Source organism: Dipodomys merriami, unplaced genomic scaffold, assembly GCF_024711535.1.
Source record: "Dipodomys merriami isolate MVZ:Mamm:240054 unplaced genomic scaffold, mDipMer1.0.p SCAF_40, whole genome shotgun sequence".
Classification (NCBI taxonomy): domain Eukaryota; kingdom Metazoa; phylum Chordata; class Mammalia; order Rodentia; family Heteromyidae; genus Dipodomys; species Dipodomys merriami.
In genome coordinates, this window is record NW_027205604.1 from 10,012,024 (window position 1) to 10,156,202 (window position 144,179).

At 41.4% G+C, this 144,179-nt stretch overlaps 1 protein-coding gene across 3 annotated transcripts; it reads left to right on the forward strand.

Annotated features, from left to right (window-relative positions):
• Positions 1–42,701: 42,701 nt before the first annotated feature.
• Golim4 (golgi integral membrane protein 4) lies at positions 42,702–116,344 on the forward strand. 3 transcript variants are annotated; one of them, XM_069991937.1, is made up of 16 exons: positions 42,703–43,421; positions 80,969–81,043; positions 82,293–82,342; positions 84,160–84,213; positions 85,393–85,543; positions 89,198–89,280; positions 89,743–89,826; positions 93,303–93,467; positions 97,390–97,722; positions 99,983–100,233; positions 101,038–101,117; positions 102,855–102,964; positions 106,626–106,793; positions 108,971–109,039; positions 114,087–114,167; positions 114,712–116,344. In XM_069991937.1, the coding sequence occupies exons 1-16, from the start codon at positions 43,235–43,237 to the stop codon at positions 114,853–114,855; spliced, it is 2,085 nt and encodes a 694-aa protein (XP_069848038.1). In that variant the 5' UTR covers positions 42,703–43,234; the 3' UTR covers positions 114,856–116,344. The 3 variants fall into 3 exon arrangements, with proteins under 3 accessions (XP_069848040.1, XP_069848038.1, XP_069848039.1); XM_069991939.1 differs by lacking the exon at positions 106,626–106,793 and having other exon boundaries at positions 42,702–43,421; XM_069991938.1 differs by lacking the exon at positions 89,743–89,826.
• The last annotated feature ends 27,835 nt before the right edge of the window (positions 116,345–144,179 follow it).

Genomic DNA, 144,179 nt, shown 5'->3' on the forward strand with positions numbered 1-144,179 from the left:
CAATATACTTCCTTAAATTTTTACCACATATGAAAATTTAATGTATAGTGGATAATTTCATCTTAATCATGTATTTCTGTGTTTGGGTTTCCAGATTTACTATTTCAGTTATAATGGCAAACCAACTCCCTCCTCCATAATTTTATTTATAAAAAGGAAATGCTGAAATGATGACCATCTTGAAATTTTAAATAGTCCTATAAATTTTGAAAAGTGATGTGTAGTTATACAAATTTAAAACAATATGAAAGTGCATAAAGAAGAAGAAATGCTTCTTTGTCTCTACCAATTTTGATCCAGTAGAGTACAAAAATGTAATGTGTGAAGCTAGACCCAGGAGTCTCACGCCTGTAATCCTAACCACTCCAGAGGCTGAGATCTGAAGATTTCAGTTCAAAGCCACCCTGGGCAAGAAAGTCAGTGAGACTCTTATCTACAACCAACTACCAAAAAATGAACAAAAAAAGCTGGAAGTGGATTTGTGGCTCAAGTGGTTGAATTCTCAAGCAAAACAAAACAAACTCAGGGACAGTACTCAGGCCCTGAGCTCCATCCCAGATTCACACACACACACAGACACACAGACACACACACACACACTTGAGAAGCTCAGAAAATCTCAAATTTAAGTGCAACACACAGACTATACAAGACTGGCCTCAATTCTGATGGCAACTTTTTGTGGGGTTGTCTCCACAAAGCTCCCTCATCCAACCATTTAGAAATCTCTAAAAGTTATGATGCTCACTCACAGTTGTGGTATATTGCAGCCAAGGTGAGATGACAAAGGAACGCATCCAGGAAGCAGCAAGCACGCAACTTTTCCCCTTGTGTTCAGCCTGCAGTGCGTTTCCAAAATAGATGTATGACAAGGCACAGATATTACCAAGCAGGGAAATGTACCCAAGTCTCCCCATCCAGAGTTTTTTTCTGGAACTCCATCATAGAACTGTGATTGGTAGATTCCTTGATTGCATGACTGTTCTGGGTCACCAGGTTTTCAGACAGAGTGAAACCCAGAGCCCCCGCCCTAAATAACAGTCAACTCTCATGTAAAAGACTGTCTCTATCTCATGTCCTCTTGTGAGACTACTGCCAGGAAAACAAAGAGAAACCACAAGAGGATGAAAGCACACATACAATTTCGATTGATTTTAGATATCATCATTATATTCCCCATAGACAAAAACAATACTTTCGCCCTAGAGAATATCATGGTATGATGGAAGAAGATGGCTAGCATTCAGTTTTGTCTTTTCTTTCTCATTATAGATCTCTATTGCACTGGATTTCCCCATCTCTCCTGGCATCTTGGTCCACTTCTGCTAGACCTGTTCTCTAAGGTGCCATTGTAAGTGTGGCCTCCATGAAACAAATACCCGCCGAGAGGCAAAGGTGATCTCCTCCCATTTGCTATTGGTTCAGTATCAATATACTTGATTTGCATATTAAATACAAAAAAATCTACTTCCCATGTCTTACCCAATTGTCTTCCTTTTTCCCTGAGACATACATACCCCTCAGCAAGTGTTGCCCTGACTCTCTTTGAATTGAGTGGATAATCCACAGTGCTGGTGATGGTGGTGTCTTAAAACACATGCTCTGATCTGGTGTTGGTAGCTCATGCCTGCAACCCTAGCTACTTGAGAGGCTGAGATCTGAGGATTGTGGTTCAAATCCAGCCTGGGCAAGAAAGTCCATGAGACTCTTATTTCCAATTAATCAGAAAACAAGCGGGAAGGAGACCTGTGGATCAGGTGGTAGAGTGCAAACCTTGAGCAAAAAGCTAAAGGACAACACCAAGGCCCAGTGTTCAAGCCCCAGTATTGGCACAAAATAAGTGAACCAGTAAATAAACAAATATGTACATGCCATTATTTATCCAAAGCAGCCATGGCCTTGAGCTCTAGCTGATGGTTACATTGAGAACAACAGAGCTATTTCCCAAGAAAGGCAGAAAATCTGAAGTCCTACATTAGTTTATCTATGGAGGTAAAATCCACATAGAACAGGATGAATGACCTTATGGGGAGAAATCCAGTAACCGTTAGTGCGCTCCCAATTCTTTGTAGCCACCACATCTACTTTGTCCCAAAACCTTTCCATCCCTGAAAAATGAAACCCTGTACCCACTGAGCCACTACTCCATATCGGGAAACTGCTGCTTTCTGCCTCTCTGGATTTACCTATGCTATTAGCAACAGGTAAGCTAATAGGTATGGCTTTAGAAACTGCACACATTGCCTTTTTGTTTGTGACTTCAGAAATCATTCCATTTAAAAAGCAGTCCAAATGCAAAACAACAACAACAAAACCGTGAACAGCTGGGTGCCAGTGGCTCATGCCTGTAATTCTTGCTATCTAGAAGGCTGAGATCAGAGAACTGTGGTTCAAAGCCATGCCAGACAGATAAATCTGAGACGCTTATCTCCAATTAAGTAGTAGAGCACCACCAGCATTGAGGAGGGAAAAAGCCAAGCAAGAGCATAATGCTCTGAGTTCACGCCCATTTTACCTGCCCCCCCCCCAAACCAGCACTGGACTGGGCTAAACAAAAGCTTTTAGAGTGCATACATACAGCCTATATGCACCAGTGGTGGGTGTTAACAGTCTCTGCCTTTGATTCAGAGTAGTAGAAGAGGCCACAGTTAGAATTCTCCTTTAAGAGCCAGGGCCTGGCAAAGATGTTCATTAGGAGATGAATGGGCAGGATAGGGGTCACCATGGACCATACATCCAGAGAAGGCTGCAGAATTCTGCATAGGTAAACCAGGTCCTGTTTTCTAGAAAGTCCTGGAAAAGTCCACAGCAGAGAAAAATAACCCTAATATGAGTGATCAAGTAGACTCCAGATTAAAAATCATGCTGAGGAAAAAGCAAAAAGGAAGGTGATAGGGCAAAATACAGGAATGACATGAGCTGATGACAAACTTGAGAAATTTTGCTTGAATAGGTCACTCTTTAGTCTATTTCTGCTCTCATTTAAAAAATGATATAAACATGGACACTAATATAAATGTCTGGGGCTGGGAAGATGGCTCAGTGTAGAGCACTAGCTTTGAGCTGAAGAGCTCAGGGACAGATCCCAGGCCCAGAGTTGAAGCCCCATGACTGACAAATATGTATATATATATATATATATATATATATATATATATATATATATATATATATATGTGTGTGTGTGTGTGTGTGTGTGTGTGTGTGTGTGTGTGTGTGTGTGTATACATATACACATATATATACATATAAATGTCCATGTTGCTAGAATTATCCATCTTGTTCACAAAGCACCAGGGAGGGATAAGAAAGAAAAGCCATTGAGCAAGTATTATGCAGGTAAGAGTATAAACAGCATATGGATGATGAGTGTCAGGACAGACATGGGCCCTGGTGACTTCCCTCCTAACTGCTGGTGGGGCAGAATGTCTTATGAGACTGTGTGAAGCATATCCACACTGTCACTTACAAGTACCATTGCTCAGGTTGCTGAGAGTGGTTTATGGACTCTCCAATTAATTTTACAGTAAGTTTTTACTCAGTGAAAAGGAGACAGATGGGAAGTGGGACCCAGCCTTTTAATTCCTGTAGCTTTGGAAAACGCAGTTTGTGAAGGGATGAAGCTGGGTGGAGTCTTTCATACCATTGGATGGCTGTCAAATGGAGAAGGACACTCCTGGATCCCACTAAGGGATCCCACAATCCTGTGCCTTTTCCATGAAGGGTAAAGATGGAGGTCATCTGTTGCCTTGATCAGATTTCTATTTGAGGTTTTTATCCATTGATGTGTCGTAATTATCTCTACTCCAAAGACTAAGAGAAAACAGACCAAATGTTGATTAAACACGCTGATCAAAATAGATCACAGGTTTGATCAAAATAGATCACAATATTTATGTGGATTAAAATTAAACCTGTCTGTTATCATTACCAATGACTTAAAGACCCCAGACCAAGTCTTAAACTACTACCTCATCTTAAATAATACCCTTTTAAAAAAAATGCAGTGGTTATACATGCTGTGAACATGGTTTGGGCACAGGTAGAGCGTGGAGTGAGGTTTGGGCTGGTTTTTGACTGACCGAGTGTTTTATTAGGTAGGTTTTGACAGGTAGGCAGGGAGTGAAGGCCATTTTATTCCAGTATTTCCAATGACATGGTGATTGATGCTGATGGTAAAACAGATAGTCATCAAATATAGAATTCATAGGAATGTTTTATCTGCCACTCCATGATAAATGGTACTGATTTCTCCATCCACACTGGTGATATATGACACAGTTCAGCCTCCAGAGAAGCTAGGTATGACATGACCAGCTAAAAAGCAGAAAAGATCCTAAACACATCAAATCCAAAGGCACCCGTCATTCGATGTAGTATTGAGACTCTCCCAGAAAATGACTTCTTAAAGGAACTGGATTTTGTGAGGGAAAAAATTATCATAGGTTATTTTTAAATTTTAAATTCTCTAAAATCTCACCATTAAAAGAAGTGATTTTTCCATTACTCAGGATAAAAATGAACAAGAAACAGAATTAGAACATGTTGGGAGAGCTGTGAAACTGTGAGTAGTAATAAAGCAGACTTCCAGTAAGAGTTAGCTACCATAAAATACTTGGATATTTTGTCATTTACTTAGACTTTCACACTGTATAAACTGAGAACTATGCCTAAAGGAGCACAAAATCTGTTTCCTAATTAACCAGGTTTACTCGAATAATATTAGCCTTAGTCAAAAGTGAATAAACTTCCTGGTCTGACACAAACTATATGATAGAATTTAAAAAGAAATAGTTGAGGGCCAGGGTATAAAGGAAATACAACAGGACTATGATAAAGCTGGGGATTTGGCTCCGTGGTAGAGTGTCTGCCTCACAAGCAGAAGGCCCTGGGTTCAAACTCCAGTACTGCCAAAGACAAACAAATGAAAAACTTCACACCAATGCAGACAGGTTAAGCCAAAATAAATAAGAGACCCAGGATTAGTTATAACAGGAATCAACACACGAAGGTTTGGGGGCCAAATCACCATGAGTCGCTTGGTTCTGTAAAGTTCACCCTCCCCATCTGTATTCAACGGTTGCTCTGTTATCCATGGCTGGACCTCACAATGGAAGGAGGAGGGGCTGTCACAGAGGCTGTGTGATGTATAAAGCTGAAGCTAGCCACTCATCTTAGCCTTCACCAAGTAGTTTGCAGAGGGCTTGTAGCTCAGTGCTATTGCACTTTGCCTACCATGGCCAAACTCCTGGATTTGATCTGTGCTACTGACAAAAGAAATTTTAAAAAAAGATAATATGATGCCCAAAAGTTGCTACCTTCTAAGCTACATCGAAGTAACTGAGAGGTTTGTTTAAAAAAAATCCCAATTCAGGAAAAAAGAAAACCATATTTTTAAAAAAAGCCATCAGTATTGATTTAAATGTTTATCCATATTGATATATTTTCCATTCAATCTTTATGTTCATATTTCCATATTGATGGGATGACAGAGGTAGGTTAGGTTATAAGTTTAAGCTTTCCAATGCTCATTTCTGCAATAGCATCTTAAAATCTGAGAAGAAAAAGGGATTGCCTCAATAGAACAGGTTTAAAAAGAAAAAAAACTCATGACCCTGCAGCTTTCCCCTTGCAAGATTTTTTTAAACACAGTCCTCTACCCTTAAAGTTGCACGGCATTAATCATTCATTTAAGAGGAAAGCCAAACTCTCCATAAAGCTCACTTCCTCCTGCTTAGTCTTAAGATGCACAGCAGCTGTCACAGCCATGCGCTGTGCTGCAAAGCAGAGCAGAATGTCAATAACGTTCCCTGGAAACCCTGTGTCCTTGAGCTTCTGAGCAGGCCGGGAGGGAGGGCAAGCTGTCCACCCGTGGCCCGCTCTTAGCTGGGCGCAGGGAATACCCCACTGGTCTCCCAGCCGCGCCCCTTGACCTCACAGTCCACATTGATGATTGGCTGCCAGATGGGTTCTTCGCCTAAATCCCTGGGAAGAGGGTGGAGGCCGGTACCCAGAAAAGAGCATCTCTGTGAGATGCTGCGGGAGATGCCCTGAGCCCCCTTTACATCTTCGCACCCCACGACCTTCTCCTTATTTCCCCATTTTCTCCTCTTTGTCTGGCAAAGGAACTTTGGGTATTTGATGCACACCTGGTCTTTGCCAGCGCTGTGTCTTGTATCTTCCTCGACTTTCTCTTCTTCATACAAAAAGGGGCTTCGTTTTTCCAACCTGTCTTCAAAGATGGGTATCCGCAGAGGAACGTCTGACAAACTTTTTGCCAGTACTCGGGGTCCCTTCAGCACCAGTTCTTCAGGTAATGTCTCACACTTGTGCCTTGGTCAGCATCTGATCATGGACCTCTTACCTCTGCCTCTTGAGTACCTGCCACCATGCCCAGCTCGCTTTTTAATAATTAATTGGTGGATTGATTGATTGATTTTGCTGGGTCTTGGGGCTTAAACTCTGTCCCTGAGCTCGTCAGCTCAAGGCGAGCGCTCTACCAACTAGCAGTCATTCCTAAAATAATGCCCTGTGCTTGCTCCTGCATCTGATACTCCGCAGGTTCTCACTAGGTACTTACTGAAAGAGTAAATCAAACTCCTGATGATTATGTTAAACCATCTTTTATTTCTGAAATCCTTTCAGCCATTGAAGACTTGGCTCTGAAATACTCACAATTACCACTAGAGGGAGAGCACCATCTAGTTCTTTTCTTCCTGGCCATAAATTTTTCTCTCCAGTTTCTTGGCGAAGTCTTCTGGGCTTTTTCTCCAGACTCTTCTTAAGTCTCTTTCATATCTAAAACTTCTGGGTTGTTGTGGGGGGAGTTGTTTCTCCTCATCCTTTGCGGGTTCTCTGTGTAACCGGTGATGAGAAAAGCTTGAAGAATCTTGTCACTGCTCATTTCATTATCACAGGAGCAAACAGAAAAATTAATAACAAAGCAGCTACAATAAACATGTCTATCTTCCCTTCCTAAAAAATGCTCTTTGCACATAGATGTGGGATTTCCATCCTTTATACACATGTTCCTCAGATCTGTCTCAACTTAACGTTCTCTTCCCCTGCATGGTCTTTATCAAATATATTAGATTTTTAACTTAATATCTTTTTCAGTTTTCTATTTAGAATTGTCCAAATTTTTGGACAGGAGGCTAAGAGAGTAAGCACATGTAACCCCTAACCCACTAGAAATGTTTCCTTAGAAACCGAGTTTCTTAAAATGTAATATTAAAACTTTGGGAATTGCCAAGCACTGGTGGCAAATGCCTTTCTGTAATCCTAGCTACACAGGAGGCTGAGATCTGAGAATTGTGATTGGAATCCAGTCCCTGCGGGAATGTCCGTAAGACTCTTATCCCCAGTTAACTAGAAAAAGCCAGAAGTGGAGCTGCGGTTCAAGTGGTAGATTGCTACGCTTGAGCCCAAAAGCTGAGGGACAGCACACGGGACCTGAGTTCAAGCCTCAGGACCAGCAAGAAGAAAGAAGAAGGAAGGGAGGGAAGGGAAGGGAGGGAGAAAGAGGAGGAATGGAGGTAAAGAGGGAGGGATGGAGGGGAAGGAAGGAAGGAAGGAAGGAAGGAAGGAAGGAAGGAAGGAAGGAAGGAAGGAAGGAAGGAAGGAAAGAAGGAAGGAAGGAAGGAAGGAAGGGAGGGTGGGCCAGGTGCCTATAGTTCAAGCCTGTAATCCTAGCTACTCCCGAGGCTGCAAGCTGAGGTTCACTGTTCTTCCCTTGATCTCCCAATTCAGTGGGAAGAACTTACCTCCTGTCTTCTTCAAGTCACAGTGTTGAACACCTGCTCTCCTGAGCTCTCTTATCTCTGCAGGAGAATTTTCTTTGGAGAATCACACATTTAAGTCTTTTAAACTTCTTTTCTTTTAAAGTTACGGTGGTACTCACTAGACACTGTGTTGGAAATGAACTATATACAACTTGTGGGTGGGGATGGGGTAGAAACTGGGAGAGAGGGAGGAAGGGGTGCTACTGTTCAAAAAGAACTTAATTACTCATCACCTGACTTATGTATGTGTAACCCCTCTGTACATGACTTTTGTAATAACAATGAAAAAGTTTAAACCATAGAATGAGACATTTGAAATAACTATAACATAACTAATAAAAATGTGCCTCAGAGAAAAATCGATCTAATGTGAATCTTTCTCTGTAAATGGCTTCTCATCTTTCTTTCTCCTCTTAGAATATAAATGAGATTGTTTTCCTTCTGATTCTTTTTCCATTGCCTCTCTCCACCTTCTTTTTTTTTTGGTCTGGTCGTGGGGCCTGAACTCTAGGCCTGAGCGCTGTCCCTCAGCTCTTCAGCTCAAGGCTAGCGCTCTACAGAGCCACAGCACCATTTCCAGCTTTTTTCTTTTTTTCTTTTTGCTTATGTGGTGTTGAGGAATCGAACCCAGGGCCTCATGCATACAAGGCAAGCGCTCTATCCCTGAGCCACCTTCCCAGCCCCTCTCCACCTCCTTTTGGGAAAAAAAAAAATAATCCCACGCTGGATTAAGTCAGTTACTGCTTTCTGCACTGTGTGGATCTACACATCCATCTCTGCCACCTAACATCTATTTATCCACCTCTATCCAGCATCTACCGGCCATCTATGATCTCTCCCTCCCTCCCTCTGTCTTTCTCCATGTACAGTGAGGTGAACAGAGGCAGAGCCAGCCTGCGTTTTCCATCCCTTCCCTTCCTTCTGTAGTGGTGAGGTTGAATGACAGAAGAAAAGGACACAGGGTCAGTTTCCTGTCCCCACCGCCAGGTGCTCAAGGCCAAGTCCCGTGGCAGATCCTGAACCAGCCCCACCCAGTGGTGGCGGTCAGTGCTGACCCATCTTTTCCAGGCCCCCGAACCTCCACAGTAGAGACACCCCCACTTGCCAACAGCAGAGACCCCTCCAAGTCCAAGGGTCTCCACATCTGAGCCCATGCCCAGCTTCCAGAGCCCTCTCCCCTCCTCAGCTCAGCCAGAGCCACGGGCCTTTCCCTCCCTCCCTGCCCCTCCATGCACACGTCTTCCCACGGGGCCCAGATTGCGCTGTGTGCTGGGTTCACTTAGCATCCGCGGTCTCTTGGTCGCTTGGGATTTCTAGGATAGGGATGGTTGGCTCTGATTTATCCTTCCTGGGTTCCCACGAAGTCCCCATCCTCAGCTCCCCTGCCTTCCCCTGAGGGCGCTCCGTCTCCTTGGGTACCCCAAGATTCCCGTCCTGCCTCCGGCCCCACTCTTCCACCTATCTTCAAATGGGCCAGCAGCCACCCCCAATGAGGCCAGCCGCAGAGTGGGTCGCTCTTTACTTCCCATCTTGCTTCCCAGCTACAAAAACCCGTTTCTACCCTCGCTGTCTACTGTGGATGCAAGAAAAGCCTTCCAATGCGCCTTACTCAAAAGTGAATATACGGTACGCCTTTTCTACCCCAGGGCAGGGGCTTCTCCTCCTCCCGTTGGAATCTGCAAGCCAGCCCCGGGTCCTCTGGAACTTCTGCCCTTCCCCAGTCCTCACCCATCTTTTCTGTCGGTTTAACTCTGCAGAAGACTTTCAGATGCTTAACTTCCACCAGACCCGCACCAGGCACATGGCCTTGTGTAGATGATGGGGGTCCCTTTCCTCTGAACCTCTACCCATTTCTCGGCTAGAAACACAATTCCTCACCCCTGACTGTCAGGTAATTAAAGAAAATATATGTAAAATAAATAGTACTTTGCAGCAGCTTCTCCCAGACTTGGAGACAATTGTAAATTGTTTCTGATTCCCTACAGGGCTATGCTGATGATCTGTTCTTATATCCCTTCCTAGTACTTTCTGAATCATCCTGTACACTGTAACTACAAAGTGACTTACAGCTCTCTGTTTGTGCTACCTGCAAAGAAAAAGCAAGTCAAATTAAAAGGAAGGCAGCCGGGACTCCTGAATCAGAAGCAATAGCAGATTATTTCCCCCATATTTTAAATCTGGATTATTCAGTTTGGTGCCTGTCCTGCTATATTTCTCAGTAAATGAATAGAAGAAAGCAAAGACTCTGAAAAGGAGCAATAGGAAAGGAAAAAGACCAAGACACAGAGTAGCTCAGATGTGTATTCCAGCCCTCATACAGGGCTAAAGCAAAAGGGCTGGAGGTGTGGCTCATGCAACTCAGCTGTTTGCCTAATGAGCATAAGGTTCCAAGTTCAAAACCAGTATTACTAAAGAAAAGAAAGAAGAAGGGAGGGAGGGAGGGAGAGAGGGAGGGAGGAAGGAAGGAAGGAAGGAAGGAAGGAAAAGAAGGAAGGAAGGAAAGGAAGGAAAGAAGGAAGGAAGGAAAGAAGGAAGAAAGGATGAGAGGGAGGGAGAGAGGGCTGGAGGATAGATAGAGAAATGGCAGTCATTATGCAGATACTGGTGGCCCACACCTGTAATCCTAGCTACTCAGGAGGCTGAGATCTGAGGATCACAGTTCAAAGCCAGCCAAGGCAGGAAAGTCTGTGAGACTCTTATCTCCAATAAACCACCAGAAAACCGGAAGTGGTGCTGTGGCTCAAGTGGTAGAATGCTCTTCCTGAGCTGAAGAACTAAGGGACAGTGCCAGGCCCAGAGTTCAAGCCCCACAACCAATCAAAAAAAAAAAAAAATAGAATAGCAGTCATTAATGACACTAGTTTACAAAGTCATTCATACCATATTCTGCTCTTGGATTGTCTCTGTCTTGCAAGCATGAAGCCCTGAAAGCTTAGTATATAACTTTTTAATCAAGCAACTTAATAAAAGAATTTTTATTACAGAAAGAATACAGCATTGCCCTAAAGCATCTAAGAATATTGTTGGAGTGCAAACATCTAAGCATCTGCAGGCAGCTTGGGACTGGGTGTTGAAGTAAAAGAGAAATGTTAGGAATTGAACAGAATTATTAAATTGCATTTCATTAATATTTAATGTTAAATATGTATCTTTGGCAAGCGGAGGAGAGCATTATTAAGGTTTTTCTACCTTCAAATTGACAATTCTAAGGAAGCATCCTAGACTTTCAACCTAGACAAAAATCAGGGCCTAGAGTACAAACTCCTGCAAATAAATGGAGAAATTGAGAGCGGGTCCTTCCTTTGCTCTGTGCCTATGGGCCACACATGCATAGGGCTCAACACACAGGATCTTTTTCTCTGGTGTCATGTGTTTTGCCATTTCCTCAGATGACCTGTGGAAAAGAGAGGGTCCTGGACTATGCTCCAAGCAGGTAAGACTAAACTGGGAAAAGGGATCTGAGTTCAAGGCCTCCAGGAAAACCCTGTAGAGATGAAAATGTGTCCTGTAATGTCACCACATCCCACATGAAACTAGAATGATGAACCCAGCCAATATGCACACAGGTGAGGTAAAAAGCATTGGATGAAAAGAAGGCTCTCTCTGTCTCTCTGTCTCTGTCTCTGTCTGTATAGTGTCTCCCTGTTTCCTTTACATAATTTGGGAGCTCCTGGTCTGAAGTCAGTAGAGAAAACACTGTATTTTTGATCATTAAATGTCTTGGCAAGAAATGTACACTTGTGTGTGTGTGTGTGTGTGTGTGTGTGTGTGGTCCTGAGGCTTGAACTCAGGGTCTGGGCACTCTCCCTGAGCTTCTTTTGCTCAGGACTAGCACTCTACTACTTCAGCCACAGCACCACTTCCAGCTTTTTCTAAGTAGTTTATTGACGAGAAGAGGTTCACAGACTTTCCTGCCCACACTGGCTTCAGATCTTGATCCTCAGTTCTCAGCGTCCTGAGCAGCGAGGGTGATAGGTATGAGCCACTAGTGCCCAGCAGAAACCTCCACTTTTATGAGATCTGACATTGTAAAGTCCTCGGATAGCTCAGAAAATTGCACTCCACATGGAGGAAGAACACGGTTTGAACTGATATGTGAGGACTCCCATGATGGGCTGTCAGGAGCCAGGACATTGTCACCAAGAGGCTGTGGATTCAGGATGTAACCGTTGAAGAGGAGGAGAACATGTTCGTGGAAAGACAGGCGTTTAGAAAGGGAATTGTGGCAGCAAGTAGGAGAGGCTGAAGACATGCGACGGGCTGGGGAGCTTTGTAAAAATCCACAGCAGATACACAGAGTTCACATGTACAAAGAGAAACAGAGAGTCCAGCTGAAAACACCGATGGAGGCAGCCAAGAGGAATGAGTTGCAGTAGCAAAAGACTTCACCTCTAGCTCCCGTGGCTCCCACTGTCTGGGTTTGCTCACCAGGTGCTCCCAGGCCTGAGCAGGGAAGGACATCTTCTACACTCTCACCAATCTGAGCGATTGCATCAGAGCTTTCCAGTTGTGCTAGCCACTGGCGGGATCTACAGAGCCTTTTAACATGAATAATTCCTGGGCCGTGTGCCAGACTCACCCCTTACTGTAGTTCTGGTGAGCACTCCTGGTTAACAAAACCACTGCTTGAAAAAAAAATCCTATCAATAAATGTATGCTCTGGAGATTCGACACACACACACATTGCTTAGCTCCCAGTTTTTTTTGTTGTTGTTATTGGTCATGGGGCCTGAACTCTGGGCCTGGGCGCTGTCCCTCAGCTCTTCAGCTCAAGGCTAGAGCTCTACCACTTGAGCCACAGCGCCACTTCCAGCTTTTTTCTTTTTGCTTATGTAGTGCTGAGGAATCGAACCCAGGGCCTCATGCATGGGAGGCAATCACTCTACCACTGAGCCACCTTCCCAGCCTAGCTCCCACATTTTTAAGTGTCCATACCGAAATGCACACAATCTACATGCATGCTCACCTAGTTGAAATGCATTTCTTGTTTTATGTCCGGTCCCCCATTCATAGGCACATGATGACACTTTTTCCTCTGGATATAATTGGAAAAATTGGTGAATAATAATGAAAGACATAAATGTAATAGATTAAGAAAAGAGTGTCTTAAAAGAAATCATAGTACTTATTCAATCTTAGTGACTAGCACCGGATGCTGGTAGCTCATGCTTACAATCCTGGCTTCTAGGGAGGCTGATATTTGAGGAACACGGTTCAAAGCCAGCCTGGGAAGGAAAGTTCTTGACACTCTTATCTCCAGCAATAACAAAAAAGCATGAAGTGGCAGAACGCTAGTCTTGAGCAAAAAAGCTCAGGACAATAACCAGGCCCTGAGTTCAAGCCATAAGATTGTCACAATAAAAATAAATAAATAAAATCAAAATGACATTTGGTGAGGGTTAACTACTCACCTTCTCATCTTCTTGGGTCCATCACTAGAGATTCTGAGTCCATATGATTTGAAAGAGACTCCACACGTGAGCTTTCTCAAGTTTAAGACAAGGTTATACATGTATAATAAGTAACAAGCCAGGACAAATTGACATCGAAATTAATACCATACACAGAAAACACATTCCATCTTTTTTTTTGAATTGAAAGAGTATATTCTGGGGCCCAAACAAGTTTGTCAGGCTTATTAGCAGTGGTGTAGGCCGTGTTTGGGTTTTACTGGATTCCAGCCCAGGGAGCCCTTCTGTGCCTTCCCTTCTTCTGCATCAAGGTGTGTTTGGAAAGCAATGTCTGATGGGCTGTGCATCCAGAGACAAACCCAGACAGAGGCTGCCTTCGCAGCTTCTTGCCTTGACAACTTCAACTGGTTGAGCGTTCAGTGCTCTTTGGACTAGTGTAAGTGCCACTGGGCCTCTGAGTCCTTGTGAGATGATAGAGTAGAACTCAGTGGGGAAATGAATGTCATTTTTGAAAGTTGATTTCTTTAAAACCCAGAGTTTCTTTAGCCTAAAGTTCATTGTATTACCTATAAGCATGAAACATGATCTACTGAACCCATTTATAGGTACCAGGGCTTGAACTCAGTCTAACATGCTCACTTTACTTTCTTGTAATAGATGGTGCTCTACCACTTGAGCCATGCCTCTAGTCCAGAATTTTGCTGGTTAATTGAAGATGGACTCTTGAAGCCTTTTGTGATGAGGATGGCTTTGAACTGAGATCCTTCAGGTCTCAGTTTCCTGAGTAACTAGGATTATAAGCATGAGCCATCAGTGCCCAGCACAGTTAACATCTTATTATGCCACAAGATCCTTTTTATATTCACGGTCACATTACTTGGCTTAGGGTTTTTATTTCTTTTTATGGTTAACCTAACACGTTTCTCTTAATTAGAATTAAAAATTTTAAAATCCTACATAAATAATTTTTTGGAGTCTATTTTTCACACTTAGAAAAGTCCAATTATTCCTCATTCCTTATATGTTCTTGTGTTAGAATGAAGATCTTGAACAATAAAACTATGAAGAGCATCAAATAACATGGCAATATTTCATCAATGTAGCTTTTTCTGTACAGAATATCTAAATATTGATTTTACCTTCAAATTTTTCTAGGCCATATTAAAAAAGGAAACTAAAAGTAGCATCCTATAATAATAAGTCTTAATAATGTGCAGGAATTTTCAACATGCTGTAAAGAAGCTTTAAAACTGAAAAATAATTGTAAGTTATTTCTGTGGTAGCTTGGAATAGCTTAGAATGAACGGCTCTAATAAATAATTCTCATCCACATAGTATATAGCTTACATATTTTCAGAGTTAGCATTTCCTACACACTGGACTGAACTTGAAAGTATAATTTAATATTTCTTTGATAAATTATTTTAAAATGCTTTTCAAGTTTATCACTATTAAAACCATGTAACAGAATTTATCTTGTTACTGACAATACCCAGACCTCATTATTAAGAAAAAAGCCAGGTAAACCAGGAGACAACTGTCTCTGTTTTATTGAAACTAGCATGTAACATTTTGGAAGATAAAATTTTCTTGTTTGTATGATGGATTCGGGAGCCTGTGGCTCATGGAGGTAATCCAAGCTCCTCAGGAGATGGAGAGAGCAGAACTTCAAAGCCAGCCTTAGTATAAAACTCTGTAAGTCTCCATATCCACTTACCCAGCAAAAAGCCATACTGGAGGCATGGCTCAGGTGGTACAGTGACAGCTGTGTGTTGCAAAGAAGCCTAATGAGGCCCTGAATTCAAGTCCCAGTATATTAATGAGAAATAACTGTTTCAGTGCTCATAACCTCCACACTCTATCGCCAATCAAGGTGCAATGGTGTGTGATTTCTTGCTCTCTGCTTATTGTCATTGCAAAAGTGAGTTTTGTCACGAGAGCCATATTCCTCTCTCAAATCTCCATAGGACATTAAGAACCAAACAAATTCAAGTACAGGGTAGCAAAGCTGAAGTAATTAATATTTTCCCTTAGATCAGCTCTCAAGCTGTTGAAGCGAAGGAACCTTTCCATTCAACTTAATAACTATTCTAAATTAATTTTTCAACATAAAGTAGAGGTCAAAGCTAGCCTTGGTTTTAACAACCTTGCAAAATCTGTATGGGTCTGGAGGTGGAAACAGCTTTGTGATAGCACAACATGAACCTTGACCTTTTCTTTTGAGGGCTTGAGTGGTTTTTGTAGTAACTAATGCTGATGGCTCGACTGTAAAGAAAAGTGGTTTTATAAAAGGACCTCACTTATGTATCGGTAGCATTCACCAACTGCCTGAAACAGCAGCGAAGCTTTGGAACAGAGACCAGACACATTCTCAATGTGTTTTAGTCATGCCAGAATTTCTAAGATGTTAATTACCTAAAGATAATTGACTGGGAAACTATGGGTGTGGGGCCTCATGACTTTCAGCCCGTTGAATGCATCCAAGGGAAAAAACTCTTCAAAAACTACCGCTTCCCAGCTGTGCAGCAGGGGTGACAAACATAGCACGGCCCACAGCATCCTGGAAATCCACTGGTCAAGTTACCTGGGAAGTCACTGTGCACCTGCTCCTGCCGTGGCTGCATAACTTAGAAGTGAGCCCGGTGTGGTAACACCATCTCCACTGGTCCCATGAGCTTCATACTCCTGTCTGGGTTCCTTAAAAGCCATGTTAGTGTATGTCCTTATTAAAATGTGGAAATACAGCAGGGGGACAATGGATGACTTCTGCAATCCAAGCTACTCAAGAGATAAGATCTGAGGATCCTGCTTCGAAGACAGTCTAGACAGAAAAGACTCATTAACTGTTATCTCCAATTAACCACCAAAAAGCCAGAAGTGGAGCTGTGGCTCAAATAGTACACTAGCCTTGAGTACAAAAACAAAGCTCAGGGTGGCCCTGAGTTCAAACCTCAGGACTGGCATACACACACAACACACAAAACAAAACACTCAACACACACACACGCACACACACACACACATTTAGAAATTTAAAAACCATGAAAAAAAAAACCCAAAACAAATGAAGGCAATGTAGGATCTGTTTCAAACTTACTCTGCTTAGATCAAGAGATTTTTGGACCAGGAAAATTAAACAGCTGGCTCAATGACACCTCTGAGAAAAGAGTCCAAGTCTCTAGCTACCCTGCTTTGGTCTCATTTTGCTGCCAACATGATTTCTATTCATGCACATCACTGTTTAGTATCCTACCAAGAATGGTACATATTCAAGTTTTGACATGAGGGAACCCCTGGTGGTATAAGTAAACAGATGGCATAATAAAGTAATTAGATAAATTAAAGGAGGTATCTCACAATATTTTTTTAAATAACATTAGGATGTTTATGAGCTACTATCAAAATTTCTTCTGGAAAGGCTGTCTTCTCTCTGTCGTGAGCAAACTGTAACTTGAGGGCCACTTGATTGTCCTCTTTGGCTGACCAGGCCAGCCCTGGCCTTCGAGATTACTTGGTCTCGCCATTCTGCTCGATTTTCTTCTCGGCCTCCCTCCCTCTCTGTTCGTGTGATGGCAAGCTGCTCAGCTCAGCTTTCCTCTCCCTGTTGACCCATCATTCTTCCTGCGTTATCAGTACACACTTCTGAAATTTCCAGAACATTCTGGTGATACTTCCAGCTGCTGGTGGAGAACCTTCATTTGAACATCTTGAGCAAGTTCCTCCAATTCACCCTGTTCAATCATGATTTTTTTTTCACTACTTAAAAACAAATACTCCTCTCTTGGATTACATGTTTTTTGATGTTTTTCCACATTTCATATGGACATGTCACTTGTCAAATGGGATGAATTTTCATTATGATAGGTTTGTGAAGCCCTATGATGTAGCTTTGTTGCATTTTCCCCAGCTCTTGCTCTATCAGACCCCCTATTTAGATGTTTCTGAAACATTTAATGGGCTTTATTATGACCTTTTATATGTGCAGGTAATGTATTCAGTATTTTCTTCCCACTTGCCTTTGGTTTTCCTCTTCCAACTTCCCACTTATATTCTTGCCCATTTGTTTTTCCATAGCTCCATTTCCTTCCTATGCAAGCAAGCACAGGGCCTTTGTGTTTGTGAGTCTGACCATTTCACTTCATATTATGATCTGTAGTTCCAGCCATGTTCCTGCAGCTGGTATAGTTTTTTTCTGCTTTATGGCTGAATTCATATTCTTCTGATAAATTTGAATCTAACTTTCCGGGTTCAAATGGATCCTTTATGTCTGTGTTGTAACATATATCCCCAGGCTTGTAAAATATTTGTGTAACTTACTTCATACCTTCCTTTTTTTTCTCCTTCTCTTTCTTCCACACTATCTAATTTAGGTGATTACATAAAGCCCTGTGAAGTTTTTGACTGTTGGCCTCCGTCCCCACTTTCCACCATGATGAATAGACTCACTCCCATTGCTTCAGACTGAGTAGAGCGTCTACTGGAAGCCCTGCCCCTCACCTTACTCGATATCTAATCTTTTATTTTTTCATAATCTTTGGTTTTGTTTCTAACTACCCTATGATCCTATAATTACAGTTGTGTTAATGGTGTGCCTCCTCTGTTTATCCTTCCAATGAATCAAAGCACTGCTACCAATCTCTCTCTCTCTCTCTCTCTCTCTCTCTCTCTCTCTCTCTCTCTCTCTCTCTCTCTCTCTCTCTCTCTCTCTCTCTCTCTCTCTCTCTCTCTCTCTCTCTCTCTCTCTCTCTCTCTCTCTCTCTCACACACACACACACACACACACACACACACAGTAGCTTTATAGCTTTCTGTATTTGGGAATACATTTTTAAAGATAACCCTGAATTACGAATTACCTTAACTTAAGAAATCAAGAGTGGTGTTTAACTGGCTGCTATTACCTTATCATGTTGACCTTAAAAGACCTATGACTACAAGAGTGCCGACAAAATGCGAGCATGTTTTAATATTTCCAAGTTGGCATTATCCAGCTACTACACTAAAAGGCTTTTCCATGAGTAAAAGAAAGCATTCCAGATACAGATAATTCTGATTACATTAGCATTGTGAAGAGAAAAATATAATGTGGACATTGAAATAGATCTGTAGCCATTGTAGATAATGAACACAGGTGAGCTCTGCTCGGTTCCAAGACTCTGAAGAGATTTTAGAATATATAGTATATGTTTATATATTCATACTTGCTGAATACAATTAAATACAAAACCAACTGGTTTTGAGATGGCGTTCCTTGTCTTTATGAACAGTTTGAACCTCAGTGATCCAGGCCATTGTGTGTGGAGAGCGGGAAGGAGTGATAGTGTTGTTTAAACCAGAAGCAACTAGTATAAAATTTACTAGCAACAACAAAAAGATCCTAGTCATTGACTCCCAAGCCAATCTTCTTCAATCATGATTGTCCAACCAAAATGTTTTCTCAGTCATTCATGATTTAACTTCTGGTATTTCAAAGCAATTAAATTATGGTCCTCATTTAAAAAAAAAAAAGGCACAAGACATTTCTGTTTGTGATAACTGAGTGGCCAACTCCTACTCATTAGTACTTATTAAGTCTGCCCTATCTGCCTTTTGTGTAGTGCCACTGAAAAACTTTCTCTCTCCCTCCCTCCCTCCCTCCCTCCCTCCCTCCCTCCCCCCTTACTCCCTCCCTCCCCCCTTCCTTCCTTCCTTCCTTCCTTCCTTCCTTCCTTCCTTCCTTCCTTCCTTCCTTCCTTCCTTCCTTCCTTCTTTCTCCCAGGCCTGAGCACTGTTCCTGAGCTTTTTGCTCAAAGCTAGCACTCTACCACTTGAGCCATAGTTCCACTTCTTGCTCTTTTTTTTTCTTTTTGAGCAGTTAATTGGAAATAAGAATCTCGTGGACTTTCCTGCCTGGGCTAACTTCAAATTGTGATCTCATTTTTCTAAAAAAGACATAACTGGCCAATGCAAGTATAAAAAAGATATTAAGTTGGGAGCCGGTGATTCATGCCTATAATCCTAGCTACTCAGAAGGCTGAGGATCTTGGTTCAAAGCCAAATCCAGGTAGGAATGTCTATGAGACTCTTATCTCCAATTAAACACCTTAGAACTGGAAGTGGAGCTGTGGTTCAAGTGGTAGAGCATTAGGCTGTAGCAAATGAGCTCAGGGATAGCATCTAGGTACTGAGTTCAAACCATAGAACCTGCACAAAAAATTAAAGAAAGAAAAGGAAGCAAAAGAGAAAGATGTGAAGCACTTCTATTCATCAGAGAAATATAAATCAAAATGACAATGAGCTATCACTTCATACCCGTTTAAATGAATATTATAAAAATGACAAGGGATAAGGATTGGTGAGGGAATAAAGGAAAGAGAATCTTAGCACACTGCCATTGGGAGTGTAAATTAGCAGCACCATCAGGAAAATCAGCCTGGAATTATCATATGACCCAGAAATCCCTCTGCTGGGCATGTATCCAAGGAAATGAACTCAGTAACTTCTGGAGATCATCTACACTTCCATGTTTACTCCCAGTGGCCAAATTATGGATATAACCCAAGTGTTCATTGACAAATAAGTGGACTGGAAGACCAGAAGGTGGGAAGAGGGGGATTAGGGAGGGTGGAAGGGTGAACATGATCAAAGTACATTCTATACACATTTGAAAATGCCACGATGAAGTTCTTCACTTTGCAAAATTAATATGCACTAATTTAAATGAGAGACTGTTTCTGAGTGTGGTGGGGGGAGGCACTCAGCCTTAAAAATGGGACATAATTCTATTTGCAACCTGTGTATCTGGAGGTTAGTGGGTTAATTACAGTTATCCATACACAGAAACAAAACATAGCACATGATGTCCCTGACAGAGAGAATCCAAAAGTAAGTCAAGTATACAGAATCAAAGAGTAGAATGGAAGTTTCCAGAAATGGGGAGCAGGAGGAAGTGGGAAGATGTGAGTCAAAAGGCCACAAAGCAGCAGTTACACAAAATGAGTAGATCTAGCCAACTAATGTACAGCCAGGGGGCTAGAGGTCTGGATATTTTGCACTGAAAGCTTGCTGGGAGAGTAGATTCCAAGTGTTTGTTACCACACTAACACATAAGCAAGTAAAGGTGACTATGGGAGGTGATATGTTAAGTACCTTATTGTAATATCTACTGCATTTGTGCAGACTGTCAATGCATATATGTCCAATGCATATAAATTCAATGTTACACATCATATGCATGTGTGTATATTATATGTGCAAGTGTGTATATGTCTACACATGAACACATACACATGCGCACGCAGGCACACAAAGCAAGGAAAATATGTTTGTGCCTACCTGGGTACCAGTGCAGCAAAGTCACAAATTTTAGAATTTAAAGCCATAATTCTTTTTTTTTGGGGGGGGGTCCAGTTGTGGGGCCTGAACTCTGGGCCTGGGCGCTGTCCCTCAGCTCTTCAGCTCAAGGCTAGTGCTCTACCACATGAGCCATAGTGCCACTTTCGGCTTTTTTCTTTTTGCTTATGTGGTGCTGAGGAATCGAACCCAGGGCCTCATGCATGCAAGGCAAGCACTCTACCACTGAGCCACCTTTCCAGCCCCAAGGACATAATTTTAACATCATTTTGTCTTAATGCATTTTCCCCAGGTTTATACTCCTTGCAATTCTGAAAATTTAGGAGCTATGACAAAAGAAAAAGCATCTTCATTATTCTCCCCTAATAGCACTTTGTACGCTGTCATCTGAGGAAGAATGAAGTCCATCCCTGATGATTGACAGCTGAAAAGTCAGGGGTGCTGAAGTAGCATGCCCGAACCACGAGCGGCTTCTCAATTAATTATCCTGATATCAAGCATTACCACACAACTAAAGAACAGCTAGTCTTGAGTCTCAGCAATTCACCCACTGAAAACGAACCAGAAGTGTAAGAACAGAAAGGAAGGTAAACAAAGCAGGTATGTCAAAGCCCTAGGCTTTCCAAACTAAAGCTTCTAGTTAATTAAGCATGACAGGAAAAAGAAAATCAAGACATTGTCACCACTATTATTTGTTTTTAATTTATATCTCCTGTTCTCAAAATCAATGGAAAAAAATAAATCTGCCAGCTTTCCTGATGTGATCACAGCTAAAAGCAGTTTCTATTTTTGAGTTCTTGCTTCCTATTATTCCAATACACTTCTCCACAATGTGTGTGGGGGTTGGTAGCTGTCCAACTCCTTTGCCAACATGGCCTGGTTTTAATTGAGCATGCCTGAATGGGAGAAAGGGGACCAAGATTGTAAAGCAAACACCACATCAGCATTGCCTGAGGCTTGATAGCTGTTTTTCTGGCTGATTTAAGATCTCTATATATGTTTTTAAAAAAATAACAAAACTTGATTTATTAAAGAACCAAAGTTGCCATTAAAACACTCTTTATCAAGAAGAATCAATAGAACGCAGTAAGCTAATACAGCTTCCCAATGTAATGAATCAATGGAATCGTTTGAAGACGTTATATATTAATGGCTTGTTTGGTTGTACTCCATTTATTCCGTGATTGCGCAATCAACTCAATTAGCCTATTATTCCAGGTCCAAAACTCCTGGGATATTCTCCAGCACATTCTTCTCCCCATCAAGATAGTTTATTACTAATGCATTGCATAACCTAGGAGTCTAAGTGAATATCCAAAGATTTTTCCCTTCAATGGAATCTGAAATGTAAAAATTTTGAATTTTCAAATAAAATAAATTCCCTATCAAGACAATAAGCCAGTACTAGTCACAGCTAAGAATAATAACACTGATAAAGAAGCATATGTCAAACACTATTGGAGCTATTGCTACTCAAAAGCCTCTTTCTCATTATTTTTTTCCTAACAAGATCCCACATTCCTTTTTATGATGAATCTAAAAATAACACAATCTTCTGAAGACTCATTTGTGACTGAGAATAGATGGGGTTGGAAATAAATAGGTTGAAATTCTTGGGGAGGCTTATCAGGAAAGCTTGTTTTCTCGAAGTTTAGAAAGAAAGAATTGGGAGAAAGAAAAGACTTTCTTAGTCTTCTTGCCTGAAGCTCTGATGGGATGAAGATGATGATGAAGCAGCAGTTCTGCAGCACTGAGATAGAGCTCCTTTCCCAGGACATGGATCTGTGTCCTTGCTAATTCCTTTTGAGCAGCTGTATCTCAGTTTAGGACTGACATGTCAGATTTCTTGTTACCTGAGAGGAAGGAATCTCTTTGAGGGCCAGAAGGAACAGGCAGAATTCATAACAGGGTGATTCAAAAAATCAACTAACAAAACATCTACTGAGGATGTCCAGCATGGTGGGGGTCCACAAATGTATGGAAATTTTGGCGAGGTTCAGCCCCTCAATCAAGTGATCTGGAACTTTCCCAACATTGCATGGGCTCTGGAGATCCCAAGATTTCTGAAATCTACCTCCCCAGTGCTCACAACCCAAGTAAGCAAGGACACTGGTTTCTGTACAGGGGGAATACAACTCTACCTACGAAGTCAGGGCTTCATCCTTGGTACTCAAGTTTGTTTGTTTGTTTGTTTGTTTAATCATTTAAGTTTAGGAAATTTACCTGATCTTTATATCCTTTGGCACACTAAGGGCTAGGAGGTCTTGTTTAGCAAGGAGGCGAGTTTACTTTGATCCACTGTCTTCTCAAACTATTTCGTCATGAAACTTCTCACCACCCTGAAGTGCCTCTTAAAGTTCAAAGAAGCATTTTTGTCATGAGCTCGGTCAAAGGAAATGGGCTCTGAGGTTTGAACTCAGGACCTTGTCCTTGCTAGGCAGAGACTCTATGGCTGAGCTAAGCCTCCAATCCAGAGAAGCATTTCTGAAGAAGCCATATCTTAGTTAATAATGTTATAACCATAAGCCTATGCTGAGTGTAGAACAGCTCAAGTCATAGTTCAATTATTCCCACATGGGGACTGTTTGGTAAAACCATCTGCTGTGAGTTGAATTCTGTCCCTCCAAAAAACATGTTGAAGTCTTTATCTGGATATCTGTCTTGTAGGGTCTAATCTATAAACACTATCTTGTCAGATGTTACTTTGAAATAAGCTATGAAGATCCTGCAATGGATTGTGGTGGCTTTTCATCAAATTATTATTATTATTTTAAAAAACAGTGGGGGCTGAGAGTGTGGCTTAGTGGTAGAGTGCTTGCCTTGATACCTGAAGCCCTGGGTTCGATTCCTCAGTACCACATAAACAGAAAAAGCTGGACATGGTGCTGTGGCCCAAGTAGTAGAGTGCTAGCCTTGAGCTCAGGGACAGTGTCCAGGCCCTGGGTTCAAGCCCTAGAACTTGAAAAAAAAATAAACAATCAGTAGTATCTTTATTAGGCCCAGGGATACATACAGACCCACAAAGCAGAAGGCCATGGCAGACAGAGACTAGGGGCAAAGCTTAATGAGAGAGCATTCACCCAGCATGCAAGCATGCTTTTTCTTTCACAAGTAGATCAGGAAGAAACTCTGGTTGACAGCTCCCCCACAGTGTTGTATTACTGCTCGTCTCTTAAATAAAGACTGCATTGGAGTCTAAAGAGTCAGAGAGAAAGAGCCTGGCACATGTATTGGGTGGCTGGCTCTACTTGCACAACTTCTGGGCCCTGTGTTTTCACCCTCTGATGTTCTCAAAAGCCCAGGGGTTAGAGCTTCTTCCCACACTCACACAATGGGGTGGTGGTGGAAACTTTAGGAGGTCTAGTCACTGGGGTGTGTCCTTGAAAAGAAAGAACAGTGGGAAACTTGTTTCTTCTCCAATCTCTCTTTTTTTTCCTCCACTTTTCTCTGTCTCTGTCTCTCCTTTCTCTCATAAACATAGCTATTCATATATCTATTCATAGAATACATATATAGATATATGTATATATACATATGAATAGAACATCATGCTAACTATAGGACTTTTCAAGGAGTCAGTGGGGAGAAGGGGAGAAGGAAGCAGCAAGAAGGTGCTGAATAATCTCAGAATACACAGAATGCAACTCTGCATGAAAGTAGCATACTGAACCTCCATGAGAACTGTTGATCAATAGGGGTGTGGAGGGGTGCCAGCGAATGAGAAAACAGAGAGGGCTCTTCTGAGAAAAATATACTATCTGCACATCTGAATTGCCATGATGGAACCCCTTGATCCAGTTAATGCACACGGAAAAAAATGGATGAGGGGGTCAGAGGCATGGCTCAGTTAGTAGAGCACTAGCCTGTGAGTGAAAGCATCAGCTATAGAGTTTGAGTCCTGGTCTCAGAAAAAAAAAAAAAGATAAGAATGTAAAACAAATTGTGCTTGGGAAGGGCAGTAGAGATACCAGAGGAAAGGGTGTGGTCTCACAAAGAATGTAATTGAGAACAAATATCGTCAAAGGAATTTGTTTGCTCGTGTGAGATGAGAAAAATGAGACTTGCTGAGCTAGTTTTGAGAAGTGGGAGTGAGCAGAGTGAGTGTCATAAAAGAGGGGAGGGTACACTGATTGGGGTACATGGCAAACATATGTGGAAATATAACAATAAATCTCCCTTACAGGACTGGGAATGTAGGCTACTGATAGAGTGCTTGTCTAGCATGTAGGAAGCCCTGGGTTTGATTCCTCAGTACCACTTAAATAGAGAAAGCCAGAAGTGGCGCTGTGGCGCAAGTGGTAGAGTGCTAGCCTTGAGCAAAAGAAGTTCAGGGACAGAGCCCAGGCCCTGAGTTCAAGCCCAGGACTGGCAAAAAAAAAAAATCACCTTTATATGACTAAGTGTATATTAATAAAATATTATGCTATGATTATAAGACTATATTAGAGCTTTAGATCACAACTAACATTTCTCAGGATATGAAATTGTTTAAAACCTTGAGTATTTTTAATCCATTCAAAATCAAAAGTACAATCATAGCTCCAAGCCCTGTCCGCATTAATTCAAAATAAACTACCTACTGGGTGAGGGAAGATTTGTATCATTCAAGCAGAGGGAACTCACACAAACAAAGCTCCTGTGTTTAATCAGCATCAAGAAATCAGGAGGAAAAAAAATATAGTGCACAATGGCATTTGAGTTTTATCTACTCTGCATTAGCTCACAACTCTATTTATATATCCTCCGCCATTTACATCTCTGATGCATCCTGAGCTTCTGATCTTCCTTTACCATCATGTGGTACTGAGGTGGCTCAAATAAGGGAAGGATAAGATTGGACAGTCAGACAGTGAGAGAGCTGGAATATTCTACCCAAAGATGACAAAGGTATGCAAGGGACTATACACATTTAGAAAACAAAAAACATGGGTAATCACAAAAGGATCTGGAAAGAACTAGAAACAGGTACACGCCTGCCTGTGCACGCATGCACGTGCGCACACACATATCACACACACACACACACACACACACACACACACAGAGCTTAGAAGACAAGTAAATACGACTGTCCCTAACTTTAAGGAATCGTGTAACTTGCTCTTCTCATCTTCCAGAGTTGTAAACAGGGAAAGGAAGAAGAGATTGCTTCTACACAGCTGGATCCAGTGCAGGGCTTGGGGGAGTGAGGCAGACCAGGAGTTGATGTTCCTGTGGGATCCTGGAGGTGAGTGCGCTGCAGGAACGGAAGGTTCTGGAAAGATGGTCCCAAGCCAGGGCAAGCCCTCCTCTCCCCTCCCACCCTTCCTTCCCTGTGGCCCAGTGCTGCTCCTACTGATGCTCTCAGAGTTCCATGTGTGTTTTTTGCTTTTCTTTTTCATTTTCGTGTCTGCAATAGCCTTTTCTTATTCTTTTTTTTTAAACTAGAAACCACCATGTCAATTACTAGTAAATTTCACTGAATCCTGACTTAGCTGTGTAGCTTCAGCAAAGGTACGCTCACTCTTTTTAGTTACAGTATTTGATTGCTTTATGAAAAATCCAGAGTTTTCCTTACACTTCCATTAGCTTTGTTTTCCTTTTCTGCACTCGAAATTCTGCATTGTTCAAGACAAACTGCAATTTAAAAATCCATGTAAAGCAAACTGAAACGTCGTTTAAGTATAGCACCCACTACTGATGTATATGTATGTTTTTTTCCTACTAAGTGCCAATAGCTGTTTTTTTCTAAGTAATGTTTATTTTAAAAAAAACTGAGACATGAGATAGTGACACAGGCAGATGGATGATGTGTTTTGGGTCCCTTCAACTTGAGAAGTGCCATGTCTTACCTTTTCTTCCAAAGCTTGGGCTTTGAAGAGAACAAAGTCGTTGTGGGATTTCTCTCCCTTCCCCCAGAGTCATTATTATCTGAAGAGCAAAGAAAGCCAACCAAGATGTGGTCAGCACAGCTCTGCTCCACCTTTCATCCTGTGTCATATTGAGGTACCAATGGCTATGTTCCAGGTACTGGGGAAAGCTAGCTCTGCAGTGCTAGGCAAAGAGTCATTTAATAATGCCAACACAGACACCACCTAGGAACCCAAAGAAACAAATTTGTAAAAAAACCCTGAAGCTGTCCTCAATCTTAAAGCCTTTAAGGAACACCATTCTCTCTCTACCCCTGTGTCCCTAAATTTGCACACCCTAAATTGCTTACTTTTTTTCCTCATAGTTTCTGTATTCTTTTTAGGTAAACTGAACTTTCTCTAGGCATGCCAATAGAATATTAAGAGTCACAAGTCTATACAATTACTTTACTTGCTAAACCCGTGTGTCAGATAAAATTGCTCTCTGGAGATGGTCAGCTTTTGAAACAAGGTGAGCCTTTTCAGGCTTGTGATAGAAATTCAACGTTCAAATGCCTAACTACTGATTTTCATCTGGTCACTCACCCACGACTGAACATTCAAAGTAGCTTCTTTTCTTTAATCTCAGATACTAGAAGAAGACTGTTTTCCACACACTACCTTTTCTGTTGCTGCTGTTGTAGGTTTATTTCAACACGCTTTAAGTAGAAATCATTCTAAAATATGTGATTTTTTTTCAACTGTCCCCAGAGGGCAAAGAAAGCATAGTGCACTCCTTTGCTCAATTTGGAATGATCAAAGTGAGTTCTAATATTCTAGATTAAGGAATTTGACCCTCACTGATTGGGCAACGTGGCTTCTCCCCAGTGAAATGGGCCTGGCCTGGCAGGGCTGGCAGGGTCTCCTCTGCTTTGTCTGAGAAGCTGGTAGTCAGATTCCTCACAACGTGGCCAAGAAATGGGTCCCTGCCATGACTGTCCTCAGAAGCTCTGGGAACGAGTTCTATTTCAGGCCTTCAGAGTAAAGACCTGGCATGTGGCCACCACTACACCCAGTATTACAGATGGGCTGTCTTGTGATTCTGTGGGATGTTTACTTCTTAAAAAAGAGATTTTAAAAAATCAACATAATTAGCATCTATTAGTTGTACAAGGGGTTTTAAAAGTGATATTCATGTGCGTGTGTGCATGCGCGCATGCGTGTTCATGCACGTATTAACCCCTAAGTATAGATTATAACCTTCATCATAGGAAGAGTGATTGTGGAGTGAAAAAATTAATCACCAAAGTGTGTATGGAGGAAGTGAGAACCATTTTCATCAAGAAAGGAGGGCTTGTTCTTGAGTTGTTACAAGAAGTTAGGAAGGCAGGACAAAACAGTCTAGAATTAGTCACTCTATTTGCAGAGACATAATTATAGTCTTCTATTTAAAGGAGAATTCATGTTGAGAATAAGGAGAGATGGTTATAATACTGGTGGAGTAAAGAAGGTTCTGAATACTGGGTTTATGAGTTTGAACCTGATCTAGGCACTAGAACTGTACACCGTGTGTCAGATTGAAGATGAGCAGGAAAAGCACCCTGGGCTCCAGCTTACCCCAGAAGACGAGAGCCAAAGTGCAATGTTTCCATTTGGAAATGGGGGCCACAGAGCCTTGCAGTGTACCCCTCACGAAGGCCGACTGGGACTGGCAAGACACAGGAGCATAGACATTTGGTAAGGCTAGAAGACAAGGAGACAGGTGTTGAGGAGAAATCAGAGGGATGTTCGAAGAGAATAAGGAGAATAGTTCATGGCATTCCTTGGATGCAAAGCGAGGAAGCAGAATCCATTCTTCATTTCACTCAGGGGAAGAGGTTGGCAAGGCTGTGGAAGGATTTTTTTTTTTTGTCTTTTCTTTTTTGGTACTGGGGATCGAACCCAGGACGTTGCACTTGCTAGGCAAGCGCTTTGCCACTGAGCTACATCCCAGCCCTGTGGAAGGATTTTAAATGGAATAGTGAACATGAAATCGGCATTTTGGGAAAATTAAATTTAGGCAACGGTGTTTAGTAGAGAATTGAGGAACAGATATTGGTGAAAGAAAACTATCATCAGATTATTAATACAGTGAGTATAGTGAAGGGAGAAAGTGGACTAGAGAATACAAAAAAAGAAGAGATTTAGGAAGTATTTTTAAATAAAAGAAGCAAGAATGTAAAGCAATAAAAGAGATTTCGAGACTGCTTCAAAAGAAAACATATATGGAGACCTATTATTATACTTAGAGAATCAAGGATGAAATTGAATATTTTTTGTTTATATGATTATGGATCATCTATAATAAAATGTAACTGGTTTGTTTGTTTATTGGATAGGGATTTAACTCATGGTCTTTTGCTCTTGCTTAGCTTTTTTCTCTTAAGGCTGGGGCTCTACTTACTACTTGAGTTGTACCTCTACTTCTGCATTTGTCTGTCCAGGCTAGTTTAGAAATTGGATCCTTATATCTCAGCTTTCTGAGTGACTAGGATTACCTGTGTGGGCCCCTGGTGTCTGGCTGCAATTTCATATTGCAATGACAAACTTGTATAGGTACATCTGGGTCACAAAATAATGAAAGGGCCATTTTCCTATAGAGAAGACATAACAACCCTTCCTTGTGTTCTAGTTTCTATTTTTACAGATTTATCATCCAGGACCCAGTCTCTGCCTCTCCTCTTCTTATCACTCATCTCCCACCTTCCTTTCCATGATTAAGAGAATATTCTTTTTCCTCATTTCATTCTGACATCTGACTTCTCATCCATCCCAACCACTGACAGGAACATATGATTGTCAACTGATTCATTGCTTCATGTCTATGACTCTGTGACTCGTTTCTTTTCCATTTTATGTATTTATTTATTTAATATTTTGCTGACTCTGGGGTTTAAACTAAGGGCTGGGTGTTTTTCTCAGCTATCTTGCTCAGAGCTGGAGCTGTACCATGCCTCTAGGCTGGCTTATTTGCTGTTTAGTTGAAGATGGAGTTTCAGACTGGCTTCAAGCTTCATTCTCCCAGTTCTCAGCTGCCTGTAGAGTTGTCATCTGCCTTTCATGGCTATCTCTCTCTTCTGACATAAGCCCTTTATTAACCAATCCCATCTCTGTACTTGTCCTCTCTGAAGATATGAATTTCCTGTTACTCTATCTATTAACATTTTTCAGTATTTGGCATATTTAATTTTCCTGTAGTGGCTGTTACAATTTACCTTTCTTTCTTTTTCTTTTTTCTTTCTTTCTTTTTTTTTTTGTGCCAGCCTGGGGGCCTGGGGCACTGTCCCTGAGCCTCTTTTGTTCAAGGCTAGAGCTCTATCACTTGAGCCACAGCACCATTTCTAGCCTTTTGTTTTGTTTTCTGTTTGTATTTGGTTGTTAAGTGGAGATAAGAGTCTCACAGATTTGCCTGACCCCAGATGGCTTCAAACTATGATCCTCAGGTCTCAGCCTTCTGAGTAGCTAGGATTACAGATGTGAGCCACTAGTGCCCGGCTTACCTGCCTTTTTTTCCTTGAAACTCTGCTCTCATTCTGCTTTGGTTATTTTGCCTCTCTTTTCTTAATATTCTCTCATTTTCTCATGTTAGGAATTCTCCTTTACCTTCTCCTCTGTGTACACAAATTACCTGTTCAATTTCATTCAGTTCCTTTTCTGAATGCACCTCCAATTTACTACAGAGAATTATACATCTCTTGGACGTGTCGTAAAATATCTCAAGCAATGAATCCTTATCCTGTCTCAAATCCTTCCTTCTTTGATATTATCTTCTGATTTATGGAATATAATTCTAACTGTAATACAGATGTAAGGTAGCAAAGGGAAGTTGTCCTTGAGTCCTTCCTATTATTTTCCATATGGTAGTTGATTTTCTGTACCATCTTGATGGAGCCACAAAACTCCCAAAGGTTGGATTATTTTCAGAGTATCTCTGAGATTAGCATTTGAATCAGCATGCTGAGTCAGCAGGTTGCTCTCTCCAGTGTGTATCAGCCTCAGCCAATCCCAGGAGGACTGGGACATGAGAAAAGCTTGAGTGGTGGAAGAGTTCTTTCTTGTAGCCCATTGTCTTCAAACTGATGAATCAGTCTTTTGCCTTTACACATGAACCCAGAATGCAATTTACATCATTAGGGGGCTGATTCTCAAGACTTTAGACACATCTGGGGTCATCCCACTGCCTCTTTTAGATCCTCCATCACTTAGACTAAAGATGTTGGACTTTTCAGTCTCCCTAATCATGTGAACCAATTTCTTATATTAAATCTACTTCTCTAAGGAGAAAAAAATACGCATAACCTCCTAGTTCTATTTCTCTGGAGAGTTCAGATGGATATGGATGGATTTGGGTACCAATAGTGTTTCCAATTTTATAGGTGAATTTCTAGATTCAGTTCTTGGGCTGAGCTCTTGTTATGACCTAAATATTTTCCCAAAATTTATATGTTGAAACCTAATCTTTATATTAAGAGAATAGACCTAGCTGGGTGCTGGTGGCTCACGCCTGTAATTCTAGCTACTCAGGAGGCTGAGATCTGAGGTTGGCCGTTCAAAGCCAGCCGGAGCAGGAAAGTTTGTGAGAATCTTATCTCCAATAAATCACAGAAAAAGCCAGAAGTGGTGCTTTGGCTCAAGTGGTAGAGTGCTAGCTTTGAGTTAAAGAGCTCAGGGACAATGCACAGGCCCAGAATTCAAGCCTCAGGACTGGGGAGGGGGAAATGGGCCTTTTGACAAGTCATAAAGATTCTAACCTCATTAATACCATTATCTCTATGATGGAGAGGGGGGCATGTTTACTTTGTCTTCTATGTGAGAATATAGCCAGAAAATGTTATTCTTGAAGAAGAAAGTCCTCATTAGCAGCTAAATCTTTTGCTGCTTTGATTTTGCTTATCTTTGCCTCCCAAATGAAGCATTAAGCTTTTTCTTATTTATAAATTACCCACTCTATGGTATCTTTCTTATAGCAGTCAGAATGGACTAGGCTAGCTCTGTGATCTTAAGAGATAATTATGATACTATTGCTTTTATTTTCAGTAGTAAAGAAGCAAAATAGTTCATTAAATGGTCTGGCAATAGATATAAGGAAAAGTCTTATTGGATACTTCTAGTAGTAAAGATGGAGTCACCCTGCTGGCTGGGAATATTGATCCTGACTACCAAGTAGAAATTACACATCACAATGAAGATAAGGAAAGGTAGGTTTTGAAGATTTCTTAGGGTTTCCATCATCATCATCATCATCATCATCATCATCATCATCATCATCTTCATCATCATCATCATTATTATTATTATTGTCGGTTGTTGATCTTGAACTCTGGGCCTGGGCGCTGCCCCTGAGCTCTTCAGCTCAAGGCTAGCACTCTACCACTTGAGCCACAGAACCGCTTCCGGCTTTTGCTGTTTATATGGTGCTCAGGAATTGAACCCAGGGCCTCATGCATTCAAGGAAAACACTCTTCCACTGAGTCACCTTCCCAGCCCCTCCTTTAGTATTATTATACCCTATTATGAATAAGGTAAGTGGATGGCTACAACAATCCAACCTAGAAAAGACTACTAGTGACCCTGATGCTTCATCAATATAAGTCTGGTGTAAAGGAAATGCAAATCAAGACATCATTGCAATTCCATCTTACCCCAGTAAGGATGAAAATCTCCAAGCAAGCAAATAACAAGTGCTCCTGAGGATGTGGGAAAATGAATTCTTATACCCTGTTAGTAGAGATTACTTCAGTCACTGTGGAAATCAGTATGGAGGTTCTTCAAAAACTGGAAAATAGCTCATGGACATATACCCAGAGGAATGTAAGATGGTATACACTGGAGATATCTGCATATCCATGTTCAGTGAGGCACAACTCACAATATCCAATTATGGAATCAGTCCCAAAGCTCATTCTATGATTATTATTGCCTGATGTCAAAGGTCTGAAATCATTATGTCATATGTTGCATATACTTGTCCAGTTATTTCAGGCTATAGTATAAACCTGGTCCTCTTATATAGTACTTTGAATAACTTTGGTTTGTTTCATTCTTATTTCATGGTACAGGTATCATTGCAAATACTGGTTCAGTAGATGATGCCTAGACTCATCCCAATAGCCAGTATCTGATTCTTCCCAGGGCCACCTCAGGTTGTGGAGGTTACCTTGCTGTTTGTAGAAAGGACAGGGTGACATCTAGGACTTTTGTTCTTTACCCTGGCTCTCATTAATGGCTGCATGAGGTATGAATATACACACTGCAGCCTTATTGCTCTTGATTCCAAGGTATAAGCTATGCTATCTTCAAAGTTCTTCTGGGAGGTTGAGCAAAAATTTACTTACTTTTCATTTTGTTTGCCATCCTTTCCCATGATCACATTGTTTTCTTTCTCCCCATGGGCATTCCTCCTAATGACTCTCTTCTACATGAATTCTTCCTTGGATGGCCAATTCTAATCATCCTAGTCTAGAACAGCCAGGTTCAATGATAGGTTAATGTTCTTGTTCTTTATGCAATAATTCAATTTCCTTCGTAGTTAAGCATTTGGAGTCTTTCCACTTTTTTTTACAATAATCGGCTGTATTATTTCATTCTTATTACTTTCACAAATAAAATACCCTCATGTAACTTGTAGAGGAACAAGATTGACCAAGCCCATGGTTTTGGAGATGAAAAATGAAATCATTTAGTGCCAGCTCTAGGAAGGGCCGCGCTGGATGCTTCTACTCAGGAAAGATGTAATTTTTGGCAGGAACAGGTCTGAGAGAAAGAAATCCAATGTTAAGAGGACAAGAAGAGTAAATGGAGGGACCACCCTTGCTCTTCTTTTTTTTTGGTTGGTCATGAGGCTTGAACTCTGGGCCTGGGTGCTGTTTCTCAGCTCTTCAGCTCAAGGCTACCACTTGAGCCACAGTGCCACTTCTGGTTTTCTGAGTGGCTTATTGGAGATAAGTCTCATGGCCTTTCCTGCTCAGTCTGGCTTTGAACTGGGATCCTCAGATCTTAGCCTCCTGAGTAGCTAGGATTACAGGCATGAGCCACCGGTGCCCAGCAGACTTACTTGTTCTTCTTTTAACAACCTTTTTGATGGAACCAACTCAGGGTTCCAGAAAAACTATCTTCATCACTTTCGATCCATCCAAAGTTCCACAACTTGAAGCCAGAAGCAGAGGCTCACACCTGTCATCCTAGCTTCTTAGGATGATGAGATCTGAGAGTCTTGGTTCCAAGGCAGTCTGGGCAGGAAAGTTAGTGAGACTCTTATCTTCAATTAACCAGCAAAAACCCAGAGATATAACTATGGCTCAAATGGTAAAAAAAAAAAAAAAAAAAAAAAAAAAAGCAGCCTCAAGAAAAAAAAAAAGACAACAACAACAAAAAAAACCCCAGCACCTAGGACCTCAGTTCAAGCCCCAGGACCAGTACAACAACAACAACAACAACAACATAATAATAATAATAATAAAGAGGTCTATTAGCTCAACAACTCATACATGCATTCAAATCCCATGTACCTTCTCAGAACTGGTACAACAACAACAATAGCAGCAAAAGTTCTACTACTTCTTACTTTTACCATATTGAGGACCAATCTCACTGCACATGAACCTTTAAGGGCGAGGGAGGAACACCAAACCACAACACTAACTTTGAAATGATTAAGTTTACATGTAAAAATGTTTTCCTAAGATAACATTTTACATATAGATTACATTTTATGGATAGATTCCTGGAAGAGAAATTATTAAATCAAAGAGTATGAATATTTCATGGTGCTTGAACTATATTGCCAGCTTGCTTTCTAGAATACATCACATCTTTAAAAAAAATTAGTTTTGACCACATTAAAGCCAATCTTTCAGTGCCTCATAAGCACAAGGCAAGTATCCATCACTTGAGCTACAACCCTAGACCTTTTGGTTTTTTTGTTATTATTGTTGTTGTTTATTAGACATATTGCAAGGTATGACTTTGCCTTGAACTTAGTACTCTTTTGCTTTTGCCTACCAAGTAGCTGGCATTACAGATGTGACCCATGCTTTCTGGCTCACATTAAACCAATCCTAGTTTACTTTTTGAAATAATCTTTGATGACTATATTAGTAATAAAAGATCATTAACATTGTGTTGGTTTCTTCCATTCCTAATGAGATTGAATACTTTCTCACATATTTTCCTGTTGTTTCTCTCTTGTAAATTATCTCTTCATGAACATTATAAATGCATTATCTTAAGTGTTTTAACAACATATGTAGGATTACATCATCTAAAATGGCAAAAAACCTATGTAATTTATGCTATTTTACTAATACAAATACTTTAAGTCTGTTTTAAAATTATTTTAATCATCAAACTGGCCAATATTTTTGCTTCCTTTCTCGTTTCTTCTAATGCTTCTTTACTAAGAAAGTTGGGCTAGACGTAAATTCAGTTAAATTTTATATTACATTCTCCTATTGAATTTTTATTTTTTTTCCCTCTTAATACTTCTCTTGTGAATTCCTCTTTCTATTTAATTTTGACATATGGCAGGGTAGAAAATAGATTCACCTAATTCTAGTTTAGCCACTCAATAACTATTTATTTAGTGTTAACTATGTACTATTCTCATTGCAAGGTAAGATTAGTAGAGACAAATGTTGAGTTAGATAGTTAAGTCACATTTTTATTAATAGGGAAGAGGAAAAGAAGAGGGAAATATGTAGAAGGGGACACCCAACAGAAGAGATTTTACCCAACTTCTAAGATGGTTTGATAGCAACACCTTCTTTATAGAAAATAAACCTTATAAACAAGGGCATATTAGGAAATTAAAGATGATTACCTTGAAAAATACAAAAAAAATCATGGATTATTGGCCAGATCTACCATTTTCCTCTTCATCTAATTACCTAAAAATTCTACTGTAGAAAAAAATATTTTCCTGTGACCATGTACAGTTTACATGGTTGATATAATTTTACATTCCACTTTATTCGCTGCAATACTGTAAAACATTTACATGTTTCAAAAATTATTCAGTATCATATTTAATAGTTATATTGTTTTCAAATGGACCAATCATCTTTTCAAAGATGAGTTAGTTTCTGCTCTCTAATATGTATTATAATGCTATCAAAAAATCATGCTCATCTTTTGAGTGTATATATTTAATCAAAATGAATAAGTACAAGCAGACAAGATCTGAAGATGTCAGATAAATTTCTTGTTGAATTTACCAGGCAATCTCTTCAATTTTCTTCTTTTTTAGTACTCTTAAAATAATCTATTCAATAATTTACTGAGCCTCTAACAAGGAAAATGAGCTATAATTGGGTCCTACCATGAGAAATAACAGACCATACATTTTGACGATTTCTTCTTAGGATCTGTATTTCAATGGAACACTTTACATCTTTAATCTTTCTCCTTTCCAAAAAGTATATGCTATTCCTAAAGAACAAGAAACAATAACAAACCAAACTTAACACACACACACACACACACACACACACACACACACACACACACATACACACACACTTCTATCTGAAGCTCCACCCACTTTTATTCCCCCTTCTCAAGAAACTATACAAAAAGCTGACTCCATTCTTATCTATTTCTCTGTAATTATGCTCCACTCACCTTCTTTCTTTTTTTCTTTTTTTTGGGGGGTCCGGTCGTGGGGACTGAACTCTGGGCCTGGGTGCTATCCCTCAGCTCTTCAGCTCAAGGCTAGCGCTCTACCACTTGAGCCACAATGCCACTTCCGACTTTTTTTTTTTTGCTTATGTGGTGCTGAGGAATCGAACCCAGGGCCTCATGCATGCAAGGCAAGCACTCTACCACTGATCCACCTTCCCAGCCCTCACCTTCTTTCTTATCTTCCAGTCTCTCGCCAACTGTCTTCTTTCCTGCCAGACTGGGTTGAATTTTTCAAATCTTCTTTGTAATATGAGCAGTGGCAGTCCCCTCTCCTGGAGCACTCTCTTCTCGGTTCTTTGATTTCCTACTTCATCTCTTCCTTTCTCTTGATCATCAGTTCCTCTTTTTACCACACTGGCTAGCATCTGATTGCAAAGGGGGTAGCTCTTCACTCTGCTCAGTCAAATGACTGGAATAGAGCAGCTGGGTGAGGTCTCTTGTCTCTCTCCTTCACACTTCACAGACTCTGTTCCATATACAAATTTCAACTAGGCCTGTACATAGCTACTGAGATGTATTCTTTGTAGAAGCAAGTGAAGTTCCCAAAACTCTTTATGCACTTCATATTTTACTTGTATAATTTCATTAAGGATGATATGAAGAAATCCAAAGATGAAAAGAGGATTTGTTTCTATGAAAATATAAAAGAGTGCTTTGGAAAAGTTCCATAGAAGCTTGTAGCTTAAAGAAAAATTACAGTCAAATTGAGTGAAAAAATAAAAGCAACGCAGAAATAAAAAAAATCCTCGCAATCTAGCTATATTCTACATAGTGATAGCCTCATCATACGCTACTCCATGAAGCTCCAACTAGAACCTTTCAATGCTGTTCTAAGTCTTAAAATACTTAAAAGCTGAGCTTTCAACCAACAATGGGTTCACACAAACTATTACTTTGGTCCCACATGAAGAGAAATTTCAAGGAAAGTCTGTGTCTTAAGGTAACAATGCATCATTTTTATGACCCTTGGCTTTAACTGAATGTAATTAACCAACCATCAGTCTTAATGGCCTTTGTTTAAGAGTCCACTTTTTAAAGGGCATTTGATGACATCATGCAGCCTCCTGCTGGCTCTGCTTTCTTCTTGAGCAATTACGTTTCCAAGTGCAGCCTCTACATAGCTTTTCAGCAAATAAGTTCCAATCTGCCAGCTTTTCACAGCAAGGATCTAAGGTTCATTGTCTCTGAATCCTCCATCTGTCCTGCATCTTGCCTTGTACATATGCAAAACAACCACTTTAAAAAGTTGATATATAAAGTGCCCTGGAAATACCAATTCTAAGAATTAGAAGTCAGACTTAAATGAATCTGTCAGATTAGAATGCTTTGTTTTGAATTCATAATTTACTCCTACTCAATGAAAGGAAAGAGTTAATAATTATGATAGGGATATTACCATATTAATTGGGTAAGCTGAAGGTGGGTAGATATAGATATGTAGATTACTACCGTTGATTGGATATAGACAATGACAAGCACCACTAAAGCTTTGGGTTGTATCTAGTCTGAAGTTTTTCTTCCCTCCTGAGCCTGGTGGTTTTTGTCTACATTGGATCATTCTTCCCCTGTTACAGATGAGAAAATGGACTGCTTCCATAGTTACTGGCTTCCTCTGCCATGTACAGGTAGTTTATGGCTTCGGTGGGATTTGAACCTCACACTGTGCATCATGAATCATCATTTAAAGGCTTCTAAACCCCTCTGTCACAGTGCAAGGGCATCCATCATCTTGGGAACCAAATGGTGAAAAGTCAAGTCTTTTGATCTACCATCTGTGCTCATCCTGGCCCTCAGATAACATATATCCAGAATCATGTCAGTAGAGTGAAGTCCTGTGATTTAGCACAGCTTCTTACTGAGTTCTTAGAAGTCATAATAGATGAACCATTCACCTTTAAATATCCTCCCAATGTAACTATTTCCAATTTGCTTTCCTTTGAGTACTCATTTGAAGAATAGGAAATGACAGCCAGGAGAGGCTTGCAGAAAGGCTATTTTTATTTATTTTTATTTATTTTATTTATTTATCCATTTAACATGTGAATTTATATGTATAATGTGTTTTGAACAGTCACCCTTTTCATTATATTCTGTCTCCCATTTATCCAACCCCACCTATTCCCTCTAGTTTTCCAGTTCCACTTTCACATATGTATGTAAAGTGTTATGTGTTATGACTAGATTAGTCTACTTTGTCTCCAAGACAAAAACTGTTCATGTGTGTTTGTGGGGGGGGGGTGGATGGGTGGCAGATTGGAGACTGGAGGGAAGAGAGGGGGAAGTAGAGCAGATCAAGGAGACAGGGACAAGGAAATGTGTTAAGTAGGTGATAGCACCAAATGGATGAGGTGACCAAAGGCAAAGTTCTTGTAAAAGATACAAAGAACCAGTGATGTCTGTGATATTATGTCAGTTAATGTCTTTGTGATATGAAAAGGTTTGTTGATACTGGAAAGCCAGTTATTTATTTATTTACTTACTAGTTAGTTTATTTGCAGTGCTTAGAACTCAAAGCCTTGGACATGCATTAATAAGTTAATAAGTTCTATCACTTAGTAAGTTCTATCCAGAGCCTTACTGCTTTTAAATTTTAGTTTTTTTTTTTTTTAGTTGTTGACTTCTTTTGCGAAGAACAATATTGAATTTCCTTTGTATAAAGAGATTCAGGTAAAGAAATCCAGGCAATGGAGATGATTTATTCTAGGATCCTAAACCTTTGATTTAGAATTGGTTTTGACAAATTATACATCAGATCTTGTGTTCTCTCTCTCTCTCTCTCTCTCTCTCTCTCTCTCTCTCTCTCTCTCTCTCTCTCTCTCTCTCTCTCTCTCTCTGCTTTGTTTCTTTACCTCCTCTATCTTGAAAATGAGTATATTTGATTAAAACGACACATTCACTTAAGCGGAAAAGAATGTCAAAGTTGTCAAATGTTATCTTAGCCCAAAGGCAATGTTATGTAAATTCAATTTCAGGCCCTGATTCTTTCCCTGGGCTGCCTGCTGGAAAAAGCTTCACTAATCGCTTCAAGAAACTGACAACATACTTCACCTTGGCAGTGGAATCCTACAAAGACACTGCCACCATTAACGATTGGCTGTGGTTCTACATAGCCTTTTCCAATGTGAAATCATGGATAAATTTCAGGTAATAATTTTCCCTTTTCAAATTTTATGACTAAAACATTGAGTTGTATTTTCTGGCCTACAATTACTAATATTCCATATTGTTTGCCAGCAGCATTAGGTAAAGACTACTTTTGGAGTGCAGAATCAGATGTGAAGGAGTTAGAGATGTAAAAATGAATAACCACATATTTCAGAAGCACAAGACCTTTCCACAGGTTCTGAAAAACATCTAAATGCTGCATACTTGATGGAATACAAGCAATATTTCATATCTCTGTTAGCTTTCTTTTCTTTCTTTGAGGCTAGGATAATTTTCTATTCAAGTATAGCCAGGATTATTACAGTAAATTTCATTTCCCTCAGAGCCATTTGGAGAATGTTTCCACAGGAAGTGCTTGTGTAGTGAATTTCACACAGACAACAGTGAGAAATTTGTAGCTATGAGGATCTGGAAGGATCCCATTAATATTCAGTCTCCATTTTCTTGCTTTCTTTTCTTTTTTTAAAGTTTTCTTTTCTTTTCATGACAGGAGGATTTAAACCGAGGGCCTGGGTGCTGTCTCTTTGCTTTTTCACTCAAGGTTCTCTTTCTACCACTTGAGCCATATCTCCACTTCCAGCTTTTTGCCCATTGATTGGAGACAAGAGTCTCTCAGAGCCTGGCACTGGTGGCTCATGTCTTAATCCAAGCTACTCAGGAGACTGAGATCTGAGGATCATAGTTTGAAGCCAGCCCAGGCATAAAGTCCATAAGAGGCTGGGCATGTGGCTTAGTGGTAGAGTGCTTGCCTTGCATGCATGAAGCCCTGGATTCAATTTCTCAGTACCTTATAAACAGAAAAAGCTGGAAGTAACACTGTGGCTCAAATGGTAGAGTGCTAGCCTTGAGCAAAAAGGAGCCCAGGGACAGTACCTAGGCCCTGAGTTCCTGCCCCAGGACCAATGCCCCCCTCTAAAAACAAACAAACAAAAACACAAAAAAGTCCAAGAGATTCTTATCTCTGATTAACCACCAGAAAACTGGAAGCGGTGCTGTGGCTCAAAGTGGCAGAGTGAAATCCTTGAGCAAAAGTGCTCAAGGGACAGCCAGGCTCTGAGTTCAACCCCCAAGATTGACCAAAAAAAAAAAAAAAAAAAAAAAAGGAGAAGGAGGAAGGGAGGAAGAAGGAGAAGGAGAAGGAGAAGAAGAAAAAAAGAGGAGGAGGAGGAGACCAAGGAGGAGGAAGAGGGGAAAAAGGAGGGGAAGGATGTCATCTCTTGGATTTGTCTGCCTGGGCTGATGAGTTAGAATTTCAGGAGTCAGACACTTGTGCCCATCACAGCCTCTCAGTCTCTCTCTCTTTTTCTTTTCTTTTGTTATTTATTCCTTCCCTTTGTTATGTATTGTTATTTTATTCTGCTTATTATTTCTGATTTTTGTTGTTGTTGTTGGTGGTCATGGGTCCTGGACTCAGGGCCTGGGTGCTGTCCCTGAGTCTCTTTGTGCTCAAGGATAAGCCTTACCACTTGAGACACAGCACCACCTCCAGTTTTCTGGTGGTTGAGATAAGAGTTTCATGGATTTTTCTGCTTTGGCTCTTTGTAGCTAGGATTATAGGCAAGAACCACCAGCACCGTGCTTCAAGTCTCATTTCTATGAGTAAAATTCACAGAGGTAAATGTAAACAATAGCAAACTCAATAACATTGAGGTTGTAGAATATTTACAAAATAGAATAAAACTCTGAAACTTTTAAAATGAAGATCCCATTTGATTGCAACAGATATAATCTTTAATATACTTGGCTCAAATAGAATGAGAAGATAGAAAGAACAATATTGTTCTTGTCTAGATTTTCCTCTTGTCAAGTCACTCACTTTCTGTGAAACCTAAGATTTCCAATGCCATCACAGTCACTTTGATGTCTTAGATGTCACTTTTATTTCTTGACCACAAACATGAAAATCCAATTCCCTGGTGGTAATTAAGATAATGTACTTGTATACCAAAATATCTTGTTCAATATCATGTAAGCTATTTTTTTTAAAGACAAATACATTTACTTTTTACAGTAGTATAAATGTTGCAGGTTACTTGTGGCTTTTTGTAACTTCAGAGTCTACCTAAAAATTATCCAGTATGAGGGAGGTCTCTAGGTTGTCTTTAACCAACCATATGTACTTTTCCTTCAGCCCTCAATACTCCATGTTCAGCAGAACATTATTGTGATGACAACTAAACTCCAGCAGGAAGATCATCACATTGATGCAGAATGTAACACAGGTCTCCACGCTACTGAAGTACTTGAGAACTGGTTTACTTCCTTTCCAATTCAGGTCAACAGCAGTAACACAACGATCATTTATGCAGAACATCAGCTTTCCCTCTCAGGTACATCAGAGGAACAAATGCAGTAGGGATTCTTCTGAAGGGAAGTGTTATGATGCTTGTTTTGCTTATTTTCATTGATGTTTAATTTAAAAAAAATCTTTACATAGGAAACCTTGTTGGCTTTTAAAATGCAATTTAGAAATGTAACTGATGTATTTCCTCGCTACCGATAGAGCAGACACCCAACGCAATAAACGCATACTCATTTAAGCCTGGAAGATTTGTTTTTATGTTATTCTCTTTGCAGCCAGAGGAAATACATGAGATCATTTCTTTCCTTTCTGCCAAGAGCGAAGTGATTTCCCACCCCACGTGGAGAGCAGAGCAGTGGAGTCTAGCGTGCCTCTGTCTCTGGGTTCTCATCCTGCCAGCTGGGTGGTGCACGCATCCAGACTGGCGCCCAGGGTGCGGACAAGACAGTCCTGGGGCTTCTCCCCTGAGGGCCACTGAGGCAGGCGCTGGCTGTCCCGAGCCACAGAACCCGGGGGACAACGCGGGGCTTGTGGCTGCCGGAGGGCATTGGTGACTGTTGTCCATCCCTCTGGGTGTCTACACCGCATTCCTGCCCACGTGAGCTCAACTGCAGGGTCTCTCTCTCCCCCCCCCCCTTCTTGACTAGTCTCTGCTCTATCCTTGTCTGTCCTGTCTCTCAGTGTATCCGTGTGTCTCTCTCCCTGTGCTTCTGTCTCTCTCCTGGTCTCCGCCAGTCTGTCGGTCTATGTCACCTACGTGTACGCGCGCGCACGCACACACACACACACACACAGAGGCACACACGTGCGCACCCCTCCGCGCCCAGCTCAGGCCTGGACACGTCGTCCCCCCCCTCTTTTGCCCCCCCCCTCTTTTGCCCCCCCAAGTTCCCGCCCCTCTCCTCCACCTCCCCCACCCGCCGGGCTCCACGTGGGCGCACGGGGCGCCAGGCGGCCTCGGGGCCCCGCCGATCCCGGGCCGCCGGGGCGCAGGGAGGGCAGGCGCGGCCGCGGGGCGGGACGGACAAAGCGGGCGTCCAATGGAGCCCAGCCCTGGGCCCCGAAAGGAGGGCGCGGCTCCCCGCCCGGGCCCAATGAGCGCGGGGCGCGAGTGGGACTTCCTCCCGGAATCCCGTTGGCCGGGCGGCGGGGCCGCGGGTGACACGTAAGTTGGGTGGGAGGTGGCGGCGGCCGCGGCCGGAGCCGCCGGGTCAGTGACATCCCCGAGGAGCCGGCGGGGCAGCGGGTCCCGCAGCGCTCCAGCCTCCGGTCCGGACCGCGCGCGCGCACGCGGAGCGGGGGCCGCGCCTTTGACGGGCGCGCGACCCCACAAAGTCGTGGAGAGAGGACCCCGCGCCAGCCGGGGGGACGATCGGGGCCAAAAGAGAAAAAAAGTGGGCTGGAGGCGCCCGGGCCGGCGGCGCCCCGAAGCATGCGCACGGCCCCCCGGCGGGCTCGGGCACCGGCGGAGACAGAGCCCCCCTCGCGGAAGTTCCGCCGGAGCCGCCCTGCGGCCGCCGCCTCCCCGCCGGCCCCGCTTTTGTGTCTCCGCGTCCCGCCGCGTCCCGCGGTGGCCGCCGCTGGGGCGCACGGCCGCTCGATCCGCCGCCGCGCGGGGCCGCTGCGCGCGCCCAGGGGCGCGGTCCGAGCCGGAGCAGCCGCGGGGCGGCGGCCCCGGGGCGCGGGCCACGCGGGACCATGGGCAACGGGATGTGTTCGCGGAAACAGAAGCGGATCCTGCAGACTCTGCTGCTGCTCGGCCTGGCCGTCGGCGTCCTGTACGGCGCGGCGCTCTACCACGAGCTGCAGGGCCAGCTGCGCAAAGCCGAGGCGCTGGCGCTCAAGTACCAACAGCACCAGGAGTCCCTCTCCGCCCAGCTGCAAGGTACGGGGCGGGGTGTGTGTGTGCCCCCCGACGGTGTGTGTGTGTGTGTGTGTGTGTGTGTGTGTGTGTGTGTGTGTGTGTGTGCGTGTGCCCCCCGACGTTGTCCGCGGAGGCTCGGGAACACCGACGGGGCGCGCGTCGGCCAACTCTGCCCCGCGCCTCCGCCCCGGTTGGAAAAGTCGCTTTGGGCGCTGGGCGTGCCCGTCTCTGATCTTTGAGGGACCTCTGGGGGAGCTTTGGCGCTGGGCGTGCTCACCTCTTACCTTCGGGGATTTGGGGAGAGCAGTGGTTCTGGGCGTGCTCTGGCCGTCAGCGACCGCAGAGGCAGCGATCCATCCATCCATCCATCCATCCATCCATCCATCCATCCATCCATCCCTGAGGACCCCAAGCCCCTGGTTTCCACACAGTCTTCCTGGCCAATTAATTTTGTGAGTCGTCCAAGAAATGAGAAGAAAGAAGTTAGGCAAAAAATTGATCAGATGGTTTATCTGGGGGAAATTAAGCTATGAGCTGCCAGCTTGGGTGAATGAGTTCTGACCCATGCAGCTTAGACTGGTGCTAGATCTGTATTCGGGGAGTTTGAGGTGACTTGGAAGATGTTGGGTACTTTGGAAAAGTTCAGGCTGCTCGACTGTTTACCTTCCTGCAGGTAGGGCTTCTCGCTCTCTCCCTCTCCCTCTCTCTGTTTCTCTGTCTCTGTTTCTGTGTGTGTGTGTGTGTGTGTGTGTGTGTGTGTGTGTGTGTGTGTGTGTGTGTGTGTGTGTGTGTGTGTGTGTGTGTGTGTGTGTGTGTGTGTGTGTGTTCCCGGGGCTGGAACTCAGGGCCTGGGCACAGTTCCTGAGCTTTTTCCACTAAAGGCTAGTGCTCTTATCAGTTGAGCCACAGCTCCACTTCTGGCTGTTTGGTTATTAATTGGAGATAAGAGTCATGGACTTTTCTTCCCCTGGCTTCCAGCGAATAATCTCAGATCTTGAACTCCTGATCTAGTTAGGATTACTGATTTGAGCCACTGGGTGCAGCTGCTGGTTACAGCCTCATTGAATGTGAATTTCGGAAACACAAAAGAAGTGGTGACTGAGTGTGAAAATCACATGGTCCACGGAATTGTTATTCTATCTATCTGTCTATCTATCTATCTATCTATCTGTCTATTGATCTATCTCTATAGATAATAGCTTTTACCTGTACTTCTAGTTTGCTTTCAACACTTACTAGCTGTCTCTCCAACCCAAAACTAAATAACCAAGAAATACAATTGCTAACTAGGGATTAGCTACCTACTGTGTTACCTAATGGTGCAAATCTAGTGTTTCGATGACTAGGCAGAGACAAGCTGGGGAAGTGTTTGTGTCTGTGGATGTGTGTACAAATATAAAACAGATGCCTGTCCCTTACTTCAGCTCTTTTGGGTGTTTTCTAGTAGAAACAAAATTTAAGATGAGGGAATATGATACACAGCTGATTGCTTGGTCTTATTCATTCCTCCCAATTGGGAAGGATGGAAAGTATTTTTAGCTTGCTGAAGCTACATATAGCCACAGGCAAGGAAAATATGGGCTTGGTTAAAAAGGAAAACCTGTTTGGTTAAAACTTTTTTTAGACATGTTGAAATTTACTCCCCCCATCCCGAGTTGCTGTTGGTAGAAGAAGTAGGAAAGAGGACTTAATTAGTTAGAAGTTATCAGCAGATTTCCTGGAAATAAAAGAGCAACAGAAGTGACTGAATTTTCACAAATGTGGCCACAGGCACAGTGTACTCTGAGGACTTACACTTTGATGTCTTCGTTTGGCAACCCAATAAGATACATACTTAATTTTTGCTAAGCAGCATCTAGTGCTTGTCCCAAGGAGAGGCAGTATATATTTATTACAGACAACAAAGAAAACACGCTCTGAACGACAATGGGGAAATGAATCCTAGGCACTTTGGTCTGTTTTCTTCTCAGCTTTCGATTCTGTGTCTGTTTTTTGAAAATGAAGGGTTATGTGCAGCTAGTGTCTGTACCTCGCTTGCCAGGGTTGGAACTTGCGGACAGAGGCCCTGACTCCTGGATCAGGACCTGTATTTGTTATATTCTGTTTTGAAAATTAATCCCAGTGTCCTTTTTTCTTTTGGTTGGTGGTGCTATGGAATGGTAAGAGCTGTGGTATATTGTTCACACTGGTCATTTTAAATACACACCTTCTGCTTTGTAGCAGGAAATGACAATATTTCTGTCTAGTTTGAATGGGTAACCCAAAGACCATTTCTTATTCTTTGGTCATTTCCTCTTGGATCCTAGTATTAAAATTCCTGCAGCATGAAGTTTCTACTTTTTAATGAATTCACTTTTGACTTCTGTGACATTTATTTTGGATTTCACATCGGCAGGCCACTTAAGGAACATTTTCTAGTGGCAGTCTGCTTTAACTCTCCTTTACCACTGACAAATGACATGTTTGACTTAGCCCTAACTGGGTACAGCCTAAGAGATGGAGTTGAGAACTTTACATTCTGAGGAATTGTTCAGGTAGGCAGGCTTTGTGGACCCAGCTTGGATTAAGATCATTTACCTATGAGTGCCCTTCTTGGGGGGAGAAGGACTTGAACTGAGGGCTTGTACTCTTGCTTAACTTTTTCACTCATGGCTAACACTCCGCCACTTCAGCCATGCCTCTACTTCCCACTTTTTTGCTAGTTAATTGGACAAAAGAGTCTCTTGTGTGAATCTTCCTGGGCTGGCTATGAGCCTGGATTCACAGATCTCAGCCTCTCGAGAAACTACAAATACAGGCATGATCCACCAGCCTTCTTTTAAAACATGATTCTTCAAAAGGTGTAAATAGTTTGGTCCTATAATCTATAGCCTGTGTTTGTCAAGAGAGCATGTTTATGTTATCACCAGTTAAAGAATAGAATATTTATACCTTACATAGTTGATCGAAAGTAGGTTACTTATATCCCAACATGTATTAATGTTATAAGTCGTCTCTTAGACAGCTGTGGAGAGAGTGCTGATAATCACAAGGAGAGTTTAGAAACCAGGCAACACCCTACACTAAAACCCATGTCTATGTCTGTATCTATAAAATCCCTATCTGTGATCTGTCCATCTGTCTGTCTGTCTCTGTCTGATCTATCACTTTCATCTTTTATATCATCTATCCTCTCTCTCTCTCTCTCTCTCTAATCTATGAGTCTAGCTCCCACACTGGCACCTTAATTATACTGAAGAGTAGGGTAGAGGTCAATGCCAGTGGTAGTTACAACCTTTGACCAACACAGTGTTTACCAGACACTGACATTTTTCTCTCTCTGTTTTCCAGTGAATCATACACCATTCTCTGTTCTGTGAGCAGGATTTCTTGGGCTGCCCTGTTCAGTCACCTAGCAAATTGTCCTAACATTCGGTGTTCTGGAACTCAGGCTTCCATAGAGGTGAAGTCTCCAAAGACGATTCCTGTGTGATCCCAAGGTTGAGGCCCTTAGCATCCCATTTTTTTGGGGGGGTCTGGTCGTGGGGCCTGAACTCTGGGCCTGGGCACTGTCCTTCAGCTCTTCAGCTCAAGGCTAGCACCCTACCACTTGAGCCACAGCGCCACTTTTGGCTTTTTTTCTTTTTGCTTATGTGGTGCTGAGGAATTGAACCCAGGGCCTCATGCATGCAAGGCAAGCACTCTACCACTGAACCACTTTCCCAGCCCCCCAGCATCCCATTCTTAACACTGAGCTACTTCACCCATTTGTCTGCCTTGACAGCCCGGAAGATATGTGCAGCCTTTATCCTCAGCAGGTGATTAAAAGCAGATTGGTTTCTGGGCTATGATTCAAACTCTGCTTCTGCAATGCTTTTGTATGAAGTTGGGCCTCGTTTTCCTTATTTATAAAATGGAGATTAGAACTGATTCATTTGGTAGAACCTTGCATGAACTAAGCAAAAACAAAACCCCAAACAAACAAACCAACACAAAGCAATGCCCCAAGAACTCTCCTTAGCCTGTTCCTGGCACTTCGTTAAAGATTAGCTCTTATTAGCATCATTTCCTGTTTGAGGTAAAAGAGTTTCTTTTTTTCTTCCCAGATCTGTCCTGCATAAAATTTTGAAACAGTCAAATTTGTTTTTATAGCCAGTCATCTACTTTTATGGTTGCTAAGTGTACGTCAAGGGAAGGTAGATAAAAGTGGCACAAATCCAGTGTGTTTTACTCTGGAGGAGGAAATGTGTCGCTTGACACTTTAGATAAGGAACTAGAGGGTGGGTATTGGATAATTCTTGCCCAGATCCTATCAGATGAGAAGACAGGCTGGACTTCTAAGGTAGTAACCATGTGTAGTAAGAGCTGGAAGAAAGATGTGACTATTTAACATGTTTAAAAGCATTTTATATTCAGAGAAAGAACCTTTCAAAGCCCCATATGTTTCTTTCTTGTTGGTCAAGCGCTCTACCACTTGAGCCACACTGCTGCTTCTGGTTTTCTGGTGGTTGCTTGGAGATAAGAGTCTCATGGGCTTTCCTGCCCGTGCTGGCTTTGAACCTCTATCCTCAGACCTCAGCCTTGTGAGTAGCTAGGATTGCGCATGAGCCACTGGTGCCCTGCTCAGCCTCTTACATTTCTATGCTGTCACATTATCTACATTAGATTATTATAACATCTTTATTTTCCTTGTGATGACCAGAAACCATCGGGAAGGATTCACATCATATTTTCCATGTTCCTATTTCACATTACATATATGATAAACGTGTCAGCATAGAGTTTCCTGCTCCCAAGAGTAACAATTATTATTTATTTATTATGTATTATTATGTAATGGGTAGCCCAAAACACGTGCTGGTGACTGGATTACACATCACGTGGTAATTGGTTACCTCTTTGCCCACACATCCCCTAAAATATGCTTTCAAAAGAGAGAGTGTCTTCCAGTTCAGGCCCAGGCTTTTCTCACGCCTTCATCTGTAGTATGTAGTAATTCAATAAACAGGAGATCAGTGTTTTATCTCTGTGGTGGAGGTACATACGTATGGTGGGTAAGTTAGTGTGGGTAGATATGGGCAGAAGAGGTTTTTTTTTTTAATCTTTGTTCTTTTTGGGACAGATTAATTAACTTTTCTGTACCTCAGTTTCCCCATAAAGAATAACCAGGATAATCGTGCTTATTATAAACTGGCCATGAGGATCAGTAGTTAACTGGTCCACACAGGGCTAAGAGGACAAAGCTTGCACTTGGACTATTATAGATGCTCCTGTGTAGCAGATTTCAAACATATGTGGTCTTGCTGTATAGTCATTTTTCTATACAAAGTGAGAATTTGGAAATGTCAATTAGACATTGTCTATTAAATAGACAAATGCCTTGAAGTACAGCTTCAGTGTAAAGGGAGACAATGTCAAGCTCTTGTTTAGAAAAATAAACTTTTATAAAAAATAAAAGTTCTGTAGTGTTTTTCATTCCTTGATAAAAAGAAGTTTTTGCTACATGTTGAAATGCTGTTTTAGTTCCTGTGCCATCCTACTAAATGTATATGACTTGCCCAAGAATCTGCAGCCCATTCACACTTTATGCCTGTGTAGTTAGCTAATGCTCTAACTGCCTGTACTGTATCAGTGATCAGTGAATCTAGAAGTTTAATGACTGAGCAGCCTGAGGCTTAGAGGGGCCGAGTCGGTTGCCAGCGCCGTGATGTCATGGAACGGTTCTGAGAAAGTGGGTTAGGTGGGTCACCTGAGGGTTTAAGGTAAAACTTTGAATAGGAAGGAAGAGGTGTGCTCCTTGGTGGTGGTTATCTGCTATCATTAAGAGGTGGCACTGATTGGCACCGGGGCTGATTTGAGGTAATGAAGATTCTACCCAAAATAACATCATGAAACTTCAAATTTCTTTTCAGATGGGTTGGGTTTTTAAAAAAACTTTTGACAAATCAACCAGAAACTCTTGGTTTGATTCACTCTAGGCTCTGTTCCCTCAAAAATACGGTTGCTCTAACCTCTCAGCTAGAACTTGTTTTATGATGTGAAGTTTTCAAATTAAACATTTCCACAATTACCATCCATTCATGCAACAGGCTTTGAGTTTTTATTTATAACACAGGGGTGATATGTTTTCTTTACAATAACGTCTACTGAAAGGACTGAAATAGAACTTTGGTGACTCCTAGTTCCTAATGGGTTTTGTGTGGGTTTGGTGAGGGGTGCTCACTGACCAAATCTGGTAGAAACTCAGAATTTGTAGCTGGTACCCTGAATTCTGAGATGGTTAAGTCTGCTGCTGTGTGTGTCTCAACTAAAGAGTCTGACTTCTGGATCCAGAAAGTATTCTTCTGCCTTGCTGTACTGTCTGGAAAGAAGCAACAGCGTTGGCCCTGTTTGAACGGAAGTGGGTGCAGCTGTTTGAAACAAGTCTGTGTTCTGCTGAATAACCCATTTGTGTGCTTCATTTTGATTTGTCCATGAGTGCTTATACTGAAGACATACCTGTCAGCCATTGTCTTTACAAATAGGTCCAAAGCCTTGAGGGGCATAGCTATGAAATAAATTGCTTCTGTAGTAGACTGACATTTGAAAAATACCACTTTAACTATCTTTCATATACAAAATGTCACAATATGATAGATAGTGCATAGAAAAATAAAACATGGCTGTCATGCTGAGGGATGGGCGTTACAGAGCATTTGAATTTGCTTTCCTTTGACAATAAGTAAATTTAAAAATGATAATCATTGTAAGGGAGTGCAGTATTCCATTTTCAAGTTCACATTTTATTCCCATTGCCTGCTTTTCATTGTAATTTTTGGTGCAGTAACAAACATTTTACTAATCAGGATAATTAAGCCTGGGGCATTGGCTTATGCTCATAATTTTATCTACTTGGGAGGCTGAGACTGAGAGGATTGTAGTTCAAGGCCAGCCAAGGCAGAAAAAGCTCACCCACAAGTCAACCAATAAAAAGGCTGGCATGGGAGCATATATCTGTCATCCTAACTATGCAGGGGAATAAATAGGTGGACCACCTATTTGCCTGGCAAGTACAAGGCCCTATCTTCAAACCCCTGATCTGCCCAGATATTTGACATTATTTATGAGTTGTGTTGACAATGGCTACCATATCAAAAGTAAATGCTACAGATTAAAATTGGACATCTGATGGCTACTTTATTACTTAGTTAATTTGAATACATATTGGTCCAGTTTTATATTAGTGAGATTTAATGTTATCAATCTTCAAATTCTGCCCTATTGTGTCAATATCCTTTTGAATAAACATGGAGGGATTTGCGGAAGGACTCTCCATTCTGTTTGGAGATTTGGATTACTAATACAAGGTAAGGAATGTTAATATCAAGCCTCATTTTCATTGGAACATGAAAAATAAACCCTCTTTCCTATAAGGTAGTATCTGCCCCAAATTCAGAAATCTTCCACATTTGATCCAGTGTCGCTTAAATTCCTTTGGCAGAGTTCATTAAGTATAACTCTTCAAGTTGTGTTCACATTTTCCTGTTGATCTGTGAAATTAAAATAGCAAATTCTCTCTCAGCACCATCCATGTCCACTGCTGGGTAACCAGGACACATAGGAGATAACCTAGATATTCTGGATGAAAAGAAAATATGCATTATGTTTTGAGCCAATGGTTGGTAACACATCTAAAATCCACATTGGCAAAAGATTCAGGCCTGGAAAGAGTTCTTTATGATCTTGACTCTGTGGTCTGGGCTCTTGGTTTTACTCTTTGAGTCATTGGTTTTTTTTTTGCCCCACCTATACATTTTTATTAAAAAATGTAATGCTTATGTACATATGTGTATGTAATACGCTTTCCCGTAATGTTTGATTTAAATATAATACAACTGTCTTGAGATGAGAATGGTCAGTAATAGGGTTTGAACATTGGGCCTTACACTTTGCAGTCAGTAGCTCTAACATTTGAGCCGTGCACTTTGCCTTATTTGCTTTCAGTATTTTTCACATTGGATCTTTGGCCTTACTAACCTGGACGGACTGTGGTCTTCCCGCTAAGACTTCCCATGTAGCTGGGATAACAGGCAGGTGCCACTGCACTCAGCTTTTGATTGGGTACAATGGAGCTTGAGAGCTTTTTTACTCTAGAGCTAGCCTCAAACCTTGATTCTCCTGATTTGTGCATTGAGTAGCCAACAGTGTAGACATAAGCCTCTGGTTCTGTCAGCCATTTTACCCAAGGTGAGATATGTTTGCTGCTAAGTAGTTTCTTTAGCCAGCTTCCTGGTAGAATTTTGGGAATCATGTTGTTGTTCCTGTTCTTTTCAGTGCAAGCTGGCCGTGGTTCCTTTTTTTTGGGGGGGGGGGCGGGTCTGGTCATGGGGCCTGAACTCTGGGCCTGGGCGCTGCCCCTCAGCTCTTCAGCTCAAGGCTAGCGCTCTACCACTTGAGCCACAGTGCCACTTCTGGTTTTTTTCCTTTTGCTTATGTGAGGAATCGAACCCAGGGCCTCATGCATGCAAGGCAAATGCTCTACCACTGAGCCATCTTCCCAGCCCCCTGGCCGTGGTTCTTAAAACCTTTGTGGGTCTCTTGTGAGACTTGGCGATTTCGCCATTAGAAGAAAGTCATAACTGTTTATCTCTTAGAGTTAAGTCCTTCTCTTACTAGTGCTTATACTGAGGTTGGAGATCAACAGATCCACAGATGTGTTCTAAGGATCTGAGATGTTCTTGGGAGCTCCTGAGAAGAACTCTAAGATGACCTTTATAATCTCTCCAAGGTCATGCCCTAAGACATCGCACAAGCACGTGGCCAGGTTTTGCCTTAGACCATGTTTTCTCTGGTGTCCCAATAGTGTTGTCTTCTGCATTGTTGCTCTTACTTTTGGCATTACTTGCTGTCTAGAGCCCTCAAGCACTGGCTTTTTGTTTCATCTTCCTTCCTTCCATTTACCTCTCTCCAACAACTTAGTATTAAACATTGAGAAGAAACCATGGGCATTCTTCAGCATTATTTTTCTGGGCTATTTTCTTAACTGTATCAGATGATTTAGAAATTTCTTTCCATCTCACTGCAAGTGACTGCATGTTACATAGCTGTACATAAAGATGGTTTCATTAAACTTTAATGTGATGTAATATCTGGTTTTCAGTAACATTTGTGTGTGTGCGCGCACGCGCGTGTGTACCAGTCCCAGGCCCAGTGTGTATACTCAGGTCCTCATGCTTCTTTTCCTTGTTCACAGCTGGTGCTCTACCATTTAGGCCATACCTCCAATCCAGCATTTTGCTAATTAATTGGAGGAGTCTCATGGACTGCATAGGCTGGCTTTGGTCCTGGCTTTGATCGGCCTGGCTGATCCTTTAGGTTTCAGCCTCTTGAGTAGCTAAGAGTACAGGCATGAGCTACTAGCACTCAGCAATCAAACTTCTGTGTCCAGTGTCTGCCAGACTCCTTGCCCTGACTACACAAGTCCAAGGCCACTTCCTTCTGATTTTTATAGCAGCATTGCACGTCCCAAATAGGCATTTGTTATTTTAGTGCAAAACAAAATTTTCCCAAAACTGATCTGGCTTAGAGCAATAAACATGATCTCATAGCTTCTGAGGAAAGGAAGCTGGGCCTTGCTGGGTGACTCTGTGTGTCTCAGCCTTGCATGAGAGAGCGGGGCCTGCTAGGTTCAGGTAGGCCGGAGAGCAAGAGAGGGTATTCCCTCCCATTCTCCCCCCCCCCCCGCCCCCCTCCTCCGCAGTGAACAGGAGGTGTCATTGAATAACTGATGTTAGAAGAGATTTCTCATCTCTCTTGTCATGACATATTCATTAAAAATGAACCGTTAGGTTCAGCCTGTACTCAAAGGACAGGATTTTGAGGATGAGGAACAGAAGGTTGGTCCCATTGGGTACTTAATGAGACCACTTGTCATGTATTGTCATGGTTGGCAAAAATCACCATTGCCAAAGTCATTCTAAGGTAACATTGATTGAGCACTTATTACACACCAGATACTTTTCTAAACCGTTTTTCTTGGATCATGTGATTTAATATTTTTGCAAAAAGGAAATCTTAGTACATACTACACTGCAATTTACCATTGCACTGGAAGTATCTTAGCAAGGAATAACAGTTTAAGCTGTGGGAGAATTATCTGGTGGTAAAAACATGATTGGAGAAAATTAAAACTCCATGTGGTTCTCTGATGCTAAATGCACCTCACGTTTGTAGTTAAATAATTAAGTCATTTATTTATTTATTTTTGTACTGCTACTGGGCTTGAACTCAGGGCCAGTGTACCATCCCTGAGCTTTTCATTCAAGGCTAGCACTCTTAACATCTGGCTTTTTGGTGGTTAACTGGAGATAACAGTCTCTCTGACTTTTTGTGCCCAGGCTGGCTTTGAACCACAGTCCTCACATCCCAGCCTCCTGAGTGTCTAGGATTATAGATATGAGCTACTGGTGCTCAATTTCCTGATTATATTTTAATAATTAGAAATACTTGAGAATACTATTTCCATTTGACTTCCACTAAACTTTCCAAAATACATTTCATTGTTTCCTAGCCTGTTGACTGTGACCCAGGTAGTGTTTGTAATCTTATCAGCTTAATATCTGACTCACCCTTCAGAGGAAATGCAGTTATAAAATTCAATGCATATTCTAGAAAATTAAGAAAATTGAGGGAAGGGGTGGGGCTGGCAAGACTGCAGAAGAATGATAAAAGGGGTGATCAAAATGCATTGTACTCACCAACTGATACATTGAATTAAAATTCCTTCCTACAGCTACTGAAAGATAAAATAATAAAAGTATATTATATATGTAAAAAACATATTTCTATGGCATTAAAAAATGAATAGGGAATATGCTGTTAAGATTTGTTGGAAGCCATATTCCATTCGAGATGCCAGTAAAATTGTGTTCTTGTCCATGAGATATGTTGGTGAAACTGTAAATTCAGAATTCTGTATGTGCAGCCATAGCTATGGGTACTGGGACTGCCAGGCTATTTGTTGGCACTCTAGGTTGCTGAAATGCTACTGGTCCTATTTGCTTGCATACTTTGTTTCCTGCATATAACCTCTTTCCTATTCTCTATTCCCAAACGCCCCACAGAAAATTCCGTACACGCTCTGTAATGTATTGATAATACACAGTGACCCCCTCCCTCCCTCAAGGAGACTTGCCACTGTCTTTTCCTCATGTAATTTTCCTTTAGCTGTCTGAGTTAGGCTCCGGTCATCTGGACTCAGCTAGAGAAAGCTGTTTGTTGTTAATACTGTCCAAGGATGCAGTAGCTACTTGTTAGCTAGCATGATGGCTTGCTAGAGGGCCTGTGGAATCTTCCATGGAGCTTGCGGGAAAAGAAACCTGAGGCTTCCAGGTAGTGAACTTTCAGTATGAGCTGAGCCTTTATGAAGAAAGTCTGCTTTGTTCTTCACCTTGGCCCCAAGCTTTGCTCAACATCACCTTCTGTTTAAAAGCAGCTAGTTACCTAAGACCACATCGAGTGTCTGTCTTGTCTGATTCAGTGTCTCCCTTGAAGGTTGTGTGTCCAAGGTGGGATCTGAGCTGTCCTTGAAGCTCCTGCAAACATATTCATCCTGCGTGTGTACCTTCGTGTACCATAGCTGCCTGGGTTTTAAAGAACTATTCAAGGCCTCAGTGAATAGGACAAATGTTAAGAACTGCTGCTTGTAGGCACATTCCTCTTTCTGAGGTCCTTCATGGAATTTGACCTTCCTTGGTCCCAGCCCTGACGATGCGGCATTGTGCCTGAGGTGTGTATTGGGCTGTCAGTGTGGACAGCCACTTCCCCCAAAGCTCTGGCTATTTGACCACCATTCCCTGCCTTCAATTAAAGAAGCATCCTAGCCAGGCACCAGTGGTTCATGCCAGTAATCATAGCTACTACTAAGGAAGCTATGATCTGAGCATCAAGGTTCAAAACCAGCCCAGGCAGGAATATCCATGAGACTTATCTCCAGTTCGTCAGCAAAAAGCTGGAAGAAGTTGTGGCTCAGAGGGTAGAATGCCAGCCCAAAGGGAGAGGATTAGGCCCTGAGTTCAAGCCTTAATACTGGCTTATACATGCAAAACCAAAAAACCTAGAGACATCCCTGGCATTTAATAAACTGAATTTCTAGAACCAATCAGGAAATGATAAACAAATCCTGGAATGACTTCAGAAAAAGTTTGCTTTTTAAGATTTCTTGCTACTGATGTCATTGGATCTATAAACCAACCCTGTGCGAAGCACGATACCACACTATTACTTTTGTACATGTAGGACAACAGAAATCACAGGGCAGGACATTGGCACTGCTGGGATTCATGTTCACATGGTTCAGTTCCTAAATCAGGGCTTTTATTAAAGTCCTCTGTTTCCAAGTGTCCCTCAGCTTGGAACTGAAGATGAAGATTTAGTATCTTGGCGGAATGGAATTTCTAGGAGTCTTTAACTCCCATTTCCTGTGTGGAGAGCAAGAAATGTTTCTCTCCTGTTTTTCTCTCCTTTAACCCTGTTATGCTAAAATAAGTCATTGTTAAAAATTTAAGAAAATAAATAAAGAAATAAATTTCTAGCTCAGAGGCCTTACCACCCTTTTCAAATCTGCCAATGAGTTAAGACTATTTACTGCTGCCCGCGCCCTCCCCCCCCACAATTATCAGGCAACTCAGTGGGACTTAAAGAGTTGGTCTCCTTGGAGTCTACCTGCCAGTCTCCACACCTCCAGCTTTGTTCACTTTGTTCACTCTGTTCATGGCTACTGGACCTGGACAGGGCTGATAGTGCTGGTTCTTGGACCTCATGCGCCCTACAGGAACTAAGTGGGCCCCCTTGGAATTGGGTCTCACTGTGGAAGTCACTCTGGGGAGCCAGGCTTTTCCATCTTTTTTCTCTGGTCTCCAGCATACATACATCTATATCTATATCTATATCTATATCTATATCTATATCTATATCTATATCTATTTGTTCATTTACATATTTCAGTTTAGCTGCTAGCCTGCTGTCCTTTAGATTTTTTTTTTTTTTTGCTCAAGGCTAGCTCTCTACCACTTGAGGTACACAGTTCCACATCTGGTTCTTTGGTGGTTATTTTTTTTTTTGGGTCTGGTCATGGGGCCTGAACTCTGGGGCTGGGCGCTGTCCCTCAGCTCTTCAGCTCAAGGCTAGCGCTCTACCACCTGAGCCACAGCACCACTTCCGGTTTTTTTCTTTTTTGCTTATGTGGTGCTGAGGAATCGAACCCAGGGCCTCGAGCATGCAAGGCAAGGGCTCTACCACTGAGCCACCTCCCCAGCCCTCTTTGGAGGTTATTTGAACATAAGAGTCTCACGGACTTTTCTGCCCAAGCTGACTTTAAACCACAATCCTCAGATCTGAGTAACTAGGATTACAGATGTGAGCCACTGGCTCCCTGCACAGCAGGGATTAGATGCTTGGCCTCTCCCTTACCTTTGCAGAGCCCTTTGCTTCCTTTGCTTCCTGGGGTGTAGATAGGGTGTACGTTCTGTTCCCTGTGGTGTTCTGCTAGCATTCGCCTCCCCACAAGCTGTCTAGTGTCTCTGCCTGGAGGGGGCTTTGAGGCTCCTCCACTCAACTGCCTCTCCAGCTGCGTGCTTTAGTTGCCAGATGTGGAAGTCCTACTTTTCCTAAATAAATCAGATTGGTAGAACCTGAAAGGAAGCTTGCACAGAGCCCAGGTTGCAAATAACCACCATATAGATATTTGCTTTCCTTTGGCCCATGCAGTGTGCTGAAAAATTCCACAGGAGCATCTAAGTGGGAACACTTCACACTAGTCTCTGTGGACAGAAGAAAGATGCTTAACATAAACATCTGGATTTTCAACTTTTGCTGGCAAAGCAGTAAGCTTCCACAGCAGCAGATCTGCATTCCTGTGAGGTGGTAGACCAGCTGCCCTGATGCATGCAACAGGTTTATGAGGGGTTCCTTTAGCCAAAATTCCTGTTGCTACTGCTCTTGCCATTTGTTTCAACTTGCCGTGGCCTCTTTTAATACCTGCATTTGTAATTCTATATGTAGAATAACTTCTTCAGTTCAGAAAGTGAATCTCAGTGGTAGAATAACTTGACAGCCATGTTACTTAGTAAAGTAGCCATTGGTCACGTGACAGTAATGCTAGAAATGCAGCGAGGTCCACCCAAGGACTGAATATTTTATGTAGAAGCCTGATGTGAACTTAAATATTCAGCAGTCTGAAATGTGTTTCTGTTAGACATAACTATGTCTTTGTGGTACTACATTTCAATTTAACTGATGTGTTATGCAGGATATTATTGGCATGTACCATAGTGCTCACACATGGACCATGTGCTTACCTGTGGCTGTTAGCAATTATCCAGTTACAGCTGTTCCAGAGAGTATTTTCCTACGGACGGTGCTTACTTGCTGGAAGCCACAAAGTTTGTGGGTGGCAAACCTGGAATTTGTTAGCAGAATTCTGCAATGCCATATTTTTTCCATGATTAACATGTGCCTAACATCTTCTCTTTCTCAAAATCTTTTCATTGTCATATAATATAACAGAGTCCTGAAGGAATATGTTCTTTCTTCTTCTTTTTTAAACAGAGTATAAAATATAAAAGTGAGCTGGTTATCAGTGGCTCACACCTGTAATCCTAGCTACTCAGGAGGCTGAGATCTGAGATCTGAGGATTGCAATTTGCAGCCAGCCTGGGCAAGAAAGTTGGTCAGACTGTTATCTACAGTAAATTACTCAGAGAAAAACAGAAGTGGCACTGAAGTGGTAGAGCAATAGCCTTGAGCACAAAGAGGCTCAGGGAAAGTGCCTACACCCTGAGTGCAAGCCCCAGGATGGGCAAAAAAAATATAGATATAGATAGATAGATATCTATAGATAGATAGATGTCTATCTATATAGATCAGCTAGATGATGGATAGCTAGCTATCTAGATGGTGATGCAGTCCTATAATCTCAGCATTTGGGAGGCTAAGGCAGGAGGACCAAATGTATAAGTGATTTTAGATAAGAGAAAATTTAGCAGGCCTGGCAATACATAATAATTCCTGCTACTCAGGCACTGAGGGAGGAAGATTATGAATTTCAGTTAAGCAAAGTTAACGTGATTCTATCTCTCAAAAACAAAATACAAAGCAAAAGGGTAGAAGTACGACCAAGAAGCAAAGCACAATGGAGCACCAGACCCTAGGTTCAATACCCTACACTAATAAAGAAATGCAAGAAAGGAATAAAAGAAAATATAGCATTGTATATTATCATCAATAAGATAAGTTAATTTCAATTTTACAATTAATCTCATGGTCTTCGAGACCTTTTATTTTAAGTGAGATGGACCATATATTTTTTACTGAACTATTTATGTAACAAAACAAATTTTTAACATACATAAAATGATAATTTTTGATTTTGGACCAGATAACTTATCTTAAAAGCAGTGTAAAATAATACAGGAGTATTCTTATAGATACTTACTGTAGCTATAAATTTAGCTTCTTATTAGACCATTATATTGTTTTCTAAGTTTGTTTTTTTTTTTCCTAAATAAAATACTACAGATAAAATCTTGGCCACACCAACAGCCCAACTAAATCTAACATGTTTTTAAAGTAAATCGCTTTTGACATTTTATGTGTCAAACTTGAAATTGGAACTTTGATGCCTAAAAGTAATGTTTTTGTGCAATCTGCCTGATAAGTTGTCACGTGCATCTGTTTAACCAGCAGGTAGATTAAAATGCAGAACAAAGCCTTCATCCTAGCAGGTAGCTCCCTATCAGTTCCTAGCTCTCTATTGCTCCTAAAGAGAATGAGCATGGAGTAGTTTGCTTTAAGACTGTAAATAAACAACATCGAACTGTATTACTCTAGTGTCTGGTTTATTTTAATGGCCTCAGTGAGATCCATCCAAAACATTACAAATAGCTTTAGACAGTTGATTCGTTGGTACATTGGTCTGCTGTTGTGTAAGTCTGTCACAATTTCGCCTCCCTTTATTGATGGCCATTTAGATATCAGTTGCTGACTCCAGTACTTTGGTTCTTTTGACTTTTTAAAAAGACTAGCAGCTCAAGGATGTGCTAGTAGCTATTTTGCTTAATATCTTCCCACTTAAAAACTATAATTGAGTTCTTTTTAATGTAAAACCATAACTTTGTTCATCTGCTGATACTTTTTATTCTCCTCCCATGTCCTGTCTGTAAGTACTGTTTTTTCATTAGTATACATTTTATCATTATCATATGATTAAAAAAAACACAAAACTTAAATGCACAAACATTTGTGGTGTTTTTCAGCAAGGGATAAATTGTGCAAGTGCCTGCCAGGTTTTGAACTGGTTTATCTGTTTTCTCCTATTATGGATCTCACTTGAGACACAGTTTTTTTCATCTAGAAATGGTTAAAGGTATTGGGGAAAAACGTTGTAAGCTGAAAAAGAGAATTTTATAATTCTATTTTTTTTATGGCCCAACAGTTGACTTTCACTAAATTAATTTCCTGAGACAAGTTTACAGAACTCAGCTGGGCCAGGCTTCCTTTTCCAGGAAGATTTAGATCATGCTGAGCCTTTGAGAAGAATAGAATAGAAGTAATAGAAATATTCCACTGACTCTACGATTGCTTCTTAGCTAAAATTTTGTGGTTTTAAAATGATGATGGTCTAGCGTAAGTGAAGTGTTTAAAATCAGCATTACCTGTAGCGACTCATGTTCAGCAAATTGTCACACATTAGAAACTGTACAGGTCCTGCTATATCATAGGGCAAAACAGTCATTAGAGTACAGCTTAAATTATGTTAGAAATGAACAAAATACATCTGTAAACAAAAAACTGTCCTACTGAACTTCTCAAAAGAATAATACTCGGTGTTACAAATACACATCAGAAGGGCAGATTTCCTTAGATTCAAAGAAACTAACACATGATTTCTGTCATCCAAATCAGAACTTGTGAACGTATTGATACTCAAAGTAATTATTTCTAGTTTACTGATATCTTCAAAGTCAGGTTTTTACCACTTCATACTGTCTCCCAGTAATAGTTACACTTGTGATTTTCTGGGGGGAAAGAAACTGCTAAAGTAGTTACTTAAGATCATCAGACATTTTGAGAGATGTGATGACTTATGTCACTTTGAAAAGGGCCTGATAAATTGTATAAACAATTGATGTTACCAAATTATCTCATGGGTTTAAGTATAGTTTAGTGAGTATATTGTAGTTCATATTTAGAAATTAGACCAGTTACAGAATAAATGTCTTAGATTCGTTTGCCTGGCTTCAAACTGTGATCCTCATATCTCAGTCTCCTAAAAGTAGCTAGGGTTACAGGTGTGAGCCACCAGTGCCTGGCTATGGATAAAAGGGTTTTTCACAGTTAAAGTCACTCTAGTTTTAAATTACAGGCATAGTTTGCATCTGACTAAGCTATATTATTTGTAAAATTTTATTTGGACAGTTCTAGTCTAGGATACTATAGAACTAGATAGGAAAAAAGGTGTGGTTGGATTAGTAAAGCTGGCATTCACTTGATTTCCTTTCTTCTCTCTTATCTCCATAGCCAGTGGTTTTAGAGATTATTGTCTGTAAAGATAGATTAGTGTTACTTTTCATCTCTCTGTAAAGGAAATTTTAGCTCTTGTTACTTTATCAGACTATATTAAGGTGATTTTAGCTCCTTGGGTCTTTTAGCTGTTAAAAGACCATCCCCAACCCACTCCCTTCTTGGGATCCTCAGGCCTAATGTTCTAGAATGTTCCTCCTTGTAACTTGTTTGTCTTTTGCGTTTTTGTTTCATTTTAATTCAGCCTTCTCCTGAGATTTCAACTTTCCAGAAGAGGTAGTTAAATTATTGCTACATAAGGAATTAAGCCCAAACAAAACACTTTGAGGCAACAACGATATTAATGTTTGCTATTTCTTGCAGTTTCCTTCGATTCCTGGATCTAGAGACAGGTGGGCTGGATGCCTGTGATCTCAACAGTTTGTTTCAGTGAAGAAAGGCAAGATTATAGTGTCAATCTTGAGAGAATGAGTAAAACAAAGAAGGAAAAATGACAGGACTGGAAGATAGTTGTGAATTGCAGGCAACTGTACAATAAAATCCCTGCCTGATGTTTTTGGGTCCATATATGATAACTATTGCTGGATTTAACTTTCTCAGCATATCTAAGAGGAAAATAACGCATTTTGTTTGAACAACGTCCCCTCCCCCAAATGACAGAAAGCCTGGTCCACAAAAGTAGAAATAGTAAATTGTTTAGCTATATATTTTCAAAAATTGCCTTACTGAAGTGACCAAAGATGAATGAGAGTGTGTTTCATTATCTATGCTCAGTGCAGAAAGCGACTTGCCACACATTAAACACCCTTACTTTAGAATTTGTTCTCTGAATGGTGTTTACACATCATTCTTGCTCTTTGACTGCTGTCATTCTGTCTTTGAAAATATTTCATCTAATCTTGTGGTGGATTGAAAGTGAAATCATCAACCTTAATAGAATTATATAGAACAGCTGGCACAGATGGCTACTCAGGAGGCTGAGATCTGAGGATCATTGTTCAAAGTCAGCCCAGACAGGAAAGTCCATGAGACCTTTATCTCCACTAAACTACTCAAAAAAAAAAAAAGCCAGAAGTGGCATTGTGGCTCAAGTGGTAGAGTATTCTTCTTGAGCAAAAGAAGCTCAGAGACAGCACCCAGGCTGAGTTCAAGCCTCAGGACCAGAAAAAAAAAAAAAGGAAGAAAAAAAGAATTATATAGACCAGAGATACAATAAGACTAGGCCAGAGGTTATTTTTTTTCCCCCAAGTAATTGTTAAGGAAAATTCTATTTTTCTTGGCTATGTGTGGCATTTGGTGTGTCTGGTACTCATCAAATGAAAAAAAATCTTGTAATTTAATAAAATTAATATATTGCTAAAAGTTTTAGTTAACTTTTTATTTTTTGGCATCTGATTGTTATATCATGAATGGCTTCGGAGCAAGGCTGTCCCATAGCCCTGCCTAGTAGTGTAGTAAGTGTTGAGTCTTTCTGATCTTCATTTTAGAAAAAGTCACATCCTCCATCTTAGAAAAAGTCACAACCTCCACCCTTCATGGGTGCCAAAGGACCCATGCCTTGGTGAACAGCACCCAGGCTGCTGGCAGGGTTGTTTTGACAGGGATGCTCTGCTGTACTTCCTGCACTGGACAGGAAGTTCTTTGTTGCCAGAGACCATCGGGTAGTGTCGGTCATGGCGGTGATGCCAGTGTAGGACCTATGGAATTGGTCCCTATGGAAAACCCAGCATCCATCCAGCCATGATGTTGAGTGCTTTCTGTGGGGGTGCTGTGGAGATGAACGACTGCACTAGATCTCCCCTCCTCCCTGGGGTTTATAATGGTAGAGAGCAGAGGCATATCTGTCTTTGAGAAGAACAAAGCCATTGGTGTTTTACAGGAGGATATCCCGGAGAGTTAACAAAACATTCAGAGCAAGGAATTTCTTAATTAGAGTTCCAGACCATCTGTTAATTACCTGCATCTTTCCACTCCTTCACATAGTTTCTTGGGTGAACTACACTTGTGACTCGGGAGCAAAATCATTGCAGTCAGCAGTCCCTTTTAGACAGCAAACAAAATGGGGTCATTTGCTTGGATTTTGGGGGTGAGGGAGGTGCTGGGGTTTGAACTTGGGGCCTTGAGCTTGCAGGGGAGGTGCTCCATCATTTGATCCACACCCTCAGCTTTGTTCGCTTTAATTATGTTCCAAATAGAATCTCAGGCTTTATCCTTGAGCTGGCCTGGACTACAGTGTTCCTGTTATGTTCTCTCTGCAGCTGGGATAGCAGACAGGTACTACCATGCCCGGCTTACTTTTTAATTGGTTCAGCTGGGGTCTTGCTAACTTTTTGCCCGGCTGGAGTTCCAGCTTTGATCCCCCTGGATCCCTGCTTTCAGAGTAGCAGGGCTTTACGGGCATGAGTTGTGGCACCTGTTTTGGTTTTCTGGATTATCTGTCTGTTGCTCAAGAGTCTCACATTAGCGTACACCTCTTCCAGCTGCCATGTTGCCTTGTTTTTCTGGGACCCAGCCTTCACCAGCTCTCAGGAACTCGCCACTGTGGTGGGGTCGCTTCAGAGACATTTCTACGATTTAACATTCACGAAACTGCTGAGATTCTGTTCTTTTCCTCTTTTAAATTCAGCTCATATTTACTGAATATCTTTTTTTTAATGTGCCATCTACTAAAGCAGCCCTTCCACTTAACATTATGAATAAAAGGAACGAGGCTTAGAATGGCTGGGCGTCCAAAATGACAAAGGTGCCATGGGGTATAATTCTGCAGAACTTTAATCTTAGAACCCAGGAGGCTGAGGCCGGAAGGTCATTGTCAGCACTAGCTTGGGCTGTCTAATGCGATCCTGTGCAAATAGAGTAAGATGAAGGAGTAGGAGAAGAAGAAAGGAGGAGGAGGAGGAAGAGAAGGAGTGATTTGAATGCTAATAATTTTCTACTGACTGAAGATGCAGTTTTTCCCCGTAGTTTAGCAGAATCCCTTTTCGTCCATTTATGTCTGAAGGCTGAGGATCATGGATGACATGAGCTGGGAGCTTCATTAGGTAAAGCGTAAGTTCACTATGCTGACATCTACCCTCCTCTGGCTTGGGAGGGCTCCCGAGATCAAGCCATGATGCCTTTCTCTGCGTACTTTGTGTAGTGGGAGGGTGGGAAGAAAGCTGTCAGCACCACTGTTGAAAGTTGACTTGCAAGTACAGGGCTCAGGGTAGATAGCACTTTAGGATAGAAAACCACCACTGGGGAGAGGGAACCTCCTAAAAGTGTAAAGTGGTTTCCCCTTTCCTACTCTTGCCTTCCGCTTTTCAAAGTATGATCTTTAACCATTGAATAAACAAGCTTTCCCTTTCCACATGATCAAGACCTGTGACCCTTCTATATGGGTCACAGAAACTCATGTTTTAAAATAACTAATAATCTGTGAGTAAGGAATTTAACACGGTTTCCATAGGTTGAAAAAATTGGCAATGATTTATTTATTAGTTGGGTTAATATAAAATAGTAGTAATAATAGGGGCTGGGTGCCAGTGGCTCACTCCTGTCATCCTGGTTACTGAAGAGGCTGATTTCTGAAGATTCTGGTTCGAAGCCAGATGGAACAGGAAAGCACGTGAGACTTTTTATCACCAGTTAACCACCAGAAAGCCAGAAGTGGAGCCATGGCTCAAGTGGTAGAGCACCAGCCTTGAACACAAAAGCTCAGGAAACAGCACTGAGTCCCCACATTCAAGCCCCAGGATTGTCACAAAAGGAAAACCAAAAAGAGTAAAAAATAATTCCTTTTGGGTTTTCCCCAAGTTATTTTTATATTCTCTTTGAGTCTACTTTGGGGAGGTAGATGATTATTTCAAAGACTTTATTGACTCCACAATATGAACTCCTAGCTCAGGACAGAGAAGCCACACACTTCCCCCAGACTTGAAATGAGCGTGGACCTGAGTTCCAATTTGGACTCTCTAATTAAATTGCGGGATGACCTTCTGTGAGTTGGGCTACCACTTAGCCCATGAATACCGTTGGCTACTAAAATTAAGGTGTGCCTGTTTTCCGGAGTCCTGAGCTTCTCGAAAGCATCTGTACTGTGTCGACAACATGGTAGATTTCATGAAACAATTAGATGTACCCACCATTTGCATTAGACAAATGACAGCTTCAAGAGAAGCACAAGGAATTATCTCACTAAGGCTTCATTTTCATATTCAAAGGCTTTGTCATGGAAAACTCACCATGGTGCATGGGAGGTTTTAAGTGACTCTTGGAAAGTGGAAATCTAGATGACATAAAGCTCTAACAACCTCCTTTTGTAGTCTCCATTAAGCAAAGCGAGCCTAGCTTAATATGTCGTAATAGTTTTGGCAATCATTTTGTTTTTCACTCATGCCACATATTTTAGGGTGATCCTTAAAAAGCCCCTGTTCCATCATTGATTCATTTTATGGAGAGACTATGAACATAAAAACAGCAAAACTCAATGATATTTTGGACTAGTGTGCAAATGCAATGTTCTGTAGTCTTTATTTGTGCTAAATTAAAAAAAATTAGCTTCTCTCTGAATGGGTTCTGTCTCTCTATTTAAATTAATGTATTGCATTAGAGTTTGCATCGAAAGCTCTTATGTCATAAAGTTTTGTGAAATAAAGAAGAGAAATCAAGTAAGGAAAATCCTTTCTGACTCTAGTTATATTATTCAAAAGCACTCCAACTTGGATGAATTAGTTTGCTTTATTGGTGAAAATGGCCGTTATTGCCTCTCATCTTTTATTGGTAAAGTAGATGATACTTACTTGAAGATTTAGTTAACTGTGTATTGTTCCTTGGATCTAACAGTGAACTGGTCTTCTGCAGAGATTTTGATCTTTGCTTTTCTTGCAGAAATCAAATGAAAAAAAAAAAGCCCACTAAGTTGACTTAAAACAAAATGAGAATCATCTTAATGGATACAAAATTAAGACTAGTTTAAGATTGTGTCGAAATTTTAACAGTGTGAGAAGACCGTGCCATGCATAACTTCAACAGCGAGAGGTAACAGCTATAAAATGTTGCCTTTAGTCTTTATTTACAGAATCAAGGCAAGTGGATATGCTTTAGGTATTTTTACTGCCACTTAAAACTTTAGAAAAATTATAGGGAAAAAATAAATGAAAATAACTAATGAGGCTTCCCCATGGTTTAAAGTGTCTACAGATTAAGACCTAGCAGGGGTTTTAATGGGTGTGTGTGTGTATGTGTGTGTGTGTATGTGAAGGAACAGATTTTTATTCAATTTTTAAATTATCTTCAAGTAGTTGTACACAGGGGCTTCAGTTTATGTGTCAGTTTGTGAGAATGATGCATCCTGATCAATGCCATCCCTTTCATCATTCTCCCCCATCTCTCCCAACCCTGCTTGTCCCTTCAAGTTCCCTGCTTCCATTTTCACAGCAGATTATTTTCAACATTCTATTCTGCAAAAAGTTGAGTTGTAAAAGATACCTATTTCCAGAATTCATTAAAAAATGGCACCATTCGGAGGCCAAATATGAGCAGAATTGTGTCAAATGAGCAGTTTTTAAATCAGTTTTGAAGGATTTGGTGGCTCCTTTTTGTATAAATTGTCAAAGGATTTTCAATAGATTAACTACATTCAGATTGTAAGGAAAAATAGGAAGGTTATTCTAATTCTATAGTACAATATTATCAGAGGGGTGTTTTCACCAGATACTGTTATTTTATTATAAATTCAAATTAAGGATGAGAAATTAAACTTTTAGCATTTTTTTTATTTCTTAGTTCTGAACTGAAAAGAAGGGTAAAATTATTTTTGTGTATGCGCAGAAAACTTTCAATGTGTTTTAGTTTGATTTTATATCCATTGTCTTTTCAGTCATGAAACTCTGGAAGGGTCATATATATTTCATAGCAATAATGTAGCAGTGTCCTTTCTGCCTTATAGAAATTTAATGAATCCTGGTCTTATTTTTTTATTTCTCAAATGTCCATGCTCTGATGCATTTTAGAACAGGTCTGATTTACAGTTTTTTTTTTTTTAAATTTCTATGAGTATTTTGGCACCAGCTTTTTAGATCAGAGGTTATCTTCCTCTGTTTTGTGCTGGTCTCACAGGATATCTGAGACTGAATAAATTATAAAGGAAAAAATCATTTCTTACGGTTCTGGAAGTCTAAGGTTGGGGGCCCGCATGTGTCATGGAAATTCTTGCTACAGCAAGAAAGAAGGAAAGAAGGAGAAGGAAGGAAGTGAAGAAGAAGGAAGGAAGAAAGGAAGGGTGGGAGGGAGGGAAGGAGGGAGGGAGGGAAGAAAGAGAGGGGCTAGTTTGCCCCTGTGCAAAGAAAGACAAAGGGAGAAGAAAGGAGGGAGGGAGAGAGATTGAAGAAAGGAGATTCTTTACTTGGAGCTTCAAGCCCTTTTATAGTCATCATTAATTTTTATGTTGTAATCAAATATTCCAACTCAATACTGTTAAGTTGATAACTAGGTGTCCAATACATCTTTTCGGGGGACACATTAAAAGTCAAAGCATTTGGCCCCCAAAACTCATGTCCCTCTACCTCAGTTGCATGAAAAGTCTATTAATCTAGCATCACTTCAGAAGACAGTCCAGAGACTCATCTAAACCACAGATGAATGAGATTCAATGCAGAATTTATCCTGAGGAAATTTCCCCTCCAGCTGGAGTCGGTCAGATTAAATACATAATCTGCTTAAAAACAAAACAAAACCTGGAACTGGTGGCTCTCGCCTGTAATCCTAGCTACTCAGGAAGCTGAGATCTGAGGATCATAGTTCATAGCCAGCCTAGATTACCAAAGAGTGCACTGCTTTTTCAGTAAATGAATTTAAGATGAGCTAGTGGCTGAAGGAAGGTCCTAGCTCTTGTAATGAAAACATGCAAGTAACTAGTAGTTAGTACCTTGCTTGTTCACCCACAAATTATCTATGAACTGGATCTAAAAGTTCCTTGTATATAAACTGCCAAAGTTCAGAAATGCATGATCTATTATAATTACTGCTGTAGTGTGTTTTGAAGAACTTTCTCTGAATCTGAGTATTCATCTACGGATACATTTAACCTCTACACGATGCGTTTATCAACCAGGTAATAAAGCATACTACTGAGATCTTTTGTGAGATGATTGCTCTCCATGAAATACTCTCATTTACATTTTTGTCAGTGAAAAAGATAACATAAAATAAAGGTGAAATGTCTAGTGTGCTAATGGGCCTTGATGTAAGGGCTATGATTATAAGTAGTTTTACTCGCTATTGCTTGAAAATGAGTATGTGAATGTCAGCTACTCTTGTCCAAATTATATGAATCTTTGCCTGGACAGAATCTGGAGCTAGTGAGGTTGTTCTGTCCTTGGACTTCCTGCTTCCACCACCTTCCCAATTACTTACAACTGTCAAGATACTTTTGATCATTCTCAGAGACATTGCATAAGATAAGGTACCATTCAGCCTCAAGCTCTTCAGCCAAAAGGATCTCGTTCCTCCTGGTCTGATTTATTGTCTGTCCCTGCTGGATCATTGCTTTGAGTCAGGTCCTCTGATCCTAAACTATCAGTTCAGTTCATAATGCTCGTATCTGTACCTTTTCCTGTTAAGCCAGGTCAGAAAACTATCAGTTCAGTTCATAATGCTCGTATCTGTACCTTTTCTTGTTAAGCCAGGTCAGAAAACCAGAGAACGTTATAGCAGGTCACAAGACCTTAGAAGTCACTTGATAAGGCTTTTTTATTTTTACCAATGATGAAGTTTGGGGCATTTCATACTTTTAAGATTAAAAAATTAAAGAAAGTCCTGGGCCTGTATCATGTGTCTCATTTTCTACCATGATTTATGGTCTGTACTAACATGCCATTGGACATGTGTAGAACTCTGCTTTTTCCATAGAGTAATACCTAATATTCTCCTACCTTTTTACTGAGCTTGTCTACCGTATATACTTGGTTGTTTCCCAGTATACAGAGGAGGTTTTATGGAAAGGGCAAATGGAAATGCATCTAAGATAGGGAAAACCCAAGCAAAGCCCACTCATTAGACCCAGTGGTAGTGATTAGACCTAGTAGTTGTGATTAGACCATTTATATTTATGTGTATCTACTGTGTTTATTATTCATTCAGGGTCAGGAAAAGATAATGGGTTGCATTTGTCATTGTCCTACATGTTGAAAAGCTAAGTCTTTAATGGTGGGCAACTTAAGAGTATGCTGTGCCTTCATTTATATATGATTACTTTCCAGTTACTGAAAGTTGTGACACATAAAATACTCTTGTCAAAGGCCATATTCTAAACCACAAAACCTTTCCAAGTGTTCTGTTAAGTTGAAACTTTCCTTTCTTGTTTGAATTTATATCACCTAACAGTATTAAAAACCAATTTGCAATCAACTGCAGACTGCTGATGCTTTTATAGATGATCAGATCACAACAGGCTTCCATTTTGATGATGTCTTCAGAGTCTGGGAACACTGCAAGTTAACAATGTAGTTAATGCACTCATCTCACAAAACATCAGAGCTTAGCAATGCAAGGCTGTGTAGAGCATCTATTATTTACCAGTAAGACCCTGTGTCTGATTGGGAGCTTCAACTCTCTGCCTCACCATTGTCTTACAGCAAGCATCCTGCTTGCCTACAAAAAGAGCAAAATGTAGGATCCAAGTACAGTTTCTCCTGAGTGTGTCTCAAACTCTCACATGTAACAAAATGAAGGGAAAATCATAGATCTGTTGTATGTGGAGGGTGATCTATGCACGTTTCCTTTATCATAAATATGCATTTTTGAAATCAGAATTGTAGCATAGGAAAGATGTCAGTGCCTGAGCTCTCCAATGCCTTCATTTTATTGATGAATAAATAGATTTTGAGAGGTGAGGTTTTTTTTTTTTTTGGGGGGGGGGTGGTGTCAGCTTGTTGGGAATGAGGAATCCTGGCTCAAAATGCTTGAAAATCCTCATGAAGTCATCTCTTGGCACCATCTCCTGTCTATTTTTCTGTCTGTTTCTTATTTCCTCCGTTTTTGTCCCTCCCCAGTAAATCTGTCTCAGTCTCCTCTAAGTTATTTTCAATAGATTTTATCTGAATTCTAATTATAGCATGGGGTTGGAACAACAAATCAAAAGTCTTAATTAGAAAGCTGGTATCATCCAAGATTATTCTTTCTTTTCTAGCATCGAGTCATCATCTTCTAGCATCGAGTGATGCACCTTTGCCTAGAACTCAACTAGTTATTGAATTTACTGTACTTCTTTTGATACAAACCTACTGTATCTAGGAGTTGTGGTTGTCTGTGCCTGTTATCCTAGCAGTGATCTTCTGGTAAGTTCTAGAATCCTGAGAATTCCTCTGATTGTTCTTTATGCTTCTCTGTGCCCACTTGGTATCTCAGACACACCTTATGCCTGTCTAAAATGGAATGCATGTGTACCTCTTCATCTTTCTGCTTGGTTCTGGACCCATACTTCACCAAGGAGCTCAACTGGAATATTGACACCATCTTTCATCTTGGTATCTGTTTTTCCTAGTGCACTTTGAGGCAGTCACTCAGGTACTGCAGTTCTTTCTCCGGAATATGTCTTGCTGTTGTACAGTCCTCTCCACCCCTCCCCCCATGACAACCATATTATGAGCATGTATGAGAAGAGAGACCCCTCCCCTAGCAAAGTTACCCCTCAGAAAAGCAGGACTTGGTACAAGATTCTGCACAATGCTTTGATTTTGGGGTGTGCTTTTTCAACTACTTTATTCCACACATCAGCCCCAAATGACCTCATTTAATGCAGTGGGATATTTATGGAGGGCACCTGACAAGTCTCTTTTGGGAAGGCTGAAGTAACATTTAAAATAGTGTCTGTATTTATACACAGCAATGTGTCCTTGTTATTGAGGATGTGAAATACCCTTGTTAACAAGGCTCTTCACGCACAAAAAATGAACAAGCAAAAACTACTACATTCATGGGTCTGGGATATAGAGAAGTGTGAACAAATGAGCTGGGCACCGATGGCTCACATCTGTAATTCATCTGTTCAGGAGGCTAAGATCTGAGGAATCATGGTTCAAAGCCAACCCAGGCAGAAAAGTCTATGAGATTTTTTTTTTTTTTTTGTCGGTTGTGGGGCCTGAACTCTGGGCCTGGTGCTGTCCCTCAGCTCTTCAGCTCAAGGCTAGCACTCTACTACATGAGCCACAGTGCCAAATCTGGCCTTTTCTATTTATGTGGTATCGAGGAATTGAACGCAGGGCCTCATGTATGTACGGCAAGCAATCTACCACTGAGCCACCTTCTCAGCCCTGTCTGAGATTTTTTTAACTCCAAGTAACTGAAAATGGAGCTGTGGCTCAAGGGGTATAGATCTAGCCTTGAGCACAGAAGCTCAGTAACAGATGTAGGCCCTGAGTTCAAGCTCTAGGACTATCACCAAAAATAATTGATGATGATGATAATGATGAAGCTAGATGAAAGTGGCAATCATCTTTAGTTTTACCAGATCATTTTAGATTTCAGAAATATATCCAACAATAATCCCCCAAGTGAGAGACCAAGGGCACATTGTCTCTCAATTACAATACGATTCATATGAGAACACATCATAGGGCTATATACGTAGACGCACAATCAAACTGACAAAAATAGGGCATCAGCTGTGGTAGATTTCCCTGGTGTAACTGCCTTGAACAATTAACAGATAATTGAACAAAGCGAATTACTATGGAGCTGAAATATGTCTTGTCTGCTGGGGTGGACAAATGAAGAATGGTGAGCAAATCCTGCCCTGGTACTTAATGTACACGTGTGAAATGGAACCTGGTAACTTGTGGAGATGGGAGGGGCTGGGAGAGGTGGGGAAAAGAGCAGAAGGGGAGGATGCAGATGCAGTACACTCGTGAGCTGATGTGCTACATTAAAGGCTTTTTGTACCACTATTGAAAGATTATTTAATTTAATTTTTTGTGCTAGTCCAGAGAGTTGAACTCAGGGGTCTGGATGATGTCCCTGAGCTTTTATTCTCAAGGCTACTACTCTGCCACTTAAACCACAACTCCACTTCTGGCTTTTTGGTGGTTAATGGGAGATAAAGAATCTCAAAGGCTTTCCTGTCCCAACTGTTTTTGAACCATGATCCTCAGATCTCAGCTTTCTGAATCGATAGGATTCCAGGTGTGAGCCACCAGTGTGCTCTGCTTAAAGATAACCTAAAAATAAATTTATAGTTAAAAAATTCCCCAAAGGCCTTTATCTCAAGTGAAGAAAACTGTACTCTTGAAAATGGTCAGAGAACAAAAAAAAAATGACTTAAACTGACACAGACACGAGTGTCAGCCAAACATCTGAAGGGAGTGAAATTTGAGAGTTGTAGATGCAGGAAAATACCAACTACTCCAAATGTGTTGTCCTGGAGTTCACTGTTAACTTACTTGCATGGCTATCTATCACAAGGGCAATGGTTTTTTATATAAATGGATTGCTGATTCCTAACATTTATACTTTAATCACATTACACACTCCCAGAAGTACCCGAGGATACACCTCAGTGAATGTTTAAGCAAATAGCAGCAACAGCATTCAGCCTATGAAGAAAAAATTGCCACCACCCAAACGTGTTTCAGTTGGCTGCCTTCCAAGCCTTGTCTGACCTCCTGTCCTGGGCCCACGGCGTAAGCAGACTCCCATCCTCTGTAACCATAGATGAGGTTTGCTTGGGGTTTGAACTTTCTATAAATAGAATCACTCGATAAATATACCACTTTTCTGTCTGGCTTCTTTCTTGCCCATTCCATTTACGAAATGCATGTTATATTGTGTTGGTTCAAGTTGCTATGTGTTATTTTAGTTTTTGAACAGCCTCAGTGAGTCTGTTTTGCCATAATAGATACTGTGGTGGTCCCAATGTGAGACTATAATAAATAATGCTGCTTTTACATCTTTCCCTTGGCGACTTTTGGTGAATAGATGGGTATTGATTATGTACATGCATATGCGTGGCATATTTTTTTCTAGTAACCTGGGGGTTTGAACTCGCAGCCTCGTGCTTGCCTAGCTGATGTTCTGTTACTGAAGCCACACCTCCAGCCTGGCCTTTTTGCTGGTTATTTTAGAGACAGTCCCACAGACTTTTCTTCTAGGGCTGTCCTCCAATTACAGTCCTCTGGATCTCAGCTTCCTGTGCAGCTAGGATTCCTGGCATAGAAGTAATATATTTAAGTCAGATCGGATAGATATTGCCAACAGTTTTCTGAATGGCAATAGAAATGTACACATCCATGAACAAGGAGCAGAAGATGGAGGTGCAGGGGAAATTCCTCGAGATGCTGCAGTGGCAGTGTATGAGGTGGGTTCAGGAGCTCACAAGAAGCTGGAGGGTTGGAGCCAGATGAACAGGAACATAAGGCCTTGCGAATGCTTAGGGTGCTGTTCTGCATGTGACAGGAAGGTATTTGGAGTATCACCCTGAGGCGTGGAGTTGAACATGTAGAAAAGTGTGAATAATTTTATCCAGTTGATGTTGTAGAGCAGACTGAAAGGGCTGTATTGTTTAGACATGAATCAGTCAGCTTCCTGTCACTGTAACAAAATAACCTGTGATGATTGACTTCTAAAGGAAAAAGGGTTATGTTGGTTGATGCTCTGCGAGGTGGTGGTCTGTGTAATTGTTTGGCCCTATGTTTTTGGCATGTGGCAGGGGGCATGTAATAGACTAAAGTCACTTGCATCCTAAGCTAGAGAGGAAAGAGAGCAGTGGATCAGAGCTCTCAGTTCCCTTCCAGACCATGTCCCCAGCGATGCCAGGACCCCTCATTAGCTTCATCCCCTAAAGACTGCACAGTCTCTTAGGCAGTGCCACCCTGGGAACCAAGGCTCTGACATATATGAACAGTGTGGCCCGATGGCCCTCTGACCAAGGTCAGAGTCAGATTCTGTAGATGGATGCAGAGGAGACACCAAAGGCTGCCTGAAGGGTCCCCCTCTTCCTCCACTTCTAGGCCAGACTCAGGACCCAATGTGTGTGTCTCAAAAGGGTAATAATTCTTCCTTCTTTGACTCACACTTGTCTTGCATGGGTTTTTGAAGGAGATCTCTATTCTAGGACTTCTTAAGAAATAAATGATTAAAGCAGGAAGAAACTGGGGAAATGCACCTCTGCTTTTGTCTTCCTGTGGGGTAACAGACTTACTTCTCTACAGAAGAGAATGGCAGATCATTGGCTGGCCTCTACACACTTTCTGGAGAATTCGAACCCACAACCAAAGATCATTCTTGAAGGCTAGAAAAAAATAGCTAAGATTTTAGACCTAAAAATGCCAGAAAAGAAAAATCTCTAAATTGTTATGGTCCAGAGAGTATATTGATTTCAACTTATTTGCCTTTGTCTTGGTTATCTATGCTGCTGTCCACGCTATTCAACTATCATGATTAAAAACATAAATGTGATGATTTTAAATTCGACCACATAAAGCAAATCCTAATCCTTTCACCACTTGTCTGACTTTTGTGCTAACTCTTCAACTTGGATGTGGGTTTGTTTTGTTGAGATAAAGCATGGTGTTGCAGTCACATCCGAAGCATTTCCTGATGCTGTTGGTTCAGGTAAACACTGCCCTTCTTGTCTTACAGCATTAAGACATCTATTAAATGGCAAGGGTGACATTGTCCAAAAAGAAATGTACGCTTTACCTGACTTTTGTAACTGTAACCTCTCTGTATAACTTGTTTATAATAACAATAAAAAACAGAAAAGATATGAATTCATCCCACCAACCTAAAAAATAAAATAACTTTAAAAAAGTAAATGTTTGGGGGGGGGGATGGGAAGGTATGGTAAGGGGAAACAAAGGAGGAGGCAACAATGCTTGATAAGAAATGTACTCATTACCTTGCTCCTGTAATTGTAACCCCTCTGTACCGTATTTTCACAATAAAAATAAATAAAAAATAAATACTAGAATGAAAAAATCCAAAAAAAAGTAAATGTTTAAATTAAACTCTTAAAGAGTTTTCCTCTGAGTTCTAGAACATTACCTTCTAATTCACAATTGGAGCAGGTTGCTCAGAACTGGCACAGATGTATATTTTACCAGAGTGAACATATCCCATTTATTTCTTTTGTGACTTTTAGACAGAAGTCAGAGTTATAATGGAAAGTTGTTATAGGAAACAAATAAAAAAAAATTAAACTCAAGTGTATTTTTTTAAAAAAAGAGGAAATACAACTTCTTTCCATTCTTTACTGTAAGGGAAATATTCTGCTGGACAAGCGGGCAGTGTTATGAGTGTTATGTATTTTCATCATGAGTTTTTATATTTCATATGCTGTTCTTGAAGTCTTTCCAGCCTCTCTGCATTGAAGAATGTGAATAGAGAGTTTGAACCATTATTTTATTTATGTTGTCCTTAGACTTGTTGGGTGCTATAATAATACTTACTGTATACCATTTTGCAGGAGAGATTCTAACATCTTTACTTCATCTTGACTGATGCCCTTGACTGCAAAGTATAAATAGAAAAATCGAAATAAGTGACAAGGATTGATTAGCAATCCTTCTAGCAACAGTAAGCCCATCTAGATAAATCACAAATGCCAAAGCCCACAAAATGCATGGCGAACGAATTAGTTTTAAGGAGGGAGAACTTAATAGTTAAATTTGATGGAACTATAAGGCTACCAGGATTCTGTTTGATCTATTTTACCACTCTTTACCCTTAGTGGAACAAAAAAAGGTTTATCATTTTTCGTGGTCTGCAAGATGGTTCTTTGCGTTCTTTGCGGCTGTGTGTGTGTGTGTAAATGTGTGTGTGGGGGTGTGTGTGGGTGTGGGTGTGGGTGTGTGTGTGTACATGCACTGGTTCTGGAACTTGAACTCAGGGCCTGGGCACTGTCCCTGAACTTCTGTGCTCAAGGCTAGCAGTCTACCACTTGAGCCAATGTTCTTCTTCTAACTTTTTGGTGTTTAATTGATTTAGAGTCTCACAGACTTTCTTGCTCAGGCTGACTTCAGCATCCAAATGCTTTCTTTGTTGAGAGATATTCTTAAGCAGAAAGAATGCATACATATTGTGAGTGTATACATACATATATGCACATACATATTTTTATGTAAGTATACATGTATAACAATATGCATATTATTATCATTGCTAGTACTTTTTGTATTGTTAGATTCTTAATTATAGAGTTGGAAGGATTTATGAGAGATTTCCTGATTCCTTCTCTAGCACTTTTAAGCCATCATTGACAGTAGAAAATGTGTCTTAGCACTTCACCATGCTTACTCTGTGCTGTGTTGCACATGTGCTGCATTCTGTATACAAATCGCCTTCCATGTACAATGGAGTTATGTCTAGATAAACCCATAGTATGTTGAAAATACCTTAAGTTGAGAATGCCTTTCATATACCCAACCCTCTAAATATAGAAAGGTAGTGACATAATTCAGTGTCTAGTTCTGAACCCTTGGGTCCTGGGACTGACCAAGACAGCAGCTGGCCCTGCAGGACCTGTATCACAAGAGACTGTCATAGATCACACACATCACCAGCACTAGGTGAAATTCAAGCATCCTGGCACTGTTTCTAATGCAAGCGTATTGCTTTTGTACCATTGTAGTCGGCAAATGAGAAGTCAGGGATGAACTGTGTGTTGACTCGTACCACATAAGGAAACTGAGGAACAAAGTAGCTTAGCAACTTCCTGTACTGGAAATGGATGTTCCAACCTAGGTACCAAGTCTGTGCTTTCAGCTTTTATATTATTTTATTTACCTTGACCTTGCCTGTTGTTTTGTTTTGTTTTGTTTTGTTTTGCTTTGGTTGGTTGTGGGGCTTGAACTCTGGGCCGGGGTGCTATCCCTGAGTTCTTTTGCTCCAGGCTAGTATTCTCCCACTTGAGCCACACCACCTCCAGTTTTCTGGTGGTTCCTTGGAGATGAAGAGTCTCAAGGTCTTTCCTTTCCAGGCTGGCTTTGAGCCACGATCCTCAGATCTCAGCCTTCTGAGTAATTAGGATTACAGGCGTGAGCCTGGCACTTTCTCTGTTTTAATTTCCAGTGTTGATGTTCACACCCTCTCCCTAATGTGGATTCCTCAGTTTAGAGTTTACTGCGGTTTTATTGGTTTGTTTTCCTGAGCCTGATGAAGAACTTCATCAGAAGTACTTTACCCCCTCCCCCCATGCCCACCCCTCCCACCCTCCTCCCTACATATGGCTCCCTGCTTTCACCTCCCCGCATGCTTAGCACTGCAAGCTGTTTCTGAATTCTTTCATTATATCACCCCAGGAGTAGAATTGTAACAATGGCTCAGGCAGTTCTGAGTAAGAGAGAAATAATAATAGTTACCTCTTGATTTATGAATATGTCCTTTATGCCTGTTTATGACTTCTTTAAAATACTGTATTTGCACAAAAAAAAAGACAAGAAAATACCCTTATCTGGCTGTATAGCTTCTAATAAGTGATGCTGTTCTGTGCATTTCTGTATGTGTCACAGGTTACCCAGGATCTTTGAATACTAACTGTACTGTGCTAATATTCTTGCAGATGTGTGGACGTTGCATAGGCTTTATTTAGGTTATTTGTGAAAGTTTTATCTTAAGATCTTCTGGTGCTCCAGACACACTGCTGTTCATCTGTTGAATGTGCAAACTCCCACTGCGGGTAAAATTTTCAAAGACAGTTGTCTGATTCAAACCAACTATAGGCACTTCTTCGTTTTTTTTTTCTTTTGCCGGTGCTGGGCCTTGAACTCAGGGCCTGGGCACTCTCTCTGAGTTTTTTGTGCTCAAGGCTAGTGCTCTACCACTTGAGCCACAGCTTCACTTCTGGCTTTTTCTGAGTAGGTTATTGGAGATAGGAGTCTCAGGACATTTCCTACCTGGGCTGGCTTTAAACTATGATCCTGACCTTAGCCTTGTCAGTAGCCAGCACCCGGCTGACACATTGTCTTCTTGACCAATCCAGGGGCAGAGAATAGAATGGAAACCTTCACCCCTTCCCATGCCATGCCATATGCCTCATACTTCCTCGAAGAAGATATCTTCCAGTGCTAGATCTGCTTCCTTGGTAAAAGCGATCGCTGGCGCAAGCTCCTCCTTACCTCTAGCCGATGTGTCTGCAACAGTGTGGTTACAGTGGCTGCTGCTGGATTTCATTAGTAAAAGAATCTCATAGGATTCTAGCCTGCAGATTCAGTTGTCCTATTTATCCAATACTTTCCCTTATAATGTTTAATACTTAGAGGTGAGGGGTAGTGAACAACCCTTCATGTATCGCTTGTGGACTGTGCTGCTAGTCTATCATTCTGTCATCATCATCATCATCATCATCATCATCATCATCATCATCATCATCATCTTCACCTTCACCATCCTCTTCACCTGCAGAGTTGATCCCCTGGGCTTGCCTTCCCCCACCCTGGTCCTGACCTCCATTCAGGATCCCCAGAGGGAAAGGGCCTACTATTTCCAGTGCAGTCTTGTGTCAGCCAGGGCATGACCACTGTGTCTGTCTGTTCCTCACTTGTAAAGCCACTGGCCTGCTTGTTGAAGTCCACTCTGCAGTATGTCCCTTTAGTCCACTAGGACTCCTCTTCCACTACTGTGCTTATACTTCTGAAGCTCTCTGCCCAGTTCATAAGGGGTGGGGGGGGGTGTGTTCTTCCCAGTGCAGGACAGGACTCGTAACTGATCTCTGTGTGTGACGTTCTCAGTGCAAATGCATTTCGGGGTGTAGCCGTGTGAATTCTACAGTGCTGATTATTTTCCTGTCATTCGGGATGAGGGCTAGGAATACAAACTCCAAAAGTGCTTGCAGGCTTTCAGAAACTCACCAAAGGGCTTATTTTCCATCCACATCAATGGCTGAAAAAAATCTAATTTACCAACGAGGGACTTATTACTGAGCTTTTTCAGCACACAACTACTTTTTGTCCGGTTTCACACCTCTCTCCAGGTGGAGTAATAATCCATACATGTGCACTTGTAGTAAATTCCCTTAGAATAATAGGATCGTCTTATAAACAGTGCGAGTTCCTTGGTAATGGGGTGGGGTAATGGCACTACCTGGCTGAGGATGATGGGAAAGAGATGGCTGGTGTGGGCATGCCACGAGGGGTGTATCCCAGGGGCTGTGGGCAGAGATGTGAGCAGGAGTGCGCAGACAGAGGTGATGGGGAACCCTGGGTAGATGCAGTGTAGAGCACAGAGGGCCCAGGAGAAGACAGTGTGGGAAGGGAAGCAGCAGGAACTGGCAGCCGGCAGCTGTGGCCACTGGGAGAGGACAGAAGGAGAGGCAGAGAATCCCTTCAGCAGCAAAGGGGGGGGAACTGCAGGGGGTAAGTTGCTGGGAACAACTTTGGAGGGTGTGTGTGGCAGGGGGGCAGGGTGCTGTGTATTATACGCAGCCAGCTAGCGACTGGCGAGGAAGTTGTATGTAGCCATGGGAAGCCTGGGCCTGTGGAAGGAATGGACCGACGTTCTGGGTTTGTCTTAGCTCGCCAGGGAATGAGATCATGGTTGAACTAATGCTGAGCCAACAGATTGAAAGGGAACATCCAACATTTAATTTAGCCCTTTCCCCCTGGCTCTTGCTGCCTGCTCAAACTAAGCTCAAGCTAAGCTTCTGTTTGGGGCAGGGGAAATGGGGAGGAGGGGTAAGAAGGAAGGGGGCATCTGAGACAAGACTCCACTGCTTTGTCTGACTTCTCTGACTTCAAAACTTTCAGTAGCTTAGCCGTATAAATTCAGTGTCAGTTCAGCAGTGACCATGTCCCATCATGTCCAGTGTAATAAAACATGGATTCATTCACAGGCACAACTTCTCCCTCTTACACCTTAAAAAATTTTTTTTTGGTCCAGTTGTGGAGCTTGAACTCAGGGCCTGGGCACTGTCCTTGAGCTTTTGTGCTCAAAGCTAGTGTTCTACCCTTTGAGCCATAGTTCCTCTTCTGGCTTTGTGGTGATTAATTAGAGATAAGAGTCTCATAGACTTTCCTACCAGGGCTGGCTTTGAATCATGATCCTCCAGTCTCAGCCTCCTGAATAGCTAGGAGCTAGGCACGAGCCACCGGCTCCTGGCAACACCTTCTGTTTGCTTCAGATCTGTCCTCAACAAGAGCAGCACGAAGCCTTTTCTCCCTGGTTCACATTTGCTCTTCCTCCTCTGTTCACCATGTACCTTTTTCAGAGATGGCAGCTGGACAGGGAGAGGAGAGCAGGCAAGAATCAAGATTGACATCCATGCTTTGGTTCCTTCTGATCATGGTGGTGGTGGACATTTTTATTGCTTCTTTGCAGAGATGCTCCACCCTCCTTCCAGTTTCTTTGCTTCCCCTTTATCTGGACAGAAAAAACACTGCCTCTGTCTTATTGGCATGAGGCTGCCCTACCAGTTGGTCCAGGCAGCCTTAATGGAGATGCACACCATCTTAAGTAGTGGAAATACTTTTCTAGCTCCATAAGCTAGGTGAGAACCGGAAGTCGAACTGCGGGAGGAAGGATCTGGGTAGCAGATGGTGGTGGGAGACTTTGGAGTCGGCAGCAGCGTTGCTCAAGAAGAAACTCTAGCTGTCAGAGAGACACCTGCATTTAAGAGCCAGTAGGAGGAAGTTGCTGGGAAAGAGACATGTGTTTGTCTAGGACTCACTTGGAATTAAGCTTATTAATATGATTATTCTTCTCCCAGAAATGGAAACCTCGAATATATATACTTTTTCTGTTATGGGGGTTTGAACTCAAGGCCTCATACTTTTTTGCTTGACTTGATGCTTTGTTTTCTTGGATGGTGTTCTACCACTTGAGCCATGCCTGCCAACATGCCTTTTGCTGGTTAATTGGAGATGGAATCTCATGTGCTTACTCCCCCCCCCCCCCCCCAGGCTGACTTTGAACCATGATCTTAGTTCTAAGTAGCTAGGATTACAGGCATGAGCCACCAGCAGGCTATTGTATAAGAGCCCTAAACTCCCTTCTTCCTATTTTGAAAATGGGTATTAATTGTACTTTAGAGTTTTTAATTCTTTGACTCTTTCCCTCCCCAGTTGTATATGAACACAGATCAAGATTAGAAAAGTCCTTGCAAAAGGAAAGACTTGAGCATAAGAAAGCAAAGGAAGGTGAGTAAAATAATGTCACGTGTTCTGTGTTTTTCTCGTACACTTTTTTGAAATATTATGACTGATTTATAACACTTTTTTTGGTAAGATATTTCTCTGATCTACCTGAAGCTGATATTACAGGTAAACAGAGAACAAGATTTCAAGGACTACATTAGGAACTTTGCAGTAATAATTTCTGAACGCAGATTGGCTTTGAAGTCTACTGTTTGTGCTGGCTTGATGGAGTTATCCTATACTGGCTGTACATATTATTTTAGAAATGAAGAATGGCTCTCCATCTGATTATTACACAGGGCCTTCACTGATTCCTGGACTTAGCTGCACAGGTGGAGTGCACAGTTCAATACATTGTTTACAATACGGTGCTTTTTATACCTACACCAATGCACATTTATAACATGTTAAGGAGTTGGCCACACTCTGTCTTTTGAGTTAGAAACTGTTTTTAATCTCCTGAAAGCTTTCCTTTGTTACAGCTATTCAGCATGGGTATTAGAGTCATACTATTGTTGGGTACTAGACTTTTCCTGTAAAGCATAGGGCCTTTCTCCAGATCATGATTTAAAAATTATCTGCATTCTTATTTCTACTTATTCACGTGCTTTGACGTTTCAGCTAGGGCTTCCGTCTGAATCCTTCCATGGAGGAAGGGAAGGGTAAGGTGAGCTGGGAGGAGGGCAGTGCTGTAGAGGATGCTTGCTAGATGGGGCCCAGTTGAAGGTAATCCTTCAAAGGATTTGTGGATTGGATTTCCCTTGTCTCAAATGCAGTGATTTTATAGAGCCATCTAGTGGATAATAAAGTTTTCAGAGCGGTGAAGATGGCTCTGATGGCTTTCTTTCTTTATGAAGGTCCAGAAGGGTTTTAGTGTGCCATCTAGTGGGTTGCTAGCCATAGAGCACATTTGCCTTTGGAAGTACTTCTGTTTTTCTTCTTTAATTCTGCAGAGAGGTAATCCTACAGATATTCTAAGTCCACTTTTAATCAGTTGGTGCTAACATGAATTTTGTTGAGAGAGTATTTAAAGCTATAAGGTAGGAAGATTGTATCATGTGTTTGCCCCCCCAGTGCTTTGTAAACAGGGAGATAAAGGATTGACATAAAGTAGATTAGCCACCAAATGGATGGATTTAAACCTAAAACAGTGTTGCAAGTCTGAATTAAGCTAACCCATGTTCTTCTAGGTATTTAAACACTCCACGACGTGCTAATTTGTATTCTGTTTTCTTAATTTTGTCTCTCCCAGATTTCCTAGTATATAAGTTAGAAGCACAAGAAACACTGAATAAAGGAAGGGTAAGTGTTTATGTTGTTGTTATTATCTTTTCTCCTCTTAATTTGTTTTCATCAAATTTGAAGGGAAACAAAAATACTTGAAACTTCTTTTACTCTGTTGATCTGTAGGGCTGTAGGAGACAGTGTAGGTAGTAGAAATATATGGTGGCATGTATGGTCCATTGCTAATAAACATTCTATGAGGAGGATGCCCCCAAAACAACTTTTGTTCTTTTAAAACCTAACTTTATTGATGACAGCATTACATTGGGAATAGCTGCAGTGATTAACAGTAAAGAGAAAAGTGTTTTTATTCCTATGTCTGTCGTCTCCCCTTTCTCTAGCATCTAATACTATGTTTGTCTCTTCAGTGGTTATAGCTAACACAAGCTTTAGGCATTTACAGACACTTGGAGTGAGTTAAGGAAGAAAGGAATGATGTTGATATTGACAAACATTTTTAAAGAAGGAAAGAAACATTGTGAAGGAGAGAAAGGAAGGAAGGAAAAGAAGGAAAGAAGGAAGGAAGGAAGGAAGAAAATACACAAGCATTAGCTGAATGAAACTTTAATGGTTGAGGACATTAAAGCTGAGCAATGTCAATTATCTGAATTACTAGGGGGTTCTTCCTTGCTTTCAAAACCCCAACTAAAACTGTATGTACTATATTATATACCTATTCTAATGTAGTTTCTTTATAAATTAAAGTATAAATGAATAAAATAAATTGATAAGCCAAAAAACCCCAAAACAACCCCATAGTTTATTGTGGAAGTTATAAAAGAAAAATCAAGGCCAGGCGCCATTGGCTCATGCCTGTAATCCTAGCTACTCAGGAGGCTGATATCGGAGGATCATGGTTCAAAGCCAGCCCAGGCAGGAAAGTCCGTGAGACTCTGATCTCCAGTAAACCACTCCGAACAGAGGTAGTGCTGTGGCTCCAGTGGTAGAGCACTAGCCTTGAGCTGAAGAGCTGAGGAACAGTGCCCAGGCCCAGAGTTCAAGCCCCACAACCAACAAACAAAGGAAAAAAAAAAGAAAAAGAATAGAAAGAAAGAAGGAAAGGAAAACAAAACAAAAAACAAAGCCAGACCCATGAGCTTATACTTACGTTATTGATGAAAAAAGCAGCAGAGTTGTCTGGGTAAAGATAAGAGAGCAAGTAAGCGAGCAGGACCATTGCACGTCTCTTCTATGCGCTCATGGGCCTAGGACTGGGGCCCAGCTGCGGCTCAGGTGCTGCGGAGGTGAACTGCGCAGGCTCTACAAGGAGCTCAGCCAGTGGCACAGACTGATACTTACCGAAGCCCTTTTTCATGGCAAATCCGTTATCCTTTCTAAATGCAATCTGCAAAGCAGTCTCATTGGGCTAACATCATGTCTGTCGGGTGTCTTACCCATTAGGGTTGAAGGAAAGAGGGTGCCTTGTCTCTTCCCTCCCTCAAGTCATGCTGTGCTTGTGAGGTCTGGTCATAACAGACGTCCTTCTACCCCTCATCTTGAGTCCATGGCTATGTCTCAGATGTTGCTCGTTGGGTCTGCACCTCCATTAGGAGAAGCAGAACAAGATTATTTGTAAGAGCCATGTCAGTTTATCATTTGAAGATACCATGTCCTGTGTTTTTATTGCTAAAACTTAGCCAAGATGTGAGAATTGGAAAGCTTCATTTCTTCAGGTGACTTAAAGAGATGGCCACGGTGTCATCCAGTTTTAAATATAGAATTAATTGTAGCTTACACAGTGTGAGAAATGAAAATCTTCTGTTAACTACTTGAATCTGTAAGGAACCAGATGAGTTATCTTTTGTTGACTGCTTTTTTTTTTCTTAAATTTACAGCAAGATTCCAATAGCAGATATAGTGCACTGAATGTCCAACATCAGATGTTGAAAGTAAGTAATTTAAAATTATTCTCTGTGAGTAAAAGAAAGGATTAGGTAATATGAGAACTAAACAATACCCTTTAAAATAATTAAATTATGCTTTTAGAATGTTAATTTATGTCATGATAGACAAATTAAAGTCATTAAAAATAATACATAGTTATGGTTGTAAACATCTTAACTACCTGTTCACTGCAGACATATTTAATACATTATTTTTTGTTTGCTTAATTTCTGGCAGTGGTTTTCTGTGTGTGTTTTATTTTTTGCTTCAACAGACTGAAGACTGTAAGACTCTTAAAAGTGTCTCCTTTATGTTTTTCATATTTGGTAAATGTACATTTAACCACCAGAGGAATGCAATTGATTATTTAAAGAGTTTAGTTCCTTGGTCCTTTGGCAAAACTTAAAGATAGTGTTTCAGGAAGACAGGAAGAGAGAAGAAGAAAGAGAGGAAGGAAGACAGAGAGGAATGAGAGGGAGGAAGAGAGGGAGGGAGGCAGAGATCCCCTCTGTCAAGCTAGGAAGATGAGTAACTTATCACTTTACACAGCATGTATTTGTAAAATACTCTGTATTGGTTTAAATTCCTTTATACTTTAAAAATCCTCAAGGGGGAAAAATGCATCTGTACCAACCGTGTGCAAACTTTGCTTTGTTACCATTGTCCCCTTCATCCTACAATCAAGTTATATGATACCAGGTGTCATAAGTAAACCTGGAAATGATGTAAAGGATAGGGGAAGATGTGCATAGGTCATACATACTGCTTCCACCATTCAAGGGCGTGGCCATCTTCAGACTTGGGCACCTGAGATGTGTCCTGGAAGCCATCCTGTCTGAGAGTCACGAGTGGAGGAGAACTCTTCCATGTCTGTGTTTGGCAATTAGGCCATTCATGTTCCCACCTCTCCCTGGGGCTTTCTTCCGCTTCATCTCATGCTCACTTCTAGTTGTTCCTCCTGAGGTTAAAAAGTAAGGGGAACGTTATTTTGGGTCACGCTCCCAACTGTTCCTATAAATGGACAAGGACGTGGAGAATTCTACACGCATGGCCCCTCAGAAAAACGAAGCCCATCGCTTCATTGCTCCCTCCCTTCCAGCAAGAGAAAGGCCACCCTACACGGCACCAGCGAGGTAGGATTCAGAGAACCCAGAGCAAGCCCTGCTCAAGCTTTCCTCTTGCAGAGTCAGCACGAGGAGCTGAAGAAGCAGCATAGTGACCTGGAGGAGGAGCACCGGAGGCAAGGGGAAGACTTCAGCAGGACTTTCAATGACCACAAACAGAAATACCTGCAGCTACAGCAAGAAAAGGAACAAGAACTTTCTAAGTTCAAAGGTATCTGGAAATCACATTAGCCAGTTTCCATGTAAATACGCGACCCCATGGATGTTTCTGTAAAACAGTACCCTTTTTGTTTTCCTGTGTTCTTCTCAAGATTGGTTTACGTTTGGTCTGTGATCCTTTCAGGACCTGCTTGCTTCTTGGTCCTACTTCATATTTATCTGTTTAGTTTGCTGAGGAGACCAGAGCAGCAGACATACTTTATCTGATTCTATCTCAATGAGACCTAGTCCAGGCTGGGGAGGACAGCTCAATTGTGAGACACTTAGCTTTTTTTTTTTTTTTTTTTTTCTAGTCCTGGAGCTTGAACTCAGGGCCTGGGCACTGTCCTTGAGCCTGTCTGTGCTCAAGGCTAGTGCTCTACCACTTGAGCCACAGCACCACTTCTGGAATTTTCTGTTTATGTGGTACTGAGGAATTGAACCCAGGGCTTCATGCATGCTAGACAAGCACTCTACCGCTAAGCCACCTTCCCAGCTCCCACTTAGCATTTCTTAATTCTTCATTTACCGAATGCTCTCAGGATTCTTCTGTTCCTTCCACAATCCCCAAATGGCTTGACACATTTCTAAAACCCCCCTAAGGGGCAGAGGGACTTCCTGTTGATGACTCATAGATACAATGTAAGTTCCAGGCCTCCTATTTATAGACTGCTGTGAATATCGGCTTCTTCAATTACTAGTTAGGTGACCGTGGGGAAGTTGTACTACTGCCACAAATGTCCTTGTCCTTGTCTGTAAAACTGGGACAATCATAAAACATACCTGCCTCATAGGGCTGGTGGGAGGGCCTTGTAATTCAGGTCCAGCTACCAGAATAGTTCCTGGTTGGTTAATATCAACATCAGAACCACACATTTCATAGTAAAGTAGAACAGAATTCTTCTGCCTTGGGTACATCTGAATTCCGGAAAAAGAAATCAGAGAATCCCACAAGAATCAAAAGCATGTGATGAATTGGCTGAAGGTGTGAGAATTGGTTTTAGAAGACACGTGGTGCATGCAAAAAGCAAAACAAAGCAACACTATGAAGTGCAAATACAGTCTGTGGACCAGTGACTCTGCCTGCTAGTAGTGTGTGAGCAGTGAGTGCCGGGCGATGGGCTGGGAAGGGCTGTCTGTACTATTTGTGTGCAATGTTTTATCTATTCATAGTTCAAAACAAGGTTTAATAAGAAGGCATACAGGAGTTAAGCAGTCTGTGGGGGCAGTTCTGTAAAGGGTAATGTTCTCAGTAGAGTTGGAGCAGGTGCCAGCAAATGAGCCCTTGAGAGATAGGCATGGAGGGTCGTGGACTGGTGCTGATGGGTGGGTGAGAGGTGGCTGGAAGAAACACTAAACACCGGAGGTCCTCCCCAAGGTGATGTAGAGAGAGGACAAGGACCCTGGAGGCCCGGGAAGCTTAGACTAAGGTGGCATGAACTCTTGACCCACGGCTGCACTATTTAGCATTTGAGTGCATTCAGTAAATGAACACACATAAGCCAGGTGCTGCTGGCTCACTCCTGTGGTCCTAGTTACTCAGGAAGCTGAGATCTGAGGATCACATTTCAAAGTCAGCTTGGGCAAGAAAATCTGTGTGACTCTTATCTCCAATTAACTACTAAAATGATAACATAAAGCTGCAGGAGGAACTGTGGCTCAAGTGGGAGAGTGTCAGCCTTGAGTACAAAAGCTCAGGGACAGCATCCAGGCCCCGAGTTGAAGCTTCACAACCAGTAACAACAACAACTACAGAAACCAAAGTTAATTAACTCATTACATAGTAACTAGATTAATTCATGAATGAAAACGAAAACTTCCTAGGTGCATACTTTAAGAACATTCTATATTTGGAAAGTTTGACTTTAGCAATAGCACAAAGGCAGGCTTTCTTATTTCTGTTTACTCATCCTTCAGAGAACGATAGGGATCATGTCTAGTACAGTTTTAAAAAACTCCATATACACAGACAAAATCAGAACCATGGGAAACAGGAGGATATGTATATGTGAGTTCAACTACTGAGATCATTCAGCCTAACAACTTTGTCTGAACACTAGGATACCCAGGACAAAATAGAGAATGCCAGAAAAAAGAGAATGTCAGGGAGTGGGATGGGGGAGGGAGAAGAGAGGAACACACAGAGAGAGAGAGACAGAGAGACAGAGACAGAGAAACAGAGAGACAGAGAGAGAGACAGAGAGAGAGGGCACCAGCCATGTTTTGGGAAACTTTTTCAGAGATAGACTTGAAGCAACCTTGCTTATCATAAGCAGTTTCACATCAACACTTTTGTTTTGGTTATGGCTCAAGCTGAGGAGAGTCAATTAAAGCATTTTGTGAATGTTTCAGGCTGGTAATAGCTAGATAACATGCATGGTCCAAGAAGTCGTTGATAGTTCTATGCTATAAAAAAAAAGGAAATTTAGACCTACTGGAGAGATGAACTGCTAATGTGTCAAAGTAGTGGCTGACACTCAGCAAATACCTTCCTATTACGTGTTATTACCATGTGGATGATTGTATTTAATTCTCCTAACTACCTGTGAGGTAGGCTTGGTGGTTAGTCTCACTCAGAAATTAGAGGCCTGCTGTAGTCAGGCAACTAGCCTGAAGAATTCAGCCAAAGCACAGGAGCCGCTGTTACTGAGATTGCAAGCTGAAATTCCTTTAAAAGCATGGCTATTCAGGGATGAGTATGCTGACAGGAGTCTCCAGTGCTGAGCACGCCTTGGTGCGTAGCTTCTTGGCCATAGTGTACAACTGTCATTTAGGAACCATTTGTCCAACACAGTCTAGGTTTATACCTGCTGCCTCAGTTGAATTATTAATAGCACCCTCTCTATTCTCAAAAACATCTCCCATTGGACAATGGGTTATAGAATCACTCTGCCAATACTCGAATTCCACTGAGTGTTGTCAAACAAGAATTGGGATAATATTGCCAGAGCTTATTATAAGGCTCTGTTTCTTTATTTTTAAATGGTGGTATGTATTCAAATATGGAAAAACACTGTAGATCAACACTGCAGAGACCATATATAATATCTCTATACATTATGTACATATATATTATATATTATATATCATATAAATATATCATAATAGATTACATATGTGCGCACTATACATAATATAGTATGTATGTATGTGTGTGTGTATGTACATATAGTCAAGACTCAATGTATTATGTCCAGACACAGGGAATGACAGAAGATAAGAGAGGTGGGCCTAGAATCGAAGTGGGAAGCTGGATGGCAGAGCATTTTGTTTAGGGTCTGAACGTGGAGATAAATTTATTTTTAATTTGCAAAAGCGAATTCTGTGTGAGTCAACCCTTGCCTACTGTAAGGGTTTTTTTTAGTAAAAGAAATACTTCATTTTCAACTCCTAAGTAAATAAAACCCCTTGATTTCCTTCTGTCATGTACAATTCATTTAAAGTGCTCGCTGTCTGGAATGTATTCGAACTCAGGTCAGGTGGCGTGGCCAGGTCCGTCTGCACCAGGGCCCAGCATGAGGGCTTTGTGGATGAAAAGTATTATTGTGTCAGAATCCAAAATAAGCTCTGAAATAAGTTGTATGGCACTTCAGATATGAAAAATAATAGAGCCAAAAGCCTGCAGCTGTCAAGCATTGATGTGCGATTGTTTTCTTCTCCGCCACAGAAACCGTGTACAATTTGAGAGAAGAGAATAGGCAACTAAGAAAAGCTCACCAAGACATTCATACGCAGCTTCAGGATGTCAAGGTAAAATGCGACCAGGGGTTACTCTGTAGAATGCCTGGCAAAGTCATTTCGTGATGGGCCTGCTTTACAAAGGCTGATTGCAACTGTGGGCCTGGCCTGACCCGGTGTGTCCCATCCTCTCTCCCTTCCTCCAGCTGGTCTGAATACATAAAGGTTTGCGTTAATATTGACAACATCATTCTTCTATTGGATGGTGGTGTCGTAAGATTTCTTTTACGCAACATTTACGAATAATGCTTCCTTCTTACGAGTCGCACTTCATTTTAAATGGTTCTTGGGGGGTAGAGCTTTTCACGTTTTGAGATGCTACAGAAATTACAGCCTTCTGTGTCCAGTGATTTTTCAGCTTTACCCATGCTGCTCCAACCACACATGAACACATAAACGTGTAGCATGGGAGTGCTCAGACACCGAAGAAGAATCTGTCTCCTCAACATGTAAAATTCTTTTTTCTGTGTGTAGCAACAGCATAAGAATTTACTCTCGGAGCATGAACAACTTGTAGTGACTTTGGAAGACCACAAGAGTGCACTGGCTGCTGCACAGGTCAGAAAGGCAGCAGCCTCTGTGGGGTCTTGGAAGTCGGCTTCCTATTTCCGAATTCCTCTGTGCATGCCACGCATCCGTGACTTACTTAGGACCTGGCTTTCCTAATCCTGAGCACAATGCATGCTTTATGATTTCCCTCAGGACGATAGTAAACCAACCTCTGATTCTCTTCTGCACTGGTCGCTAGATGCTTATGGCCCTTTCTGCCTTCACTGGTCCTGGCATGCAATAGCTGTTACTTAGCTAAAATGGCAGGAATTACAATCCCATGTGCTCCATCTTTGAGCAGCTATCTGACCTCTGTCCATTCTTCTGAGGGGTTATATAGGGCTTTATGATGCTAGCTACCTAAATAAACCATTGTCAGGATTTCTATTCTCTCTTTCCCTGGTTCTCAGCATTGCAGTCATGTGTACTCCTAATTGGTTTTGTAGTGTGGGTCAAATGACAGAAAAGCAGAAGGGTCAATGGAGAGGGAAAAACAAAGGTCATGATCTCTATTTTTTTCCTCAAAGCCCTGGTACAAGGTACTACCTCAGGATATGTAGGTACTGAATGAACAAGTGAACAAATGCAGGTGTGGGAGATCTTATTAAAGCAATTCCATGCTGAGTGTTCACTGCTTTCTTGTAGAAGCAAAGAAATCTGAGTGGCTGGCTTAGTCCCTAAGTTAAACCAGGTCCTAGCTTTTCTTCTTGATGAAGGGGTTATAAGAAAAGGCACAGGGAAACTAGTTATCTGTGCTCATTGGGAGGTTGTGTAATATTATTTAAAGGTATAATGTACTGAGTCCTGCCCATCTCAAAAGCAGTAGTACCTTGTATTTGGGGAACGCTTTTTCATTGGGTTTCTTTCCAACGAACTGTATGTATTGTAATTTTTACATGTGTGTGAGTTAAATTCACTGTAGAAGAGAGTACATCACTCTAAGCCTTCTTTATAAGATTTGGTCAAATCTGTATTACTTTCTGTGAGGATGATCTTCATAGTACAAAATACAATGAGCAGATTTGAACAATGTGCTCTAAAAGAGGCTGTCATTTTGATACTGAGCAATGATCTGAAAAGCCCAGAGTAACCTAACCAAAATAGCTCAAATAGTCAGTACTCAACTGTATAATAACTAATAGCAGTATGGTGGAGTTTAGTAGTTAAAAACCTGCTTTTCTATAAACTTTATCTTTGGGTGGGCAGCAAGTGCTCCAAATTTCTTCTGCTCTTTTTCAGAAAAAATATTTGTACCATATCAAAAGATAATCCTTCATTTGAGCCTTACTTTTAGTCAATTTAAGCTACTATAATAAAACATCATTTGGGGATGGCTCAAGAAACACAGAAATGTAAATCTGGAGGTTATGGTAGGGTGCTTCATGGTTGATTCATCGAGGGTCTCTTCCTGATTTCAGACATCTGGCTTCTTTTTACCTTTTCTTATAGTGGAAAGATACAGAGAGAGCTCTGAGGGACCCTTTTATTTTAAAAAAAGGTGGGGAGTACTAATTCTGTTCCTGAGGTCCCCATCTGCATGGCCTAATGATTTCCATGGCCCTCCCTCTAAGACCTTCACACTGGATATTAGGCTCTCAGTATATGTATTGAAGAGATACATTTATTCCATAGCGCCATAGGAAAACTTTCCCTAAATCTCAAGGGGAGGGATGGACAGTATTTTGTGCATCCATCTACCTCATGTAAACAATTTTATGAGATTCTGCCCGGACAAATTGATTTTTAAGTACAGTTGAGAATTTTAGTTAAAGTAACCAAGGGGAGATGTATAACCTTGTCCTCTTTTATAACTAAATAACTCAACAACTAACTAAATAAGTGAACTGAGGCCAAGAGAGAAATGAAGATGGATAACCACAACCAAGCTTGAAGATCTTCCTGGCTTCAAAGTCACACCGTTTGGTGTGTTTCTAAGACTTTTCCCCCCAACATCCTGGGTGTGGGGGCCTGGACCCAGATTTTTTTGTATCATAATTTCTGAAGTGGGGACCCCAAGTGTATGTCCTGATGGGTTTCCATCCTCAGCGCATACCTCACATTGAAAACACAGTATGACTTCCTTGAACGGTGTATGTCTAGAGGAAGAGAGAGAAAAAAGGGGAGAATTGAGTTCTATGCATGTCCTTTTATATAGAATAAATATTAGAAGTGTCATTAAGACTGTAAAGATGTTTGAAAATTGAAGGTGTCATTCTCTGGGTGTCATTTCTCATTTTCCTTTGACTTCAGAGTATTTGGACAGATTTCTGTGACAAGGTCCCATATGATAAGGTTTCTCTGAGATTGTTCAGTTTGCAACCATTACTTGCAGGCATTCCTGTGACACAGAGGTAGCAGGCAGACTTCTTTCCTTCTCTGAATATTAGAAAGGCAAATCAATGCCTCTTCCTTGGCGTGGAGGAGCAGTGGGCAGTGGGGTGAGGGGTGAGGAGGGGCTGTAGTAGCAGGGTAGGCTGGTTCAAGCTCCATGAATCTACTTGTGGAGGGAGGTACCCCTGCATTGGAAGCTTGTGCTATTGTGCTACAATGTTTCTGTGTGCTAGGTGTGGATTTTTGTTAGTGTGTGTTTATGCATGTGAAGTTTCTGCTTTTGGATAACACTGGTGACACACATGAGGAATTAGGTAGACACAGAAGATACTGTACACTCTTATAAACAACACATATATGGGATATGCTCAGAAATACCTGTATGAGTGTATTCTAGCCCCATGCCTGCATTGCTGACTTGTTCACTTTAAAAGAAGAAAATACAGCTGAGCACCAGGAGCTTGAGATTTGAGGACCACAGTTCTGGGCAGGAAAGTCAATGAGGTTCTTATCTCCAGTTGACCACTAAAAAAACTGCAAATGGAGCTGTGGCTCAAATGGTAGGGACCCAGCCATGACAGGAAAAAAACCAAGCAAAAGCTGAGGCTGTGAGTTCAAACCACAGTGTCAGAAGAAGGAAGGAAGGGAGGGAGGGAGAAAGAAAGGGAGGGAGAAAGAAAGGGAGGGAGGGAGAAAGGAAGGAAGGAAAGAAGGAAGGAAAGAAGGGAGGGAGGGAGGGAGGAAGGAAGGGAGGAAGGAAATGTTATTCAGAAGATATTGGGAAAAGATTTGTGCACTGGCATAACTGTGTATTTAAGTAGATTTTAATGTTGTAAATCACCACATACCTATCTTTTAATGATATTTATAATACAAAGTTATTTATCAAGTTCTTCCTTTGTCTCATGTAGCATGGGAAACTAACAGCTGTCGTAGACATATTTTTCTGTTTCCTTTCATTCTTACTCTATTTTGCATGTGCTGGAAAACGGTTAAGCATGGCTAAGGAAGAAGGACTTGCGTGAAAACAATCTGCATATTTTCCTAACTCATATTCAGATCCAATTTTTTTTCTACTCATCCACTGAACTATAAAGCCCATTTGTGACTATCTTTTTTTCCCCACCTCCTCAAATGGGGCAATTTATATGCAGACTCAAGTCGCAGAATATAAACAACTGAAAGATACGCTGAATAGGATTCCAAGCTTCCGAAAATCTGACTCTGCAGAGCTGCACAACGGAACCTTCCCCCAGGTAGCCGGTCCTCCACATGGGGACCACGCAGCGAGGGCGAAGCCAGCTGGAGAGTTGCAGGAGGTAAGGGATGGATTCCCCACACTGCCCACATTGCCTTGTACTCAGCTTCAAGTGTACGTGGAAATCCCCAGTCGGGCTTGCTAAAACACACACTGCACAGGCTCAAGTTCACAGTCAGTTCATTAGGGGTGGAGGTCTGAGGAGGTGCAGTCCTTACAGAGTTAGTTGGTCCAGGGAGGGAAGTTGAGAATTACTGCCGCAGTGTTTGCTGGGAAAGGCTTTTCTGATTGGCTTTGTCTTTACTCCTCGGGTAGTACCTGAGTAGCTGGGGTTTGGTTGATTTTTCTTTCTCATCCTTTGAGTAGGGTGAGGAAGGTTGGTTTGATCTGATTGTGAGGATAATGTGTGACAATCATCCCTGCCAAGCTCCATCAAGCATACCAGTTAATGGATTGAATATATTTGAATATCTTTGAATTAGGTCCATGGAGAACATGTCAAAATTATCAAAGTTGCTGTTTAACAGTACCTGAGTGCCAGGCACCTGTGGCTCACGCCTGTAATCCTAGCTACTCAGGAGGCTGAGGATTGTGGTTCAGAGCCAGCCTGGGCAGGAAAGACCTTGAGCCACTGGAAGTGGCTCAAAGTGGTAGAGCACAAGCCTTGAGCAAAAAAGCTCTGGGACAGTGTGCAGGTCCTGAGTTCAAGCCCCACAACTAACAAAAAAGAAAAAAAAATACAGTGCCTGGGATCTGAGTGCTAGTCCCAAAATATATGAAATTCTTGCTCTTCAAGCCTTGCTTAAGTATATGTCAAAAGTGGGACAAAGCTACAGACTAACATTTGGACTGACCCCAACATTTGGAAGCTTATGCCTGTAATCTCAGGAAGACAGACACTAGGAAGAATCACACTCAGAGGTCAACCTCGGCTAAAAGTTGGTGATAATGGGGCTAGGAAGGTGGCTCAGCGGTAAAATGCTTGCCTTGCATGCATGAGGCCCTGGGTTCAATTCCTCAGCACCACATAAGCAGAAAAAGCCAGAAGTGATGCTGTGGCTCAAGAGCTGAAGAGCTGAGGGACAGTGCCCAGGCCCAGAGTTCAAGCCCCATGACTCACGCCCCCCCCCCAAAAAAAGAAGTTAGTGATACCCTACTACCCCCAATAACAGGGATGGCGGTGTGTGCCTGCAGTCTCTGCCATGCAAGAGGCCATGGACAGGAAGATTACAGTCAGAGGCTGGCTCTAGGCAGAAAAACACAAGGTTCTATCACAAGCATAATTGAAACAAAAAAGGGCTGGGGTCGTGATTCAAGTGATAGAGCACCTACCACATAAGGGTGAGGCCCTGAGTTCAAACTCTAGTACTATCAGAGTTCTTTCTGCAATCACAAATGCAGTTTCAAAAAGAGAGAGGGAAAAAGAGAAGGGGGGAGGGAGAGAAGAGGAGAGGAGAGGAGAGTATGGCTATCTTTCCCCCAACAGTCTTAAAAAAAAAAAGTTGAAGATGACCTCCACCCATGGGACAATCTGATGAACACATGAGACTCTTATGGGAGTGATTGATTTGAAGTGAGTGATCTTCTCCATGGTTCAGAGAATTCCTCACAAGCATAGTCTACATTCTCTCTGTGTGTGAGTATTAACGTTAGCCACCAGACCTTTCTTTAGAGAACATGACAGGACCGCTAGGTTGCTTGTGTTCTGTGCCAGCCTGATGACGGGTTTGCTAGATTAATGGTCTAATGACTCAGGGCTTTCATTTTCCCATCTGTGGCTTGAAGATAGTAGTTATCTACTCTGTCTTTGTGGGGGCATTGTGAAGATAAATGGCAGGTGTTTGGAAAGCACTTAAGGGTTCTTTAGAAAACTATTTCCTGTAAAGCCAGGGCACTCATGTGTCAAGACTTTATTTTGCCAGATAGTTGAAGACTGAGGCAAAATGAAAACTCCACAATCTGGCCTCAAATGGCTGAGAACGACCTTTGTCCCTAGTACACACTCGATAAACTCCCAGATCTCGTTTGGTAATTATATTCCTGCTACTTTTAAAAATGATACTTCACATTTCAATTTGCTTATGGATAGAACTCTAGAGATTTCCAACTATAGAGGAGTTATCTGCCCAAAGAATTGTTTTCCTGATAAAGAAGACCAAAGAGGGAGATGCATGGTAGTATTTGCTGTCAGTACTGCTGCTCCTCCATCTCTTCTTAAGTGATACAGACCAGAGAGAGAGATCTCTGAGACTTTATGAAAAACCATCTTGAATCCACCAATTTCAAAAGAAGAATATTCTAAAATGTGGTGTTCGTTAATTTAATTTTTGTGTGTGTGTTTGCACTGGTAGCTTTTTCCACTCAAGGCTAGTGCTCTAACCACTTGAGCCACATCCCCACATCTGTCTTTTTGCTGGTTAATTAGAGATAACAATCTCTTGGTTTTGGTGCCCACACTGCTTCTGAGATCCTTAGATCTCAACCTCCTGAGTAGATAGAATTATAGGCATAAGACACTGGTATGTGGCTATGTTTATTTTTTGTTATTGTTCAATTTTCTTTATTGTCACTATAAAATATTTATGAATAATTCTTTAGTTCACCAAAAAGGAAATTTTAATATCTTAAAAATATTTTAACCAGGCAACAACGAGTCATTCTTGTAACTCTAGCTACTCAGAAGACCAAGATCTGATGATTGTAGTCAAAGCCAGCCTGGCCAGGAAAGTCTATGAGACTCTTATCTCCAATGACCCACCAAGAAGTTGGAAGTTGAGCTGTGGCTCAAATGGTAGAGTGCCAGCCTTGAGCAAAAATCTAACGGACAGCACTCAGGACATGAGTTCAAGTACCAGCACACAAAAAAAGACAGAAAAAAAGAAGGAAGAATGCTTTAGTGTATATTGTTTACCAGACCTGATTTTTTTTTTGGGGGGGGTGGTCTGGTCATGGGGCCTGAACTCTGGGCCTGGGCGCTGTCCCTCAGCTCTTCATCTCAAGGCTAGCGCTCTACCACTTAAGCCACAGCACCACTTCTGGGTTTTTTCTTTTTGCTTATGTGGTACTGAGGAATTGAACCCAGGGCCTCATGCATGCAAGGCAAGTGCTCTACCACTGAGCCACTTTCCCAGCCCCAGACCTGATTTTAAATTGGCAAGGACTTACATTAGTACTGGCATCCTTTTGAATTGTTAGAGACCCAATCTAATCCCAAATAGGCCCAAGACTCTCCAGTTGCATTGTATCCTTCTCTGTACAGATAATTATTGGAAACACACGTGACAGGGAAGAGGATGCTGTAAATATTTTAGCACTAAAAGTCTGAGGGCTTTCCCTTTTTATTCTGAGGGAAAGCTAGATTGCTTTTGAGGGAACTGCTTACTCCAGAGATGTATTTCCTAATATGTATGAGGTTTTCATATGATTTTTCAGGTTATTGACTGCATGCTTTCTGGGATGAAATTTTGCTTAGACCATCTCTATTTTATAAGTGAGATTACACAGTGAGAAGAATTACTCTGTGTGTGTGTGTGTGTGTGTGTGTGTGTGTGTGTGTGTGTGTGTGTGTGTGTGTGTGTGTGTGTGTGTGTGTGTGTGTGTGTATACACACATGCATACTTGTCCTGGGACTTGAACTCGGGGCCTGAGTACTGTCCCTAAGCTTTTATTGTCAAGGCTACCACTCTACTACTTGAGCCAGAGCTCCATTTCTGTCTTTTTTGGTGGTTGATTGGAGATAAGAGGCTCTGGGACTATCTTGCTAGGGCTGGCTTCAAACTACAGTCCTCAGAGTAGCTAGGATTACAGGCATGAGCCACTTGCACCTGGCTTTACCCTTATAATTTTTTTTTTAGAGTCAAGCTTATTGTCTATTATCTATCTTTCCAGACTCCAGCATCTTGCTTATGGTGTAGCCCCTTAAAATTCTATGACTGCTTTTGAAACAAAAGTGCATCATGCTTTCTCGTTGGGCTTGTCCCTAGGAGTTTCAAAATCATGAGGTGTGGCAGAAAAACGAAGCATTGCCTAGAAGAACAGAAGAAAGGAAAACCCTCCCTCCCACGCCGAAGGAGGCAGAATTTCAGGCTCCGAGAGAAGAGAACCCACGTGGACTGGAGCCCCGGGAGCCAGAGGAACATCAGGTGGAAGAGGAGCACAGAAAGGCCCTGGAGGAGGAGGAGATGGAGCAGGTGGGGCAGGCAGAACGCCTGGAGGAGGAGCATGACCCATCGCCCGAGGAGCAAGACCGGGAATGGAAGGAACAACCAGGGCTTCGGGAGGCTGCCCAGCCTGTACAGGGAGGAGCTGGTGCTGAGGTAGGCGCGCCCCAAGTCCACTGGGCTGGGGAACACGTGGCTTTAGGTATTGAAAAAGAAAGCCACTCCCCCGCCCCATGAACCCCAGTACCTTTGAAAGATTGAATGAGTTCACTGAAGGCTGTTTGACACACTGAAATGTAGTTTTGTAAATACTGATCGTGTGTATAGTGACCTAGAGGAAGATGGAGGACATGAGTACTTGTCAATGGTGAGTGAGCTGTGTGTGTGTACTTTGGGCTGTCCAGAGTGTTCAGAGTCCCACTTGGCTTCCTTCCTGTGCTCAAATCACAACTTGAGGAAGAGGAGGGAGATCTCAGTGGTCAAGACTACCTCCCCCCCCCCACCCCCCCGCTTCTGTCCTTCTATGGGGGCTCAGTTTGCTGGCTTTTGCCTGGTCAGAAATCCATATCCGAAAGGTTTATTGTGTGTGTGTGTGTGTGTGTGTGTGTGTGTGTGTGTGTGTGTGTGTGTGTGTGTGTGTGTGTGTGTGTGTGTGTGTGTGTGTGTGTGTGTGTGTGTGTGTGTGTGTGCGAAAGGTTTATTGTGTGTGTGTGTGTGTGTGTGTGTGTGTGTGTGTGTGTGTGTGTGTGTGTGTGTGTGTGTGTGTGTGTTTTGGCTGGTACTAGGACTTGAATTCTGGGCCTCTAGGCACTGTCCCTGAGCTTTTGCATTCAAAGCTAGCACTATACCCTTTGAGCCACAGCTTCACCTTGGGGTTTTCATGGTTAATTGGAGATAAGAGTCTCCCGGACTTTTCTACCTGGGCTGACTTTGAATTGTGATCCTCAGCTCTCTGCCTCCTGAGTAGCTAGGATTACAGGTGTGAGTCACTAGTACCTCGCTTTTTTGTTGTTGCTGTTTTTGTTTTTTTTTTTTTAATCAAAGATTCTCATAAAAGGATATTCCACTTGGAACGGGTGCTTAGCCCATTTCTATGTAGACTCTGTTTCCGGAACATGCCCCTACTCACTAGGAACACCTTTCCCATGTCTATAAAAAGCAGTCGTCATTGCAGTGAACACTTGAAAGAAAGTTAAAGCCAGAGTCCAGCAGTGGGCTCCTTGGCCTTTGCAGGACTCTAGCCACTTATTTACTTATTTAGTGATTTAGTTATCTGTGCCAGTTTTGGGGCTGGAAGTCAGGACCTCAGCACTGTCCCTTAGCTTTTTCTTTTAAGACTGGTACTCTGCCAATTATGTTGTACCACCATTTATGGCTTAGTTAGCTGGTTAATTGGAGATAAGAGTCTCACGGATTCCCTGGCAAGGGCTGGTTTCTAATCTTGATTCTCAGACCTCAGCCCTTGAGTAGCTAGGATTATAGGTATGAGCTACTGGTGCCCGGCTCTACAGTCATTGATTTATAATGTGATTTTTGTTTGGTATCAGACTTTCTGAAAACTGAAGCTGGCTGTGGCTTCAGGTCAGGGAGGTGTGAAGTCTCTCATTGTCCCTTGTTTGCTTTCTTGCATACTTAGCCTCCACAAGCTTCTACTAGCCTGTGTCCTTCCCACTGTGAGAAACTGCCTTCCCCTCCTCCCAGTGAAATCCCCTCCCTCCACCTTCTGCTGGGGATATTGCATGTGTGTTTGTTCATGAGGGATGACAGACAAGGATGCTTAGCTCAAGTGGAAACAGCATTTTAACAAGTGCTGTCTCTAATTTTCCTTTAATCAGAACCAGTGATCTTTTCCCCATTCCTGCTTTCTTTAAAGAAAATCTGTTCTTTGCTTTTCCACTGTAACCTGGGATTCGACTTTATTATTATCATTACTGCTATTACTACTACTACTACCACCACGACTACCATTGGCCCTGTGTAACTAGAGATTAGTTTATATATTGCTGGAGCTAATGGGCGTCCATAGGTCCTCAGTTCTTCATAGACAAAGCCTTAGCCTCACAAATTTCCCCGTGAGTGTGTAGTTACCAAGTGTTCACTTGCTCAAGAGGCTTGGGGACATGGATTTAATTACAATTTGAAACCCATTTCTGGTGCTGTGCCCTGTGTTCTATGGGAGCAGAGAGGCCACGGAAAGAATGACTGCCTTTATACCAGTGAATTAGGAAGATCAGAGGCACCAAGAATCCCAGGGCTATTCAGAGAACGCTGGCAAGTAGGAGTTTGAGCAGCCTCTGTAGCCTCACCAGTCACTAGATAAGTAGGAGAGAGTAAAAAGCCAACTCTGCCCCTGAGTTTGTGGTGAGGAACAAGATGGTTGACCCCTCCTGCTCAGATCACCCTGGTTCTGCCCCAGGACCGGACATACCTTTCAGCCAGGCCAGATACCAAACCACGTTCCCCTTATGAGGAGCAGCTGGAGCAGCAGCGGCAGGCAGTGCAGAGGGACCAGGAGGCCCAGCAGCTGCGACAGCACCAGGAACTTCTGCACCAGCAGAGGCTGCAAGGACGTTTACTAGGACAGCAGCAGCAGCAGCAGCAGCAGCTGGCCAGAGAGATGGTCCAGCGGAGACAGGTGGAGCTGGAGGACAACCAGCAGCAGCTAAGGTAGCAGACACCCCTTCCCCTGGTGGACACAGATAGTCACTCCTCTGTTTTTAATAAATGCATCAAAGCCATGCTTGTGTGGGAATGCTCCTTGAATGGGAGGGGTTCATTATGGCTCATGTAGCTAAGGTAGAGAAAGTACTTGAGTTAAATGCTCAAGTGTGTGTGTGCACGTGCACACACACACACACACACACACACACACACACACACACACACACACACACTCACATCATTTTTCCCTGCTTCAACATGATGGTTTCAGTCTCAAAGTAGCCCAGTGCTCCTTTTAGTTTGGTTTGACCATTAGAAAAATATTTTACCTTCTAAAGATACCTTTAAAAAAATCTTTCCTCCCATATTTTTTTAGTAGCATCCATTAATTAGTCATACAGCGGGGGGGGCTCTTTGTAATATGTTCATTTATGCATACAGTATACTTAGGGAGCCTCCCTCCATCACTGTCCCTCATTCCTCCTGTCTTCCTTCCCAAACCAATCTCAGCAAGTTTCATTGGTCCATTTTCACATATCCATCCATCATAACCGCATTCTTCCTTCTCCATTCCCCTTCCCCTTCACAAAAAAAAACTACTTTTTTACTTCTTTGTCATGCTTTCCTTTTTCTGAGTGTATGTGATCTGGAATCTTTATTACATCTTTTCTTGTAGATAAAAGATATTTTTAACTCATGGTGTTTTTTTTTCCCAAAAAATATTTTTTTAAAATCATGTGTATTGCTATTTCGAAAAGGATCTTTGTCAGCCTGTGTCCAGTTGAACCTATGATACTTATGTCTTGGCAGGCAACAGGCTCATTATAACGCCATGGATAATGATATCGTGCAGGGAGCTGAGGACCAAGGAATCCAAGAAGAAGGAGGTGGTAAGGCTTCTCCAATGATGAAGGTTTTAATAAAATGACTTGAACTATATAGTAGTATGCCTTATCAATGAACCAATATTTCATAACCTCTGTAAGCTAGAGGCACACCCCAGTGAGTAGAAAGTCAGCCTGTGGACTAGTGTCCTTAACTTGTCTTCATCTTAGGTACACCAGAGGAGAAACCTACTGAAGACAATCTGTCTTTCCTCTTAACACATTCCCCCTAGTTTGAAGATTTCTGTGTACTGAATAATTGTTTCTGACAAATTTTCCTAGGCTTATGAGACTGTGGGAAAGGTCTCCATTTCCTCTTTACCTTGGACGCGTTGGTGTCCATTGCTTTGAAGGATTTTCAAGTTAAATCAGTAATAGCTTTCATTGAGGACCAGAGTCTAGTCCATGATCTGTTAACTATTGCTTCCTGAGATAATAGAGCTGGAGGGAGCTGTGTCCTGGGTACTGCTGTTGCTCCCATGTTCATTCTTTTCTAGAAAGTCAAATGGAAGGCAGTAGCACACTTTACATCAGCAGCTGGCTGTGATATTTTATAGCCATAAGAGCCAGGGAATTGTTTCCTCCATGGTCCCCATGGGTCACTTTATGCTCTTTTGTTCTGTAATCAATAAGGCTAGAGAACAGTCTGTTCACTTCTTTGTTTAATAAATCCCTCCGCGTACCGGAGACCTGATGCTAACTTAACCCTGTATCTTTATGTCTGTGCACTAAATGCTCTCTGTGCACTTAAACTTTCCAGTATCTCCATTTAAAAAGCACCATGTTCCTTGTCTGTATACTCTCACAATGCTCTTTACCAGTTTTCAACAAGCAGCCATGTGATGTCTGAGGGAGACGTGTATAAACATGACACGGGTCCCTGTGCTGTCGGCCTTGGCATGGCCCCAGAGCATTTGATGAGCTGCATTTGCTTTTGAGGGCTACGGATGAGGTTGCTCTTTTATTCCCTAATCACTTTGCTGCTTTTCTTTTCTCTTCTTTTTCAAGTTCTGGGGTTTGAACTCAGAGCTTCATGCTTGCTAATAAGCAGGAGCTCTACTCTTCGAGCCACTGTGCCAGCCCGTTTTGTGTTGGTTATCATAGTTAGAACATTGTTCTATCAAGGTTCATGCCCAGATCAGCCTGGACTGTAATCCTCCTATATTTGTGCCCCTTCTCAGCACTGAGATGACAGCTGTGTGCTGTTGGATCCAACCATGATGCTCCCGTAGTCTAGGATGCCGAGTTCACAGACAGCCATGAATTTGGGTGCCTAGGCTGGCCTCCAACTGTGGTCCCCTGAACCTCTGCCCCTTGAGTAGCTAGGATTACAGGTCAGAGCCACTGTACCCAGCTATGACATTACTTCTTTGAAATATCCACTCTTTCCATGGATATAAATGAAAAGTTAGTTGTTTATTTCAGCGATGTCCAAGGGACTAGACTTTCTTTTGAAAAAGTTTTGGTTGTTGTTCTTTTCTTGCCTTAACAGGAAAAAACATTCTTTACAAGGTTAGAATAGCCTAACTTACCCTTCCTACCTCACTGGATGCCTAAGCTGTGAAATGAATCAAATTCTATTCAGCAAGGTTGAGACACAGTCTTGTGTTGAGTGAACAGAGATGGAAGAGAAATTGGGTGGTGTGGTCTCCACAAAAGCCCATTGATGGCTTTTCTTTGAATTGAAAGGGACCAGTCCTATTTGATCCATTTGGAACTAATTCTAGTTGCTTGCTTTGCCAGCCTATGAAAGAGATAACCAGCACCGGGATGAAGCTGAAGACGACCCCAGGAATGGACCTGAGCCTCAGGAGCCTGGACATCAGGAAGCTGACCCAGACTCGGAGGCAGATGTAAGTGTCTTCATCACTCCTCCTAAGCCAGTCACGGGGAGAAAACTGACATGCATACACACACTCTGGCCTCTCGTGTGTGTGTGTGTGTGTGTGTGTGTGTGTGTGTGTGTGTGTGTGTGTGTGTGTGTGTGTGTGTGTGTGTGTGTGTGTGTGTGTGTGTGTGCGCTCATCCGAGCAGTGTGTGTGTGTGTGTGTGTGTGTGTGTGTGTGTGTGTGTGCGCTCATCCAAGCAGTGTGTGTGTGTGTGTGTGTGTGTGTGTGTGTGTGTGCTCATCCAAGCAGAGGGAGTTGGCCTCTCCTGTGTGTGTGTGTGTGTGTGTGTGCTCATCCGAGCAGAGGGAGTTGGCTGAGAAATTACACATGAGCAATATTTTTAACTGCAAACAGTGGTATAGACATGAGGGATTAGGTTGGGGATAGGGAAATCAAAGGTTTTTCCCTTTGATAACTTTTAGATGGACAACTTTAAAGCTAAAACGGAGGCACACAAAACCAAGAAGTCTTGATCTATGAACTCACTCTGAAAGATGGAAGGAAAGGTCAGGTGACCAGAGGAAGGGCAATTAACCTTTCCTGAGCAAATGGAACCATCCGCTAGTGGTTCAGCCCTGTTCAGTTCCTCTCCTCCCAGCCATCCAGGGCCCAATGGAATCAACATGTACAAGGATTTGTGGTTGCAGTATGAGAAGAGATGAGTTCACCTGACAACATGGTATAAAAAATTTAGAATATGAACAGATAGACACTTGACTAACTGGCATTGTACTTTTTGTCTACCAAGAAAGGAACAAGCAATCCCTCTCTCTCTGCCCCACTCAGATGGATGGTCCAGGGCCTTTACCCCTACTTATAGATAAGCCAAGCCAATGTTGAATGAGTGTGTTCTTTTTTTTTTTTTTGGTCGGTTGTGGGACTTGAACTCTGGGTCTTGGGTGTTGTCCCTGTGCTCTTCAGCTCAAGGAGAGCTTAGATGAGTCTCACGGACTTTCCTGCTGGGGCTGGCTTTGAACTGCAATCCTCAGATCTCAGCCTCCTGAATAGCTAGGTTTACAGGCGTGAGCTACTGGCGCCTGGCTTCTTTTTTTTTAATTTATTTTTTTAATTTTTTTTTTATGTGTAGATGACATCTGCAACTTCTTTTAGCTCTTTCATGATGTTTGGCTAACAAATCAACCCCATGTCTATAGCGTTCTGTTGATGCCATCGGGGCCCTGTTTGTCCTGATCCAAGGCATTGAGGGGAAGATAGTTATCCTTCCTTGGTAATCACCCACCACATCTTCTTGCTGGGTGCCTGGGGCCACTTGACGGATGGGCTTTGCCATTTGTTGCTCTGAGATGTGCCTTCAGGAAAGGGTGCAGCAGGACCCTCGCTCGGAAATGTTTTCACAAATGAACAAGAGCTAGCAGGAGCATTTGAGGTAGTAAATGTCTGTGAGAAGGAGCAAACCACACTGCAGACACTTAAGTATGCATAAGAAGGATGAAGGAGCGGTGGCTGGAGATACGTGGCAGTCACTTAGTTTGGGAACTGTGGTAGGCTTTGTCATGATCTCATACCTTACTGGCTGTCATCTGTGGTTCTTCGGAACACCCTTGGAAACACTGGCCTTTTTTTTTTTTATCATGCTGTCTTCCTTTCTTCCTCCTTCTCTCTTTTCCTCCTTTTCTCCTTCTCTCCCTCCCTCCCTCTTTCCCTCCTTTCTTTCTTTTCCTCTTTTCTCATTGTTCCTTTCCTTATTTCCTTCTTCCTTCCATCTTTCCTTCCCTCCTTCCTTTTTTTCTTTCCGTTCTCTCTCTTTCTTTATTTTTGTGTTGGTACTGAGGTTTGAACTCAAGACCTGAGTGCTGTCCCTTAGCCTTTTTGCACAAGGATGGTGTTCTACCATTTGAGAAAGCTTCATTTCCTTTATGTTTTGTTGTTTGTTTGTTTTAATGATTCATCAAAGGTAAGGGTTGCAAGAATTTTCCTGCCAAGGCTGGCTTTTAACCCCAAACCTCAGATCTGAGCTAGCCTTCTAGGAGTTAGCCACTGGCACCTATCTGTCATACATCTTTCAACTAGAAATCGTCCCACTTTTCCTCCGCATCCTAACCATTTCATTTGTGGGCTGTGACTTGGTTGGACTTGGGGCTAGTGTGTGTGCTTTTATGAATACTATAGCAGACGAGATTTTGAAGGTTTTTTTTTTTTAAGAGAAGGGTGAATTTTCCCATAACTCAACACAAATGATTGATGACACGTACAAGAATCCTATATGGCAAAAGATTGCAGAGTAATTAGTTTGGTGTGAAGGTGCTAAAACTTATGGCTTGGCCTTGCTGAGAAGCGCGTTATTTGCACTTAAAGGAAGCCGGTGGCCAAGGCTGTGGAGTAATATATCATCTGAGCTCTGCAACATGTTCCAAGGCTCTGGACAGAACTGAAGTGTAGAATCACCTTGTCGAAGAATGCCTAGAGCAGATCCTGCTTTGTGACTTTAGCATCTCGAAGCAGCTGCTAATTTACCAAGTATCGTGGAGATGCCCTGGTGGTTTGGGGAAGATGTTCACAGGGACTGCTGTTTCTGCCCATCTCAGCCTCTGCAGGCTGAGCCTTGCCTTGGTGCAAGCATGTGTTACCTGACAGCCGGAGTAAACAACTGAAATAATTCCACAGTTGCTCCTTTGAAGGGCATTTGCTGGAAACAGCAATGGCAAATTCCTCCTTAGAGATGAGTTTAAGGGCATATTTTGTATAATCTATTGCCAAAGACAGAGTAGCTAATGTCTCTTGCTCCTTGTCAATACAACATCTCAGTTTCATGGTACTGGATTTTGTTTTGATTCTTTTTTTTTTTTTTTGTACCAATACCAGGGCTTGAACTCAGGACCTTGCTTTACTTAACTTGCTCATAGCTGGTGCTCTGTGACTTGAACCACATCTTCTGTCTGGCATTTTGCTGGTTAATTTGAGAAGATGTCTTGCAGACTTTACCTGGGCTGGCTTCAAGTTTGTAGTCTGTAGATCTCAGCCTCCTGAGCTGCTAGGATTACAGGTGTGAGCCACCAGCACTCAGCTGGTACTGTTTATTAATACACAGATTTGTTCCATGCTACAAATAGTCCACTTCCTTTAGAATTCTCCCATTTCTTGTCTTGTTTCCTTGGGGCACAGAGGACGGGGGCTCCTTCTGGGTCCTTTCTGGTGTGGATCTTCCTTCCTATCATCTACTTTTCAACTACTTTCAAGCAAAATTATTCCTGGCAAAGGGAAGTTCATGTGTATAAAACTCAACTTTAGCAAAGAAAGCTTTTATTCATGCATCTAATTCAACCATCTTAATTACTCCTGACTCCTCCCCCCCCCCCCAACTTCTGTTTGGCCTTCTCACTGTGTGGGTCTTCTCTGCTCAGTTTGGTTCCAATTACTTGTTAGTAGTCTTGAGGACTACATTCAAATCACTGGCAGACAGGAAATACATCATGCAGATTCCTGAAACTGACAGAGAAAGCGAGGGTTTTATCTTCTGACAGTGAGATACTTGATACTTGGGTTGTGGCAAAGACAGGTCCGCAGAATTCAGCAGTGTCATTTTCTGCCAGTGTGGCCTTCCCAGTGGAATTAAACTTAATCCTCAGTCTTGAAGAGGTGGATGCTTTTTATTGAAATCTGACAGAGGGCGGCGTTGGAGGACATCAACCCGGCAGAGGATCCCAATAACCAAGGCGAAGATGAATTTGAGGAAGCTGAGCAAGCAAGAGAAGATAATTTGCCAGATGAAAATGAAGAACAGAAGCACAGTGACAGAAGGCAAGAGAATACAGAGGTGGAAGAGCATCTGGTGGTAAGCAGATGCCACTCATGGGTTTAATCCCCGAGGGTTCTAATCATTTTTTTTTTATTGCAAAGGTGCTGTACAGAGGTGTTACAGCCACAAGTCAGTCAGATATTGAACAGATTTCTTTTTGAACAGTGAGACCCCTTCCCTTATTTTCTGCCAGTTTTTTCCCTCCTGACCTCCCTCCCCACTAAGTTGTAGAGTTCATTTCCAACATTGTGTCTAGTGAGTATCACTGCTGAATTAGTTCCCCTGTGCCCATAGTTTCTGTGCTGCCCATTCCTCTCCCCAAATCAAATGAACTTACATACAAGACAAAAGGTACAGAAATTAAAAACAGTGACAAAAGGGAAAAACAAACAACCTGCAAAAAGTAAAATAAAAAACCTCTTGTTTCAGGCTGGGAAGGTGGCTCAGTGGTAGAGCGCTTGCCTTGCATGCCTGAGGCCCTGGGTTCGATTCCTCAGCACCACATAAGCAAAAAGAAAAAAGCCGGAAGTGGCGCTGTGACTCAAGTGGTAGAGTGCTAGCCTTGAGCTGAAGAGCTGAGGGACAGGGTCCAGGCCCAGAGTTCAAGCCCCACGACCGGACACCCCCCCCTCCCAAAAAAAAAAAGCAAAAAAAAAAAAAAAAGCCTCTTGTTTCTACCTTTCGGAGTTCATTTTGATAAGCATCATTTTTTTTTATTTTTTTTATTTTTTTGAGAAAGAATTTTCCAAGTTCATTCACCTTCATTCTCAAGGACAACACCTCTTTTGAAGTTGGTGAACATCCTTTCCATGATTTTGCATTTTGCCTCATACATATGTGTGTGTAAATAATACACATAATAGAAGTGTCACAGATGGAATCATTACTATAATACTCTAGAGCTTACTTTTCTTTTTTTATTGTGAAAATAACGTACAGAGGGGTTACAATTACATGAGCAAGGTAATGAGTACATTTCTTATCAAGCATTGTAGCCTCCTCCTTTGTTTCCCCCTCCCATCCCTTCTCATCTCCCCCCACCCTCCCCTCCCCCCCAGCACCAAAGTTGTAAAGTTCGTTTTTTGACATAGCATCTTGCACATCTCATTGTTGCAATGGGTCCACCTGTATCCTTATTTAAACAATTTGTTTTTTCCCGTCCCCTCCCCAAATTATACCAACATCAAATACAGTGAAAACAGGGGTTTTACCATGGGGGAGGGACATACAAAGCAGCGAAGAAATCATCTTATAAATATGCTAGAAACAATAGCAAGAAAGAAAAACCATTTGAGTGCATCATTTTATATGATCATATTCACATAGCTATTGAGCCCTTGTGATCCTCTCCTAACAATATCCTCCTTTGGTCTCACTGTGTGAATATTTAGAGTCCTGTTTAATTGATCATATCCAAGTATAATTTTTTTTTGTCTTTTACTATCCATTGGGTTTACTTGTAGATTTATAGGCACGTTCTAATTAGAACAAATGAGGAAAACCATAGGACCTATTTTCTTTGGGTCTGGCTTACTTTAATATATTTTTTCCCAAGTCTTTCTATTTCCTTATGGATTGGGGCAATATCATTCTTTCTGATGGAAGCATAGAATTCCATTATATATAGATACCATATTTTCTTGATCCATTCATCCACTGAGAGGCATCTGGGTTAATTGCATATCTTGGTTATGGTAAACAGTGCTGCAATGAACATAATTGTGCTGGTAGTCTTAGTGTGGCCTGGTTTGAGGTCAATTGGATAAATACCCAGGAGTGGGATTGCTGGGTCATAGGGAAGCTCTGTTTAGCCTTTTGAGGAACCTCCATACTGCATGCTCCATACTGCATACTTTTCAGAGAGCTTGAACACCCCCTCCAGCACCTGTTACTATAAGTTTTCTTGATAATGACCATTCTAACTGGAGTGAGGTGGAATCTCAATGTGGTAGTGACTTGCATTTCCCTAATGCCCAGAGATGTTAGTTTATGGAAAGGGTTAGTCTTTGCCTAGGTGGAGAGGAGATTTGCTGTGCTTGCGGACTGAGGACTGTTAACTGCACTGGGATGCCGTGCTCTGTGTGAGAAACGCTTTACTTGCTGTGATTTCAGGTGTACTTTTGAAGGTGGCATGCTCATCCACTGTCCCTGATCACTGTAAGGAAAGCATCTCAAACTCACAGTCATGTGACCTTTCCTTTTTGCTCCAACAGATGGCTGGGAATCCAGACCAGCAGGAGGACAATGTCGATGAACAGTACCAGGAAGAAGGAGAAGAGGAGGTAGGAAGTCTGAGCTCAGGAGACCCATCCTCACTTTCAGTCATCCTGCCAACCTCAGACATGCTCAGGCAGACTCCGACAGCCTCCCTTGGAAGTGGTTAGAAGGGTGGGAGTGGATAGGAGAGGATGGCTTGAAGAGGGAATGGACCATGGCAGTGGAGACATTTGGTTAGAAGATAGCCAGCATAGGGTAACAAAATCCCTCTCTGGGTCTCAGCAGACATTTCAAATCCAGAAGATATTCCACCTTCCAGGAGTGGTGGGTTGAGATCTCTGACCTTTAGAAGAACATTCTCTTGGACCAGGTGTGGTGGGTTGAAACTGTAACACCAGCTATTTGGCAGGAAGAGAAAAGAGGATCAGCCTAGGTTCTCCAAAAAGCAGTCAGATCCTGTCCCGAAGACAGTTCCATGCCTGGAATCCCAGCTAGGTTGGAGATGGAGGTGTTAGGATCATCATCTGAGGCCAGCCGGGGGAAAAAAAGCAGAAGACTGAGAAATAAAAGCCTAAAGGGCTGGAGGTATGTCTTAAGTGATGGAATAAGTAATGAGGCTCCAAGTTCAACCCTCACTACCACCAAAACAAAACTACTGTTGCATGTTACTTTTCCTCATAAACATTGGGCATCTCAATTCACTTCAACAATGATAACAATGTTAGTAGGAGTGTAGCTTAGTGGTAGAGCAGTTCCCTAGCGTGTGAAAGGCTGAGTTCAGTTGCCAGCATGACAAAGAAAAAGATAAGGGAAGAATACCAAAGGAGCTCAGTTGAATAAATTGCCTTCAGGCAGCATCCCGTAATAGTTCATTGTGGTCTACATTCCAGGGTAGACTTGTGTCATATTGTGGTTACTTGGGTTTCTTTGGGGACCGTGTATGTGCATGTGTGTGCGTGCGCACATGCGTGTCCCATAGTCCCTGACAGGAGGTGAGCAGATAGGTATGGATAGAAATGGACCAGAAAGCCTCACTTGGACCTAGCATGCTCAGCTCCCATCATGGGGACTGGTTGTCTCATTCTTACTGCTTTTGTTAGCTTTTTGGAGCTAGTGCTAAAAGGTGCCATTTATGTCTGCGAAGCGGAGAAGGATGCTGCTCTATCTACCCCAGTGTCCTCCTGGTGCTGGATCTTTGTATCTGCTCTCTTCCCATCCTGCTGTCCATCTCCTTGAGCTGTCTTACCATCTTACCAGAACGACGCCATTAAAGAAAGCGGCAGCCTGGAATATTAAGACATCTGGCAAGAAAAAGATACTCATCTGGGCATCTCTTGTAACAGGATGTCTAGACAAATATTCTTTTACTTCCCTATGTCAGATTCTGGGGAAGTCTTTGATGGATGAAGGGAGAAAAGGTTCAACCTTGGCTTTTTTTTAAAAATTGTAGAGGGGCCACATAAAAGTTTAATCAGTATTTACTAATTCCTTTTTTTCTTTTCCAGTTCATTCAGTTAAGATAGAGGAGAGAAATGCTGAGGTTGAAGAGGGAAAGAGAATAGGGACAGGGAGGAGGACAGGCAAGAGGGGAGAGAAGGGGCAGGAGGCAGAGCGTGGTTGCATCCTAAATTCAACACCACCTCCCCCTTCCCCACCCTGCCTACTCCTCCCTCTTTAGAGCTGCTGAACTGCCAGTGATCTCTTGCTGTACCCGGCCCCAACCCTAGATTCCAATTCTCTGGTCCTTGCTGTCTGTCTACCCACAACCATGTCTGTGTCTCCACATTCTAACCTTCACTCACGTAGAATCCAGGTTGTCAGCCCAACCTACAGAACTGTTGCAGGTGAACCTTCTGCGGGGAAAGAGGGGGAGGTAGGGTTGGGTGGGGAAACCCAGCAAGCCTTTTTACTTTCTTTCCCCAGTAACTTTTTCTGCCCCCTGAATATATACTGCTTAAGCTGGGTTGTCTTTTGCTGACCTTTCCTAAGCTAATAAGTTTCGACATCTTTCCACCACTTGGAAAAAACATACTGTGTGTGTGTGTGTGTGTGTGTGTGTGTGTGTGTGTGTGTGTGTGTGTGTGTGTGTGTGTGTGTGTGTGTGTGTGTGTGTGTGTGTGTGTGTGTGTGTTATGTGTGTGTGTGTGTGTGTGTGTGTGTGTGTGTGTGTGTACATTGTGGCAACACTTGGAAAGCCATGAAGTGGGGTGTCACTGTACCCACTTTGTCTCCTTTAATTCCGAGTGTCACAGCAGACTTTCAGACTTTTACCCAAGGGTGAATTACATCTCCCTTCTTTTTACCTTGGCTATAGTCATAGTTGTACCATTATGGCCTACCAACATTGCTTATATTCTAGACATTTTATCTACTTTTGAGCAAACTACACATGTCATAAACAACCTCCATAGAGTGTTGCCCTCAGTGCAATGTAAATCATAAAAGATAAAGTATTGGTAAAGTTTTGGAAAATACTGTATTCTGATGGAAAAATCTGCATTCTTTAATTTCTTTGTCCCTTTCCTCCCCCCTTGCCTCTTCTCCCACCTGTCTTTCTATCCTTAATCCCTTTCAGAGCTCAGAATTTCTCTCCTCTACCTTAACTAATTGAATCTGAACACCTGGGAGAGGATGCTGCCAGGTTATTTACTCACCTTCTGAGACCACACAGCCTCATTGGGAGATTCTGATTGGCCAAAACCATCCTGCTAATCATTGCTCAGTGAGTGGGAGTGGCCATCCTTGTAGCCAACACTGCCAGCCACCACCCATGGGTGACCCCTTACGTAACATCTTCCACATGTAAAACAAGAACGTGTCTGTGTGTGGCAGGCTCTCCAGAGCCCATTTCAGATACAGTGATCACCCGTACATTGTTTTGACCATTTACTAAACTTAGCACGTAGGCTTCATTTCCCAAAAATGCCTACAGCTTTAGATTTCCATGGGGAGAAATGAGGACTGCGAAGGAAGAGTGTTGGAATGTCTTTGATATCTCCAGCTTCAAGAGATTGTCAGAGGCTGCTAGGGATGGGATGACATGAATAGTGTGGGCTGTGTCATCCAACATTTTGGCTCTGGGCTATTAATTTAAGCATATTTTAAAGATCAATTAGAAACACCCTATCATTTTATTCTTTTTCTAAGACTACTTTTAAGATGTCTTCGAATTACTTTTGTCCCAAACATGAAGGATAGATTACTAAAACAAGTATGTCTGTATGGCCAGAAAGCTACCGAATATTCATTTGTGGAGTCTCTCTTAAACAAACAAGCCATCTAAACCATATGGTTGCCAACTAAGATGACTGTGGCAACTGGTCAACCAGCTAAGTTGTTGATGACAGATTGCAAGGGTGGAGAGGAAGTTTCCCCACTGGGTGATTCTCGTGAGAATCAGGAACTCTTCACCCAGCATCTGTTATTACTCAAGGATGTGGTTTCAACCTTGGCTCCATCTCTCCTTGCAGAGTTTGTGAAAGATACAAGTCCCTGGACCTTGCTTTACCCATGGGGCTCCTGGTGGAGCCTGGGACTCTGAGTTCTTCTCAATCTCCTACTCCTCATCTCCAGCCAGTGCTAGTGTTTCCAGAAGTCAGATGCAGGTAGCTTTTGGGGACTGCGAACCTCTCAGACTTGACATGCAGAAGGTTGTATGTCAAAACTTTCCCACAAAAGCCTTACAAGGACTGTCAAACCCCAACCACACTGAGGACTAAAAATCATTGATGTTTATCCAATTCCTGTTTTATTTGAGGCCTAAGAAACTTGACCTTCAGAGAGGTTAGCAACAGTTGTCAAGGTCGCACACCTTTCTATTCATTATGAGTCATAATTAGAGCTCACCCAATTCATCAAAAAAATACCATTATTAAGTAGACAAACTTAGTCATTAAGGGAGATTTCTTTAGAAATGGGGCCAGAAAGAGTATGATGAAACTAGAACGTTATCAGTTTTTGTGACTTTCAATTAGAATAATTAACCTTGTATTGGTTCAAGTGCCAGTCCATAGTGGATGGTGTCCCGGGGTGAGCAGAGGTCAGGAATTTACCCTGGAGACCTTGGCTGTCACCAGTCCTGCTCACAGAGCAACCACAATCAGGGAAACAGACAGGAAACACCATCAGCATCACCTTGGAAAATACCCTCGGCTTTCAACCTGAACTGGAATTCACTCATACTTTTAACTTCCATTTATAGAAAATGCGAGGGCTAGAGGGCTTTGAACCCTCACAGAACTGAGCCTAGAGCACGGAGCTCCCTACAGAAAAAGTTGATAGTGTGGAGGGAAAAAGAGCGTTGGCGGGGGGGGGGGGGGTTGTTTGTTTAGACCCACCGTACAAAGACTGCCCTGAGTTCAGGAGATAGCATGGCCCTGATCATCCATCCGGCATGGTAACAGATCGGCATTGGGCATTGCTTCTGGAAATGCACACGTGTGCTGAGGGTCACATGGTAGGCTGTCTAGAATTTTAAGAATAATTCAGTTAAAAAAAAATAGCAATGTCCTAGATGCCAACGTGTCAATATTGAGAAAACTTCTGAATGTTGGTGATGGCTTTGAGACATGCTGAGTCATTTTGTATTGATATGTGCTTGAGAGGGACAAGTTAAACAGTGGAGTACTGGGTGTGTGTGTGTGGCACACTCCTATAATCCAGGCCTCAAGAAGCAGAGGCAGGAAGAGCAGGAATTTGAAGGCATGTCAGACCATCCCCAGACAAATGAATGATCAAATGACCTTAATCCTTACCCGGAGAGAGATACTGCCTAGCAAAGGTTTTGGCTTTAAAAATTGTTTTTGTTAACTTTATTTTTGTATTGAAAGTACAAAGGGGTTTCAAATACAGTGCATCTTGATTGGTGTCACCCATTCCAGCATTCTCCCCTCTCCATCTCTCCCAATGCCACCCTTCAGTATTTTCTCGAATAGGTCTATCAGCTGCTCCTTTATACTTAGTGGACAAGCCCAATGCAGCCTTTCAATCTTTCTTTCACATTTACTTTTAGTTCATTAATGCTACCCTGAATGGCCCTTTTGTGAATCCAGACAGGCTGGTGCAGGTGTTTCAACGTCCAGAGCATGACCCAGGATCTGTGGTCTGTTTTAGGTTCAGGAAGATTTGACTGAAGAGAAGAAGCGGGAACTGGAGCACAATGCTGAGGAGACTTACGGCGAAAATGATGAAAACGTAAGCTGCGTCTTTTCATTGAGTACTTGTGGGGAAGGAGAGGATGTATGCTGTACACACAGTGTTAAGTACACATCATGGGGCTAGCCACCTTCCGCCTTTCCCTCCCCTTTCAAGGTGATCATGAATTGAACAGACCCAGCTAGAATTAGCAGAAGTTCTAACAACCTTCAGAGTAGAGAGGTTATTGCTCTGCTGCCTGTAGGATCATTTTTCTTAACTTAAAAGGATAACTCTACCTCCTTCTTTAGAATTGTTTTTTGGGGGGGTTTATTGGGGTTTGAACTCAGGTCCTAGGCTCAAGGTTGGCACTCTACTACCTGATCCATGGCTCTACATCTGGCTTTTTTGCTGGTTTATGCAGTTTTCTGCCCTGGCTGGCTTTGAATCTTGATCCTCAGGTCTCAGCCTCCAGGGCAGCTAGGATTACAAGGGGTGAGTCACTGGCAGTAGCCACGGGCACCTGACACACAGAATTACTCATCACTAACTGTACATTCTGTCCCCTCATTTTTCGTGTATTTTTCTTTTTTACAACTGTAAGGTTGATGAGAAACATAACGAAAGAGAAGAACAAGAAGTTCGGGCACACAGCCGCCTCCGAGGTGGAGAGGAACACTACGAGGAGGAGGAAGAGGAGGAAGAAGATGGGGCTGCTGAGAAATCCCACCGCAGAGCTGAAATGTAGCAGAGCCCAATTCCCCGACAAGGCTCAGCCAACACAACGTTTTCTCAAGCCGCTCTAAAATCAGTCTGCCTACTGAACTCTTAGGATATTTAATTGCAGAGATAATTACAGATTTAGACTTTTGTAACTTTTGTATTAGAAATGCTCATACATTTTTATGGATATATTTTGGTAACTTAGATTAGGATGTCTTTTATATTCAAATCAAACATGAGCAAGAAATGCCAGAAAGCAAGTCTTGGCCTCTGTATATCTCATTTAACATGGATTTAGCTTTCTGTTTCTAGTTCTTTGCCTTTGATAACATACAGGATATTTTAAAAGCAGGAATACTTGCAACGTGACTTTCAACTAAGGAGAATGAATAACTCACTAACTGGTGCTCTTCCAACATCCCAGTATACTGTTCTGATAGAATTTTCACTGGCCCATGAGCTTCTCGAACGAGACCTTGCTATTGGGAAACCATTTTTCATGCAGGTTAGAGATCATTTTTTTCAGATATCTCGGGTCAGTTAGAAATGTGTTGGGATTACTTTAAAAAAAAAATCACCCTTGTTCTTCTTGAGAGGAATCAAATTTAGAAGCAGGATAATACCCAATCTTAATTCGTGACCTAATCTGGCATGTGCACTGTTCAAAAATGTGTGAAACATCAGCATATTCAACTTTCTGAAGAGCTGATGAATCACTCAAAAATTGATGTAGTGTGTGTATGGGATTTTCTGTGAGCATCCACTCCCAATATGTTTGTCTTTTTCTGAAGTCACTCATCCACACTTGGTTCCCTGTACTAATAGATGTTTCTCCTTTCGTCTCTGTGCTTCTGAATATAATACCGTTGATCACAATTATGTAAAGGGAGTCATCACTAAACTGCACATTGTAATGATTATTTTACACAGCTATATAGCAAACTATGTACACAGTGATATGACAGACGTTTTTGGCTTTTCTGTTTTGTGGGAATATTTTGTCTGCCCTTTGCCTATCTATGTAACATTTTTAGTGACTATGTCTTAAAAACAAGAAAAATCAATACAGCCAAACATTTCCTCTGAAAGAGACCTATTTCAGTTGCAAGCCTAACTATTTTTAAATATGTAGAACTAGGTTATATAATTCATAGATATATGGTTTTTAAATAGTACGTTGAAAATAATAAAAAAATTATTTTCTACCATTATCGTATGACTAATTTTATTTTTTTTAATAACCACACTCATGTATGGTTTTGATTAGCCCAGTTGAGCTATTGTGTATGTATGCCTAGAAATGGTATGTTCAAATGTATTTTGGATTTCTAATAATCATAAATCAAATCTTACCTTTATGTATAAAAATCCCTTGTGTAATGTAAAATGTATAATATTGTACATAATACTCAGAATACAATTATTTTGGTAAATTAGTTTGTATTTTTAATGTCTCAGTTGTAGTATTTAATTATTTGAAACTTGGTAATGGTCAATAAAGCTATACAAAAACAAATGGTAAATCTTTAAAGTTTTGCAGTCTGTTATTATTAGTTTCGGGTATAACATTGTAGGATGGAGCAAACAGAACATAGCCTCATAAAAAGAAACAAAAGGCCAAAGCAGAGAGGAGAGTTGTGGCGCTTTCTCTTCTTACATCTTGCCATATCTTTTGCCAGCAAAGTTTAATTCAGAGGTTGGCTCATGAGGCAACCATTTTCCATTTTTATTTGACCTAGATGGTAATAAATTTCTGTCATTTGCTACCTGAAGATTCATGAATAATACCCAGATACTGTTTAATCTCTTTAGATCATATATGGCACACAGTTGCACTGTAGTGTGTTTACAACATCACCTTTCTCAGAAATGTCATTCAGCTCTCATGAACTTGCCTCTCCCTTGCCTCGGTGCTTGCCTTGGGTCCCTGTTATGGCAGCTGCTCCGGGGAGCAGGCCATGCCTGGGTCTTGGATAATTGCAACTTCTTACAACAAATGAATGGTAGAGCTGAGAATTCTTAACAGGCGAATCTGATTCAACTATGAGTTGCCTGGGTCATTGTTCAATGTCACGTTATAAGTTTCATAAACTAAGAAGGTGCATGTTAAATTGTGCAGCAACAAATCTTAAAGAGTGTCCAAAAAGAAAAAAGACAGTATTAATGTGACAAAGGGAAAACTTTTTAGTTATCGCCCCAAATATAGTAACTTTCTAAGTAAATTACATGTCATTTTTTTTAACCTATCATTTTTTTCTCTTGGAACTGCCATTGAGGCCCAGAAAATCAGAAGTAAAACATTAGGTATTATTGTACTAAGGTTAAGAATTCTTGTCTATCCTTATTTATTATTTCTACTCCAAAGATTGACATAATATAATGACCATTCAGGGTATCTTGCAGTAGTTCAAAGCCTCAAGGACTCATTTTAAATTTTCTCAACTCATGCTGAAGAGAAAGCTGCCAGATTACAGCACATAAAGAAAGGAACACAGCCATGTTGTAATAACAGATTTTCATAACCAAGGCTATAGTGGGACCACAGACTATAGTCACTTGATCTCTATAGTCCAAATCTTGTGATTACAAACAATTATTTCCACAGAAAATACAGGAGTTTGAGGTCTTCAGATATTCAGGCTTTCTATTTCTGTTATAATTCCTTCCATTTTTTACCTGGCAAGTCCTGGACCTCACCTCAGCTGTTGTATTTGTACGCCATTTTTAAGTAATTGGAAATGAAATATTTTTGTCCTTTATATCTTGGCTGACCTTGTACTCCCCATTCCCCATAGGCTACTAATGGAGCTTGAAATTAAATGTCATTTCTGTTTATCTGTTAACACACTTCTGTTTATTAACACATACCTAGCATTTTCCAGAAAGAACATGTATGTCTTATAGAACAGGTTTATTAGAAGCCATGGGCTAAAACACAATGAGATGGCATCTTTCGATCAGGTGTGCCCTTTCTTTTTAAGATTTAAAGTATGGGTACCAATTATAAGGGGTACCTATTCATTCATGACAGTAAAATTTATATATCAGCTTATGAGAGGATTTTTAGATTAATTAATTAATTTTGACTGTCCTGAGGCTTGAACCCAGGACCTGGGTGCTGTCCCTGAGCTTTTGCTCAAGGCTAGTGCTCTACCACTTTGAGTGACAGCGCCACTTCCAGCTTTTTCTGTGTACTTTATTGGAGATAAGAGTCTCGTGGCTTTTCCTGCCCAGGCTGGCTTCACAAACTGACATGCTTAGATCTCAGAGTGCTGAGTAGCTAGGATCACAGGCCAAGCATGAGCCACCGTCTCCTGGATAAGAGGTTTATGGTTTGTTTGTTTTTTGTTGTTGTTTTTTAGATACCTGGTTTCTGTTAAGTTTCTGCATCCTAGTGGACTGACACTTAAAAAAAACCTGAAAGCAATCAAAACACTTTAGTCACTTACCCTAGCTGGATATTTTTTTGTGATCATATGAATACTAGTTTACAATCTTTGTTGGTCTACCCTTCAAGAGGTGAAATCTAGGTAGCTCTCCTCCCTTTGTGTGGAGATTTAGTTCATGTATTGACTTTGAAACAAATAGAATTTAATCAAGGAACCATGTGAGATTCAGGTGACAAATTGTAAAAAATAATTGAACTTCCTCCATACTGTCTTTCTTGGATCATTTACTCTTGAGTGAGCTAGGTGCTGTGTCACAAAATTCTCCAAACAGGTGATAATGAGACTTCCATCCTCTCAGTAAGGAACTGAGGCCTCCTTCCAGCAACCAAATCAAAACTTGAAGCCTCCAACCAGCAGCTACATGAGCGAGGAGTGAGCATGGAGTAGATTTTCCAAGCCCCAGTCAAGTAATGTGATCACAACATCCTGAAAACCCCTGAGCCAGAACCACGCAGGTCATTCATCCTAGGTTATTCCTGGCCTGCACAAAGCATGAGACAATAAATGTTTCCTCACGTAGGTTCTGGAGTAATAGAGTACACGGCAACAAATGACTCATACATCTTCTGAGCTGACAAACTCAAAAGGGGAGGGGACAAAGGTAAAGATGGGATAGCAGTGCAGTGGACCTGGGCCTGGAGCCAGCTGTTCTAGCCAGGCCTTGATGTGGCTATCGAGAGATGATGGACTTCAACCTGATGGATTGGATAAACGTAAGCCGACTTACTTGTTTCACATTATTACATGACTTTTGGCAGACATTAGTAGTATCTCAACCTTGGCTATCTATCTGATGAGCTTGTAAAATAGTGATGCCTGTATCCTATTCTTAAAAATGAGTTGGCCATTAGGGGCATGTCTTCCTTCTCCTTGGTCCTCAGTCATGACAGATGGGCTGCATTCCACTACACCTGTCCAGCTACCATCTCTAGGTGCTTCGCAAACCCTGTTTATCCAAGAGCTTTTCTTCTTACACAGGCTACATATTTGCTTTGGACTGTTTGGTTCTGTGGCTGATGAGTGTATTAAGAATGGATGGACTTTGGACAGATGCCAGCGGTTCAGGAAGTGGCGCTGTAGCTCAAGTGGTAGAGAGCTCACCTTGACCTGAAATGCTCAGGGACAGCGCCCTGGTCCAGAGTTCAAGCCCCACAACTGACAAAAAAAAAAAAGTTCCTCATTTCCTTTGGGGCTGGGAAGGTGGCTCAGTGATAGAGCGCTTGCTTTGCCAGTGGTTCATGCCTGGCATCCTCACTATTAACTGGGGACCAAGATCTGAGGATCAAGGTTTGAAGTCAACCATGGCAGAAAAGTCTGTGAGATTCTTTTAACCATGAAAATGCTAGAAGTGGTGGTGTGGCTCATGTGATAGAGCACCAGCCTTGAACAAAAAAGCCAAGCAAGAGCAGAAGACCCTGAGTTCAAGCTCCAGTACTGACACAAAAACTAACACACACACACACACACACACACACACACACACACACACACACACACACAAACAATTTTTAAAGGTGAAATGGGTACCATTCCTACCCCAACATCTCTGTACAAGATGGTAAACTAAATGAAAGCCTGCAACTCCTCAATGCAAATCCTTTCAGGTAATTAAAAATAGACATCTATAGTCTTCAGAAGGCTCACTGATGTCACAGTACCTGCCCTAGAAGGCATGTCACGAGGCATGAGGATTTACTGTAATACCCTAGGAACAGAGTTTTGCAAAATGTCTCATCCAATGCAATGATTGCATCTTCCCTTCTGTCCTGCAAAAGATGCTGGGATTGCCAGGTCCTCCTACCTCCCACTGAGAGGGTAGAGATGCCTGTATAACACTTCCTCCAGAGTTCCCCAACGAAAACAATCCCTTAATATTCACTGTGTCCAAGTAGATAGAGCTGGTTTGAGGTGAAGATTGGGAAGCTGGAAGCACTGGCTCTGATGAAATCCCTGCATCCTATCCTGGCTGTGTATTAGAGGTGTGAAGGATTCTAGTTTGGGTCTGGAGTGACCTCTGAAGACATTACATCACAAGTTAGAGGCTTCAGGAAGACCAAGGTCCTTTAAGACGAAGAAGTCAGGTGAAAGACTTCCTTTAAAGGAGATGCTAGGAACTCAGCCCCATCCTGTCTCTCTTGGCTTCCCATTCATTGCCAGATCTACAGATCTTCCCATTCATCGCCATGATGTTTGTACCATGTAGCCACAGGTCCAAAGCAGTTCAAAAATCAACCAGAGCAGGAAGTTCATGGGACTCTTATCTCCATTTAACCACTAAAAAGCTGAAATTGGAGCTGTGCCTCAAGTGATAGGGTGCTAGCCTTGAGCAAGGACAGCACCCAGGTCCTGAATTTGGACCTATACCAAAAAAGAAGAAAGAAAGAATTGGTTTTGATCAGTCATATCTGAAGTATATGTCCATTTATTAGGACATCATAGTGTTAACTTCCTAAATAAGTTTCCATCTATCCATGCATACCCACTCACTTTTATATGAGGACATCAACGTTAGTTTTTTTTATCCATATACATGAATTGTACAAGTTGAGTTTCATTTTATATATGTATGTAAAGTATCCTTATCAATTTTGTCTTCTCTATCAGTCTCTCCCACCTCTCCCCCTCTGAAAATAATTTCAACAGCTTCCATTGTTCTAAATTACAAATGTGGAAATAGAGACGCAGTTGTCTTACCCAGATTCTCACTGGGGAATTTCAGAATACTACAGTTGGGAATTGTGCAAGTCAATAGTTGTACTAATCTCTGTTCTTAGATACAGAAGCTCATAAAGCAATCAATTGCTTTGCCTCAAAACAATGTTTCGCAAGCCTGCAAGCTGGCTTTTATAGAGTCACCCAGAATCCCCAAAGAGAGCCTGTGGGTTGTTTAATTAGCATCATTTCTGAGTAGGAAAAACAAATATGCCATGATACTATAGGAATATGATTACATGTATAAAGGAAACAAAGTTTTGAGAATGAATCCTCTGCCCTTTGTGTTTTATTCCAGTTTTATGGCAATGTTGATCAGGATATTGTGCCAGAATCATGGTGAGCAACTCATAAAGTTACTCGTCTATCTATTCCTGGTAGAAACCAGCATCTACGCCTGTCTCTGTGGCAAGCTGTGGAGATGGACAGCACACTGTGGACTAGCTTCCCACAACTAAACAACCGCCTTTGGCTCTCAGACCAACCTTCAGGTAGGGGTTGAGGTTCACTGAATCTTTTTTTAACCCATTCACCTCCCAAGCTTCTCCTCTCTGCCTCCACATTTAGTCTCATAGTGCATGAAGGTACATGTGGAAACGTGGAACTACTTCTTAGCTTAGAGACCCAAAATGAAAGCTGGAGTTTTCATCTTTCTCCTTTGGAGAATGTTCTGTAATAGCTGACCCACATCAGATCTTCAAATATGGGAACTATTTAAAGAACTTAAAGGCAGGATAAATGGTTGAATCCCTAGTGATTTGAAACAGTCTGTCGAGTGAGGAAAAAAACATTAAGTTGTTGTTCTGGCCAAAGCAGAATAGTAAGCCAAGATGACTTTGTGTCATCCACATTCTTAGTTTAAAATAACCAGGCAAGTTTATCTTTAATGGATTTGTCTTGTGGGAAACTAATGGCATATCAGGGAAAACATAATAACCATCTGATCTTTAAAAAAAAATTGTGCAGTTATTCTCTATTAATTGTGGCTTCGATGGTCCCATGACCATCATTCAATCCAGGGTGACCCAGAGAAAAATCTAGACCTAGAAAGAAGAGCATTCAGATTCTGCATCATGGCTCTTCATAAAATGGTTGAGGTATGAGGCAATATCCTCCACAGGCATATAAATAAATCACGTGAGGAGGGCACCCATGGTTCATGTCTGTAATTCCTGCAACTCAGGAGGATGACATATGGAGAATCATAGTTTGAGGTGAGGCCAGCCCAGGCAGAAAAGTTTGCTAGACTTCATTTCCAAAATAACAGGCAAAAAGCCAGGTAAGAGAGTGGTAAGAGAACCAGCTTAGTAAGTCTGAGGTCTTGAATTCAGACTCCAGTACTGCAAAAAATAAAAGCAAAAACAAAAAACAGAGGTGTAGGTGAATACCACCAAATAAAAATCACCAGGCAAAAGCAGCAGCTACTTCATTCAGCCTCTTGTTCTTATTATTGCCAGGAAAGGGGCAACTGCCTTGTAGCAACCATTCTTACTGTTGAGTTACAGTGTGGGCAGCAACCCAAGCTCACAAACGTGCTCTTAAGCCAAGTGTCTCCTTGAGCCATTACTCAAACACTTCTTATCAACCTAGAGGATAAAAACAACTGTGATGTTCATACTTTCAAGGTCAATGTTTAAGTTTGAACAGTTTCCTAATGGACAACTCAGTGATGGGTTTCATGTTGCCAAAACTAGTGATGAAGCTGCTATCTTCTATTAAGGTAGCTGAAAGGAACAATGGCTGGTGAACAAGAGGGAAACTGGGTTGGGGTACAGCAGGTGATGACATGCATTTAGAAGAGGAAGGATGTTCATGCTTCACTTCAAAGCAGCAGGTTGAATTCACATGCAGGGCAGTGGAGGTAATTACACAGTGAAATACTGGCTTCACACTTAGGAAATATATTTGTATGATAGTATACACACACACACACACACACACACACACACACACACATATTACAGTTTTCCTTTCACATAATACTAGTTAGTTAAAAGGCAGCCAAGGCTAGGACCTTGGTATTTGCATTCATCCTGAGATCTTTCTGGCCCTGAAGCCAACATCACATAGGATTGCAAAAAGTGCCAATGAATTTTCATAGCATGTACTCTCTAGTTTTTTTATCTTTTCTTTTTCTTGCTAAACTTAGTAATATTTTGAATTCTCTTAACTAAACACAAAGACTTGAAGCCTTGGAGCCCTCCATGAGGGTGAATGTCCTGGCATCATTCACGTTCTAAGAAAGTTGGGTAGCATCTTGCCACAGGGACAAAATGCATAGCACTGAGTCCTTGTGATTTGGGTCTGGGACTGTTTGCATAAAGGGCTATAAGGAGCTGCAGACTGGAGAGCCATTGGTCAACAGGCTGTCAACTTCATTTACCTTTAGCTAAGAGTAATCAAAATATTTTACATCAGGGCTGGGAAGGTGGCTCAGTGGTAGAGCGCTTGCCTTGCATGCCTAAGACCCTGGGTTTGATTCCTCAGCACCGCATGAGCAAAAAGAAAAAAGCCGGAAGTGGCGCTGTGGCTCAAGTGGTAGAGCACTAGCCTTGAGCTGAAGTGCTGAGGGACAGTGCCCAGGCCCAGAGTTCAGGCCCCACAACCGGACCCCCCCACAAAATATTTTACATCGAAGTTCAGTGACATTTTTGCAAATTTTTAATTACCCAGGGAGGAGAGAGTCCATAGCACCTTTGCCAGTTACATCCCAACAGTGTCCTCATCTTGATTTTATTTATACATATTATAATATATTATATATATATATTATATATGTGTATACACACACACACACACACACACACACACATATATATATATATGTATATATATATATATATATATATATATATATATTTGCCAGTCCTGGTGCTTGAGCTCAGGGCCTGGGCACTGTCCCTGAGCTTCTTTTGCTCACAGCACCACTTCCAGCTTTTTTTTTTTTTTTTTTTGAATTTAAATTTATTTATTTATTTATTTATTTATTTTTTAATTGTATTTTATTTTATTTGAGAACATACTGTACAGAGGGGCTACAATTACATGGGCAGGATAATGCATACATTTCTTACCAAGCATTGCAGCCTCCTCCTTTGTTTACCCTTCACTTCCCTTCCCCGCCTCCCCCCTCCCCCCACCCAATTTTACCCCCCTCCCCCCACCCAATTATACCCCCCTCCCCCCCCCCACACCGACATTGTAAAGCTGGTTTTGACATGACATTTTGTACTTCTCATTGTTGCAACAGGTCCACCTGAATCCTTAAACGACTTGTTTGTCCCCATCTCCTCCACATGTTATACTGACATCAAATATAGTGAAAGCGGGGGTTACACTGTGGGGGAGGGACATACAAAGCAACAAAGAAATAATCTTATAAATGCGTTAGAAACACATGCATGAAAGAAACGAAAACATTAAAATACATATTTAAGGGTTCATTTTCCTAACATCACATTATCTGACCTTTTCCGCTTGACTCATACCTATACTAGATATTGCAAATAAGGGAAACCATGGGACCTATGCTTCTTTGGGCCTGGCTTACTTCACTTAATATAATTTTTTCCAAACCTTTCCATTTCCTAACAAATGGGGAAATGTCATTCTTTCTGATGGAGGCATAGAATTCCATTGTGTATATATACCACATTTTCTTGATCCATTCATCTACTGAGGGGCATCTGGGTTGGTTCCATGTCTTAGCTATGGTAAATAATGCTGCAATAAACATAGTTGTGCTGGTAGCTTTAGTGTGGTCTTGTTTGTAAACATTTGGGTAAATGCCCAAAAGTGGGATTGCTGGATCATAGGGGAGATCTATGTGAAGTCTTTTGAGGAACCTCCATACTGCTTTCCAAAGTGGTTGAACAAGTTTACATTCCCACCAACAATGAAGTAAGGTTCCTTTCTGTCCACATCCCCTCCAGCATCTGTTGTTGTTAGAGTTCTTGATTTTTGCTGTTCTAACTGGAGTGAGGTGATATCTCAATGTTGTTTTGATTTGCATTTCTTTTATGGCTAGGGATGTTGAACATTTCTTCATGTGTCTATTGGCCATCCTTCTTTCTTCTTCAGAGAAGCTTCTCTTTAAGTCTTTCGCCCACTTATTTATTGGGCAGTTGTTTCTTTGAGGATTTGTTGTTGGGTGGTTTAATTTTTCCACTTCCAGCTTTTTCTGTTTATGTGGTACTGAGGAATCGAACCCAGGGCTTCATGAATGCTAGGCAAGCACTCTACCACTAAGCCACCTTGCCATTCCTCGTCTGGATTTGATAAATATTTTATTACCTTAATTCCACAGGTCTACTTAGGAGTGGCTGTTCACATCCTTGAATCCTTTGCTGTCCTCCCTCTTTCTAGTCCTGTGGTTTCCATTTCTTTAATCCTGTAAGAGGTCACCCAGGCAAAGCCAAAGCTAATGGATGTCAGACCATAAGGCCAATTATTCTCTTCTGCATTTCCCTCCCGCAGCTCCATGTCTATAAATGTCTCTCGTTGGTTTTATTTTGGAGGACAGAAGAGCTGAATTAATATTTCTGTCTATACACAGAACAGAGCACGTATGTGAGATTTAAGCCTTTTAGTATTTTCTTAGTCCTTGAAGAACTGAGTGCTCCTTGCTTATAGGAAGACTTGGCTTTGGCTGCCTGCACCCCACCCTGTCGCTCTTTCCACTATCAGGCTAGGGTACCGTGCTTGGTTCATGATGCTATGAACAGTGTCCATGAAAAGGACCAGCTGGCCACTGGCCAGCATTATTCCAATAAGGCTTTCTGACCTTATCTCATTTGATATCATAATGGTATAATGATTCAAACACTTTACATGAAGCCAGAAGTGTAAACCGACTTCTCTTTCTGTTTTCAGGAAACTTAGAAAAGCTTGAGAACAAAACTGTTTTTTATACAATATAATATGATGTATGTGCAAAAGACTTTTCTCACTTAATACCAGACTTTTTAGAGCTATAAAAGTTCACATAGATAGTATTAAAACTGCATGACGTTGTGTTTATTTGGCACATAGCTGAGAACAGGAAATAAGCCACGCACGGAAAAGAGATATGGATATTTACTGGTAATAGTCCCCAGCCTGAAACTTGAAGGGAAGTCATTTATTATATTATATTGCCTTTCTACATCTTATGCTGAAAAACCATAGTCATACCTTTCTCTTACATGTAAAAAAATTAAAGAACTATTATTTTCATGGCTAGAATAAAGAACTAGTCAGACCCTTCATCTCACACACTTATCCTGTCTCTGTGTTATTTACCCAGAGATTCACTTCCAGGGTGCCTTTCATTCAATAGGTTATGCCAATAGCGAGAAATCTTATCTGGTGATTTGTGAATACTTAAGTCCCCAGTGCAGAATCTGAAAACAAGTTCACACTCTAAATATCACTTTTGTGCCAAATTAAAGTCATGTATTCCTCCTTGTTGCTTAGAAAAACACTTAACCTCCTAAATGTTATTTCTTAGAATGTCAAGATACCACTAAAACAAGAGAAAAAAAATCACATCCACACTACATTCCAATTAGCATTGCCATTACTTTTACATGTAATTGTATTATATTTTCAGAATTTCATTTGGTTAACAAGCGATATCAAAAGCAAAATATAAATGTATCTTTTTGTCTTTTTATTTCAATCTGATGAGTCTTAGAATACAAAAGGTAGGACTTACATCAGCCATTAAAACAAGCTGTTGAAATGTTTTACTATCATTACACAACGACTTCATATAATCACATCTGACCTTAGCAATTTCTTTCTTTCGACTTGCTTATAAAATAATCACCACATTTAGCACCCAATAATTTCATATTTAATTAATGAGTGCATAAAATGCAGCTTTGGAAATTATTTCCCAAACTATTTACTAACAACTAAAAAGGCAAGGTCATTGTTTGGAAAAGACAATGAAGGTAATTCTCATTTGCTCTCCTTCAAGGGTTCTAATAAAATTAACTTTGCAATATGAGAAGCCTAAAGCATTGTCTGTCAGGTAGGAATGAAATAATCCATTATTCATGATAATGGAGAAAATATTTTACTAGCTTCAAATCACTGTGTAATGACAACTAACTGCAGACATTGTTTATTCAAAGTTTAAGTTTACTGAAGCAGGGCTTTGAAGAAGGCTAAATTAAGAGCACGTATGTTTAAAATAGAAATGGTGCTGTTTATAAAAATATTTTCTTGTTAACATCTAAATAATTGATGTATTAGAGAATTTCTCACAATGAACAAGTATTGAAATTTGACATTTATAGGCATATCAATTTCCTAGGCCTACCATAATAACGTATCAGAAATAGAGACTGAACATGAAACAATACAAATTTATTCTATCAGAGCTTTGGAGGATAGACATCTAAACTCTAGGTGTTGGAAAAGCTGATTCCTCTAGAAGTCTGAGGGAGAGAATCTGCTCCCTGCCTCTCCCCTCGCTTCTACTGCTTGCTCTGTGTTAGCTTGAAGTTCCCTTCTTCCAGTCTCCGAGTTCATCAGATTTTGGCTTTCTCCCTGTGTATCTCTGCTTCTTTGGGTTAACATACAGTCTTCTTCTAAGAATGACCATCCTATGACCTAATCGAATCCAGTACAACTTCACCTTAATCTATCCAATTTTATATGCAAAGATCTGATCTATTTCCAGGTGCCTGGGTAGATTCAAATTTGAGGTCTAAGAGGGGGACTATTCAACTTTTGCAATGGAAAAAATTAATGTTTTATCAATGTTGCTCAGGATATGTAATTCATATTCATGTATTTGAACTGGTAGTGAAACAATCTTACTTGTAAATTGTATTGTTTATTTTTTTATTGAATTGTATCAGCTAAAGAATTAGAAAGTAAATCATTACTTAACCACTTTTAGGGGATGTTGGCAGTCTCTGCAGACTCTAGCAGAAAGAATCCTGGAACAGTTATTGAGCCTTTCATCTGATGCACATTTTCATTAGCATATTGATAGTTCATTTATGTGCAAATGATTATTGTCAGTTAAAATATTTGTCATGTTTATTGTTTTCTTTTGTAGTACTTAAAGAAAGAAATGAGATGTTGGAAACAGGAACATAAAAGACATAGCACTTCTGAAAACCTCTCAAATAAAAACATAGTATAATATACAGAGGGAGAGGCATTTCTCACTAGGCAAGACCTTATCTAGACAAACTAGTAAATTCTGTATCACAGTTTCCCCAGATGTAGGTAGGGGAAGTAGTATTTGTAACTATCTCAGACAATTGTCTGGAGAACTAAATGAATAGGTGCATGGAATGTGTTTAAAATGGCACCTGCTATTCTCATGAGGGAAATTAATGCATACTATTAGTTACCATTGTGTAGAACAACTCTGGAAAGTCTGTGGAGGAACAAAACTGCCTACAAAAAAATAGCTTTTAGAGAACTCTGGGTAATGTAATAGTCATAAAAAAAACTCTTCTAAAATTGCAATTAACTTTCTTATTTTAACACAATTTTTGCTATGTTTAAATTGCTGTAGAATAGGCTGGGAAGGTGGCTCAGTGGTAGAGCGCTTGCCTTGCATGCCTGAGGCCCTGGTTTCGATTCCTCAGCACCACATAAGCAGAAAAAAAAAGCTGGAAGTGGTGCTGTGGCTCAAGTGGTAGAGTGCTAGCCTTGAGCTGAAGAGCTGAGGGACAGCACCCAGGCCCAGAGTTCAGGCCCCATGACTGGACCCCCCCCAAAAAGGAAAAAAAATAAAAAAATAAATTGCTGTAGAAGAGGTTTCAGTCACTATGTCAGTTTATGAATACAATGCAATCCCTATCACACCACCTCTTCTATCCTTCTGCCTTTCCTCCTTTCTATCCCAATCTCCTTGACCCTAGCTCCAATTTTTGTACTTTTTTTATTGTAAAAATGCTGTTCAGAGGGGTTACAGTCACATGAGCAAGGTAATGAGTACATTTCCTATCAAGCATTGTTGCCTCCTTCTTTGTTTTCCCCCTATCATCCCTTCCTTCCCACCTCTACAACCACAACTATTACGCGCCCCCTGCTGAAGTTGTAAAGTTCATTTTCAACATAGGGTTTTGTACATCTCATTGTTACAATGGGTCAACCTGTATCCTTATTTAAGCATTTTGTTTATTCCCTTCCTCTCCCCAAATTAGAGAAGTGTATATACAAGATGCAGGGCACCGACATCAAATACAGTGAAAACAGGGGCTATACCGTGGGGGAGGAACATACAAAGCAACAAAAAATCACATGGTACATTATAAATATATGTTAGAAATAATAGCAAGAAAGAAAAAAGATATTTGTGTCCCTATCTTGGGGTTCATTTTGCTTAACATCATCTTATATGGTCATATGTACATGGCTTTTGGCCTTTTCTGTTTGTCCTACATATGTACTAGTTGTTGCAAATAAGGGAAACCATGGGACCTATGTTTCTTTGGACCTGTCTTACTTCACTTAATATATTTTTTTCTAAGTCTTTCCATTTCCTAACAAATGGGACAATGTGCCTTGAGAATTATGACTGTATTCTCACTCCTGTTTCCTCCCCTTCAACTCTACCCACTTTAGACCAGACATGTTTCAGGTTTCTGATACTTTATGTTAAACTGATACCTGTTCCAAGGAATTATACTATGGCATTCTACTCCTCTGTATACCATATTTTAGTCATATGGCATATGGCCCTGTATGTGTTTTCATGTGTTTTTTTTTTTTAAATTTTGGATCTACCTTCCACATAGAAAATATATGCCCTCTGTCTCTCTGAACCTGAGTCACATGTATATTTTACTACAATGACAGCTAGTGTAATGACACCCTCAGGGTGAGTTTGTTGTTAAAACTGAATCAGACTCAGGAGGCAGAACTGAAAGTAGATGGATCCTCATTAGCTTTAGGCCATCCTGGGATACACAGTGAAACCTTGCTGCAATAAAACAAAACAAGGATGTGCAATACTCGTAGATGTCCGAACAATGTTGATGATGTTGGTATGGTTTGAGTGGTTGGTGTGTGTTTGAATAGTTCCCTGTGAAGTTCTAAAGCCCTGCTCTTGCATCCCATAGACAGTGACACTGGCCCAAGCAAAACAGAGCAACCACTGAACATATCTTATGTACATATGCTTATATGTAGGCACATAACCTTATATGTACCTTCTCTAAAGAGCAAACTTTTGTTGCTATTGACCAGCTGCACTTTCTTGGATGTCTGCTCCCACAGGCAAAAATGTATACTATGGAGCAACTGAGTTTCTCAGACTTGGATGATTTCCCCAATTTGGGAAACCTATGATGAATATTGAATGGAAGCTTATGTGTGCCCAAGAGTGTAACTCTCCCACAGTCTTCTGGGCTTTGTTTTGCTCAGTAACGTTAAAAGAAGGTGACAAGTAATAGGTGGTAGGGAAAGTGGATTTAGGGATTATGGTAAGGATGTGCAAAACCTGTTGCTACAGATTGCTGATGTAATCCACCCACTGTACTTACTCTGGTACAGCTGCTTGGAGCTCCCTTGAAGGAGGTAGACCAGCTGTTTCATAGCTGCAATTAACTGTGTTCTCAACCTGAAACAGACAAGATTCCTCTTGCTGCTCTTTTCCCACATGCTTCAATGTGTCTTTCTTTTCCTTGCCTACATCTGTTCCTACAAATGAATTTTATGTCACTAGAAGAAAAGGACAAGAATAAATTCTCATAAAATTAAGTGAACAGCAGATATTATCTTAAGTATTAATTAGGAAAAGCTGTAAAACAGCATTTTCCAGGGAGGGTGATAAATGCTACAGGATAGATAGCTTCTGTGGTAAAGTAAGGCTGGGAAACATTAGGTTAAATGATGTTCAGCTAAAAGTAATAAGGGAACCATATAATTTATTGTCCCAAGTAGGACAGTTGAGAGGGAGAGTCAGGGAGTGCTTCTGATAATGAACCCAGAATAAAGGAGAAATGAATGACAAACTAGGATTTCCCCATGCAAATACAGATATATGATCCAATTCATTGTATGTCTTATTATAATCTTTAAGATGATAATAAATGTTTATATAGGAAATAAATAGTATGTGACATTTCCCCCAAAAAAGATATGTTGGAAGATGAAAAGGTTCTGGATTGAATAATGTGAATTATTGGTTTTAAATGTATACTTAGAAGTCATAATTCCGCAAGGACATCCTTATTTCAAATTTGAAAGGAAACCACATAGTAAACAAAAGAAGTCCTTATCATTTCTATATCAATTTAAATGCCTATGGATGATTCTAAATTCCTTAATGACTTTAAATCCTTGGGATAAAGGCTTCTAAGGATGGTTGATATCCCATTAGCTTTTTAATAATGTCATAATTCCCCAGGAGGAAATTAAGTCTGCTCCAAAAGATCATTAGAACAGTGTGCCTATTTTGCCTACATTTTCATCATTGATGACTTTTGACTCTATGCATCTTTTATCGGTTGTTTCAGGAAAATGCTATATTGTAAGTAAGTCCTACGCATTTATGGACATTAGATTGTTCCAGTGAGATTTCTCTAGTTACGGGAACTATATCCCTCTTATAATTCTAGCAAATGTTTCCAACTTTATAAAATGGGAGTTTAATGACTCTCTTCACCCTGGAGGGGAAAAAATGGTTTCTAGCACACTAGAGATACAGACTTGGATTTCTGGGGGAAGATGAAGAAGAAAATTGACTTCTGTCTTCAAGCTTTAATCATTCAGTGGTTAAGAGGGTGTTATTGCTTAATGTTTCAATCCATTTTCAAGGAGACCAAACTCACTGATTAAAATTTAACAGCGATAAGTATAAGCAGAGTCCTAAGACCCAACTCCACATGCCAATTCTGGCCGATCACTCCAACAGACCAAATTGAGATGAGCTAGTGAAGGGTAGAGAAAGTGGTTTGTGGTGGCCTTGGCATACCATGGAATGAGGCAAAGTAAGAATCTCAGTCCATCTCTGAGCTACTGAACTCAGCTTTAGTTTTTACTAAAGTAAGAAAAGAGGCTGAGGAAAGAGAATCACACATCACTGAGCTGCTCTGGACAACATGTTACCTGTGTGGTTATTATCTCAGTTCGGCTCTAGTTTGGAAGTTGTTAATCCTGGCATCTCACAAAGAGAGTAATCTGGTTCCCCAGAGATGACATCTCCTACTGGATCCGGCATCCTTATTGTGAGGAATCATTCCTCTGCAGGAGGTGCTACTGTTTATGGTGCTACTGTTCCTTTTCCCTGGGGGTAGTTTTAGTCCCTCAAAAAGATGTCATTGATCAGTCCGTTGAGTACAAGATGGTTGCAGGATGTCCTCTCAGAACAAACACAGGTGTGACATGAAGGTCAGGAGGTCGATTTCTTGGGTTGTGGGGCTTGAGCTCAGGGCCTGGGCACTGTCCCTGATCTCTTTTTGCTCAAAGCTAGCACTCTACCACTCTGAGCCAAAGCTGCACTTCCGTTTTTCTGGTGGTTCATTGGAGATGAGTCTAATGGACTTTCCTGCCCAGGCTGGCTTTAAACTATCATCCTCAGATTTCAGCCTTCTGAGTAAGTATTATTACAGGAGTGAGCCACGGCGCCTGGCTCAAGTTCTTTTTAAGCTGTTTTCAGTTAACTTGTGGGTCATGAAAGGAGTTGATGCTTTTTCAACAGAGCCGTTTATTTGTGTCTCTTAGAGATGGAAAGAAGCATTATTTAAAGTGTGAAGAAGGTAGGACATAGGAATTCTAAAGACATTTAAGTTTTTCAAATAATGGGACACTATGAACAGACCTGTACTACTTGTGGTACCTATAGCACCTGGGTAAGCCAGGGCTGGTAAAGAAAGGCCCAGAGAGTGCCCAGAAGCAGTGAATGGAAAAGGAACAGGAACTTTCCAAAAATAAACATTACAGGAAAAGCCCAACTTGTTTTAGAGCAATAGCTTGAACAGTCTAGGAACTAAAAGATCTTATTAAGTGTCTATTTCCTAAAAGAATGGCTGGCCCAAAGTATTCAGATTTCCCTCCGTGTTTTTCCAATGCTAATGTAGTAATAAGGAAACATTATCTGAGCTACAATGATAAACTGAAACTGTTTTTCTGCTCCTTTGAATTCATACAACAGACAAGAAATTTTTGAACACCTTTTCTTTTCCCTAGAGGAAATCAAGATTCAGCTTCCTTCTAATGTTAGATGATATTTTCTTTATGTTCCCCACTTGACTATTTGAAAAACAAATGATATTGTTCATATTGGGTGATTCCTTCCTGAGGGGATCTCCATGGTTCAGAAAGCTGTTTTTCATGGGCAAGGGCTCACACATCTATATCAATGGAAAGAAAGCTTGTGTTCAATGACTGCTTCCTGCATAGGCAGAGAATGTTCACCAAGGATCAGTGGATCAGTAACTCCCACCTTCTCAGTATGGTTCAGATTCACCTGGGCAGCTTTGACGACACACCCGTGCCTATCATTTGCCTCAAGAAATTCTTGGAAAAAATTATATTAAGTGAAGTAAACAAGACCCAAAGAAACATAGGTCCCATGGTTTCCCTTATCTGCAATAACTTAGTTTATGTCTGGGACAAGCAGAACAGGTCAAAAGCTATGTACATAGGACCATATAAGATGATGCGAAACAGGGCTGGGAAGGTGGCTCAGTGGTAGAGCACTTGCCTTGCATGCATGAGGCCCTGGGTTTGATTCCTCAGCACCACATAAGCAGAAAAATAAAAGCCGGAAGTGGCGCTGTGGTTCAAGTGTTAGAGCGCTAGCCTTGAGCTGAAGAGCTGAGGGACAGCACCCGGGCCCAGAGTTCAGGCCCACAACCAGACCCCCCCCCCAAAAAAAAGATGATGCTAAGTGAAATGAACCCCAAGATAAGGACATAAGAGGTTTTATCTTTCTTGCTGTTCTTGTTAATGTACTTGTAGTGTATTATGTGATTTTTTTTTGTTTCTTTGTATGTTCTTCCCCCATGGTACAATCCCTGTTGTCATTGTATTTGATTCCAGTGTCCTGCATCTTTTTTTTTTGGACAGTCGTGGGGCTTGAACTCTGGGCATGGGCGTTGTCCCTGTGCTCTTCAGTGCAAGATGAGTACTCTACCACTTGAGCCACAGCGCCACTTCCAGTTTTCTAGTGGTTTATTGGAGATAAGAGTCTCACAGACTTTCCTGTGTGGGCTGGCTTTGAACCCAAATCCTCAGATCTCAGCCTCCTGAGTGGCTAGGATTACAGGTGTGAGCCGTCAGTGCCCGGCTGTCCTGCATCTTATATATACATTTTTCTAATTTGGGGAGGGGAAGAGAAATAACAAAATGCTGAAATAAGGATACAGGATGACCTATTGTTAACAACAAGATGTACAAAACACTATGTTGAAAATGAACTTTACAACTTTGTGGAAAGGGATGGTAGGGGAAAAACAAAGGAAGAGGTAATAATGCTTGATAGGAAATAAACTCATTACCTTGCTCATGTAACTGTAACCCCTCTGTACAGAATCTTTACAATAATAGATATGTGTATATATATATATATATATATATATATATATATACATACATACATACATACATAAAGAAGAAAAAAGAAATTCTGATTGCATTAGTCTGAATAAGGCCAAAGCTTTGGTATGGTTAAAGCTTTCCAGAGGATTCTATGAGGAGGTAGAACTTTCCAGAGGATTCCATGAGGGGATAGAATCAGTGACTGTTTCAGGACAAAGTGGTGGATGAGTAGAAGAGAAAGGGATTGAAGAAAGAAGATATAGCCCATAATAACTTCCAGTGTGAGTTCAGCCAATATTTACTAAACAGCCACTTTTTGCCAGACACTGTTCTAGGCACTGGACATATAGTCATTATTAACAAAGACAAAATGTATTTACATTCTAGTGAGCAGTGCAGTCATTAGAAATAGAGATGTCTCACTAATTTTTTGCTTTCAGTTTTGTTAAGGTTCCACTGGCAAATAAAAAATATTCATGGCACACCACATGATATTTTAGTACATGTATATCTTGTTTAATAAATCAAGAGACCCATATCTCACACACATCTCTTTTTATTGCAAACAAGATGACAATCATTTAATTCATTTTTCCTCACGCCGGATATATTTAGCATTCTTGTGTGTTTGTGTGTGCTAAGAACACAGACATTTCCCAATACAAAAGTGGAATGATATTAAAGATAGTGAGAAAAATGGGAGAAGCTTCCCCCTTCAAGTTGTACTCTTGCCCAATTTTCAGAAATTAACCAAATCGAGAACGACCCACTTAATATAGGAAAGGATTAGGTCCTAGGAGAAAGGGCTTGGAAAGGCACTTACCATGACTCCTGAGTCCTTCAATAAATACATCTACAAAATAGCAATCTGATGAACTCCATGTGTTCTAGGCTGTATTTCACCAGAAACACCAGACAGTTCCCACACTGGGGTAATCATTGTATAAGAAAAAGATCCTGTAGCAGAAACCAGTGGTTCAAGTTGCTCTGTTGCCCATGATCCATGACCCAAGGTATTAGAAGTATCAGTTAATACCGTGAGTTTCTAGAATGTTCTTTAAGGAAATTTTTTTTTTAAAAGAATGAAGAGTGAAGAACAGAAGGAGAAGGCATAGATCTTGCTCTTAGATGTTTCTCATAGTAATAACTCAATTGTAAAAAAAAACAATAACTTTAAAATCGATCAAATACCAGAGAAAAGAATGATAAACTACTGTGAGAGCTTTCTGCAGATTTTCCAGCATTCTGATCACCATGAAATGTTTCTAATTTTGGTACCCTTTGTCTTGCGTAAAGGTTTTTCTGATTTGGGGAGTGGAAGGGAAAGCACAGAAATTATGGGACGAAGGGTGAACCAACTGAACAGTGAAGCCCACTAGACACTATGTTGTAAATGAACTATACAACTTGTGGGGATGGGAAGGGAAGTTGGGAGGGGAAAACTTGGAGAGAATGAGGAAGAAGGTGACATTGTTCAAAGGAAATAAACTTATTACCTGACTTTCCACCATTACACTAAAAATTTAAAAATCTAAAAATAAAACAACCATTTTGTATTTTAAAAAAAAGAAAAAGAAGAGAAAAGATAAGATACCAAGCTGTATTATTCTACCTATGGGAGAAAAATACACTGAACTTAAAACTGGGCATTACAAAAGCACTACTAATAAAAGAGGTGCTTGTTAGTTCACTCCTGTAATGCTTCCTACTTTGGAGGTGAAAAATGTGAAGATTATGGTTTGAGGTCAGCCTGGGACCTTGAGATACTATCTTAAGCTAGAAAAAGCCTAGCCCAGGGGCTGGGAAGGTGACTCAGTAGTAGAGTGTTTGCCTCGCATGCATGAGGCCCTGGCTTCGACTCCTCAGCACCATATAAGCAGAAAAAGCCAGAAGCGGCACTGTAGCTCAAGTGGTAGAGTGCTAGCCTTGAGCTGAAGAGCTCAGGGACAGCAGCTAGGCCCAGAGTTCAAGCCCCACGACCGACTAAAAGAAAAAAAAAAAAGACCAGTGCAGTGCTACTCACCTGCTATTCCAGCTCTGAGGGGAGCATAATAGGGGGATCAGTGGTCCAGGCCAACCCAGTCATAAGACCCTGCTTAAAAAATAAATAGGGTTAAGGCTCATAGTTTAAATGACAGAGTGCTCACCAGGCAAGTAAAAGGACCTGAGTTCAGGGCTTTGGCTGTGGCAGGGCGAGGGTGGGGAGGTGGGGGACCGGGGTCGGGGAGATGGATTTTATTAAATTATTACTAATAGCTGGATTTTAGGCCATTTTTTGTTCTTCTTTTCCATATTATACCAAGTTTCTACAACTCGTATGCATGTTTGGGTAAAGTACCTTATAGAATTCCTTTTGAAAACATCTCAGGCTGAAGCAAGCTGTCCTGCCAGTATTCATCAAAACAGAGTATGGAAAGACGACAGTTATCTTTACAAAACCCAATGGTTCTTCTTGTATAATAGCTTTAACATGCATTTTTTACTGTGAGTACAAAGTTCTTGAAGCATAAGGTAGCTCCGCCCTGCATTGTTTCCCTATTATTGTAAGTGCATTTAAAAATTTTCTACTGCTCATTCCAGTAAAGACAGAAGATTAGTACTTTAAAAATAAAGTCTTATCATTATTTCAAAACCATGTCAGAAGAAATACTGAAAAGGAATGGAAATGAACCAACCCTTTATGTCCTACTTTGAATTTCCTTTGTGTATACTTTAGGTGAATGTAACAATGAAATGCCTTACCAATCTTGCTAAAGCATACCCTAGATGAAAGACAAAGTGTGTTCAGGTTTACTCATTAATAATGTTTCACTTCAATGTTGTCTAGCTTTTTTAAAATTTTTAAATGGATTGGTTGAAACCTGATGAATATGCACATTGCCAATATTATGTAAAATTACTTCCAATGTATTGACATACCTTCTAAAATGGCTTTCAGTAAGTAGAGCAGTTGTACACTGAGCTTCATATTGAGTTCCTTTTGATTTGTGAAATGTTTTTAAATGTTGGCTTTTGGCTATGTTAGGAAAAATGCATAAACCAATGCTGGGATCTTACTGGAAAGAGGGCTGGAAGGGCTTATTTCTGCCTCTCTGCATTTTTTTCTTCTTGCTTTTATGTGTATGCAGTTATTAATGCTTATATTCACAAATGTGGGACTGAGCCACAGTTAGAATGACTTGTAAATTATTCCATCTTGGTAACCACAAAATATGCAACAATGATAGTAATTGCTAGAATTTTATCATGCTTCCTAGGATGCTAGCTGGACTATTTCTTCTTGTTGGATATAAAACTGAGTCGATACATTGATTGTGTCATTCATCTGACAGAGTAACAGCAGTGTGAATAGTTGTTTTGGTGGTGGTGGTGTTAACAAGCATGAAGGAGCTCATTTGAGACTGGCAGAGAAATTAAATTGTTTCCCAGTGCTGCCAGGGAAAGGGGCTGTAATTTTGGTGGTAGATCCACACAGAGGCAAGTTGCATTAGTGAATTATTGCCCAAGTTGCATTAGTGAGTGAGGTTAGAGCACAGGATTATAAAGATACACAGTTACATGAGTAAGGTAATGAATACATTTCCTATTGAGCATTATTACCCCTTCATTTGTTTTTCCCCTGACATCCCTTCCTTCCCCATATCCCTAACTCCTCCCCCTCCCCTGCAAAGTTGTAAAGTTCATTTTCAACATAGTGTCTTGTACAGGATTTTATTTATTTTTTTATTTTTATTTTTTTGTACAGGATTTTAAAGTGCCTTATCCTAGAACATAGAATATAAATAAACCAGCAGGAAGGCCATAGTTGTTCTTTTCATGTAAAAAAAAGTGTACTGGGCTTCCTGGGTTTTGAATACTCTTTGATCATTTAACTGAAGTGGTATTTTGCAATTCTTTATGTCAGGCTAATATCTTAAAAATATTGTTGCAGCAATATTTATAACTTGGGGTCCACTCAATGCTGCTTACTGACTAGACAACTTAACATGAAAAATAAAACAAAGAAAAACACTGTAATGAATATTCAGCATATTTTTTTGCTTTATTAACTGTAGAAGTCTCTAAGTCTCCTACTCTTCCAGTTATGTTTATGTAATTGCTATTCAAATGAACAATCACTAAAAATTTTCCATTTTATTCAAGTTGGAAGAATTTCCACGTTACAGTTAATTTTCATTTGGGTTCTCCCAAAGTGAATAGCATTTTTTAATGTGGGAAAAGTTCTTTTAGTTTGCTTTTCGAATAGTTTTTGTGTGTGTGTGTTAGATTATTTGTTTTAAATGAAGATTAATCTTCTGCTCTCCCAGTGTAATGTAATTAGTTGTAACATATTTTTTTTGAATAAATAGAGTGTAAATTCTTTGAGAGGAGAGATTGCTTTTTTACTTTATACACTTCGGTATTACCAATGCTAGTGTCCTGTATGTAGCTGGACTTAAAAAAATGTTCAATTGAATATCATTTACACATTTAAAAAGAAAGAAAGGAGAAAGAATGTGATGTGACAGAGAGACATTGCAAAGCCAGAAGAAAAGCAAACAGCATATTTAATGCAGAAAGAAAAAAGTCAGAGTCTGGATTATTTTATGTTTAAGAAAAAAAAATTTGGCTTGTTCTGGGCCTTGAACTCAAGGCCTGGGTACTGTCCCTGAGTTTTTATGCTTATGGCTAAGGCTATACCACTTGTACCATAGCTCTACTTTTTTTTTTTTCTATTTTAGTGATTAATTGAAGATCCGAGTATCATGGACTTTCTTGCTTGGACTGACTTCAAACCTCCATCCTCAGACCTCAGCCTCTTGAGTAGCTAGGATTACAGGTGAGTGTCACTGGTACCCAGGAAGAAATCTCATTTTTATAAATCAGCTTTAGATATTAAAAAAGGAGAGAGAAGAAAAAGGAGGAGGAAGAAGAGGAGTGGGAGGGGAGGAAAAGGAGGGGGAAAGGAGGAGGAGGAGGAGGAGGAGGAGGAGGAGGAGGAGGAGGAGGAGGAGGAGGAGGAGGAGGAGGAGGAGGAGGAGGAGGAGGAGGAGAATAAGGGGGAGGGGGAGGGGGAAGGGGAGGGGGAGCGGGAGGGGGAGGGGGCGGAGGAGGAGGAGGAGGAGAATGAGGGGGAGGGGGAGGGGAAGGGGAGGGGGAGCGGGAGGGGGAGGGGGCGGAGGAGGAGGAGGAGGAGGAGGAGAATGAGGGGGAGGGGGAGGGGAAGGGGAGGGGGAGCGGGAGGGGGAGGGGGCGGAGGAGGAGGAGGAGGAGGAGGAGGAGGAGGTGGCAGCAGTGGCTGAGGCTTCCAGGATAACAAGGTGGCTTGTGATCACGAAGAATCTCTTGACTGTGGAAATTGTTATAAGGATAGCACAGAACAAATAAAATGTCTCTGTTTTTGGCATTTGTAATTCTTTTGGGGAAAATCAGGTGAACTTGATGTAAGAGGCAACTTCAAGTGTAGTGACTTCAAATTCCTCTGAAAAAGAGGAGATAACAAAGGAGCAGAAAAGGCAAAGAGGAGGGAAAGAAACCGAAGGAAGAGGTGGTAAAGGGGAAGAGGAAGGAAGAAGAGATGGGAGAGGAGAAAGAAGAGAGGAGGAAGAGGAGGAAGGAGGAAGGAAGTAGGGGGGAAAGGCAGAGGTATAGTAGACAGAAAAACATAGGTTTGAATCTGAAGGTACAGAGGAGAATCAGGCTCTGAATCTAGATTTGAATCCAGTTTTGTCGGACCAATGTTACGTCTCTTCTTCTAGAGCTCTGAAGCTTGTCTTTAATGCTCAGACCTCAGCAGTGAGATGATGCTTTTCCTGAGTCTTCTAGACCCAGAAGATGAAGGGCTAATAGAGATTTCTTTGTATAGAATCTCTAGGTAAAGGGAAAGGATAGCATGGGAAAGTCAATAGTATGGGAAAGTCAATGCCAGAGCCTCTCAGGGTGGTAATTGTCTTTAGACCATCTGTTCTCTTTTCCTTTAGACAACACAATTAAAGTACACAGAGATCATGTAACAGGATGTAACAAAGCTCATGGTTGAGAACTGATGATGCTAAGTCCAGACACTGGTCCTCTTGGCCACATGACCCTGTGTTCCACTTGACTACCAGAGCTCTAATTTGGAAGGTTCCAGACTGTGGATGGCAAATGGGGCTGCATTCAGTCTCCATGACTCCTTCCGGAATGAAGGTGAGCATTCTAATGAGCTAGAGGCATTTCTTTGCCATCAGATATGTTTATTTGTCTTATGCGTCTGTTTTTGATAATTAAGAACTCCAGTAGCATGATAAGGTTTTTGTTTGTTTGCCTATTTTGTGGTGCTGGGAATCAAACCAGGGCCTCATGCATTCTAGGAAAGTGTTCTACCACTTAGCATACTTGCTAGGCTGGTCCTCTACCACTGGAGTCATGCCTCCACCCCTGCTTTTTGCTGGTTATTTTGGAAGGGTATGAGAAATCTGGCCATAACTACCACGGAACCAGGAAACTGCATCCATAGCTGCTTCTCTGAAAACTACAACTTCTCATAACTGGCAGTGCTGTCTTGTTCCTTACATTCACATCCAAATCTAACAGGATCTAGTCTGTGTGTTGCAGTCTAGTCCAGAAAGGATCCTAGAAAACGCTTTGCTGGAGTCCTTGGTCTGCAGGTCCAGAAGACAAGCCATGAGAGCATTGTAAAGGGCACTGTGCCAATGACACCAGAGTAATGGCCCCACCCATGTTTTCCCTATGACCTTGGTGTTAGAGAATTCCACTTGCATATGTACCCAAATTACAGATCTACTTGTTTAGCTCCCTGCTAGACAGAGAATAAGACTTGTCCCAGTGTGGAAGCAGTTCATCTTTATGGTGTGGAAATAACACTCTGTGTGTGTGTGTGTGTGTGTGTGTGTGTGTGTGTGTGTGTGTGTGTGTGTGTGTGTGTGCATGTGCTAGTACTGAGGCTTGAATTCAAGGCCTGGGTGCAATCACTGAGCATTTGTGCTAGCGCTCTACCATTAGGGTCACAGCTTCCTGGCTTTTTGGCATTTCATTGAAGATGAATCTCACAACTTTTCCTTCTGCAGACTGGTTTCTCACCTCCCTTCTCAGACCTCAGCCTCCTGAGTAGCTAGGATTACAGGTGCAGCCCCTGGCGCCTGGCGACACTGTAATTCTTGAAGTGATTCACTTCAAGCTGGCCTTGTCCTCCAGCTTCAAACGTGGTCTCCCAGAACATTTCCTCACTGCCTCATCTTCTGAGGTGTTGCTCTGCATGAAGCATGATTGGCACATGCTTCTTCCCAAAAGCCAATACTTTGGGTGTTGTGCTTGAGTTAGACATGGGTAAGAGGAAGAACAATTATTGTTAAAGTCGAGCCATTTTGATTCTGAGGTCACACAGTAAAAAAAAAAAAAGATGATTGACCATTCAATGCTCTGCTCCCCACTAAACACAGGCTTTCCCTCCCACCTCCTGCACAGGGGGTTTCACAGCCTGGATGTCTTAATCACACTCACAGCACTGGTTCTCACCAGATCTGATCTTGTAGGCAATTTTTAGAAAGAGTTGTGTGTAGAAAACTCTGTGGCCAATCCCATCACATCAGTTGTTTTTAATTTGCATGTTAGCTTTGCTGCTACTTTGGTTTTTCATTCTCTCTCCTCTTTACTCTCACTTGTCCAGACTGTCCTCTGCCCCTGAGTTATTCTGCTGTCCTTCCCTGTGCAGACAAGAGTGTCTATCTCATTCATTTTCCACTGGGAACTTTAGAAGTTACTATATATTTTAGCCTCTTATCTGCATCTTCAACTTTTTGCTGCCCAACTCTGTTTGGAGGTTCAGTTGTTCCTAAGTAATTTTAACAAATACACTTTTTTCTTTAAGTATTTATTATCTATAAGGAGGAGTTGCCATTGAACCAAACAGTTTGTGAATGCAATGCATCTTGACCCATGTCATCTTTTTCACATTTGTATATGCATATAAATATTACTCACATTTTATATACATTTTTATATTTTTTAAATGTGGAGAATGTACCCAAGCTGGGAACTTTGTAAGAGGGAGCTTTTCTCTGAGTATTGGACAACAGATTACAGTGTCAATGTGGCAAAAATTGTAATTGTGAGAATCAACAGGAAGTGTTCAATTTTAGCTTCTGTCAAAGGGACTTCAGATGCAAGAGATGCTTCCATTTCCATCAGCCCTTACTTTGACCATCTTTGCCTATTTCATATTGAAACAGATACGCTGATCCTCCAAGACACATAGTAGGTTAGCTCACAGTCTTAGGGTACAAGAAAACTACAGGCCAGCAGTGCTTGAAATGCTGACTTTTCCTTTTGCACCACATTTTATTTCCTCTAAAGAAAACACTATGTCACTTTTCTTTGCTACCCTGCCTCTTCCTTTTGAAGAGCACATTCTAACAAGTCCACTGGTATTTTGCCTGTTTGCAGTCTTCACCTGAGACAATGCTTTATAAAATGCAGACACACAACTCTCTCTAAAAATTGCCTACAAAATAAATCTTTGTCTATTTAGTAAACTTTGTGAAGAATTTTTTTAAGACTTTTGAGCATTCAGGATGGTGCATTAATTATTTTGTTTTCACAAAACCAATCATGTAACAGAACAGGTGAGGAGTAATTTCCACTTCTCATTATTTTATAAAGCTGCTCAAGAAAGTTCCTTTATATTTTTCTCTCCTTAGGCATGGAAGGTTGGTGTTTACAGCTACAAGGATGAATGATTTTAATTTTCACCATGGGACTGCTTGTGCAAAAGCTAGATATTGATTCTTTTGTTACAAATACAGTAAAGACATTTTTTATAAACGTGTTCCTTCTTTTTCCTTAAAGATGAACATGTGAAATGCATGTTCCTGCTCTTCATGATAAGTCACAGCTTAACTTAAGGCTTCCACATGTTTTTTTTTTCTGATGATGGCAATAGAAAGACAAAAAGAAAAAAGGAATTTGGGAAACTGAATATAAAAAAAATGTATTTCTCTTGTGTCAAGTCTTATGATTAATTTTTCTCCTAAGAAATTTGAGTGAAGTCATTTGGCAGAAAAGTACCATGCAAATGGGAATAAAGTTGCAGAAGAGATTTGTGGTTGAGGAAGGCTTTCCACTTAATGAACCCATGGAGTTCTCTCTCTCTCCTGTGCTTATTGAAGAATAATAGAAAGCAATATTTCTTCCTGGCACAGGAAAACAGCATATTGACTTTATGATAAAACTGTTATAAATTTAATTATAAATATGTATTTTATATTCCACCAATGGAAGTAATACTTATGAGTTTACTTATAGAGGAGAACTTGACATTCTTCACCACAATGGAAACAATTCCATGCCTTTAAATGTGACAGTTTGTCTTGGTATTTGTTCTAGAATATGCTACTTCATTTGCAAAATGACCCACAAACAGATTGATAGCTGGGTGTTGTAACCCTCTCAAGTTAAAAAAAAAGTCTACATGGTCATATATTGAGTCTGAATAATAATAATGCCCACATCTTACATCTCTCTCTATAATTATATTGGTATAAATAAACACCTACAGTAGGCAACCCTACAGCCTTCTGGTTCAGTAAATAAAACCATCCATTGTCAAAATTCTTTTGATGAGAAGAAAGGTGACTGTAGCCAAATAAGATTGTAAGGAACAGATGGCTGTCTTCAGTGACAAGTAGTTTACAGCAACCATAGCAAGCCCATC

Excerpts from the sequence above, each read along its gene's own strand:
- Golim4 (XM_069991937.1), top strand. The coding sequence starts at position 43,235 with ATGGGCAACGGGATGTGTTCGCGGAAACAGAAGCGGATCCTGCAGACT. Across the intron at positions 89,281-89,742 it reads CGCAGCTTCAGGATGTCAAG|CAACAGCATAAGAATTTACT; the intron begins GTAAAATGCGAC and ends TTCTGTGTGTAG. Across the intron at positions 101,118-102,854 it reads AATCCAAGAAGAAGGAGGTG|CCTATGAAAGAGATAACCAG; the intron begins GTAAGGCTTCTC and ends TTGCTTTGCCAG.